Source organism: Sprattus sprattus (assembly GCF_963457725.1).
Source record: "Sprattus sprattus genome assembly, chromosome: 12".
Classification (NCBI taxonomy): domain Eukaryota; kingdom Metazoa; phylum Chordata; class Actinopteri; order Clupeiformes; family Clupeidae; genus Sprattus; species Sprattus sprattus.
In genome coordinates, this window is record NC_137910.1 from 24,314,274 (window position 1) to 24,440,006 (window position 125,733).

General features: G+C 43.6%; 4 protein-coding genes across 7 annotated transcripts; 1 reads left to right on the forward strand and 3 right to left on the reverse strand.

The window, feature by feature from the left end:
- Positions 1-10,250: 10,250 nt before the first annotated feature.
- On the reverse strand, positions 10,251-15,092 carry kcnk1b (potassium channel, subfamily K, member 1b; the record flags this gene model as incomplete). The annotated part of the gene is made up of 3 exons (XM_080848739.1): positions 10,251-10,513; positions 12,533-12,928; positions 14,738-15,092. The coding sequence occupies 3 exons, from the start codon at positions 15,090-15,092 to the stop codon at positions 10,251-10,253; spliced, it is 1,014 nt and encodes a 337-aa protein (XP_080704865.1).
- Positions 15,093-23,974: 8,882 nt separating this feature from the next.
- On the forward strand, positions 23,975-55,579 carry map3k4 (mitogen-activated protein kinase kinase kinase 4). 2 transcript variants are annotated; one of them, XM_080849308.1, is made up of 27 exons: positions 23,975-24,180; positions 31,694-31,887; positions 34,125-35,638; positions 36,874-37,134; positions 38,377-38,529; positions 40,379-40,536; positions 40,876-40,992; positions 41,328-41,427; positions 41,554-41,637; positions 41,851-42,120; positions 42,412-42,561; positions 43,504-43,665; positions 43,885-44,018; positions 44,138-44,216; positions 44,337-44,415; positions 44,828-44,921; positions 45,501-45,629; positions 46,820-46,914; positions 47,929-48,009; positions 48,440-48,631; positions 48,862-48,932; positions 49,164-49,280; positions 51,567-51,726; positions 52,255-52,377; positions 52,804-52,910; positions 53,072-53,251; positions 55,313-55,579. In XM_080849308.1, exons 1-27 carry the CDS (start codon positions 24,158-24,160, stop codon positions 55,331-55,333), a joined length of 4,848 nt encoding a protein of 1,615 aa, XP_080705434.1. In that variant the 5' UTR covers positions 23,975-24,157; the 3' UTR covers positions 55,334-55,579. The 2 variants fall into 2 exon arrangements, with proteins under 2 accessions (XP_080705434.1, XP_080705435.1); XM_080849309.1 differs by lacking the exon at positions 23,975-24,180 and adding an exon at positions 24,348-24,485.
- Positions 55,580-56,696: 1,117 nt separating this feature from the next.
- agpat4 (1-acylglycerol-3-phosphate O-acyltransferase 4 (lysophosphatidic acid acyltransferase, delta)) lies at positions 56,697-61,170 on the reverse strand (the record flags this gene model as incomplete). Its single annotated transcript, XM_080849276.1, is given in 9 exon segments — positions 56,697-56,744; positions 56,747-56,799; positions 57,350-57,548; positions 58,010-58,085; positions 58,588-58,690; positions 58,828-58,981; positions 59,798-59,959; positions 60,479-60,648; positions 60,951-61,170. Coding segments are annotated over 9 exon segments (1,143 nt in total). The 5' UTR covers positions 61,129-61,170.
- Positions 61,171-91,770: 30,600 nt separating this feature from the next.
- thbs2a (thrombospondin 2a) lies at positions 91,771-112,042 on the reverse strand. 3 transcript variants are annotated; one of them, XM_080849348.1, is made up of 22 exons: positions 111,883-112,042; positions 111,369-111,437; positions 110,401-110,954; positions 109,846-109,930; positions 107,007-107,206; positions 105,203-105,343; positions 104,994-105,087; positions 104,093-104,263; positions 102,381-102,557; positions 101,882-102,055; positions 101,335-101,462; positions 101,094-101,246; positions 99,330-99,548; positions 98,834-98,941; positions 98,486-98,645; positions 97,488-97,606; positions 96,888-97,122; positions 95,172-95,399; positions 94,768-95,039; positions 94,042-94,139; positions 93,797-93,936; positions 91,771-93,307 (listed from the first exon to the last, which is right to left on the reverse strand). In XM_080849348.1, the coding sequence occupies exons 2-22, from the start codon at positions 111,430-111,432 to the stop codon at positions 93,300-93,302; spliced, it is 3,528 nt and encodes a 1,175-aa protein (XP_080705474.1). In that variant the 5' UTR covers positions 111,433-111,437; positions 111,883-112,042; the 3' UTR covers positions 91,771-93,299. The 3 variants fall into 3 exon arrangements, with proteins under 3 accessions (XP_080705474.1, XP_080705473.1, XP_080705472.1); XM_080849347.1 differs by lacking the exon at positions 91,771-93,307 and adding an exon at positions 93,437-93,633 and having other exon boundaries at positions 111,369-111,434; XM_080849346.1 differs by lacking the exon at positions 91,771-93,307 and adding an exon at positions 93,437-93,633.
- Positions 112,043-125,733: the final 13,691 nt, after the last annotated feature.

The following is a 125,733-nucleotide window of genomic DNA, read 5'->3' on the forward strand; positions in this document are numbered from 1 at the left end:
ATTTATCTCTGACGGGGTTGGAGAACAAAGACAGGACCCCAAAGGTACTCTTAAAACATCATATTTGTCTATATATCCCCTCATGTGCATAGGCAAAATAAACAAATATATACACTATAAATTCAATTATAAATGACACACACACACATACACACACAAACACATACATATTATGGAATATAATGAGATGGCTGTGGACTCTATCCTTCAGCACATGCTGTAAGTGCAGAATTAACTTGACAACTTTATAGTTCTATTCTACTGTATGTTCAGCACATAATATCTAGAGAACTCACCCTTCTTTTGCATTATTGTGTGATTCTATGTAGACTTGTACACTTATATACCATTGTAATTACAATTAAAAGTCTGGGTCAACCTCATTTTTTTTGTGCAGAGAAAGTCTCGGAGGTATAACACCAACCAACGCAATAGCATTGTTCGAATTAGCCATTTAATTAAAGCTCAGCCATGTTATTAACTGTCTTCTCCTGAAAAGATCTCCATGATGAAAGCCATCCCTTCTTGTTAGACAGCCTCCTTAAGAGGCCTAACTCAAGCCCTTGTCATAAACTCATACACCTTCCTATGATGAATTGTAAACAAAGATTTCCATGGAGAGAAAAGTGCTTGCTTTCATAACTTCACCAATCCCTCTAGCTACAACTGTATCATATTTTAAGAAAATCCCCATCCTCCACCATCATAAATATTTAATAAGGCTCCTGGCTTAGAAACAGAGCAGTAGGCCTATTCTGATTGGCTCAGGAGAATAAAGCTGTGAAACGCAGACCCAATGGGAGAGTGGCACGCCCATGGTGGCATCAAGGTATATTTCCCACTGCATCTTAAATTCATGTTGCACGTAACTCCAGTGGTAGGCACTTCAGCAGAGCAGAAGTCAGCGATTATTCTCACCATCTGTAGACACACCACATCATTTGTTCGGTCTCTCACAGTAAACATAGAGCAATTCAAAATGGCACCCACATGACATTTTGTTGGAATAACACTATTGGGGGCTATTCAGTGCTGGCAGAAGGGGGGGGGGGGGGGGGGTCATGCCGTTTTCAGTGACGTTGACCCCATTAGTAGTGTGTCTTTCTAACTTTCTCATAATATCGATTCTTTAATGGTGGCTCACCATCAGGCTCCGATATCTGTCTGGCACACACGGCAGAAATACAAGTCATTTGTGTCACATATGGCAGACAGACAGGTCAAGTTTTTCAGACATATTCTCTGCACTGGTTCAATGATCTTGCCATCACTGGGTTCCCTAATAACCTTCCCTTTTGTGCATTTAGAGGCAGTGACTCCAGCTGACAGCACTGTTCTTTAATAAGCTTACACTGAGATGTTTCATCATCTATCTAACATCAAGGTTTTTTCATCTTCATCATCTTCAGCTGATTTCAGAGAGAGATAGGGCTCGTGGCAACCTACCATAATCCCTGTTGAGTTCAAACTCCTGCTATTTTGGGACTTGTGATGTGGGTCATGATTACAAGGAGGACTAGACTCTCAGTCGAGGGACCACACTGACTCAAATCACATGGGTCTACTCTGTAACAAGCTTATATTAGATAAAACACTGCATATATAACTAAATCCATACATTAAAGTACAAAATGTTGTGCTTTGTGAATTTTTACAGTTTAAAAATAAACCAATGAACTAAGATAGCTTTCTTGTGCGCAAACAGTATTGGGACATATCTAGTATGTTCTGGCCTCAAGTGTAAGCTTTGATGTGTGTTCTGAGGAACACTCAGCCCATTAAAATGTTCTGTTTCATTTCTGTTTCTGTTCAGTCACCCATTTGATCTGGCAAAAGAAGCCCAAATAAATTAATGGCTGGTCGTAGCTTTTAGCTGCGGCTGCTTGTCAAACCTAGTTGAATGTCAAACTTCTGCTTTGCATATTCGTATGCTGATGTGCAAACGCGGGGTAATTGGCTGCCTGTATGGCTCTGCTGAAAACCACAGAGCATTAGATGACATTTTCCGTTTAGGGAGCTACTCTGAGCTCCCTCTCAATATGCAGATTTAGTCTTTTCTTGTTGGATGGATAGGTGTGTTTTTGGTTGTGTGAGTGTGTGTGTGCTGCAAATGTTGATGCCTAGAAAGTGTGTTTTTTCGCGTGTTGTTGTGTTGCTTGCATGTGGTTGGGTGCAAGGTGTGTGTTTGTGTTGTTTTGATATTTATGCGTACATCTGTGTTGGTATGTAGCCAACTTTAGCCAACGGCATTCTGCTGCTTTACCATGGTCTATCTTTGTGGCTCACTGTGGTTGTTTGTCTGATTCTGATTAGGAACATAACAGATTTGTTGTGTTTGTTTCATCTTTAAGAATTTGCCTGGGGCCTTGAGAGATATGAAATAGTCCAGTAGAATCACACAACAACAGATTTAGGCAAGACTTTGTAGAGTGTTCATGCAGGTAAAGGTAGTGATTGTGAGGGTTTGTGCTGGTTCATATTCTGACGCTCCGTCTCTCCAAAGGCAACGTGAACGACAGTCTGTGTGCCACATGGTGAGTCGATGGCGCTGCCAGTCTTACAACCCAGCTGAGTACCCATTCCCTGGTGTCCAACCCTTCAGACGTCACACAGTTAACAGAGGAGAAGAGAGGGGTTAGTACACAGCATATGGAGGCTAGGACGTGCTAAGAAATGTTTGACAGTGTAACACACATCATATAGACATCATGATTTATGCACTCAGTTTGTCTTTTTGCTGCTCTCTTCTTCCTAATCTGCTGTACTTTTATGTATGGACTCCTAGCAGCCTCAATTACAAAATCTCTTTTCACTGTTTACTTGTTAACCACTAACTAGCAGTCTCAATTAGAAATCACTATTTACTGTTTACTAGTTAACCACTAACTAGGAGTCTCAATTATAAATCACTATTTACTGTTTGCTATTTAATCACTAACTAGCAGTCAAAATTAAAAATCACTAGGCTATACAAAATTGATTTTAAAGATAGACCAACCCTGCGAGAGGAACAGAGGAAAAGATTGTTGTAGAGACATCTTGTGGCTGATTTGTTTAAAATTGGATTATACAGCCGCGGAAAAAATTAAGAGACCACTTCAAAATTATCAGTTTCTCTGGTTTTACTATTTATTGGTATGTGTTAAAGTAAAATGTACATTTTTGTTTTATTCTATAACCTACTGGCAACATTCCTACCAAATTCCTACCTTGCGCCAGGAGTAGCATAAAGTCACCCAACGGCAATGTGAAAGACTGGTGGAGAGCATGCCAAGACACATGAAAGTTGTGATTTTAAATCAAGGTTATTCCACCACATATTGATTTCTGAACTCTTCCTAAGTGTAAGCATTAGTATTGTGTAGTTTAAAAATGAATATGAGCTTGTTTTCTTTGCATTATTCGAGATCTGAAGACACTGCATCTTTTTTGCTATTTTGACCAATTGTCATTTTTCTGCAAATAAATGATCTAAATGACAATATTTTTATTTGAAATTTGGTAGGAATGTTGCCAGTAGGTTATAGAATAAAACAAAAATGTACATTTTACTTTAACACATACCAATAAATAGTAAAACCAGAGAAACTGATAATTTTGAAGTGGTCTCTTAATTTTTTCCGCGGCTGTATATGCTATATTGAATGAGGCTTCAAAATTTCATTAAGATTGGCCATTCACACAGCTGAGTTTTGATTGACTGTTGGCAGCCATGTTTTTTAGCAGTTCTTGAGATATTGAAATGTGTCAGTTACAGAGCCCCTTATTGATGGAATATCATGACATTTGGCGTGCATCCAAAGAATGTGAGTGATGCAGGGTGTCAAACCGTTGTCAAAAGTTTGAGACTTTACATTTCTAGATATTGGCTACCGATGTTTTGCTTTGAGCATTATTCAGTTGGTTGGCACCACTCCAGAAATGAATCATAATAATAATCATGGATAATGCGTCTAGCTCATTATGTATTTTGTATGCATTATGTATTATGTGTTTTTCAGGCTACTGCCCAAAAAGTGCTTTAACCCTAACCCACTTCAGGACTCACTAGAACGAAGGCAAATGTACACCTAGGGACACAAACCCTCTATTCTATCAGTCACGTGGGGCTGCAACCGAATCAAGTTTCATCAACAGGTGGATTGATGAAGTCTAAGTATATGACATCGTAGACTTACTTTGACAGACTGTGTGCAGCGGTGCTTCTAATTACTACACTTAACCTTCAGTCTTCTCAGCTCATGTTGCCTGGTGAAGCTGTCTGTAAAGGTCTTCTGCTTTCCCACAATCCTCCCTGCCTGTCTCTCTGCCCAAGTGCACACAAACAGCTCTCTGCCACCCTCTGTCCCCGGAAGGCCCGTATCAGAGCAGCTCTGTGGGCGTGTGGGTCAAAGCGGCGGCCACCCTGCTCCTGGCTAGGCCTGCCATCAAGCTCCTCACCCTGATGTGCTGAAGAGCTGAAACATCTAGCAACATCTCCCCACACACACACAGCTCTAGTGTGCTTGCCATCCGATGGCATCTGTTTGTGAAAGTGTGTCGCTCTTCCTCCAACAGAGTTCTCCACAGAAGAAATGTGTCCAGTTCCCAGAGGCTGAGCTTTTTTTAGAGGAGCAGGCTTCTACCTGCATTCTTACGGTAACGGAAAGCTGGTTCCATATCACTTTAGTTACGTCCATAAGGAATGATCAAATGTATATATTAGTAATGTTAAATACAGAAATGGTTGCACTTGCAGCATTTTTTAACAGTAGTTTAAAGTTGTTGAAAGTAGCATTTATAATACCCTTTCATATTATAAAGGAATAATTCATTCATCTTGTTCAGCGGGGATATCAATTGTGCATTTGTCTCTTTCATCTGACCCGCTTTTCATGAGTGTACCTGCCCGTGGTAAAGCACAGTAGCTGAGGGACCTGCAGAAGATCAAATGAAAATATTAATGATGCCATTGGTGTGTGCCATGTCTCCCTCACGAGGGAAGCCTGGGAACATGTTGCTGCTATTCCACTTCATTGGCTCTCAGGTTGCGAGATGTGAGTGCGTGAGCATGTATGTGTGTGTGTGTGTCTGTATGGATGTGTGTTGTGTGTGTGTGTGTGTGTGTGTGTGTGTGTGTGTGTGTGTGTGTGTGTGTGTGTGTGTGTGTGTGTGTGTGTGTGTGTGTGTGTGTGTGTGTGTGTGTGTGCGTGCGTGAGCATGAATGTGTATATGTGTCTGTATCTAGTACTGTATGTATGTATGTGAGTGTGTATGTGTGTGTGTGTGCCTGTGTGTGTGTGTGTGTGTGTGTGTGTGTGTGTGTGTGTGTGTGTGTGTGTGTGTGTGTGTGCGTGTGCGTGAGTATGTTCATTCAAAGTTCACCCATAAATAGCTCAATCACTAAAAAAAATAAAAAACAGGGATGAATGGGAGGCTTTTAGGCAGCCTAAGAGAGAAAGTGAGTGATACACACCAGGCCACAGCCAGAAGCACACCGCACATAAGTAAATATTGTGCCTGGGGCAAAAACTCAGAAAATGGATTTTTCTTCTCAAGGTAATGTTTCACTTTTTGGGTAATGACAAAATGTCTGCTGTAACTAATGCCGGTGTCTATTTCAGAGGAAACAAAATGGATAAAGACATCCCAGTGGGTGACATTTCAGCGCAGAGGTCTCTGGGGGAGGTCTCTGTGAAGCTGTGACAGGCCTAGCCGACTGCATGTGGCCTGAATAGATAAAGGGGGAGCTCCTGAACTCAACAACATCGCTTACAGCTAAACTGCCAGCAGCTGTCTGTCTATGTACTCCACAAACCTATTTATGCCTGATGAGATGCCATCTAATTGAGAGGCTCGGAGATGTGAGGCGTCGACACGTCACAAGAAATAATGCCACTGTGCCAGAACTGACATGGCGAGAACACGAAACTGGGTGCTGCCAGTACTGAAAACACAACCCATCCATCTAACTTCCCCCTTTAACTCAACCGCAACCCCAACCCTGCTGCCACTGTAATAGACTCTTGTCTGCCCTTGTGCCCTCTTACCCCACTGTGTGTGCATGACTGTGTGTGTGTGTGTGTGTGTGTGTGTGTGTGTGTTTGTGGGTGTGTGTGTGTGTTTGTGTGTGTATTTGTGCATGTGAGTGTGAGTGTAAAATAAAACAAATAATATATACACGTCACACATTCACACACAGCAACAACTGAGGTGACAATTAATATCTGAACGGACCTAGTGATATATTAGTAGTCACAGAAGGAGTACTTTATTATCTCGTTCAAGAAGTGTTGTACGTACTTATCTGCTAGGCTTCACATGTTTGGCTCTGCACAAAAACTAAATCTGTGTCATGGAAGAAGCTCCAGTCTAGAGTGGAAATGACCCCAAATTGTTAAAAACAGTAAACAGGACGGCAGAAAAGAGCACTCCCTAATAAAGCAATGGCCAACAACCAAGCAAATCTTGGGGGGGCAAATGGACGGCTTAGAATGTGGGCCGCCTCCTCAGGCTGCCGCATTGGCTTGTCTATGTCCAACAGAGACATCAGGGCAGCAGCTAATAAAGTGCTTATTGATGTGGGAAAGTTCAAGTGCTAATGACCCCATCTCTCTCGCTCTTTTTTTTAAAAGGCCTTGAGTGTCTTTCATTTAAAGGGCTCCTTTTCCATCCTCATTTATACTGAGTGCACTCATAGAGCTAACACAGAAGAAAGCTAACGTTTCAGTAACCATGCTTTCCATTGTGCATGGCGTCTTTGATGAAAACAATAAAGATATAAAGATAGAAAGATTGAAAGAGAAAGAGAGAGAGAGAGAGAAATAAGGTGGTTCAAAAACCACTGGGTTATTGCTGGTTATGTAAGGTGATACTTCAATGCTTGGGAGATCAAAGTACTACTCCTCCTGTCCCTTCTCACCATGGTAGTGGCACCTGTGTCTCTCCTTTGAACACTTTGGTGTAATTCATCGCTTATTCATAGCTTATCTTCTTTTTATGTTTCCTCCTTCCTCTAAGTATCTATCACACTTTCTCTCTATGTATATTGGATGCTTATATCCATGCTTAAAAGACCCTTTGTTTTTTTAAATCTTTTCGTAGTCGGCTCTTTCCTTTGCACTTTTGTGAGGTGATTTCTCCCTCTGTAACGCTCCTTCTCTTCATCTCTTCCCTTCCTATTCCCGTCTCTCTCTCTCTCTCTCTCCATACCACTTTCTCAGCGTCTCTCCCTCTGCACCCCCTCCTTCCACCTCCCTCTGCACCCCTCCTCCCACCTCCCTCTGCACCCCCTCCTTCCACCTCCCTCCTTCCACCTCCCTGTGCACCCCCTCCTTCCACCTCCCTCTGCACCCCTCCTCCCACCTCCCTCTGCACCCCCTCCTTCCACCTCCCGCTGCACCCCCTCCTTCCACCTCCCTCTGCACCCCCTTTCTACCTCCCTCTGCACCCCTCCTTCCACCTCCTTCAGCACCCCCTCCTTCCACCTCCCTCTGCACCCCCTCCTTCCACCTCCCTCTGCACCCCCTCCTTCAGCACCCCTCCTTCCACCTCCTTCAGCACCCCCTCCTTCCACCTCCCTCTGCACCCCCTCCTTCCACCTCCCTCCTTCCACCTCCTTCAGCACCCCCTCCTTCCACCTCCCTGTGCACCCCCTCCTTCCCCCTACCTCTGCACCCCCCTTTCTACCTCACTCTGCATCCCCTCCTTCCACCTCCCTCTGCACCCCTCCTTCCTCCCTCTGCACTTTCACTCTATCTATCTGTCTCTCTCTCTCTCTCTCTCCTTGCTCTACCCCAGTGACAGCAGCTATGGTTGCCCAAGGCAGTTTCCTCCCTGGGTGGCTTGAGTGACAATCAGCAGGGTTGCCCTTCTCTTAAAAGGTTGCACTGCATGGTGACATGATGGAGTACACTTCCCCAAATCCCACTCCGTGGCTGCTCTGAATCACAGCGACGATTCTGCAGCAGCTTTTAATATGTACCATAATGGAGTGTTTACACAAACACAGGGAGGTGCTCAGTTTTCTGAATGTAAGCTAATGCACCATGAACATGTAATACTCAATTACAAATACATCATAACAAAAGGAATACACTAAAATGATGAACACATAAATATAATTTCTATCCATTTTCCAAAAGAACAATTCGGGTAGGTGGTGAGAGATTTGTATTTATTGTTAGTGCAAAACAATGGAAAAAGCACACAAACCGGTTATTTTCCCTTCCCATGTCATATGTCACTGGTAAAAAACAAGGGTCCTAATCTCCATTTACACTGGTTAGGGTAAGTGCACAAATGATTCCGTCGTCACTTAAGTACTTTTGCACTGATGTGCATCCGGTTCTGGTCAATGAGTTCACGCTCATGCAACAAACAGCACGTTGAATGTAACTAGCCTTGCGCAATCAATTTCTTGTTCTTGTTCAGCTGAACACAAAAGACAGAGAACACAATAAATATGTCACAGTACAAGCTCTATACAACGTGACAGGACTGACCATTGCCTTCAGACATACAAAATACAATGTGTACACAGTCTGCAGTCAACTCTCCAGTCCTTTTTTCTGAAGTGCATCACAAAGAGAACAGTGCACCTGAAATATGTCTCAAGACTGTGCTACACAAACAATGAGAGCCGTTTAATCCATGTCATTCAGCCCCAAAGGTTCTTTGAGAGTTCAAGTGATCCAAAATGGTACCTTGTCAAGTATGCATTGTACAAATATACATTTGTAAACATTCCACTTTCTGAAAAATATACACACATTTTTCAAGGTTGTTGTAAAGATCAATCGCATGTCAAATGTGGGGTTATACTTAAGTAATCTTGCAAAACTCAGCATTGGCCTTGCAAGGTTCAGGATGCTTTTAAATAGTCATTGTCATGTTGAGCCCTTTTCAACCCAATAAAATGCTGATTACTCATGAAAATCTAAATTTTGTCAAAACCAACACCAACATTGATCATCACAGGTCACTCCAATCATATTTGTAAAGTACACTTACACTTTAAAATACTAAATAAGATCCTTCTGGACCGAAACTTCCCTTTGTTAGTTCATGTTAGTCTTTTCTGTTCAAGTATAAATATATCAGTTCCAAACTAATTATAAATTGAGAGTTTTGCACAATATGTTGGACAAGTGCATTTCTGGGTCCAACCAAACACGCTCCCTGACAATGTGTTCAATCCTTTAAAGACTGATGTACTGTATCTCCAGCCTAATCATTTAATGGAAGTCCTCTGGGGCCAGCCCTCTTCCAACTCACACTGCTTGAAGCCTTTCCACACAATCAACAGTGAATGAGATCCTTATAAACACTACGACAAAATATGAAAAAGTAGAACATTAACAGAACGGACAACCTATCTAGCTGCTTCTTGTTCAGAATGGTCAGGCAGACTCCCCTACTTTTCCCTTTATAGATATCCCTATAGCAGAAATCACAGGCACACACTTGGGGTTAAACATAAAAACTGTTACTCACACAATCTTTTAAAAGTCATATTATTTTACAATGCTCAGGCTAGATTCTTCTGATCATACAGTACTGTGACCAATTATGACATTACAAATAAATTATGACATTTTAAAATCATGGCCTTATAAACAAGAAAACAAGACAATTTATACAATTTCCCTGATAAGAGACTTTTATATTAATATTAATATAATTTTACAAGAGGATGTGGTGAATCATCTCACACAGTAATCCTCTTGATGAGTCAACTCTGATCATTCTGCTGAGCCCACGTAAGCAGTAGCCTTTTTAGGAATAACCCCTCACAGATGGTGTGCGTATGTTATAATTTAATGATACGATGAATGGCTCCTCGACCAGCAGGCAGCCTCACTATAGCACAGAGACTGACGGCAATGATGACGACGGCTGAATCAGTGGCGCAAAAAAAAAACCTCTCTCCTTAGTAACACTACATTATACTACACAGTATGGAGAGCTGTCTCCTAAGTAAGAGTTCCTGGCTGTTACACAGACAAGCACAGCCCACTGATGTTCTAGTGGTGTTTATCAAAACACGGGGAATATTAAAACTAATGCCTGGTATGTTCTGCAGATCAGCAGCACTATGATCTCAGATATTCACACATCGAGCTATGATGCTATTGTGCTATGATGCGTTTTGACTGATATGGTATTGTTTTTTTCTGTCTTGATTTTTACGGCAGTTTTCAAGTGATTTAGTTATCACACCTGAACTTTGACCCCTCCACAGTCTCTCTATCTCTTGTCTTTATCTCTCTCTATCTGATCATGGGGTCATCGCCGCCCGGTGAGACAAGGTCGGGCACGTCCACGTAGGGCTCGGTCTTGTCTTCCCGCAGCGAGGTGGTGGTGTGGTCATACACGGAGGTGAAGGACAGGTGGTCGTGTTCCAGGATGGCGAGCCGGTCCTGTGGCTTCTCCTTCTTCAGGTAGAACATCTTCCTCAGCTGCTTGAGCTGCTGCAGCTCGCAGAACGTCTCTAGAACCACCAGCATGGCGATCAGGCCCAGAAGCAGGTAGACTGGAGAAGGGGAGAAGGGGAGAGGAGGAGGAGGAGGAGGAGGAGGAGGAGGAGGGGGCAGAGATTAACAGTGACAGAGCGAAAGAATGAGAGATAGATAAAGAGAGAAAGATAGAGAGGGGGAGGGAAAGGGAATGCCAGTAAGAGACAGAGAGAGAGTTGGAGGGAGGGAGGAAGATAAAAAAAGCGATATGTGGTTGAATCATGGGAGAGTGAGACCCGCACATGAAGTCTAACTACACACTACAGACAGTACGAGGGCGTTAGCATGCGCTGGAGAGAGGCGGTGGTTGAACCACGGCGACTGATCTCTTGCCAAACGCGTCTTTGCAAACTGCTGACCCAAATCAAACATTTTCACATCCTCGTCACTGCGTGAATGAGAATGGACCATCTGCACTTATCCCTCCCACTCATCTTCAATGGCTAAATGGCTTCTCTCTTTGTCAATTTTTTCTCTCCATCACTCAGCCTTGATATTGTCCAGCCCACGCTGTTCAGTTGTAATTCATAGCATGGCCACTAGGGGGATTGAGAGCGAGGGAGAGAAAGAGAGGGAGTCTCGCAGGAAACTCAGAGTGTTGCCCTACAGCCACTCCTGTGTTGAGCTCCTTGCCTGAACACAAGCCATGCAAAGGCTCGAGCCTGTTGCTATGACAACAGCCAACATTCAGTTTAAAGTATGTTTGTCAAGTATGGAAAAAGCACACAAAGTGGTTAATTTCCCTTCCCATGTCATATGTCACTAGTAAAAAACAAGTTTCCTAATCTCCATTTACACAGGTTAAGCCAAGGTAAGTACACAAATGATTCCGTCACTTAAGTACTTTTGCACTGATGTGCATCCAGTTCTGGTCAATGAGTTCAATGACATCAGGGTTTCTTTCTATACTTTTAAATGTGTTTGGGTATAAAATACATTTGATAAGGTATATGCTGAGAAGAAACTGAAAAACAGTGTTTGACAGCCACCAGGACTTATGTTACCTCTTTCTTTAACTTGATATGTGAACTAGCGAGGCTATGACTAAACTCATGTTGACTGTTCTCCTTCCTTTCTGAACCTGCATTATGAAAACTATGTGTGTCGTTCTCTCCATGATGGCTTTAACGAGAGTCTCCTCATTACGTGTTCAACACCTACATTAAAATCAAGGCATTTAGTTTGCCCATGAGGATGTGATACCTTTTGTCTCAGTTCTCTTCTATACTTCTGTTTCAAAAACGCATTTCCATGGTTGTTCCCAAACAGCATATACATTAACGTGTTCACTGATTGGATGAACCACACTGTAATCTGCACACTTCTGTTCAAAATGCACTGTGTCAGGCTTTATCCGCTGTGGTAAAAATTAACCAAAAAAAACTTTCAACTAATTTCAAATCTATTCCAAATGCACAGTGCACAGAAGGCATAGACCACTGAAAATGCAAGACCCCCCATCAAGCTCAAATCTGCCCCTTGCTTCTCTCCAGGGCTGAGGCTGTATTCCTTGTCCAAGGTTCATTCCTTTGTCTGTTGCTTAGGGAAATGTATACTAGCTAGGAAATAGGTACAATTCAGATATTTTGCGTAGATGGGATATGATTTCTTCACTGTAGCATAAAACGTATCTGGAAAGTGAACCTTTAAAACATTTTGTATGTTATTTCCTTTTCACCAAGAGGGAATTCTGCCTTATCCTAACTCACATTATTTCCAGCAATTTGATCAAATCAACAACAGGTTAGGTCAATCAGCGTACTACCTTTTTTCACCTTGCTGTACTTTCAACAGAATTAGAAATCTAGATACATTTGTATCTTCTTCTATTTGATGTGACAATCAAAAACCTTGAAAAATATTCATCTTTTGAGAATGCATTATTGCCACAGCATCACAGATTTAAATCCATGTTACCTGCATGCCTAGAGACAAGAAAACACTCCCAGCTGCTACCAGGAAAACAAACGTATTACAGCAATGCTATCTTTCACTAACGTAAGCAACAGGAAGTGGTTGTTTAAAACATAGCCTACCAGTAATCCCCACTTTGTACAGTTCACGGAATCTCTGGTTGAAGGCCTCCCCGGGGACGTAGTCTCCCAAGCCTATGGTGCTGAGGGAGATGAAGCAGAAGTAGAAGGACTCCAAGAAGTTCCAGTCCTTCTCCAACGCTGAGAAAATGGCTGCCGGGATGAGGAAGAAGCAGGCCACCGCCACCATGGCCAGCAGGATGGCGTGGATTATGGCCACCAGGGGCTTGGAGAGGCCCCAGTGAGTGTGTACGTACATGACGGGCCGGCGTGTGCTGAAGACCATGATCCTTTGCACCACAGCCGTGAGGAAGAGGAGAGTGAAGGGGATGCCAATGACAGAGTAGATGATGCAGAAGGCCTTGCCTCCACCCGACAGGGGAGCGGTGTGGCCATAACCTGCAGGGGGGGGAAAGAGGAAGGAGCTTGAATGTTTTACAACCCAAGGCAGCGCTAGGGAAGTTACCTACCTAGGAGGGAGCTACCCGTCAAAACATTAAAGATATGTTAGACATAGTGTGACTCCTTTCCAGTGAGTGGGTGTTCATTGGTTATTACAGAATACCCAGAGGTGTCTCAATGTGTCAGCTGGCTCCAGTCAGCTCTCACCGCCATGCCAGTGTAAACGGGCTGACACCACCACTTTACATCAGTCAGTTAGATCAGTCTGTTTGTGTTTTGCTGGCTTTGCTGATGTTATCCTTTATGCATGTAACCACACCAGACATGGCTGTGGTTTAGTATGGAGAAAAAACAAAAACATGATTGAGTCCAGGCAAAAAGTACCAGTGACAGGAGATTATATTGATATTGCTTTATTGCTCGAGCTAGATTGCCCTATCGGAAGGTAGGGTGGTCCTATAGAATTAGATGTGTGTATTAGTCACTGCTTACTAGAGAAGATAAAGCTAAGGCCAAAGAAACATTCCTGAATCACATCGTTGCCTTTCTTAAAGGCAATGTAACCAACATTCTAACACAGTTCTGTGACATGCATTAAGCACTTTGAGTGACCTCTCTAAATGTGTATTGCTTTCAACACCTCTTTGCTAATAGGAATACTGCTGTGTGAGTTCACTGGTATACTGTCTGAGCTTTATTTAAGAGTAACTATGTAAACTTTTAAGTATCTTCAAAAAAACCATAGCCTGTGCTGATCTTTACTTCCTGTGAGAAATAACCCGTTTTTGTAAGGGGATGTGCACTACATCTTGTAGCTTGGTTAGGAGCATGACACAGTGTGTGGTTTCCTGTTAAAGTCAGACCACTGATATGCCGAGGTGCAAACAGTTTCATGGGCCTAGTTGTCTCAATGGTATTAGACGCCAAAGGTATCCACCTACAGCCAAATCCTCCTGAAATTAAGTCATCCTCCATCTCCAAGAGATGGGACACTGACTACACAGGAGAGCTTCACTACAAATGAAGACTATCAGAGGTTGGTCAAAGTTACTCAATACATTTCCGTTGTGGAAAAACACAAACTATTATTCTGACCTTTGCATAATATGAGATAGAGTGCCATCTCTCTGAAATAGGTCTTCTTGAGAGCATGTCATGATGGCTGTAATGTCAGAACCTCACCTCTAAAAAGTGGCTTCTCTGTAACAGCCACATACTACTTTCAAACTGGCATGTTAACACTTTAGATCTTTTACATTTTACTTTAATTTGACTTACATGATCCTGATTCATGTTGAGGAGGGATTTTAGTGGGACATTATAACAACAGATGGCAAACTGGGTACTAACATGTGCTTGTGTGAGAGGTAGCAGCCACTTAATTCAAGGTTACCATACTCAGGTAACACAAATGCCAGGTGTCCAGTATCACCAGTGGACACTCTAAGAAGAAAAACAAGGCCTAGCCATCATGCTATAGTCAGGATGTAAAATTAACTCTCTTTACAGCATTGGAGAAATTATGATTTCACAACAGTTTCTAGTAGGAATCACTTCTTTTTGCACCAAATACATACATTATTTCGAATGATTATAGATTTAAAAGGCTGCAGAGCCAGAGTGATGAAAAAGGTCAAAAGCAGAACAATATAGCACAATACATTTAAGCACAACAAAAGCCCCAAGTCCTTATCATTTCAGTATTTCAGTCAAGTTGTCTATGTGGTGTTTGAACACAGTATCAAAACCCGTATGCTTTCAAACAAGGCCTATTATGTCTGTCGTCATGAGCCCTAAGACGCTCACCTGTCGTTGTCAAGACGGTGCTCGCAAAAAACAAAGCGGAGGTGAAGTCCCAGTTCCAGTTTGACGAGGCGTTGTTGAGAATAGACACTCCGTAGTTACTGGCCTCGAGTGCTTTGGCCAGAAACTCTTCAAGCCGTTCTTCAGACAGACATTCATTTTCCTGAAGAAATTGCCTTTTGGCGGTCCTAAGCTCCTGACGCCGTTGGTCTTCATATGGCAACTCCACCGACGAAAAGACAACGGCACCGAAAATGAGATACAGAACGTACCCCAATACTAAAAATAAGAAATACCATGCCGACTTATTGCTTTGAATTAGTCGCACACACGAATTACTTGTGAGAGACTGAAGCATTTTCAAGGTTTCCAGCTCGAATTAAAATGACGATTGTTCCCTTTCAATTAGCTCGAATCCTCAGAGGGCTTGCCGCTCTATTATGTTCGTATTCTCTATGAAATCTCTGGCTACAGTGACTGCAGCACTGATGTCCGCGCATCTGAGAATGTACGGTTTCCTTTCTCTGTTCCCCAGTCGTTCGCTCTTTCGGTTCAGTCATAGAGCGAGCCAGATGATGTGGCGGAGGAGATGCAGCTGGCTGGACTGTGTGACGTCTGTTCCTTCTGTTGCCCACCAGGTAGCCTGCGGAGTGTAGAGGAAGCGAGGCGCCTGCCTATTCCAAAGTTCACTTTCTCTGTTGCAGTAGACTTCAGGTTCCCTTTCTAGACGCGTCCATTCATTTGAACCAGGCTAAACGCAACGGGTATACTAATAAGCCAAAGCATAATTTGATTGTGGGCTACCATTTCACGTAAACCAGGCCCAAACGGCAAGTGCGTTGCAGATAATTTGTAGTCAACTTGCTGTTCTCGAATTGAGGGGTTGAATTGATTCTAATCTATAGGTCTTACTTGAAAAACACATGGGTGTACCTAATACATACAAATATTTTTAAATCATGTACCCACCCCTCCCATCCAGTACTGCCTGCAGTGTATGGACCTCATCCCCACACCCAATTTCTGGTCGGTAACCATGGCAACAACATTGCTGTGCTATGAGACACACTACTTAAACTAGATATAGATATAATACAATTAGGCTATATCATCTTTAGATCTTCAGAATAAGCGCTGCATATTTCGTGTGTTTAATCAGAGACTCTAGCTCCCAGCATGCCTTGAGGACAGACTGTGTGTTCAGTGTGTTTTATAATGTGTAAATGTTCAATTTGGAATGTTGAGTGTGTCTCCTTTTATGTCCATTGTTAATGGGTGACTTGTTACTTAGAGTGTGTACTGTACCATTGAAGTCCTGTGTTAGTACCCTGTGTTATTAAGTGTATCTGCACTTTTCTGCCATTTCCTCAGCTCCAAATTGGTGTTATGAGTCTGAATGCTCTGTGCTGCGTTCTGAAAAGCCCAAGGCCAAAGAAAACCCGGATCTTGCTCTTGATTGACATTACAGTGATGTCAGCAGCGGGACTAAAAAATGAGAGTTCTTGAAGAGATGGAAGACCTCATCCACTATGTGCTGCGGGAGGGTGCGTGGCATAAGGCTTATATTCCAAGAGCCCCGAAGAGACTGAGCACGGCTGTTCCTCTGCCTTGGGAGTGACTGGCGGTAGTGTTCCCCACCTGAGTCGCTGAGATCCCCAGGGGGAAGCCACTTACAGAGCCGCTGCCTCCTGTCCAGGACAGAGTAGGCAACCACATCGGGAGCTTCAGGACTGACTCTCGGGCAGAAGCCCCAAGGGATGATGAAGGCCTGCTCAAGACATACCTCATCCAAGCCTAGCTAACAGCCCAGTTCAACAACTGGTCAGCAGAGGAGACAGGAGTCCAAGTTGGTCTCGCCCTGAAGGGTAAGTCGCTATAAGTCCTTACAGACCTCCAGCTATCAAAGCAGGCCAGTGAGGTGGAGGTACAGTGCCGTTTCCGCCACAAATCTTTGCAGATGGTGCCCAAGACAAGAAGGTTTCCTGCCGCTGGACTGAGGAAGAGAGCCCAGGTGCCTACGCTACTGACCTATACTAGTATGCCCGGCGCGGCTACCTTACATTCGACGACAGCAAGTAAGAAGAGTCTGTCCATGTGCTGTTCTTGAGGAGCCATCTGATGTTGTCTACAGGGGGGCTGACTCTTTGCCTCTTACCCCTATCTCATCGCCACAAGCCACCAAAGCCTCTCAGTGGTGCCCTGAATGTCAGTGGCAACTCCCCCAACACTTACGGGACTTTCACCAGTTGGGTTGTTGGGGACAACTTACCTGCTGGGTGGGGGCCATGTAGCATGCAAGGGTAGTGAAAACTTTCGTGAGTGTAATCAGTGACTGTTGAGCTCCCGGCTCAGACCATAATTGTCTTTGTTGTTTCGAAATTAGACCGGTTCTGCCATTTTCCCTGCTCTGTATCAGTGCTTCCTCTCTGAAGGTTGTGCTGCATAATGAAAGCCTCTAGGCCAAAAACAAATCTTGTGTCTCGTTCCTGCTCAACATTACACCATCAAACGCTGAGAGACTGTCCAGCGTGATTGCAATCCTATGTCATTTCCTCTTTTTCACAGTCCTTCCTTCTTCCTCCCTACACACAAAATGCAAACCCATATTTTGCAACCAGTAATAATACAACAAGATGTAAATGCAAAAACATCACAGTCTTCTTCATGGGCCCAGATATCACTGCCCTGCCATGGGTTTGCACAAAAGAAGACAGGATAAAGAGTCTCTCAGGGGTTCTCCTGTCTATTCAGGGAAATTATAGCTGCCTGTACTATTTATTCAGTGACCTCCTTTTGAAGAAATCACCCTCTGCTGGGCTGCCTGATTGAGGACGACAAATATAAAAATAACTGTCAATGCACACAATAGCCTGAAATAAGGAACCAGGCAGTTTAACAATGTGGGCTGGAATGAGGCATTAGAAGAGAAAAACAATTAAATAATGAATAAAATAAAACTGATGAATGAAAATTATACTGTAGAGCAGTGGTTCTCAACCAGGGGTCCGTGTACCCCTGGGGGTACGTGACGGTAGTCCAGGGGGTACGTGAGATTTTTTAAAAGATATATTTAAAATAAGCCTCCATTCAAAAATCATTTAAAAAAAGTCATTATACGGCTCTTCAAAATGTTCCAAAATGTACGTTGATTTGTATGGAAGTGTCATCTGACCGTGGGCTCCAGATGAAGTTTGCCACATCCACACTCACACAGTTTTGGATGTGTGTGAAGCAGGAGCATCCTGACCTGGGAGAGAAAGCTTTGGAGCAGCTACTACCCTATGCCTCCACATATTAATGTGAGGCCTCCTTCTCTGCAATGACTGTGATCAAAACAAAGCAGAGAAACAGACTGTGCCTGGAGAAGAGCTTGATCACAGCAGTTGCCTCCTTGCCACTAAGACTGACAAAGATTTTCAGCGAAGCACAAGCACAAGTTTCTTATTAAAATGTAATTTCAAACGCACTCAGTTCAATGCATCAATATTCAATGTTCAATCTTCAGTGCTGACAGTTTAATAAACCAGACAATGATGGCATAGCGCTGTGTATAACATCTTTTTTTCAATCAAAAATGCTTTGCGCTGGTTAGGGGGTACTTGGCTGAAAAAATATTTCACAGGGGGTACAATACTGAAAAAAGGTTGAGAACCACTGCTGTAGAGGTCTGTGGAACTCAAGATGGTTCTCCAAATACAAGTTTGGCTATTTTATTGTATTCTAGAACTTCCTGAAAAAGGATAAGCTAGAGACTTTTAACAAAACAAATATACAAAATAAATTCCAAGACAATGGTAAACATATTCTCTTTGGGATTATAGGAAATATTTGATGGTTTAAGATTTCTTCAACTCAATCTCTATTGGATTATATGTATATGTAATAGTTGTGATTTCCACACTGTGTGACAGATTTATGATAGTATGACAGATTGACAGAATGAAACTGATAATACGACAAACCCATGCACCAGAGAAACATTTAAGACAGTTCAAAAAATGTTACACAACTGATAGTATGACCCCAGCAACTCCCTTAGGTAGTGCTCTGTAGAGGGACTTGGGATTCAGGGAATGAAGTCCATGTTATATAACACATGTGTCTTAGGTCAGATGTGTATTTAAAGAGACCTACTGATTTAGACACCCACTTATCAATCAACTGTACAGGCGAATCAAAGGTCGCAAAGAATTTCTCGATATTCATTCATTCATATATTTTCTTATATTAGAATATATGTATGTCAATTTAATAATAAAGCATATTTAAAAAAACAGCAGTTGACCAAAGGGCTGTACAATCAAAATAGCAAAACTATAAAACAAAGTAATAAAAACTCCAAACTCATAAAGACCAGTTGAAAAAAAAGGCAAAAAAGGCAACCCTCATACTGAGTTAAAATCCAAGGAATAAAAATGTGCTTTAAGATGACATTTAAAAACAGTGTGAGCCGCTCATTCCAGAATATGGGGACTACAACTGCAGAAGCATGATCTCCTCAGTATGGTAAGTAAACTGGGAAAGGACAGGATGGAAAATTTGTTCTGTTTTCAACTCTCCTCGAATTTGAAATTGTTAAAGGCAAGTTTTCAGCTATACTTAACTAATTTCAGCTTTTTTATTTCATATGACTGACTGCTGGATACATCTTATTCATTTACCACACAAGGCAAATCTCTTTCTATGTATTTGTATGTATTTATCTGAGTGTGTATGTGTGACGTTCAAGATTTGTTGGACATAAGGTTGACACCAATGCTTTATAAATTGAAAATGACAGACTGGGTTTAGAATCCAATAAAAGGATGGATAGAACACTACAGTGTTTTTTTTAGTTATTGTTTAGTTTAGACCTCAAATTAACCGGCGGTCCTGTGGGGATCTAATTCAAGGTTTTTAATTGGGAATCTGAGATTTACAACAGGGTATTTGTAATTGGGTGTCAGGCCATGGTTCTCAGAGTGTACAGCAAAATGTAAGCCTCTGTTAAAGGTACACTCTGCAATACAATACACTATCTTTCAAATTCAGTGAATTGGTCCTCATGGTCCTCTAGCTGTTCGTTCTGCAAAAAAAGCGTTGTGAATTCAATACAAACTTAGTGGTTCGGATGAAGCATTCATCAATGCTAGCCAATCAACACTGTGCTTTAGGGGCACAGAAGGGAATTTGTGTAATTCGATTGGCTGTTGAGCTCTAACATCAACAACCTTTCACCAGAATCGCAGACTGTACCTTTAATAAGATGGTGAAGTGGATGGAGTGATATAGAGATTGTTGGAATCAAGAGATTGCATTGCCTGGACACCCTGCAGCAAATGGCAATCTAACCATAAATCTGCATTGTCTTTCTTGTAAGCCAAATCCAATCTTCTATTAAACTTCCATTTAGTCTGTAAATTGGTAATGATGCCATCATTTGCTAAATATAATCTATCAGTCAACCTCCAATATAACAAACCAGAAAACATGTAATAGTTGTGAGTGTCTCTCAATTTGATGGTTTGACACTAATATCAGCAATAACAATCATAAGATGTACAGTGAGTCAGCCCCTAATGTCACCACACGTTTCCTGGAGTATCATTATTGTGAAATCAGTCATCGGGCCTTGAGGCAGACTGGCATATTAAATACCTCTATGGAGATAATACTCTCAAGAAAGCAATGACACTCATAAATCCCTCATTGTGCTTGTTGATTCCTCCTGCTCCAGCTCCATATTCTATATCCAGGCGCCTCAGCAGCAATACGCTGTGATCGACAGCTGTGCCCAGCTTTGTTTTACCGAAGGAACAGCATGCTTGAGCAGAATGCTACAGAGAGATCCAGGCCCAGAAGCAATATTCCGTGTCTCAGCATGCATTTTCATGAGCTATATGTGTGTTGGTGAGGGAATAATTATTTGTTTGCTTGTGTGTGTGTGTGTGTGTTTGTGATTGGTAAGACTCATTTAGTGTGTGTCTAAAGGTGTTTGTGTAAGAAGGATGACTAGATATTAGTCCACGGATGGGCTTCCCTATGAAGCTCACCTGGTATTTTAAATCTATTTTAATGTTTTTAACTTAGCTTTTAATGTTGAACACATATTTCAATCCATCCAAACTTAAAACAGTAGTGAGAGATTTGCAACACATGAATCAGCTGGCTCTTCATTCTGACAGCATGAAGATGCCTCAGATGACTAGATATTAGTCCACGGATGGGCTTCCCTATGAAGCTCACCTGGTATTTTAAATCTATTTTAATGTTTTTAACTTAGCTTTTAATGTTGAACACATATTTCAATCCATCCAAACTTAAAACAGTAGTGAGAGATTTGCAACACATGAATCAGCTGGCTCTTCATTCTGACAGCATGAAGATGCCTCAATGGCACTAAGTCAGGTGTAATATTTCTGAGAATCAATGTATGTTTCTGATACATGTCTTTAAAATATGTATTGGAATGTATTTGTGTTTGGTGGGCCTTATAAAAATGGTAATGCGATTTGTATGAAAACTATGTAGTGTTTTAAAAATACAGAAAACGATTTCCCCAAAAGGACATGACAATGTCACATGATTGCATCTGCATGCATCTTTGGGAGACAGAAAGGTGCACTTTGTGTCGAATTCATAGTCCAGGCGACAAGAGCTGCTCAACAAAACCTGACGTAAAAGTGACAAGATTTGTGTCTCCTAGCCAGCACAGACCATGTCACATGCATGTAAAGTTTTGAAAGGGTGCAGGCCTTGGAAGTTTTGTCGCTGCCTCTGATTGGATGACAAGAAATGTTGTGTATGTTTTTTGCCTTCTTGACATGGCTGCAGTCATGCAACTTGCTTGAATACTCACCATCATGATACAGCTTCTCCAAACCGGGTTGCAATGTGCTTTGTTAAGTAATGGTTTGTGATATGATGTCATGCAGCTTCGGAAATATATTTTTGTATTTTTTTAAATACATAACATAATTTATTTTGATACGTGCTGGGGTTGCTGTATTTTATATTTCCTTTTTTCTACTTTTGCAACTTGGATATTTAGTTTTTTTGCCCATCCCTACCCACAAGCCCAACACTATGACACACATGTTACAATAGTTCAGCAGTTTTTTTCAAGGTTACTCAAAAAAGTAGATTTAGTATTAACATTTAGTATTGTTTCAAACCCATTAGCGTCTCGTAAAGGGGTAGTATTACATGCATCATGAATCCAATTTTAGAGGATGCTGGACTTCCTGTGGAGCCTTAGAAATTACCTTTAGTGCCTATATATTTGATGTGCCCCCCACTGGAGACAGCAGTCTGCTGGAGTTAGAAAAAGCCAGACAGGCTCCATATCACATGGAACTGTTCTATAAAATGGCAGGGTGAGCTCTTTGAAGCAGTCGGGCATTTTGTTTGGGACCAAGGAGACACAATTTGCAGCGAGTCATTTATTCTCATTATCCATCCCAGACAGTAAACAAGGACACAGGTCTGACTTTCCTTTGTCTGGTTGCTGCTCTCTGCACCAGAATTTTAAGCAAGTACACAACTGCAACCTGTCCAGGCAGGTAATGATAGATGAGTTGGTCAAAGCACTGAAAGGAGAAGGCTATGAGTGCATTCTGGGTCTTTTGGTTGAACAAGTGTAAAACAAATACTGAGGAATTCCATTCCATGTACATTTTAACATAATGGTTCAAATAGGTTTAAAAAAAAAAAAACATGAACGGAGCTCAAAGCTTAGCTAGCAGATTTTATGTATGCCACTTTGCATATAGCTTGTAAAAGAGTCGAATGAATGGGTGTTCAGGCCCTAGGCTCTGTAAAGTGCCTTGAGTCAATTGTATTGTTTCAGTGAACAACAAAACAAAAATGTAATTTAATTGATTGATAATAGCTTGGTAGAGTGTTTTGATCATGTTGACAGTTTTGAAAGTGCTTTCATATTGGCAGGAAAAGCAACTCGAAGTAAAGTATTTAACGTCCATGCTATATAGACAGACACAGTCAAATATTTGTGTGTTTGCTAATTCATGTATGGGAAGCATTACTCCCACTGAATTCGCCACATATTCTCTGTTGAAATAGTGCCACCTTGTGGCAGAATGAGAAAGACATTTTTGACATATATCTGACTGTTATAATTACAGGACAGATAGACATACCAGTACCTCAACAAACATCTCTTCACATGTTATGCAACTTAAAACTATGCCGGGGAGAGAAATTGCATTAGAGATGGTTTGGTAACAGAACAGGGCAGAAAGGGATGAAGCCAAGGTTCATAGGAACAGTCACATTAGGCATGCAATTCACTGCCTTTTGACAACAGGGATCCTCTCTATTGGACCTCAGATGGTCATCCCTCCTGTCACTGCTTTAGAGAGGAAGGCTCTTCTCATGGCTAGGGAATTGAAGCCTGGCGCTGCCAGTCCACATTCACTGCACTTATTGTGGTCTGGACAATTTCAATTTAATGAAGTGGGCTCAGGCACAGCTATGAGTTGAATAAAATGATGTTGAGTGTGACTGGATCAGCTTCTAGGCTAAACCGATACATTTTGCTTTCTGAATAAAGTGACTAAATATAGAACTGATCCTTGACATAATTTCCCTCTTTAAGACTTTCTGGGAAAAAAATCACCATTATATCCACATACCTCTGATGAAGTGGATACAAATGTAGCATTTAACCCATATGACAAGAGCCATATTGCTCTTATTGAAATCAAAGCGCTTCATATTTATCATCACTGAAACCCTGTCACCGGCCCTGGTCTAGCACAATCCGTTTTTTATCACGCATTTACATACTATTATCCCAGCAAAAACTGAGTAAAAAAGATATACTCTACTCTGGACTAGTATGAGCTGGTTAAATATAACTATCATCTGATAGTAGCCTAATGGTAAAATCAGTTGGTATTTTTCATCAGATTATTTTCCACTCATTGTGCAGGCTAAGGGATCTATACGTTTTCTGTGGAACACAAGATTGAAATGTCATCATATTAAATTACATTACCCCAACAATTCTAATTAGTTGTTTACAGGTTGTTTAAAAGTAAAGGAAAGACTTTGTTATGTTGTGCCCCATTGAAGGAAACTGTCCTTTGCTTTCCTCACCCTAGCATTTGACATGGTAATATTTTCACCCAATGAATTTGCATGCACTGCTGAATCGTCACTGGGAGGTTTGTCTGCTGTACTGCGCGAGTTGCCGTAGCAAATTCTAGCAATGATTTCTGTCACTCCCTCAGCGATCGCTGGAAAGATGGCGTCAGTGCACACAGAGGCGAGCCACAACTCTGCAGGCGGATAGACAGTGTGCAACGGAGGACGCAGATCGGCACACCCTTGCAAAAGATCGTGCAATTCTCAACAATCTTTGCGTTATCATGGTTGGAACAATGCATTTATAAAGGGGACCAATTCTAGCATCGCCCCGCAATGGAGCCGCCAGACCACGGCAGGTAAGCGCATGAGAGAAGTTGGTGGGTTCGTGATCAGAAACTACACAGCCGGGAATTGCCTCCCCGCCACATTGTGGGCGCTTCATGAAAAACTGCTAGAGTGAATGATGCACGCATGCGCATTACCTTGTAACTGTCTTCCTGCCACAAAATGAACCTCATGCAGTGCAACCCCGAGCAATTTAAACTGAAGTTGCAAACTTTTTGATAAAAGGAATATAGATCCTTTTTTTCGCATGTGCATGTTATTTTCAGTTTTTGCCAGCACCAATAAAAGAAAAGAAGATGTCAGTCCCTTGAGAAAGGTAAAAGCCCAGCAGTGAAAGTGGTCTGTGTAATGCAACATCACTTGTTAGCTCGCTATGGCTAATAGTTTAGCTGCATTGTCCATTAGCAGTAGTGTTAAACCAAGTTTACTCTGACTTGGCTGCAAAGTGTTATGTGGACAAAATTCTTCAGAGGCTGTGATGTCTTCAGGATTGTTTCACCCTTTAAATATGAAACGTTTTCAATTTGTAAGTCATAGGTCTGCCTTTATCGTTACTAAACATGCTGCTGCAGGTCAGATTGCAATTGGACTGGTGCACCAGCTGGATGGTTTTAGATTAACGTTAAGGTTAGCTAAAGCTCTTTGTCTCTGCACAAGTGCTAATCCTTGCAAAACATTACTATTGTTATTGAAACTATAACTGCTTGATATCGTTATTATCGTTATTGCCTCGGAGTTCTATGAAAGCTAACTGTGAATCAGAATGTGTTCTGGTGATGTCCGATTTAGCCTTCCCAGAAAGCGACCCGTTTAAGTTTCTCGCAGTATGAACTTGGTGTTTTGCAACTGGATTGCCATGATCCAGTCATCTCTGTATGACGTTATCACTGCAGCCGTCGTTGTACATTTTGTTCAGTCTCTCAGACTTTTATGTATCCTATCATTAGTGGCGATTTGAAACGATAATGTCAATGTCTGCTATTACATTTTTAATACTTTCAGGTCTGCCTAGAAGTGAGCCCGTCTAGGAATGGTGGTCAATCCATTCTGTTGATAAATGCATTGACCGTATAATGTTTATTTACTTTCTGCACCTCACCTTGCAGACGCGTTTTCGATTCCTTGGCTTTGGCTAGTAAGCTCCCTATTGATTTATTGACACAAGGCATGTTTTACGCCCTATTCGGCGTATTTCAGGTATCATTTATCGGCAGTTAATCTACAGAAGTTTTCTTGCTGCAGTGTGCGTGAAAGATCGATTGTCTTGATTTTCGTGCAGAAGTTGACACTCTTTTGATGCTGAAGGACGTTGTTGTGCTTTTCTCTCCACGTATGTCGTTGACCTGTTCATGCTGTTGTCCTAAGCCCTTTGGAATGTGTGCTGCCGTGTATCAGACTCGTGTCTGTGTTGACCCCACACGAAGTCATAACGCGCGCTGCCTTCGCCCCTGAGTCCCGCTAATAGATTTTGTGGAACGCATTGTTGTGTCTCCTCTTCCATCGCACTCCGACGCTGTGTCTCCCTTCTTAACTTAAATGCGTACGAACCGTGGCCTTGCGTGCGATAACACCAAAATGGCATGTTTAACGCATCAGATAAGAAGGCCTCTGTCTGTAATATAGCCATAACCGAAGTTAAATATGTGCACTGCACTATCAATGTGTGGAAGCCAAGGGGCTCCGTTTATTTGGTTCATATGGCCCTCATACTGGAAATGTTTTTTGTGTTTCCTCCCAACTCCTTACCTTGCCAATTACTTATTGGCTTTCTCTTTGCAAACTCAAACCTGCTGCTGCAAAGCAGTGTTCTTATTGAGAACATGGCAAAAGCTTGGGTTTTTGGCGTAAATTCCTGCAGGATGAGTTGCATTCCTGCAGGATGAGGTGATGCTAACCGCCACCCCTCTCCAGTCCTCTGTGCACACAGTACACACCGGAAACAGGTCACAAAGGCATATGCATACTTTTTTGAAGGTGCAACAACCTCAGCATAGGAGTTCTGCATGGTTAAGAGGGTAGTAGTGTTTCAGACTCCGAGGGATGTAGATGTTTTTCAGTGAGATCCAATCTCTTGCACTGGTATAGTATTAAATGTGTCCCTGCTGCCTTCTCCCACAAGCATTCCTGGGATAGCAGGAAGTGGTGAGGAGAGGGGGCGAGAGTGTGTGAGTGAGTGAGGCCTGGTGCCCTGCAGGCAGCAAAGGCTGCGGCTCATTAATAGATTAATTTGCCCACACTCTTCCTCCCCCCCCTTACACACACACGCGCGCGCACACACACAAAGGACACTCTGGCTTCCGGGAACACACCAGCATTCCTTCTTCCACACGGAATGTAATTCTTGAGGAATTTGCATGATCTGTGAATGGTATGCCATATTCTCTTCGCTCCTCGCTCCAGGCACCAGAGTCTACATTGACGAGCAGGGCGACTGCAAGAACAGGCTGGGCTCTCGGTTATTGACCGCCTGGCCCGCTGCAGCTTTGGCAGAACAGAGACGAGCTGCGTTGGGGCAGGGGTGGGGTGGGTTTGGGGGCTCTGGAGGGCCTCAACCGGTGTCCTTTGCCCTGTGGAATGTGCCGGCATTTCCCGGTGCTCCACCCACGGTCAGAGGAGGAAGTGGAATGATGTTATTACGATCGGTTTCTGTGTGCAGGAAATGCACAAATTCCAGTTGATTTTATGTTTCACTCTTACATCGTAGTCAACCTTACCTCAAAGCTGAATGAGCATAACATGCAATGAAGCTGAGGGGGAATTATTACTACTATGAGGATGGTGTGGTTTTAGTTTTGCAAGTCCTGAATGGTGTCCCGTCCGAAAAGGCAACGTGAGTAGGGTGCATGGATGCTTCCGGCCTTTGCAGAACCCTTTCGCCACCAACACCTTGGGCTTTATTCATTCCTCACATTTTTTTGGTTTAATTTTTGTTTTCTCCAGTTAACTCACAAGCAAAAACACTAGAGGCAGCTCATTCTGCTGTTTGTTGTTTGTTTGCATTGGGGTGGCGTTTGCATCTTGGGCTAGGGCTAGCTGGAGGGTTATGTGGAATGCGCATCAGCTGTTTAGTCAGAGCGAAACCACGGCAAGATTGGAGATTTAACACATGGAAAACGAAAAGAGCATGTCGTTCTCTTTCAATCCACATTATTACTGCTGCTTGTAGGCAGTGTGTCTGATTGCTGACCACACCACTCGTGTGTGTGTGTGTGTGTGTGTGTGTGTGTGTGTGTGTGTGTGTGTGTGTGTGTGTGTGTGTGTGTGTGTGTGTGTGTGTGTTAGTTTGTGGTTTCCCAGAACGGGTGTGACTTATGCATTGCTCATCTCTCATCATCATTGTCCCCTTGGTATCAGGGTTCTGGCTGCTCCTGCTCCTGAGCCTCTCCAGGGCCGTTCCCAGAGAAGGTGTAATTAACACTGCTGGCATGTGCCCAGACTAGCCGGGCCTCAGGCAGTACTCGGAGAGGTGGTTTGTGCGGGCAGTGGCACAGCAGGGAAAGGAAGAGGGGCTGGATGAAGCGGGAAAATGTGGAGGTTTAGTGGAAGGAAGTCCTTGTGTGTTGTACAGGGAGGGGAATGTTTACGACCTGAAGGACTGCATGTAGGCAGGGTGGCATGCTGTGTTGTGTCACACAGTACACAGTCTTGTGTTTGATGTATGATCATTTGTCTTATTAGCTGTGTTGTTTTGGCATGGTTTTAGATCGTTCATCTCAGTGACGGGAAATTAATGTAGATTAATATTATTGATACACTTTGCGCAGTGTCAACCATCAGTGTTTTATTATCTAGCAGTCAGTGTTCTAAATTTGCTTCCAACCTATTCGAATATTTGTAGCATGATGCAATGAATTGCCTTCCAAGTCTTGAAATTGGTTTGTTACTCTGCTGAAGTTAAGAAATCTGCAAAGTGTGCAAAGAGGTGCTGCTAGTGTTGCTTCTGCTAGTAGTGTAGTGTTGTTTATTTGTTTGTTTCAGTAGTGTGAAATATATTCTTTTCTGCGGACGCTGCTGGGAGAGAGAGGAGGGGTTAATTGATGTGTTTGCACATGCGGCTGGGCCGGTGCCCTGGCATGTGCTTGTCCTTTAGTGCTCGCTCCCCCGGGGGAATAGACCAGCCAAAGGGCGGCATTAGAAGATCCCATTTCCCTTCTCAGAGGGAGAAGATGCGGCGCCTGACAATGGAGAGGGCCCAAGCCCACCCCAAACCCGCCAGATAACCTTGTCAGATTCGGCACCCGCCTCCCTCACACACCCACCAAGCCCCCACCCCCCCACCCCCCCACCCCCCATTCCCCTCGTGTGGTGCGGAAACACAATCACCATTGGAGGCGTGCAGTGGGGAGCGCGGGCGCTCACTGACCAGCTGTGACGGGCCATTCAGCGCCGAGGCTTATGGGCCACGTGCCGGAGGACACAATGGTCAGTTCCAGCCGTCGAACAATGCCCCTCCAATTCCCTCTGCGACTGGGGGTCTGCTTGGGCAGGCGTTGTGGGTGGTGGGGGGGATGGGGGAGGCGACGTCCCCCTTTTAACTCTTGCAACCGGGGGCAAGTCTGTAGCTGGCTGCACCCTTTCAATGCAAGGGGGTTGGTGCAGCTCGAAGCAGAAGCTGGGCTGTAGCATTCCTGTGGTCATTGGTTAAAGCGCAATCAGTGGCTGTGGCCCCCATTCAGCTCATTCAGAGCACCATCTGCAGCTCTAATTTACTGCACGGCGACAGCTCTGCTTTGTGACCGGGATGGGCAGACGGGTCAAGCAGACCAGGGGCCCCCAGAACTCTCTCTCTCTCTCTCTCTCTTTTTTTGTCCTCTCTTTTCCTCGATGGCTCGGTCTCATTTATTCATTCATTCTTTCATTATTGTGTGCTTTTGTGCTCTCTCTCTCTCTCTCTCTCTCTCTCTCTCTCCTGTCTGGGGAGCAGTAGATGAGTGAAGGGGGCAGTTTGTGATGAGATGAGCGAGCAGTACGTACGGTCTCACAGACCGGCACTGTCTGAGCGCTGAGGGAGGTTTCTCATGGCAACCAAACAAACAGGCCTCTGTGATGACGTTGCTGTTTCCTGTCATTCCCCAGCGATGCAGTCACAACGCTCAGCCCATGGCTGCACCTTTTCCCAAAACACTCTCTCTCTCTCTCTCTCTCTCTCTCTCCCTCCCTGTTCTGTCGTCTTCATTCTGTCCATTATCTTCTCCCTTCCCTTTTACCCACTTTTCCTTTTCCTTCTGTCTCTCTTTCTCTCCCTCCCCTCTCTCCCTCCCTCAGTCTCTCTCTTGGCACTGTTGCACAAAGACATACAATGCAATGAACTTTGCTCGCACGCCAAAGGATCCACCCAAGCATGCACACATCCAGGGGTGGACTGGAGAGAGGGGGGGGGGGCAGCATGCATGTGTGTGTGTGTAAGTAAGTGTGTGTGTGAGAGAGGGGGGCGTTGTGTTCAGCCACACCCAAACGGAGTGTGCAAGAAGCCACACAACGCCTGCCAAGGCCAGTGCTTGTTTTACGCTCACTTGCACAAGAATGTGACCGTTACTGCCAGCCCATCTGTAACATTGGCTAAGTCTGGCGTCCACACTGAGTCAGAATTAAGATATGCACATGAGCACATGAGCGCATGACATGGTTGAAGCTGCTGCTCTTCCTGATCAGCTGGCGGGGGCAGGGGTGGAGTTCTGGGCTCTGAAGATGACCATGAGCCTTGGTGTGATGCCCATGTGGTTGGGGTGGTCTGGGGGCGTTTGAGTGAGGTGTCAGGGTGTATATGGGGCCTATGGTATGACGGCCATATGCTGATATGCTGGTGTAGGAGCAGCTAGACTGCATCTGGAGGCCTCAGGCATGCATCTCAGAGGGAGCTTGACGGCAGCAGGTGCTTTATGTCTAATCCCTAGAGAGACTGTGGGTGTGTGTGTGTGTGTGTGTGTGTGAGTGTGTGACAGATTGTGGCGCGAGAGCAGTGGCTCCAGATGGGCCACAGCAGCCTTCTTCTCTCACCCTCCTCCCTTGTCTTTGCCCCTCTTTCTTTCTCTTCCTCTATCCTTCTTCCTCTCTGGTTCTATCCCTCTCTTTCTGATTTCCCCGCCTCTGTTCGCGGCCTCCCTTGCCCCTCCCAGGCTTTGTGTATCATAGCAGATTATCCCTGGCTACTATGGTGACTGTGATCCTGCCTTCCCTTTGACACCACTATGGCACTGTCAGTCCCACCTTTCTCTCTCTCTCTCTCTCTTACACACACACACACACACACGCACACTCATGGATGCACACGTGATCTTTGGAGTGTGTTTGTCTGCAGGTAATATACCTCTTCTGTTTGCATTTGCCTCCCCGCCCCATCCCAAGTGCCCCTTCATTGTCCCAGCTTGAGGCCCCCCACCCAACCACCCACACACACACACACACACACACACACACACACACACACACACACACACTTCAGCCCCTAAACTGGCCAGGACTAATCCTATTAAAAAGCCTTAAGAAGTCCTCTAGAGAACAAAACCCCTGTCCCTTACACCGCGGCAGAGGCGTGCCACTTGCATTCTTCTCACTGCCTTTCTCTTTTCTTGCTTTCTCCTACTCCCTTCTCCCTTTTCTTTCCACCCTGTCGATGTCATTGCAAGAGGAAGTATTTCAAACTCTCGACTCGGCACCCCCTGCACTCAGACACTGACTGACTGACTGGGCTTAGCACACTTAGACAATGGCAATATGCTCCACGTTCAGCCTAGTCTTTTATTTTGTATCTGTAGTGCAACTTGTTTTGATTGATACATTTGTTTTGTAAGATTGTCTTTAAGCAAGATGTTTAAATGTGTTCAGACTTAACATGGTAATTATTGTGTGATGGCAAAATAGTTTATTTGCCTCAATATTATTTTTGCGCTTTTTTTGATGCATCCTGTTAATAATGTTTGTAGTTGAGGCACACTACACCGGATTAGTTGCCCTGTCGCCGTCCAGTCTAGTTGTCTCTTGGAGGCAAGGCCCAGTCTGCAAGATTTGGAAACTTTTCTGTTGCACTTTTATGAGCTGATGCATGTGGAAGTGTTTGGTGTGTTTTACAGGGAAGTGCGTGTCGGATGCTGCATATGCTCTCTGGTGTCCTCTGATCCTGTACCGCACGCGCTGCTGTTAGAACATGTTTTAATCTGCCTTCCTCTTCAGTGGTCTCACTTCAATAAAATAATAAATTGGCTTAAGATTTCCTCCCTATGGTCATGCCATATTTCAATCATGAGAACACGCTAGCATGTGATGACAACTATTTATATCCATCACCATATGCGTTTCGGTAAGAATTTATATCCATCACCGTATGTGTTTTAGCATGTTGGGTTGCTCTGACGAGGGACATTGCCAAAATGTGCTAGTGTGGATATACAATAAATGTGAGGAAAACGTCGGTGTTCAAATGTCTTGCCGTGCTGCTTTCCATTCGAGGTCTTGTGAAGTTGGAGCCATATTTGTCTCTAAGCGTGTTTTTGAATGTTGTTCATTAGCGTGTGTGCTTCTCCGCAGGGATGACGAGGACGAGCCCCCAAAAGATGTGCTTGGCCGCCACTCCGAGGTGGACGAGTTGTCGGACGAGCCCAGCCAGGAAGAGGAAGCCCTCTACGGCACGTCGCCCCCCCGCACCCCCCGGCAGATGAAACGCATGTCTGGCAAACACCATAGAACCCAGGGCAGGCCCGCCGGACGGTCCCCCAACAAAGGTGAGCCTGGCACCGGTGGCCGGTGGAGAGAGGGGGGCTGGGGTGGGCTAATGGTAGTTATGCAATGATCCACGTCATGTGCAGTGACATACTCACCAGGCCTTTGTTCAGAAGGCCTCTATTTGCCATGAGGCAACTCAATGGTGCAATAGTACTCTGCTATTCTCAGCGTCCTCAACGGTGGGGTAATGGCAGGCATGGGATATCCCATGTCCTGTGTGTTAGGCCTTTATTCAGCTGTTTGCCATGGTTTTTGTCTGTTGACATCACTGTGATGCGTAGCGTGACTTTGCGGTCACATTGCTTCGGTTCACTTAGTCTCACCGGCAAACATTCTGTAAGTTATTGTTGCTACTGGATTAAGTCCCTCGCCCAGTCACTTGACAAAAGGCCATTGTGGGCTCTCAACTGTACACTGAAGTATTTTAATGGCTGTCCATAACAATGGCTAGGGCAGATGCATAGGTTTTTGCCAAATGCATGACACTAGGAGACTGCATAAATCTCTAGTGAGATTGTGTTGCTGAAAGAATTAGAATACATTGGTCTACTCTTGGTCACTTTTCAGGGAAGCATCTTTCATAAGCTATAAAGCAGACACATAGCCTCGACGTGTGTTTTTAGCGCGTGTGTGTGTGTGTGTGTGTATATTTAGAGTCAAGTGGCGGCTGAGTTTACCAGGCTCAGCAGGGTGCTGAAATGGCAAGACCATAAATCTGCTGTTGTTTGTGCACGCTCTTAGCATTGATTTTCTCCTAATGCTGGAAGGAAGCACAGAGGAAATAGTTGTCAAATGCTAGGTGATTACATAAGTGGGCACCCGTGCTGGAGACACACACACACACACACACACACACACACACACATCTACACACGCGCACACACACACACACACACACACACACACACACACACATAAACACACACAAACACATACTGAGACGGAAGTAGAGCTTGAGCTCAGTACTTTGATTGTGTACTTGTTTGAGTCTGTGCAGAAATGGACCTTTCCCTTATTATTGCTTTGAAAGCACCTCACCTCGTGGTTTGCAAAGGTTGTCAGATATTCAGTGATGTGAATTTGCAGTGTTGAAAGCCCTGTGTTTTGGTCTTTGTCACGTTTACAATGGTGAGTGTGTGCTGAATAGAGATCTACAGTAATGGGAACGGGCCTGACCAAAGGAATGAGTGGGTCGCCCGTGGCCCTCGAATGGCCGTCAAGGTCTCATGACTGCAGCTTGATGACTGGTGCTGCTTTTCTTTGGTGCTCTTGTGCGCTTTTTTTTTTTTTTTAAAGAGATACTTTTGACAAGATGGCCGTTCTTTTCTCTTTTCATCTCATTTTCCTGTCGTTGGATGCTAATGAGCATCACAATATGAAACAACTTCTATTCCATAGGTGATCATATATTGAGTTTAAGGATGGATCTCAGTTAATTGACTTGCATTTATTGGTTAATATTAGTGCTGTCAAACAATTAAAATATTTAATCACGATTAATCGTATTTTTGTCATGGTTAACTCAAAATGAATCGCGATTAATTTATTAATCGCAAATTTTTATCTATTCTAAATGTCCCTTCAATCATTTTTTTTTTTAATGCTCTTATCAACATGGAAAACTGGATTGGCTTGCTTTATGCAATGTTTTATTTGATTGAAAAACAACATTGCCAAACAGGGCGGTACAAAATAAAATTATGAAGTGCACATTTCAGATGAACAAGGACTCTGCCTATAGTGCAGTTAAACCATGGCTTAATATTTTCTTTTTTTCAAGTTTGCTGTGAACATCGAAGTCAGGCCTCTTATTTCAAAAACAATGAACCTTAAGAGTTAGGTTACCAATAAAAGGTAAGCCTACTACTTGTGCCTGTTGACATTTTTCGACAACAGTGAAGCTCACTTTTTTTGCACAACACAACTTTTAAAGGTAAACTTTCTATTCAGAAGCTTTTTATCATCCATTTCGCCGTATCGCGCTCACAATTCACTCAAACGAAACGTTAGCCTACTAAACAGTTTGGGAGAGCAAAAAGAAAGTTAAAAAAAAGTAACGGCGCTAACGCAAGCCCATTTTAATGCCGTACATTTTTTTTTAAAATTAAATTTAAATTATATTTTTTATTAAAAAATAAATACATTTTTTTTTATTAACGTTCTTTTAACGCGTTAAACTGACAGCACTAGTTAATATGTTGTCTAACTGTGTGTGTGTGTGTGTGTGTCTCCGCAGAGAAACTGGCCCCCCCTAGCCCTTCCACCTCCTCCTCATCCTTGTCGCCATCTCACCCAAGAGAGCGTGTCAGCGAGGGCACCAAGTCACCAAGTCGGCCGAGCACCAAGTCGGCCGAGCCTCTGCCCGAGGAGCACAACTACAAGCAGGGCAAGAAGCAGCGCTCCACACTGCGCTCCAACGAGCGCGACACCAAGAAGACCTTCCAGGGCGCCTTCATGCTGGACCCGCTGGGCAAGAGCGGCCCTTACGGCAACACCCTCGGCATGGACCCACGCAAGCCCTACCTGAGCCTGGGCTGCGGCAGCGGTAAGCTGCCCGTCAGCATGCCCCACGGCCACCCCCTGCCGCGGCCGCACCGGCAGACGTCCCGCACCGACTGCCCGGCCGACCGGCTGAAGTTCTTCGAGACGCTGCGGCTGCTCCTCAAGCTCACCTCCATGTCGTCCAAGAAGAAGGAGAAGGAGCAGCAGCGCGGCATGGAGAACCTCAACCTGCTGGGCCAGAGCAAGGAGGTGGTGTGGCTGGAGCTGCAGGCCTGGCACGCGCGCCGCACCGTCACCGACCAGGACCTCTTCCTGTTCACCGAGCGCCAGGCCATCCCCGATATCATCAACGAGGTCCTGCACTTCAAGGTGGACTACACCGGCCTGGGCGGCTCGGGGGGCAAGCGGTTGACGGGGACGCCCGTCAAAGCTGAGAGGGGGCTGCGGCAGGAGAGCCTGTGTGGAGCAGCGGGGTCCTGGCCGGAGGTGGATACTGCGGCGCCGCTGGGCTGGGGCGTGGAGCGCCGTGAACACCTGCAGCGACAGCGGGTGGCCTTCGAGCAGGTGCGACACGTCATGCTGCTGCTGGAGACGGTGGAGGCGCTTTACCCGTCGCTGCAGACGCTGCAGAAGGACTACGAGAAGTACGCGGCGGCCGACTTCCAGGGACGCGTTCAGGCACTCTGCCTGTGGCTCAACATCACGCAGGACCTCAACCAGAAGCTGCGCGTCATGGGCACCGTGCTCGGCCTGCACGACCTCTCGCACCTTGGCTGGCCCGTCTTCGAGGTTCCCTCGCCGCGTTGCTCGCGCGGACAAGAGGACGAAGACGGCGCGGGTGAGGGCGACGGGGAGGAAGAGGATGCAGAGAGCGACTCGACGGCCATCTCCATGGGCGACAGCGACGGGGACACAAGCAGGGAGAGGGAGGAAGGAGACGGGGCCGCAGACGGTGACCTCTCGCCCAGCCTCACGCCTAAGTTTTCCCGGCTGCTGTGCGACGACGAGTTCCTGCTGCCGGCTGGAGAAGGAGGGGAGGCTGAGGCAGGGACAGGGTCAGGGGCAGTTCCTCTGGACATGCCGGTGATGGAGAGCCGTTACTGCCCCACAGGCATCTACCGGCCCTTTGTGGACAAGGCACTGAAACAGATGGGGCTACGCAAGCTCATCCTCAGACTGCACAAGCTCATGGACCGCTCGCTGCAGAGGGCCAGGGCTGCTCTCCTCAGCCATTCCCCTGCACAGGAGGTGAGGACGGGGTGGGGGAGTTAGGGGAACTTCCTTCTATGCAGAAGCAGCATATGCATTGAGACAGTGCTAGAACCAAACGTTCTATTTTATATATTTGTCCCTATACCTTTATGAACTGGAATGGCACTCTCAATGTTAGCAGAAGTGAAACTAAATTCATGCAGGCACCCTGTGAGTTTTTTGCGTAATCCTGCTAACAAACAAGCAAAGGGACATGGGTGAAAACCTAACCTCCTTGGCAGGGGTAATAATTCAGACAAAACGGTGTAGCATCAGAGAAATAGAATTTAGTAAAACTGTTGCAGGGACCCAAGTTTTGCCTGTTGATTTGTTAACAAATGGTTGGATGATCGATAAATCTGTAAGTTTACTTAACTGGTTGCCCCTCAATCATTCATTCAAATTGAAGTAATGACACAATAAGTAATGGACTAATCTAATTGAAAGCTATTGGGCATGTAACTGGTTTATGACCTTTTACGTTCAAGGTAAAGTGCATAATGATGCCATGCACCTAATTGGTAAACCAGTTTAAGTTTTCAGTATATAACAGAACTGTTACAGAATTTGTATCAAATTTATCAGCAAAAATGATTGAGAGATTTTTCACACAAAATGTTACACTTCAGCAGCAGAGTTTCTAGTCTTTCCCAAAATACAGCCCTCAGCCAGTTATTTCCTTGCATTCACTTGTCTAGAAGGACCAGTCCATATTCACATTAATATGTTTTCGTTTTAAAATGCGAAACTTTTGCTACGCTTACACCTGGGGTCCATATTACACAGAGTTTTGGAGCCCCTAAAACTGAGACATTTGGAAACACTGCTACCCCCGATTTAGTTTGAATGCTTCAGGGTTGTGTTTGAGTGTGGACGGGCACAAACAGAGAGACTTTTGGAAACGATGAAGCAGACACTCACGTTCACTTTCTGACTGGGACTTACCAGTCACTACACATCCTTCATTGATTTTGTCATGCTCAGTACGTTTTCAGGCATGTTAGTGGAATTGAGATTATTATGGCTCTGCGAAGTAAAGTAAAGTGACTTGGCAATGGTTTTTTTGGAACGCTATAAATAAGTAAATTGAGATTTGTTTTGATACGGAGCTCAAACACTCATCCGGACGGTTAATGCTTTTAGTTTTAAAACTGTGTTTCGTGTTTTAAAACGAAAACATATTAGTGTGGACAAAGCCTTATTCTTCCTCTGTTTAACCCTTCATTCCCCAGTTCTCCGACTTCCCGGACCCCTTGCTGTATAGTGACTATCTCCCGGAGCTCTCCCGCCACCTGGCCTGCAGTGGCCAATCAGGTGAGGGGGAGGAGCAGGACAGCGTGTCGTGGTCGGAGCTCCAGAACATGGACCTGCCCTCGTTCCGGCCGGCATTCTTGGTGCTGTGTCGCGTACTCCTCAACGTCATCCACGAGTGCCTAAAGCTGCGTCTGGAGCAGAGACCTGCCGGGGAGCCCTCCCTGCTCAGTATCAAACAGGTCTCTGACACACACACACACACTCACACACATACACACTAGGGATGCGAATTATCGATTAATTCATTAATCATTAGTTGATAATCTTATCGATCGACTTTCGATTAATTGATAAGCGGCGTTTTTCACCTGAGTTTCAGTGCTTCAATAGGGCCTTTAAAAATAGGCCCTATTATTATTATATTACATTACATTATGATAATTCTATTATATTCTATTATACATTCCTCAAGTAATTATGCATTAGGAAAAGAAAGCAGAAAAGTTTTTTTATGGTATAACAAAATCCATTCATTAATTAAAAAAAAAAGAAATAAATTATGGACTGGCTCAGTTCTTGCATTTGAAACAGACATAAAACAAAAAAGAATGGAAGAAATTAAATAGAGCCAAACAGAATATTATTGAGCCTATAGATTATGAAGAAACTGCATCTAGGCTATTGCAAGCTAAATAGCCAACACAACTCTCTGAAGTTTAACTCACGCTCACGGTAGTGAGGGATAGAGTAACTTTACATTCTTAATGACAAGCCATCAGGCAAAGGTAAGCTAGCCCGCTAACGAGCTAGGTATCTAATCATTAAGCCTGAGTGAGCTAGTCCGCTATCAAGCTAAATAGCCAACTCAACTCTTACTTACTTACTTACTAACTCTCATGAGCCAAACTCGCGGGCACACGTTAGCGCGGGAGTAGACAGAGATATTCACATTCATAGCAAGGTGAGCTAGCCCGCTAACGAGCTAGGTAGCTAACTCTATGAAGTCTCAGTGAGCTAGCCCGCTAACGAGCTATTAGCTAACCTGAGTTTTAAGACTATAAGCCATAACTCGCGGCAGTAAGCGAGAGAAGGTATAATGCAGTGTAGCTGTGATTTTTAGGTTGACCAGGTGAACTGGTGGTGCCATGCAGGACAGAAGCATGCACGGTGTTCAAATGGTAACGGAGTGAGCTAGTGGAACTATTGTATTTCAATACCGCATTACACAGAGAACATTTGTTTTCAACCGGTCTCTCGCGCTAGCGCCCTCTAGCGATTAATCGTGATTAATACATTTTGATCGAGCAACCTCTTAATCGACAATTAATCTAAAGTCGATTAATCATTTGCATCCCTAATACACACACATTTGCTTCTGATTCTGCACCATACACAAGTGTTTGTATTCTATGCTGACTAACATGCTGTGTGTGTGTGTGTGTGTGTGTGTGTGTGTGTGTGTGTGTGTGTGTGTGCTGCAGCTGGTGCGTGAGTGTAAGGAGGTGCTGAAAGGTGGCCTCCTGATGAAGCAGTACTACCAGTTCATGTTGCGCGGCGTCGTCACAGATCCCCAGGGCGTGCAGACCAATGCCAACATCGACGAGTTTGAAGAGGACCTGCAGAAGATGCTCCTGGTACTGCAATACTCCCTGCTCTATAACCCTCAGCACAAAAGCATGTCTGCTTGCACATTTAAGGATTTATTTTCTTATTTATTTATATCCTGACCACCGTAACATCAGTGCTTGCTCTGGGATCCAGTCTTTGGGCTCTGTAAAGTAAAGTGCCTTGACAATGTTGTTATTGGCACGCTATAAATCAGCAAAAATAGTTTATATTTTCTAAGGATGCATTTCAATTTGTTTTGGAAATGTGCACTTCATTATGATGTGTAGCAAAGCACACAGTAAGTCACAAGGGCATTAGTAGACTTGCCGACTCCTCTTAGACACGCACATCACAACGTCCACTAGGATGGCTGACAGGTCAAAAACCTCTACCGACATTGACAAACGGCTAGATCTGCATGCCAAATAGCTCCAGTTGAATAATTGTATCTGCCAGTGAAGCTTTGAGCCAAAAGGCTACTCCACAGCCTTTCTCCTCCAGAGCCTTGAGGCCAGACAGAGAGCTGTGTCGCCCATGATGAGATCGGTATGAGGACTAATCGGCTCCAGAGATTTCACGCTGTGCTCGGGCCTTTCCCCTGCAGCCTGTGTGCCGGAGCTGCATGCCTCTGATAAAGGGCTGATAAAAACACGCTCCTACCATTCCAAGAATCAGTCCCAGGGTCAAAGTCTAAAGCCAACTGTGCAGCTTGTTTGGAAGCAGACCGAAGAATCTCTGAGCGGAATCTCTGAGCTGAATCTCTTAGCGGAGATGTCACGGTGGTTTGACACTGACATTCACAAAATAGCAGACACTGGAGATGACTAGAGGTACCAAGCTATTTGTGTCGGAGTCTGTATACATTTAGGAGTTCATAAAAATCTGTACATATAGATTTAGAAAACATCAAACTAATCGGGTGCACAATAAACATCTTGTTAATCTTTATCTCCACTGTATAACACAAATATACTTCCAGAGAGAGAAAAATGGAGAGATACTAACACTGATTAAACTGTGCTCATGGAAGTTATGCCAATCTGTAGAGTAGACTAAAATCCCTAATGACGACCCACGTCATTCATGCCCATGATGAATCGGTGTAATGATTTTAAATCGTCAATTTGTATTGCAAGCCTTTTATTCGATTATTTTCCAGTCGTGTCTCTTCACTAAGATATGGTATTAGGACAAGGACAAGAATGCCATACTTTTCTATGTTGATAGCAGGAGTTTATTTTTTTTCTCTCATTAACTCTTTGGAGTGCGTCATCAGATCGCAGCTGACGTATTGGCTCAGGCAACACTGTGTGTCAATGAGTTTTTGTCTAAAACTAGTGAACTTCAACAGACTTGCCTTGCAAACCCCAGTCACCATCAGCACAATTGGTACTCAGAAAAGATAGTAAGCTTGCCAACTGATTTGTTTTGGCAATACATTTGATGTTGTCGTCCTGTGGGGGTTTCCAACCCCTGGACGGATAGTTGGAAAAACGTGTGTGTGTGTGTGTGTGTGTGTGTGTGTGTGTCATGACCATGTTACCAAAAACTTCATTTGAGGATGACTTTAACATGTGATTAAACCCTTCATACTGTTTACTTTAAATGCTTTTTATTATTTAGCCTTAAAATAAAGGAACTACTCGAGTAATCATCGAAACGGACAGTAGATAAACTGTAAAATACTAATGTAGCACTAATGTTATTCATACTGATGGCCCTAATTGCAGCAAGCAAAAACATTATGTATATAATGTATCCATGATGTAATAATAATATAATTTTTATTATTAATAATATACTTGTCGTTGTTCTGTTGGGTGATGTCATGAGATAATAAACATAGTAATGTTTGGTGCTGCTCTCTCTCGCCAGGTGTACTTTGACTACATGCACAGCTGGATCCAGATGCTGCAGCAGCTGCCCCAGGCTTCACACAGTTTGAAGAACCTTCTGGAAGAGGAGTGGAACTTCACCAAAGTCATCACCCCGTACATCAGAGGCGGGGAGGCCCAGTCAGGGAAACTCTTCTGGTCAGTCCCCCTTGGATTTCCCCACCAAATGTTTCATCTCTCCAAAGCCATCTTTTGAGATGAGCTTTTCAGATAGCTTTGTCCATGCAGTCATATCCTGCATGAAATGGATTCGCACACTTCAAATGAATGCCCGGAGAATCGTTTAATATAACGATCTGTTCTCAAGAACAGATTGTGCAGTGTGCATGTAATGACGTTAGTCTGCACTGAATTTGTTCCTGATTGGGGGAGTGAATGATTAAGAGAAGATTCTTGTTGGAGCACTCCAACACATGTTTGGCCTCGTCCGCTCGTTCCCAACCCATGACTGCTCTGCCCCCCTCTGGCTGCACACAGTGACATCGCCGGCATGCTGCTGAAGTCCACTGGGGACTTCCTGGACGCTGGTCTGCAGAAGAGTGGCGACGAGTTCTGGGAAAGTGCTGATGACAGCACTGCTTCAGATGAGATAAGGTGAGCTAGTTTATTCTTTATAGCAGTCGTTTTCACAGTGTGAAGACTTATGATACAATGAAATAGCTAAGAGTTTAGTTCGGTGGCATAGTATCTGTTTATTATAATGCAGTCAATGCTTCAGGCGTGCCAGTATTGCATGTATGAGTTTTATGTTTTTTATTGTTTAGATTGCTTATCTTGCTATGCAGTGTCAGGAGTGTATATTTTCATATACATGTATATGCATGTCACAGGATGAGCACAACAATAGAATACTAGACTCCACTCTCACTCACTAGACTTCCTTTATGATGCATGTTTGAGAGATGTCTAAAAAGGTCCCCCCTCCACAGGCGGTCTGTGATCGAGACGAGCCGCTCCCTCAAGGAGCTCTTTCACGAGGCCAGGGAACGAGCGTCCAAAGCGCTGGGCTTTGCCAAGATGCTGCGCAAGGTGAGAGCTGCCAGGACAATGCAGGGCCACTCCAGAGGAAACTAGGCCACCGTGTTCTCACTGTGCTCTGTGTTCTGACTACTCAGTGCTCTGCTCTATGTTCTTGTTGTTGTTGTTGTTCTGTAGGACCTGGAGATTGCTGCTGACTTTAGTGTGGCCAGTGGAGTGACTGGTCTTTTAGAGGCTCTGAAAGAAAGGAACTATGTCAAGGTAAGAGACTGGGTCATCTTTTCAATGTTTTTTTTATTTATTTTTTTGTTTTTTTTCTTTGCTTGGCTTTTCCTTAATTCACATGTGCAATCAGTCACATTGTCTGTCTGTCTGTTTCTTTCTTTCTTTCTTTCTTTCTTTATTTCTTTCTTTCTTTCTTGCTTGTTTGTTATCTTGCTTTTCTTACATTTCTCCCCCCCCCCCCCCTTTCAGGTGCAGATCCCAGGGCTGGAGGAGCTGCAGGTGTTTGTGCCCTCGACGCTGATGGACCAGTGGTCCGTTATCCTGCAGCTGCTGAACGCGGCGGCGGGGAAAGACTGCTCTAAGGAGCCGGACGAGCTGGCCGAGGACGAGGCCTACCTGCTGATGAGCAAGCACGGTGTCGGCCAGCCCAGCGTGGAGGCATGCTGGGCCCAGTGGGACGGCGCGCTGCTCAAACTCGTCCCCCAGATGGAAACTGTGGACACACTCAAGAACATGGCCGTAAGAACACCAGCAAGCTCCGGTCTCTAATAGAGATTTTTAGTTAGAGGATGGAGAATTCTAATTGGTCCTGTATTCTGAGCACAGTTGATTTGTGGGATATGGAGAAAGAGGAGGGCAATGTTGCAGAACTGCTCCTAAAATCAGTATCTCCAGTCAGTTGTACCATAACTTATGAAACATATGTAGTCAGAGGCCACGTCATACATGCATCACTGCAATATGATGATGATGAGGTAGGTAAGTGTTAAGGTCATACACATGTAGACACAATGTGCTTTTTCCCCTCAGGTGGAGAACCTGCTCCTGATCGTGATGCAGTCGGCCCAGTTGGTGACCCAGAGGAAGGCTTTCCAGCAGTCCATGAACGAGCTGCTGTCGCTCACACGAGAGCAGACCTCCAGCCAGCCCCTCATCGCCTGCGCGCTGGAGCAGCTCAAGGTACAACACACACACACACGCACACACGCACACACATACGCAAGAGAACTATCTTTCCATCTCTGTGTCTATCTATTCTGTTGATTATTTTCAAACATAAGGGGGTAAAGATGCATTATATGCCCCTGAAGAGAAACTATAGTGTCTAAGGGTTCCTGCTTTGATAGTTCAGAGGTAAAGGAAAAAACAAACATCTTTATTTATATCTAGCCCTCTTTTAAATTGTGTGACATTGCTGGGAGCCTTTCTCTGCAGAGACCTGCAGATGCTTCCTCAAGCCCGCTGCATAGACACATCCTTGCTTGTTCTCCAGTCAGGCTTGTGCTGCGATTGGCTTTCTTTCTGTCCCACTTCTACAACTGACATCTTACAGTTCACATTGGTGCGGCTGACTAAATCGTGTCCACCACGGGCTCACTAGAGTGTTTTTGAGACCTGTGTTGGTTGAAACCGTCTAGGGAGTGAGTGCGAGAGCTGGTGCAAGTCTGGTTAACCACCTGTGGGTTTGTTGCTGTCGCACACTATGCAGAGCTCATGTAGCAGAAAATGTAGGTCTCGAGGAACTGGAGCGGGAAAGTGAGAAGACTGAGAGTTTGGACGTTTTTTTTTTGTTCTCGACGCCCATTTTTGGCGTCTCTCCCTGTTATGTGTCATTTAGTTGAGGGAAGTCCAAGCAGAGTAATGGGTTCAAGTTTGCTTGCCACTGCAAAAACACATGCAAGTTAGGTTTGTGTGTGTGTGTGTGTGTGTGTGTGTGTGTGTGTGTGTGTTGCAGGTGTTCTGCAGGTGTTCATTTCGCCTGTGGCTGTGGTACTGAGTGGTTTTGGGGTTTTCCAGTGGAATTGCCTATTGCAGGGCGTTTCACTGACTTTTCATGTAAAAATGTCAGACTTTCACTGTATTCTCTCATTTCATTACCTCTAACCACCACCACCACCACAGAATGAAGCTCTTCAGCTGTGCATTAAGATCAACACAGCCATCGACCGCGTGGATCACATGTTCACCTCTGAGTTTGAGGCGGAGATGGAGGAGTCGGAGTTGGCCACTCTGCAGCAGTACTACAGGGAGGCCATGATCCAGGGCTACAACTTTGCCTTTGAGGTTAGATGAAGAATCACTCCTGGTTGCGGTTCATGCTAAAATGCATTTTTTAATAAAGAAAAATTGATGGCTGCATAAGGTTAAGTAGGCAGATTTCAGCAGGTTTGCATAGAAAGACAAAGGTAAGGTGGGCAACTCTGTGTAGAAAAACTCTTTGAGTTGCATGTTGATTGTTCTAAAATGCCATCCTGCCTCTGACTTTCATCGTGTCTCTCTCAGTACCATAAGGAGGTGGTGCGATTGATGTCGGGTGAGTTCAGGCAGCGCATCGGAGAGCGCTACATCATCTTTGCCCGCAAGTGGATGAACTACGTTCTGACCAAGTGCGAAAGCGGCCGAGGCACTCGACCCAGGTGAGCCACTCGACCCACTCGACCCTCCGCCTAAAAGCATTATGGGTAAATGCTCCATGTGGAGGTAAAGAAATGGCTAGGTCATTTGTTAATGTGTGAACCACTCTGACTATCCACAGGTGGGCAACCCAAGGGTTTGATTTCCTCCAAGCCATTGAGCCAGGTTTCATCTCAGCTCTACCAGAGGATGACTTCCTGGTAAGGGTGTTTTTGTCCTATCTGTTGTTGCTCTGTGTGTGTGCGTGTGTGCGTGCGTGTGTGCGTGTGCGTGTGCGTGTGTGATCACGTGGCTCAGTCAGAATGCTCTTGTCTTTGCAGAGTCTCCAGGCGCTGATGAACGAGTGCATTGGTCATGTGATCGGCAAACCACACAGCCCTGTCAGTGGCTTTTACCTCAGTAAGACAACTTCCAATTTGATGTTTTCATGTATTCTACACTACGAAGTAGAATATTAAAATTACATGAAAATGCGAATGCTCCATTCTGTCCTGAAAGATAAAAATAATTAAAAATATAATTATTATTATTTTTAAAGTTAAAAAATGAACAGTTCCAGCAATGATAATAGTTTTATTTATTTATATATATTTTGGAGTATTATATATTTATTTATATTTATATATAAAAAAAAGTACAAAAGGTCAAAGGTGATAACTGCAGTTGGAGGTGTCTTATACAGACTTGCCTGCAGCCAAACAGACAGTGCAGGCAGGTCAGGTTCAGTGGTAGTCAGGAAAACTTGTGTGTGTGTGTGTGTGTGTGTGTGTGTGTGTGTGTGTGAATAAATCCATTTCCACCTGGTCTCCAGCTCCTAGACCCAGCCCCCGGCCAGTCAAAGTACCGCGTTGCCACAGCGACCCTCCAAACCCGTACCTCTTCATCCCAAACACAGATGGGTTCAGGTAAGAGTCTGACCCTCAGCACCTATACCACCCACCCGGTGGGCTTCCTTTCTCTGTTGCTGTGTGTGTGTGTGGCCTGCATGACTTTACTCTGTTACGCTCTTGTAATTACACTGGCAGTAATTTAGTGTGTGCTTTGATTCTGGTGCGTGCTTAATGCTTGAGTGTTAGTTACAACATGTAGCATTGGCACCTGTGGGAGGTGTTCGTCTTACCTGTTGTTTATTGCCTTTAATAACGCACTGCCTTGCTCTCCTTGCTTATCCTAAATGTGTATCACTGCTTTCATTAGGTTTCTATCATGGTGGCTTTTAAAATGTCTGTGTACATGTACTTGTGTGTATGTGTGTGTATTTGTGTCCTCAAAGTAACACAATCTCACTGACACTTGCATAGCTCACACAAAACTCACACACAGTAGACATGTATTAATTAAATCCCCAATAAAATCACTTGTATGCATGCGCGCACACACACACACACACACACACACACACACATCGCCCCTGGTCCAGAGGCACCTTTCTGTCCCTTAAACTTGCCTGAGGCCCGTTCGTTCAGTGTGTTTCTCCACCCCAGCTCTAGGAGTCTGCCCTGTGACCTGCGGACTCAGCTCTTCCCCGCGGGCCCCCGGCCCATCCCCACCGGCCCCCCTCAGGGGGACCTCAGCCACACCAAAGCCCCCGGCAGCGTCCCCAATGAGATCAGGTAGTCCTCCCCGTAATTCAGTCCTTGGGTCTCAGACGCCCCACCCCAATTAAAGGGGACCCAGTGCTTCCAAATTGCAGCTTTCATATCCTCCAACCAGAGACTGTTAGGTTGCAGGTTTATTATTTGGATTCTTTCACACTTTTGAGCAAATGCTTTGTGAAGAGCTGGCCAGCCCTAGGTCCCTTTGACATGCAAATGAGAGCGTCTTAATAGCCAAGGACGCATGTTTTGCATGCCCACTAAATTCCTATTGGCACCAGAGCATCCTGCGCGGTCCCATTTTGGCTCTGTAGCCCTGAGTTACCTTTGCAGCAGTTTACCCACCGTGTCTCAGAGCAGAGCGCCGCGTGAGTCTCTACCTCCGGCAGGAGTGCCCACGTGAGAGGACCGTCTCCGGTGTGAAAGGCTGCATGAGTCAGACGCATGAGTCACCCGTGTTTTGATTTTTGCCCTTTCTAATGACTCACCATGCTGACAATGACAGTGTAACCCCCTCACCTCGTAATGGTGTGTGTAGAGTATGAAATAGTAATGCTCTTAGAGTGCTGTGCCTTGTTCCTCTCACTTTCGCATTTTCTTTCTTTCCCCATCTCTCTCTGTCTCTCTCTTTCGCCTCAAATGAAAGCATGCCCGCTGCTCCCCTCACTGCTGTCACTGGGTGTGCTGAGTGCTTAACCGATGCTGTGGTGTGACTCGTAGATGACCCTGCCTTGTGCTTTTTATGCCAACCAGTTGTAACCACTTTGCAGGAGTAGCAGTATTGTATTTACATGCGCTGGATGTCTGGATTTCATTTGTTTTGTGTTTTTTTGGAATTTTGACACCGATGTCGAATGGCTAAAGCTACATATCCGCTTAAAAAAAAACTGTGAGGGATGCTTGCACGGCTAGACTTGCTGTTCTAACACTTTTAAGTGTTATTTTGAGCCTCTGTGCAGTAATTCAAATCCCCATAGGACATTTTTCTTTCCTCTCTTTATATACATTTCTAGCCATGGTTGTTGGTTGGATTTAACGAGCCTACCTAAAAATGATGATTGCGATGAGGTGATTATCAAGTACCGCTGGTGGCATGTGTAGCTGTTCTGATTGCTAATATGTCATTATGGCTGATGAGGGATGGGACTCCAAATAGTTCCCAGTTCTTGTTTGAGTGTGTGACTGTATGTTTGGCTTCACTCCTGTAGAGTATCCGGTGTCCTTGAAAACGAGCGCCTGTCGTCTGTTGCAAACGCGTTCAAATCCCTCAGTCGCCACTCAAGCCCTACGGAAGAGAGGGAAGGTAAGTGTCTGTTTCTGTGTTTTGGGGGCAATTCGACCAAAAGAGTCTTTTGTGTGTGTTTTTGTTTCCAAGGATACAATGGACCCTTCCGCAAACTCCGCCCCCCTTAGCAACGCTTGCTATATCAGTCAAGCATTCACGTTTCCCAGGTTCTCAGCATTGGTATGAATGGCGTGGCAACATGTTTTCAACCGTGTCAATTTCAGCCCTACCCAAAGAAATCACAAGCATTTTTTGGAAAAACGGCAAGATCTCAGATCGAAGCAGGCAAAAGGGTCTGCAATATGCTTATATAGGCTACAACCACGACATTATATGCCGTGTTTGTAGACAGACAAATGCTAAGGCTAACAGGCTCATTCCAGCTATGTTTATGTGTTCTAATATCTACACAGTCGCCGCTACGCAAACTTGTAAGGTGGTAAAACTGAATCGTATTTTAAGCAAGGGTTTTCTCACGTTTTCGATGCAGTGGGCAGATTTGAGCGACATAGCTTCTTGGAACAAACGTAGGTGCTTCTGTTTACGTTGCTGACATTCAGCTGATGGGGGGGGTCGTCAACATTGTTTAATCCACGGCAGGCATTTCTCTCTCTGGGTCTTGGGTTTCGGGAAGGGATAAAATTTTACCCCTCCCTCCAGCCTTTTTGGATATCGGCTGTCAGAATTACACACTCCATAAGCGCAACGTTTCATTTTCTCTTCTCGAGCAGACGTCTCTCTCATTGACTTCCATTCATCAAAATGGCTCGCTTGACTGAGGTCCCGAGCTTAGTAACCGTTGCTATGCTATGATTGATCAGTTACTGCTTTGGGGAGTGGTCGCGGAAGGGTCAATTGGGTTCTTAGTACATGATGCACATTTTGAAGATATTCGTATACCCTCAGCTGAAGTTACCAAAATGAAAGACTCTGCAATTATGCAACGTACTTAGCACACACGTTGTGGGGCTTCATTTGTTGGTGGTCCATGTTGAGGCTGTGAAGTGATGCCTGCTGTTGTTGCCCTTGCAGAGCCCTCGTACCCAAAGCCAGACGCCGCTTCCACAGTGCGCCGCAGCTGGGAGCTCCGCAACTTCATCAGCCAATCAAAGAGTGAGTCTGATCCCCGGTCTTACTCAGTACACAACCTGGCAATAACATGCATTAGTTGGACATCCATTTGGCCTAGTGGGTTCTGTCATGTAATGGTTTGTCTGCATTCTAACCCTGCAAGTGGAGTATACAGTAGAGATTTTTGTGGTTATAGTTAGAATGGGCTTAACAGCAGCCACTAGTGGTTGGAGTAGTTACAAATTATATGACCCCAACACATTAAGGAACAGTAAGTGTCCAGTGTCCATACTGGTATTTGGTTTAAGACCTAAGAGTTTTATCTGTTGTCAAATGGATTCCACTGCAAGTAAACTAATGTGGTCGTTTGATGAGGTGAAATCACAACAGGTATAAACACAGACTACTCATCCTTTGCTTTGCATTCTCCCGTCCCCCCCTTGTTCTGTTTGTCCTCACTGGACCCCCTTAGACTCTGCGGCACGCCAGTGCCCCATGGAAGCGGTGCGTCGCTCCATCCGTGTGCTGGAGGATAAGCGATACGCCGAGATGAAGCTACGCAATATCATCGGCCAAGTGTGCCACACCCCCAAGACCTACGACAATGTCATGCACGTCGGCCTGCGCAAGGTCACCTTCAAGTGGCAGAGAGGAAACAAAATCGGTACGTTTCCATCAAACACTAGTCTCGAAACCAACAACACATTTTTTGTTTCATGCTGTGTTGTAAAGGTGTTATCAAAGGCAAATCTTATCTTTTTAACTGAGTAAGACCGTAAGATCCCTCTCTTAAGTTACAAGGGATTGTCGTTGAAATTGGTATTTTGTTGCATAGCACATGTGAAGTGCATCTTTTTCCAGCCTCTCAACTTTTTCCACGGTTCTTGTTTGTAGGTGAGGGGCAGTATGGGAAAGTGTACACCTGTATCAACGTGGACAGTGGAGAACTGATGGCCATGAAAGAGGTATGTCCAGGGTCGTTAAACCAACCCCATAAGGGGAATGTCAGATGCAAGTCACTCTGAGAAAGTGTGCTCTATTCCCTCCAGTTTGGTTTCAGTTTGAGGCCTATTAGATTTACATTTTGCGTTCGATCGCTGGTTTATATAGACACTCCTCTTGTTACTTAAAGGGTAGGATTGTGTTACCTAATGAAGATTGTGTTACCTAATGAGGATTATGTCTTTGTCTTGCAGATCCGCTTCCAGCCTAATGACCATAAAACGATAAAAGAGACCGCAGACGAGCTGAAGATCTTTGAGGGCCTCAAACACCCAAACCTCGTGCGCTACTTTGGAGTGGAGCTTCACCGGGTAAGAACTATGTCAAGCTCATTTCAGAATGTTATCACAGCCTGCCAGGGAACACTGCAGTGATAGATAGATAGATAGATGGATACTTTATTGATCCCGAGGGAAATTAAGGTCATCCAGTAGCTTACACTTACAAACAAACATGAATAACAATAAATACAAAAATCACAATAAATACAAAAACGATACACATAGGGAGAACATGTACACATGGGGGTGGGGTGTTTACATATAACATATACATATAACAATGTGCTTTACATGTGACAGGGCTGTAAGTAGTGGAAAGTAGTGCAAAAGTGTTCCTGTGCATGTGTGGATAGTGCAAAGAGTCCTGTGCTTGTGTGTGTGGGGATAGTGTTCAGTGATATAAATACTTAAATAAAGGAAAGGCAGTCCAAGGGGCTAGTGTAGCCAGTAAAAAAAGTAGAAAAATGTAGAAAAAGGAAGGAAAAAGGATGGGCAGTGGGATGGACTAAGGTGTGAGGAGAAGAGGAGGGCAGACTGAGGTAGACTCATGCAGAGAAGTCCATCTCCCTCCCCCTCCCCTTCTGTGTGGCGTTATAGAGCTGAATGGCCCTGGGGACAAAGGACTTCCTCAGCCTGTCTGATGAGCATGACAGTGACAGGAGTCTGCCACTGAAGATGCTCCTCTGACCATTAAAAGTGTTGTACAGTGGGTGGTGGTCATTGTCCATGATTGTTAGCAGCCTGCTCAGGGTCCTACTCTCCGCCACTGTTGTTATGCAGTCCAGATCGGTGCCAACAACAGCTCCTGCCTTTCTCACCAGCCTGTCAAGTCGCCCAGCATCCCTCTTCTTTGTGCTGCCTCCCCAGCACACCACAGCATAGAAAAGGACGCTGGCAACAACAGACTGATATAACATACGCAGGAGTTTGTTGCAGACATTGAAGGACCTCAGCCTCCTCAAGAAGTAGAGTCGGCTTTGGCCCTTCTTGTAGATGGCATCTATGTTAGCTGACCAGTCCAGTTTATTGTCCAGGTGAACACCTAAGTACTTGTAGGTGCTGACCACCTCCACACTGACACCCTCTATGGAGATTGGTAGCAGAGGAGGCTGAGACCTCCTAAAGTCTACCACCATCTCCTTGGTCTTGGAGGTGTTCAGCTGCAGGTGGTTATTCCTACACCACTGCACAAAGTTGTCCACCAGGCTCCTGTACTCACCCTCCTGTCCATCCCTGATACATCCTACAACAGCAGAGTCATCAGAGAACTTCTGGATGTGGCACGACTCTGTGTTGTAAGTGAAGTCTGATGTGTACAGGGTGAACAGCACTGGTGAGAGTACAGTCCCCTGTGGAGCGCCGGTGCTGCACAACACAGTCTCAGATACGCAGTCTTTCAGCCTGACAAACTGCGGCCTCTCCGTCAGGTAGTCTGTGACCCAGGATACAAGGTGGGCGTTCACACCCATCTGCACAAGCTTGTCACTCAGACAGAGGGGCTGGATGGTGTTGAAGGCACTGGAGAAATCAAAGAACATGATTCCACAGCACCCTTCCCCTTGTCCAGATGAGTGTGTGCTCTGTGCATAAGGTAGATGATGGCATCTTCCACGCCCACCTTCTCCTGGTAGGCAAACTGCAGTGGGTCGAGTGCATGGCGTACCTGGGGTCTGATGATGTGCCGTAGCAGTCTTTCCATTGTCTTGCAGATGTGAGATGTTAGGGCGACTGGCCTGTAGTCATTCAGCTCCCTGGGGTGTGGCTTCTTTGGAACAGGGATGAGGCAGGATTTTTTCCACAGAGCAGGGACCTTCCCCTGTTGGAGGCTCAGGTTGAAGAGATGCTGCAGAGGCTCACCCAGTTCCACAGCGCATGCCTTGAGAAGTCTTGGACAGACTCCATCCGGGCCAGCTGCCTTCCTGGGGCGCAGTCTCCTCAGCTCTCCTGTGACCTGTTTAGCCGTGATGGTAGGGGGAAGGGGGGGAGCTGGTTGAGGGCAGCTTGGATGCACGTCTCAGTCCCAGGCACAGAAAACACAGAATCTGAAAAAAAAAAATGTTGAAAAAAATTAAAACACCTACCTCTTTTTTTTTTATCTATGATTTTAATGTCCTTCAATTCTCAAGTCCTCTTGAAAATCATCCATCTCTGTTGTCAGGGCAATCCATGAAATTGTTCAGTTGTATATTTGAAGTGTTCTGTAACTTTGACCTTCAGATCATGTCAAAGGACCTTTGAAAGTGGATGTTTCACATGATTCCCACTACTGGGTCCTAAGCTTCTCTTCTCCTCTCCTGGCCTTCCTTTCCCCTGCAGGAGGAGATGTACATCTTCATGGAGTACTGTGACGAGGGCACGCTGGAGGAGGTGTCGCGGCTGGGTCTGCAGGAGCACGTCATCCGTCTCTACAGCAAGCAGATCACCACGGCCATCAACGTGCTGCACGAGCACGGCATCGTGCACCGGGACATCAAGGGTGAGTGGGGCTGCTGCTCCCCGTCAGGCTGAGCGCTCACACGGACGCTCTGACGCGGTGGAAGACAGGCGACGGAGCGACCAGCCAGGCGTAACTAGGAGATCTGTTGAATGAAGCGCTTGTCCGTATTCTCCACCTATTGTTAAAGAAAACAAGGCAGACTAAACACGGCCTGTGTGGCCCTGACTGTGTAAACGAGTGATCCCCTCTAGTTGCCTTAGACAAGCCCTTTGAGCTGCTGTATGGTGAGTCCCTGTGTATGGACAGGGTCGATCATTATCCTTATAGCTGTATAGCTCTGATTATTAAATACCAGGCAGAAGGGTTTTATTACTTTTATTATGATTTTAATATTTTAAGCCTATCGGAACATCAGGTTCTGATACGATGTTGACCAATATTTTATTGCTCCTGCTGCTTGCTCTTATTGATTTTATGTAAAGCACTTTGAATTGCAACTCCTGTACGAAATGTGCTATATAAATAAAGTCTTACTTACTTACTTACTTATCCAATTCTTTCTCTCAGGGGCCAACATCTTCCTCACGTCATCTGGACTGATCAAGCTGGGAGACTTTGGCTGCTCGGTGAAGCTGAAGAACAACGCCCAGACCATGCCTGGGGAGGTGAACAGCACTCTGGGAACTGCAGGTGAGACTCACTGTGCAGACCTGTGGACACAAGATGGCGCCATTGAGCTTAATGGGAAGGAATGGGCTGGGCTTGATTATGATGAACTATTTAGGGAAGCAATTTTTGCAGCCACAGTAACCTTTGGCTTCCTCAGTATTTTATTACTACCTGCACCTATCACAGTCATAAGGGCCTCAAATGCAAATCAACAGTTGGGCTAGCTGGCTTCGGCTACGACTCATTTGAATGTTACTGGTCACCGGTGTAGACACCTTTTGTTTGTCCACTGTTGAGCTCCATTGTTCTCCCTCATGAGTCAGTGTGGAAACCTTTAAAACTCACATAGCAGGCTTAAGCTCAGACATGGACATTCTTCCAGTCAGTTTGCTTTGTTTTGGTTTTTGTTTACTAACTGTCGCCTTCTCTCTCTCTCTCACTCCTTAGCGTACATGGCACCTGAGGTCATCACCAGGGCAAAGGGCGAAGGTCACGGGCGAGCCGCAGACATATGGAGCCTTGGATGCGTGCTCATAGAGATGGTGACAGGAAAGGTAGGACTACTTTTGGCCCACAAAAAACGTCCTACCTGCCACTGAACATATATAGACGTGTTTAACAGGATGTGTGAGTTTTAACTCGAAACGTTTTGTAACATGAGACATCTTTTTTAGTTTTTGTCTTAATGCCGTTGTGTTTCTATTTGACGATGCAGAGGCCATGGCACGAGTACGAGCACAACTTCCAGATCATGTACAAGGTGGGCATGGGCCACAAGCCGCCCATCCCAGAGAAGCTTAGCACCGAGGGGAAGGACTTCCTGGCCCACTGCCTGGAGAGCGAGCCCAAACGCAGATGGACTGCCAGCGCACTGCTGGACCACCCCTTTGTCAAGGTACAGACAGCAAACAGCTCACCAACACACAAGTAATCAGAGCTATACAGCTATAAGAAAAACCTGAACAGCTTGAAACATATGGATATGCAGTATTGCCAACATTGTGGTGTGCCAATCTGTACTCAATGGTTCCAAAATTAGTATTTTCCCCACTAAATTAGTATTTTTCCTTAAGTGAAATCTGTACTGCGGTAATGGGTTCCACGTGCAAAAGTTTGATATGTACTTGTAAAAGAAACAATATTTTGGCATTCAGCCTACAAATGTAGACTTATTTGTAGTCTTTAAGATCACTTTTTGAGAAGGCGTCTTGTCTTCATCACGTGAATTTGGCTGTGTCATAGTGTATTTTGGCAAACTTTTTATAATGTGGTGGAAGTATCTCATATTTTATAAGCTTCTGTACACAAAATGCAACCCTTATAAAATCAAATCAAGGCTGAACAGGTGACCTTCTCAGTCAGGGTCATGCCACTGGACTGGTTCTCAAAACCCATTGACAGCAGACTCTTATTCCCTTGGACTTTGGTGCTGGCTGTTTTTTGTTTAATGGAAGACATGTGTGTCTTAACATCATAGAGTCCACTGTGGGCAATGAAATGTGGACCGAAATACTGTATAGTGCAAAAGGCATGACTGGTAGACACAGGACTTTAACTAATATAAGTGTATTCTTTGGTTTAACTCTTGGAGAAAGTCTGTTTCCTAGGAAATGGCTTCTTCTATTGTTCCCAGCCATTTTTTTAGATTATAAAGTTTGCATGCTATATTTAAAAACTTGAAATGAGAAAAAAATTTGAACTTGTTCGTCCACAACAGAAAGATTGTGCTAAATGAAAAGACTCAGTAAGGCAAATTGAGCGAAGTAAGAAAGGAGCTCGATTAGATGGAATACCGTGACCGCGAAAGTACTGCTCGACAACGACCAGAAGAGCAGTGACAGCGGTGCTCGTGTCAGTTTTTTGCCACTGGAATAACTACAAATGCGGTCTGTTCCTACTTCAGTCTTTTGTCTGTTCATTTAGCTCACTCTTTTGACAGAAATATACCTCTATTCGAATGGAAATTCTGCGTTAACCATTCGTATTTGTATTAGAAAAATATATATCGCTCGAGTCAAGAAAGTTTTATTCTTGATCATTAGTTTAATGATTGGGGTTCCATATTACTGAGCAGTAGTTGATTAAAAAAGAAAACATCGCAGAAACGTACCCAAATATGTTGGTGACGGCCATTTGTAAAATAAGAGCAGATGCAACAAGGTAACTTTATCCATCAACGTCAAAAGTAAATAGTCTTCAAAACGATAAAACACATTCCCAATCGCCTGTGCGCACTTAAATAGATAACAATGAACCAAACTCCCCTATTGGTTTCCATGTCGCTGCAGCTATAATATCGACCAATCAGCACAAACGTATCACGTCGTTCAATTTAAACAAAAATGGCGCCCTCCGCGTTAGTAAGCAGGAGGCCAAATCATGACACATTTTTGCTTATTTCTCGAGTTACCGCAAATATTCTATTCAATAAATAATATTGCAAGTTGACCCTAAATTCGTATGAATGAGTCATTATATTCGTATCGCCGTATTTCCACCACATTTTCGTATTAGTACGGATCAATTCGTACGAGTTGGCATCACTGGATATGTATCACCCCCTTGTGTATCTGTGTGTGTGTGTGTGTGTGTGTGTGTGTGTGGTAAGTTTGCCACACAAGCTGACATGTTTGGTAAGCTGTACACCCTTTAAGATAAAAGTAACAAAAGCCTGATGTGTACATTTCTGGCAGTCACAGCCCAGTCCAGTCCCAACCTTGTAGTAAAGGAACTCCACCCATATGAATGGAGACTTTGTGCATAATGCTTTAGCTCTCACACCAGCAATTTGTCAAACGTTTACGTTGCTGTACGTCCTCGATTAATGTAACGTTTGTGTCCATCTGCGTTTGGTCACATGGCCACTCCCGTGTGATTCGATCTGTGTGAATAGATGAGTGTGTGAGTGGGAGCAGAGCCCTGTAATCACCAGCCTGTCTACCTTCTGTCTCCGCAGGTTTGCACGGATGAGGAGTAGAGGGGGCGAGGAGCTCTCCCAGGCCTGTCTCTCACGTTTACAAAGTATAGCACTACTGTCTAAGGCATCTGCAAGGAACTGTGCTCTTCAGACACAGGAGAGGAGGAGGAAGAAGAGGAGGAAAAGAAAAAGACAAATGAGGAGGAAAGATTATATATATTTCAAAGAGGCCTCTGGCACACTGTGCAACACATGGACTGGTGGTGTGAACCCTTCCCAGTGGGCAAGTCTTACATGTATAGATGCGGAGAGGATTTTTAGGGTTTGGTGAGGGTGGGCTGGGTGGGAGAGGGCTCAGTGGAAATAAAATGGGAAGGGATATGTATTGTACATACTGTCAGAAAAAAGGATGAACTAAGATCCTTGTATAAAGAATATTGTAAAGCTTAAGTAATTATAGCCACATCTCTTGTTGGTGGTGATGGATTTTTTTTGTTTTTTTGTTTTGTTTTGGAATGAGAGCAAGTAGGCTGTCCTTTTTAACGAGATCAAAAAATTGAAGGCACTTTGATGAAAGCGGTGTCTCCTTTTTTCAGTGAGGAAAGACTGAGGTGTGTAAGGTGAGCTGGGGAGGGAGAGTTTCTGCAAAAAGAACTCCACCGGTTAAAGTAGAGGAGCTCTGAACACCCCCAAAAGTGGTGTTACATGCAGTGTTGTAAACCACAGTGGAGACTAAACGAGCTCACAGTGTCACGAAACAGGTCCTGCCCAAAGCAGACCCGCCCGCTGCAACATAAGGAAAATAAATAACGAAAGGTAAAATAAAAATGATTTTTTTTTTTATTGGACTTTTTTCGTCGTTCTTTTAAATTGTCTTTTTTTTTTTTTGCCTTGCCTGCAGAGCCCACTGTAAACAATTTGTATTTAAGCGTATAAAAAGAAAAATGGATGTGCTGCAATGCCCTGCTTTGCCAAGTAGCCAATGATGGCAAGCTTTGGAGAGCAGAGGTGTCTGAAGCGAACCCAAACCAAATAAGAGGAGAGAGAGAGAGAGAGAGAGAGAGATCTCCCTTTCTCCTGCTGCTGTACTCAACCCCTTTACATCACAGACCTACGCATACAAGCATCAACATTTCTGGTCCTCCGCTGCTTTTACGGTGTTTGCATTGTACAAAACAATATCAATAAAAAGAACAATTTTGTAAAAAAGAAAAAGCCATTTATTGGTCCTTTTTGGATGTATATTTTTTAATTTTTTGCATTGCAGGTTTACCCGATTAAGCAAATCAGTGTCAGCTTGTTTTCCAGCAGCGTACATAGAAGTGTATATTTTTTGGCCAGCTGGCCAAGTTGGTTGTAGTGTGCAAGCTCTTAGCTTAAATCATTGTGCACTTTGGAGATTTCTCTTGGCGATCGTTTCTCCTTAATTGTTGTTGAGTTGGGTTTCCTTGTTCCCGTAACTTGATCCCCTCTTGATCCCCTGTTGATCTCTGTCTGTCCAATCATCCAGCGCACGGCCACAGAACCTACCAGGGAAGATGCCAACCATTACCAACTGACATCCTATACTAAACAAGGAACACTTTAAATAAGACTGTGATGCAAAAGGATTATCAGATTATGCACCTCAGACATAAATATGGTACAAAAGATAGAAATATCTAAATATATTTCACACTTAACTGATCAAGTGACTGATCTAAGTGATGGACAATCCTCGTAATAAGTCCTTACATGACCTGAAACGTGCTACCATGTAACTACATGAGCAAAAAGCCAAACTTGCTATGAGTTGGTCAGATAACTGCAGAGCTAAACCTGGAACTCCTCCAAATCTGGAACACTAATGAAGAAAGTGACCTTTCAGGTTTTACTCTTGCGTTTACTGATAACGATAACTCGGATCCTGTTTTGTTGCATACCCTCCTGGGGACCTAATAGAGGACTTTCGTTTTTTTTTATTCATTTAAGAGATGCTTTATTTAGCAACCAATTTATAAAAGGTTTGTATCAGTAGCCTATGTCAGCTCCCTGGGAGTCAACCTATAGAGTTGTGTACTGAGTGAAGATGCCCACCTACGACACAGATGGTGAGGCTGCCGACGACCGTGAGCGTGGAGCCCGCCTGAAGCAGCCGGAGCAGCAGCAGGAGGAGGGGGTAGAGCAGCACACTGGCCCAGAAGAGCCAGTTGAGCAGGGCCCACGGCCGGCGAGCCGGGCTCATCACGGGCCCGGGGAAGCTACCCGTCTGGGCATACTGCTCCTGAAATGTGTCCTGGTGGAGTGCAAGCGCACAAATAGGTCAGTCAGAGGAAGGTTAGTCAGTCCACACACACACACACACACACAAAACACACAAGCGAACTGTTCTGAAATAAACACGGTCCGTACAGTCCACACAGGAAGGAAGTGGGGGTCAGGAATGTTTACTCTTGGTATTCTGCAAAGGCTCACTCCATATGAGCAAGTCTGTTCAGGTCTTTTAGCATAAAACCCCCCTTGGTGTGACCGGCAATGGAAACACATTTAATGTCAAATGAAATGAATGCACTAGCAACATTCATGAGGAAATACAGAGATCACAAAAACAGAAGATCAACACCTTTGAAGTAAACTAATGGTGTGAAAGATCAATTATTATTAGCAACAGCAACTCTTGTGTCTCAACTCACTCTGGTCTGTGCCTTAAAATATAACTGTCAGCAATTCCGAGGCCTAAAACAGCCAGTGTCTCACCTTTTCTTGGTAAAGTTTGTGAAGCCAGGCCGTACATTCAGCCTCGTCCTCTGGGATTGAGTCCAGAGGAATCCTCCTGTAGGAGGGCCGTACGCACACAGGAAGAAGAGGTTCAAAAAAGGTTGAACGGGTTTACCTTTTGTTTCCTTGAGCACTGCATCAAGGTAAAGCTTTTCAAACCTTTCCGTGAAATGACCTGAGCAATTAAGACACAAACGGAGAATTTCTGCTGGCAGTCGTGAAGTCTGTCTATGGAAATGCCATCATTGCCAGATATCCTGAGAGCACTTACTCACATATACCATAGCCCCCTTGAGCGGGCCTGTTTATAATTCTACAACAGAGCAGAGGCCTCAGATCGTAGGAGAATCATATGACTGACTGGTGAACACAAAGGTAACTGCTGTTGCTCTGAACTGAAGACTTTTTGTTTACCATGTGATGATGATGGCAAAATTGTAAGGAAAGCATTTTGATCCTTCACTGATAAACAGTAACATGGAAAATGCAGTTTTATTCATACACTCTGGGAAAGAATGAAGAGGTCCCATATGTTTTAGCTTTCCCCCATTCCTCACCTCACATAGAGATCAGCATAGTACTTTTTCCCACTTAAGATTCCCCGTAATGTCGGTGTTTCGTTGTTTCTGAAATTAAGTGTAGAATCGTACACAGCCGTAACTAAAGAGAAACACAAACGTGCATTAGCAAATGTCCATTCTCTCACTACATTCAACCAGTTCACATGGCATAGACCCCTCTGCCTGTCCATGGCAAGCCTTGCACACCTATACTGCCTTCAGCCACTGGTGCCTCACCTGTTCCTCGCAGGTTCTGCACGCTGACACAGAAGCCCTTAGTGCGTGGCAGGAGGTGGTGCTTCAGCTTGGGCAGCCTTTTGCTCTCTGCAACCTCCATGCTGATCTGGTGCTTCTTCTCAGTGAAGCGTGTGCCCTCACAGAACATCAGGAACTGAGAGAGAGCGAGAACAGAATAGAAGAGAAGAGGAGAGATAGAGAGAACAGAAGAGAAGAGGAGAGAGAGAGAACAGAATAGAAGAGGAGAGAGAGAGAACAGAAGAGAAGAGGAGAGAGAGAGAGAATAGAAGAGGAGAGATAGAGAGGACAGAAGAGATGAGATGAGAAGTGAAGGAGAGAAAGGGAGAGAAAGAGAGAGAGAGAGAGAACAGAATAGAAGAGGAGAGATAGAGAGAACAGAAGAGATGAGATGAGAAGAGAAGGAGAGAAAGAGAGAGAGAGAACAGAATAGCAGAGGAGAGATAGAGAGAACAGAAGAGATGAGATGAGAAGAGAAGGAGAGAAAGAGAGAGAGAGAGAGAGAGAGAGAACAGCCACACATTACATCAGGATCATAGATAAATGTATCACAGCCTCAGGCACCCTATAAGTGACTCTACAGAAGATATCTAGTGTCCCTACAAACCATACCATTGCAGAAGTTTGTCATTTACTTGGATTAGTATTGTACTTGAAGTACTTGAAGTATTGATAAATCATATTACTGTCTTCATATCTTTGTCAGTCCTAACCAGTTACTGTATTTAACATTAAATTACCAACCCCATCATTCATTCATCATTCATCCGTTAACATTCTCATTATGTCTTGAGAATTCAATTCATTGTTGTATTGGTTCTTTCTATTGGTAAGTATCAAGCTTTAAAACGAGAAAATCTCCCTTGAAGATTTCAAACAAAACTTCAGCCCTCAAGATGTTTGTGAAGCCAAGATAAAGCCATTTTGTGCCACGAGAGGAGTGAACTCTCACCCAGAAGTTCTCAGGGTAGTCCCGTAGGTTGAGCAAACTCTTGATCACGGTTCTACGGTCCTCCTCCCACTTCCTCTTACAGAACACAATCTCCTGGAAGTACCACATCCAGCCAATCAGGGGCACATATGCAAGCTCCTTCTTGGCCATGACCTTTGATGTCTGAAAGACAAGATGTTGGTGGTTGAGATAATATGGGGGTTACAAACTGGTCATTTCAAAATAATTAAACGATATAGAGAACCGACAAAATTATGTAGCAGTCGTCCATAATTCTATATGCATCAAACATCAAACAGTGTCTGCATGGTTTAGATGGCATCCCAATGTTTATGACTGGCACCCTGTTATGTAGTACTGGTCCAGACCATGACATACCTCAATATCAGTTCGTCTCAAAAACCTGATTCCATACTGTTTTAACAGAGAGTTTTACAATAAAGGTGAGAACATTATTCTCCATAACCTTAAACCTGAACTGATTAAAAACGTAACACTGATTACCAAGGGCTCGTCTACAAATTCCAGCCTCACCAGACTTGTTTTGAAAGTTCCACCCACACAATTTTTTCTGTAGTCAAACACAAATGACTTAATTCCCTGTTCACAACAGAACGATTACTTCAATATTAAGTTTGGTTACAAGTGCAATCAGCGTTTCAAATCTGAAAATATTCTTACCCCAAGAACGCCAAATCTCTCACAGAAGGTCCATCCACATAAGAAGTCAATCTCAAAGTTGTGGTTGAGGATGACGATGGCATTCTCTTTGCCGTACAGAGGGTAGCTCTCCGGGTCTGTGTAGAGCGTGCATTCTGTGCCAGACCACCATTCCAATAATGCCACCATCTCTGTCAAAAACAAGAACAAAAGAGCAAAACATTCAGGACCGGACTAGGGTATGAATCTAGAACACATACAGTATGGTGTCGCTATCTCTTCCAGAATGACATAAAATTTGGAGGGAATTCATTTTGTGTGTTAATTCAATGCCATCACCAAAGCCTAATCACAATCATGTGGTACACTTTTAACCTGGCATTTCTAGACCTCATATTAAACAGGGAGCTGTATTATGGTATGACAGCACCAGGCTATCCAAATGTGCCAAACGAACAGGCAAAACCTGATGCTAGCTAAGCTAGTCACTCACGGCTGGAGATGCAGTAGCCCAGTCTGCAGTTGATCTTGCGGGCCAGCTGTCTGTTGATGGCCCAGAGGGGAAGCGTGCAGAGCTGCAGCAGGTTGACCAGCAGGCCGCTGACCAGGAACACGTAGCAGAGGAGCAGGTGACAGAGGAACTGGGACTTCAGCAGCTGCAGCAGCCCCATACTGGGAATGCTGGTCCACCTTCCCCAAAGTGATTGGTCTATATCCTGTGAAGGCCCAACGGTCTTTTCTTTTAGGGCATGTTAAGGGTTGGGAGGGTTACTTTTGAAATGTAATACGTTACAGATTACAAATGAAACTAATAACTATTTGAATAACTTCATCAAAGTAATGTAATTAATTACATTTGTTTACTTTTTGATTGTCATAAGAAAGGCAGTGCAAAATGAATTAAGAGAACCAAAAATCAAAAGCAACCCTCAAAATTTGACTACCAAATGAATGGAGTCTGTCTAGACAGCGAAAAAAAGATGCACAGTAAAATAATAAATGTTGTCCTACATATTATACTATCCTAATATTCAGATGTAACCTATTTGCAATCACCAAAATGTTGATTAGTAACTAATATTATTATTATTTTAAACCGTAACGAATTACAATTACATTTGTTTTGTAATTTAATTACGTACAGTAATTACATTACATGTGACTAGTAACTTACCAACCATGCGCAAGGAAGACATACCCAACTGTCTGATAATTGCCCTTCTGGCAGGAAGGCTCTTAAAACCGTGTAGTGGTCCTGTCTGAATCAATCGGAAGTTTGGCAAAGTGCTTCCATTCTTCACTGTCTCAGTGGGAGCCCAATTAGATGTATAGCGATACCCTGCCTAAACCCTAATCTCCAGCCCACTCTTCCACAATAGAAAGATATTTATATCAATCAGTGGATGTCAATCCTACTTTTTAGCAATCAGGAGTAATGATGGCCGTAAGTGTACTGCCCAGGCTAGTGATACAGAGAAAACAAGGGGAGGGAGCCAGCTTCAAAACAGATGAGGGTGAGATAAAAATCTTATTTTATCTCCTCCATCTGAAACATTTACTTATAGTGAAATATCTGTTTTAGCCCTTTGAGGGGAACTATGTGTGAATCACAGAGGTGAGCAGCTGGATTGGTTTACCCTGTAGGAGTCCCTAATCTGATTACTTCCACACCAGAGAGGACATTAGACTGGACAAATTAGATTGGCATTGCTTAGCATTATGTCACAGCATGAGACTGCATCAGATTTGTAAATGCAGGCAAATGTTGACAGAAAAAGCTTCAACCGAACAAATGTAAATTATGATGTTAGAGTAGCCAGCGGGTACAGTGCTGTGCAGTGAGTAAACTTCACTCCTCAACACCTCATAAGGAAACCTTGGGATTTTTTAACCTGGGCATTACTTTCCCAGCTTTTTTAGTCTTTTTGGTAAATTGAGTATTTACCAGTATTTATCTAAAATTGAATTAGAACAATTAGTATGGCCTATACAATGTAGTCCTATGGGGCATGCAGCTGCATCAAAGTAAACCACTTTTTCTCAGCACTGACAGGCTCCTAATGTAATTATAAGTGTCTGACTACTTGGAAAGGGTCCCTAATGAAATAGACATGTGTCTGTTTACCTCAAGTTACGAATAGAAAAGGACTGCAGCACTAACAGCAAGTTCCAAGTGGTGCCTTTTTAAATTTGAAAAGTTAAAATTTAAGATACATTTAATCGACACTTTTCAAATAGCCAGGGAGTAAAGACTAGAATAAGAAGTAGTTCAAATGAGAACAAGTTGTTTTGTGTTCTCAGACTTATATTATCAAATTTAATGAAATTTCTAAATGTGTTGATAGTTTTGTCGTCAAGTCTGATAGAGACATAAGGTCCTCTTTCACCTGTTGAAGCATTCAAATAATGTAACGTTTGCCACTTGAGGAGCTTCAGACATTTTGCTTGTTGCTATATATAGACTACTTTACTTTATTTATTTAACATAGTGACACCCAGAATAGCGTTGCCCCTTCGGCGAGCAGCGATATACCTGTAACAAATCTAAACACAGCTTAGCCTACCTGATAATTAAGGAACAAGTTACAATAGTATCTCTGTCAAATGTGAAGTGTTTGCGTCCTCCCCTTCCCGAGGGCATTAAACATTCGAACAAAATGGAAATTGGGTGTGCTTACCATCATAACGTTAGCAAGAAACCCAAGGGGCTTGCAATAACTCCATTAAAGAACACATAAATTAAAACACATTTTAGGATTAAATAGGCTACGATGCACAACATTGAAAAACAAGATAAAAACGAACAGCCTACGCTATAGTTTTAGTTTATATAACAGACTTATTATTGGAACAACAGCGGAAGAATGCATTTAAAGTTTAACTAATGCTGACAGCAGTTGTGGTCCACAACACGTGGCCACTGGATATCATCCTTTTAAAATGCAGTTTATGGTCTGCCTACCAGTCAGTCAGAAAGCTCTAATCACTGTCCTCACTAACATTTACTCACTCTTCAAAAGTGGGATAACAGTTTGCCCTGACAGGCGGGCAGCTTTGTGAACTTATAATACATGGCTATGGACTTACTCAACAAGGTGAGAGGTGGGTATCTACACTATTCCACACAGCGAAGTATCCAGAAGCTTTCGGTAATCAGTAAGACACCACACGAATCATCTCAATAATCATCTTGCTTGGCGACTCTCTGAAACCACACCCTGCAATTGCATCCGATAGTGCAAGGAGTTTGAGGATCAATGTTGTGCTGCTTTGTGTAATTTCCTAGCTGTGCATGTATGAGGTCATTTTAGTTACCCAACCCCTGAAACTTATCAAGACTGCAAACTTCCCTAAGCAAATTGGCTTCAATGGCTCAATGCTCGTTCGCAAAACGCATCTTCTAAGACAATAGCTCCCCCTGCTGGGTGTTATACGTGTGCTCACATGTGTTGGGTTTTGATGTGTGTTTGGTTTGACACAAAATTTGTATGTACTGTATACACAACAATGAGCCCACCGTCTCTGTTCAGACCTTCATTTTCAACCACACAATTTTAGGTTAAAAAAAACAAAGCAGACATGAGGACAAAGCAGATATGTACTCAACAAACAAATAAAAGACATAAGGTGAAATGGTGCTATCGTACTAACAAAATAGGATAAGGTGGACTAAGAGGTGGCACCAAAATATTTCCCCATAAATCTGCATGGGGCATAAACTCAACATTATTATAAACTCCTCTACCTAAGCAGCATCATAAAACTCACCAGTTTCACCTTGGTTCCATTATGTTGTGTGACCCAGTGTAGCCTAGAAACAGAAACATGCTTAGATTACCATACCATTTTATTGTAGGAGATGGGATGATGCATGGCTGATGTAGGAAGGCATTTTTAATCCCCAATATTCAAGACCAGGTCAAATCTGGAATCTATTCAAAGACTGTAAACTATAAACAAAAAAACATATTAATGTAATTACTGACTAATTTACTAATGAAATAATGTAACAATCTCAGTAACAATGACTATTTAAAAGCATTCAGCTGATGTGTTGTAGGCTATGCACGCAAGAGGCTTACCACAAATGTCTCTGAAAAATATACGTTTGAATATATGTTTGAAAATTGTTTAAGTGAATTAATTAAAAACACTCAATTTAAATGGATGAGGAAGGATGGAGAGACTGACTAATGGACTCCTTGATTTTATAACCGATTTAATGTTGAACCAAACCAGATTGTTGTAAGATTCTGAAAGGTCACATCCATCTTTTAAAGGGGTTATAATATAAACCACTCAGTGCAAGTTGCAGGAACGATCACTGGCTTGCCATGTTGGCTTCATGAAATAGGTGCTGCAGATCTGTGAGTTATAGATATCCAGGCATCTTGTTTGACCTCAGAAATCCAGGCATGGCGCTTTCGGGAAACGGAAAACTTTGATTTAGGATAATTTGTCCCTGGTCTTAGAGAACACTCAACCACAGAGCAACATGAAGCCAGTGTAGTTGTTGACTTCAAACTGACTTGTAAAGTGCGTGGTAGTAGACACGGCCACAGCCTTTGGCTATGTCTATTACTGCGCACTTTACGAAGTACGCTGCAATACAGTGCATAGTGCACACTAAGCACTTACATCTGTAGTGCTTTCTGGCGCTGATCTTGGCTACGTAGCAAAAGAGGAGGAACCCTTTCGGCAGGTTTTCAGTTTGGAAAGTTGGCTGACTGACGCCTCGCAAATCACTTCAACCATTATTGCTGGTTGCAATAACTGTGTTATTTGATAGTACAGTGTCTATTTCTCAGTAACTTTTAAAAAATCTAAGCGAGAAAACGGCAAAAGATGTACAATAACATACAAAACACGGCCGTCAGCTGATTTTGGTCCGTCATCTTTGATTAGAATTTCCAGTTGGCCGGAGGAAGCTGGCGCACAGATTTATGCGTAAAAGACTTGCACATTTCCGTCAGTCAATAGCTGTGTCTCAAACCGAGCACGTGCTTAGGGCATTCACACTGACAGAACCAGCAGAATTCAGGGCACTGAAAGTACCCGGATGGCGCCCCTCAAACGGTAAAAAAATGCAGTGTAAAACGATGGGCACTACTCGCCCTAAACGGGCGCCATCTTGGCTACGTAGCGGAAGAGGAGGAGCCCTTCGGCAGCTTTTCAGTTTGGAAAGTTGGCTGACTGACGCCTTGCAAATCACTTTAACCATTATTGCTGGTTACCAAGGGCGTAAATTTGCGTATGGACACTATGAACGTGTCCATACCAATATTTGGATACGTTTAAAATGTCCATACCAATTTTGAATGGGTAATTGCACGGCATTCGGGAGATAAATGGTTAATTTTACCCTCATGCATACCTTCTATCAAAGACGGCGTGTCATTGGTGGGGACAGCCTTGCTATCTGTGATTGGCTCATCTTCCTGCACTAGTTATCGTTGCTAGGTTGGTAGCTAAGCGCGTGGTGACAGAAGGATAACAGCTGACGAGATTAACAGAAATATTAGAGCTAACAGAATAACGAAATAACAGCTGACAAGGGACGGTCTACTTTCGGTCTACTGTCTACTGTCTACTGTCATCATGTCTGCCTCGGGCAGGAAAAGGAAACTGACGGACATAAGAGGCTTTTTCACCAAAATCAAGAGTAGGTATATCCAGTGGTCAAGTTGTAAAAAAAAGCCAGGGGGGATGGTGGATCTGTGATCCTGCTAGGGGGGTCCGGGGCATGCTGAATTATTGACAATAATTTGATTATTGTTTAAGCACAAAGATAATTATTATATTCTATTACTGTAAAACAACATGCATGCTATGGATATATTACGTGTCAGATAGTCCTGTCATTGATCTTGACCATGGCACCTCAGAATTAGAGTTTGTCCCATGGCTACCACTTAGGGTAAATGCAGAGGACAAATTGGTGCAAGTGCAACTTCATACTCATGATACCTATAAATCTACTGGGAATTCATCCATTTAATGTTGAAACAAAACCTCACAAAACATTGTGAACATGAATCCTCTCAAGTCAAGTCCATTTTAATTCAAGTGCAAGAACATGGATTAAACAAATGCATCATTTACAAAATCTGAAAATACTACATATAATATGATATCAGGGGGTTTTCTAGAAAAAAAATAGTATCAGGGAGCACACCCTGCGCCAAGCCGAAGGAGCGACACGGCCCTGGCGGGGAATGGTGTGGAAGGGGGGTTACCCCTTCCACGGAGTGAAGCATTTGAAAAATTGAAGCTTAAATGGTACATTCTGAGGCTATCTTAGAGAGGAATTCTAGCTCTTGTGGTCATCCTGAAAAACAAGACATTATCAACTGTTGAGCAACTGTTTAATATTAATTAACATAATAATATTCCGTATATCACAGAACAGTCTTGTAAAAACCTGTTCGGTCACGTCCCCCTTCAGTGAAACGTCGCTTCACACACTGTGGAGGCGGACGTCCGAGCTGCTAAAATGACATCTAAGTTTTGTTTAATTTATGCTGTCTAAGTGGCTGTAAATGTCGTGGCTTCCATGGATTGATGTAGAAATGCACAACAAACTGATTGCCAAGGGCGTAGGTTTGGTCTCAGCATTGGTAGCGACACTGCCCGGCAGACCCCCCCACCCCCACCATAAATAAAAAAAATGTAGTTGATGTTATATTTAACAGGCAAACTTTATTAGAATATATTAACATTTGTGTACTAACTTGTGGAACTTGGAACTGATTTAAACATAATACAAATAATAAACCCTTACTTTAAATAAAAAACTAAACGTTCTCCACATTTCTTGACATCACATGTTTTTGTTGTCCTTTTTGGATATCCCAAACATGAGTAAGACCTCATCTGAAGCCCTGATGGTCCAGCTGCTTCTTCCTCAACCTGCATTACATCTGTACTGGATTTCTTAGTTTCCTGAATGCATTTCAAAATATTGCCTTAATGAACAAAATTACGAATGAGAAGTACATGCAGTGCATTTGTTTGTTCTGAAATCATTTTTTTTGTTATATGTAGGTAAATGTTTCAGGTTTAATGGAGCTGTACTAAGCCTACATCATCTGGATTGCAGTGCAATTAAATAATGTATTCATAAATTATATGCTACATACATTTGGGCATCCCAATTTATTGCACCTTTTTACGACCTTCAAGTATAACATGTATTCTCAAAATAGCCAGTGTGATTGATTACATTCATGGGTAAAATTGTCTAAACAGGGTAGGGTAGCTTATCCTTCTGGCTTCAACAAGACGAGATGTAATGCAAGCTAAAGTTACATGCCCTACCTACACACTAACAACTTTCAAAACATGTTTCCATTGTACAATGGGTGGCGATTTAGGGTTAGCAGCTTTGCAATGTGGGTAGTTTTCCAACTAGCTAACTAACAGCGACCTGGGCTTTTTGATAGCTCTATGGGTGGAATAAACTTCTGGCATCTCTTTTCTTTGTAGGTGGCTTTTCAGAGCACAAAAGGGTCAAAATATCAATGCTGAGACCAAACGAAATACTGATATGAGGTGTTATTATTTCCTGGCGAATTTAGTAGCTTACCGTATCAGAATACTAGCAGCACTCTTTCAGGATTCACGTAGTGTTTCTGACTCTGCCACTTCAGCCAATTAAATGACAGCATATTGTCTCACAGGCTCGAGGGCGCATTGGAAAACTTAGAAATGTATTTCTAACTCCTCTGGGCGACGAACATTGTATTGATAATAATACGAGTTTGCAAATATATTGTGCAAAATAATTTTTTCCTCAAAGTAACAAAATATTGGTAGGGACTTTTTTGTCTTTCCCAAACTTTGGTCGTGACTAGTCCCTACCAACCCTATGCAAACCTACGCCCTTGCTGATTGACCTCATTACTGACCTGACCTCATTACTCTGATCTGATCAGTCTTGTTTTAAGCTAGTCGGTTAAAGCTACGGTTAGCATCTTAGAACTCTGTGAAATGATGATAACAAACTAACCGTATTCATTGATCAAATAATACAGCAAACCACCAGCCAGACAGGTATACTGTATTTCATGTGGCTTTCAAATGTGTCATTGACAGCTTAAATGTACTGTTATTGTATAATGTATTGTACAATTCTAGGCCAATTTGGACATTGTGTTATTTGAATAGGATGCTCCAACAGCAAGTGTGCCGGGTTGTAGTTCAGATAGAGGACAGTTGAAGTCTCAGGTTCAGTCTCAGGTGAGCCATTAGTATAAGATATATACTACTACAGTGTTACTCAGGCTATGAAAACACAAAGTTTAAATTAAACTCTTAACAGGGTGTCCGCGGGGTCTTAAAAAGTCTTAAAAAGTCTAAAATTACACATTTTCCATTTTAGGCCTAAAAAAGTCTAAAATATAGCGATTTTTTGCACTGTATGTCTAAAATTGAGTTTTGAGTAATTTAAGACCTACGTTTCAATGCAAAAATATATTTTTTTACGTCCTTTTCCACGCCGTTCTGTTTTTTCTTTTCCTGTAATGGGCGCAGTTATGGTCCGTGTAGTTCTACATGACATGTTGCTGTTAGTGGAACGTAATAAGAAAACTACGGATGTGAAACGGAAATGTACTCTCGTCACTTGCAGTAGCAAGTATTTTGATTCCCTGTGTGCGAGCAAGGCGGGAAGTTATGAAGTAGAAGACGACTAAATGGCAGAAGAAGATGGGGAAATGCAAACTCAATGATAACTGGCTCTCGCGGCCGGAATTTTCGGACTGGTTGATACGCGTTCCCGTCGACAGTGAGGCTTACTGCATTCTCTGCAAAAGAACTCTAAAACTCGGGACCCTGGGCATTAAGGCACTGGAATCGCACACAAAGTCAAGTAAGCACCAGGACTCGGCAAATGCGGCGCGAAATTCGCATGGTATAGCCCAGTTTTGTTCTGCAGCTAGCAGAAATAATACCTCTACCGGTAGTACTAGTTCTAGTGCTGCGTCCAGCATTTGCGATCAATTTACCCTTCCGCAAACTCCGCCCCCCTTAGCAACGTTTGGTATATCAGTCAAGCATTTACGTTTCCCAGGTTCTCAGCATTGGTATGAATGGGGTGGCAACATGTTTTCAACCGTGTCAATTTCAGCTCTACCCAAAGAAATCATAAGCATTTTTTGGAAAAACAGCAAGATCTCAGATCGAAGCAGGCAAAAGGGTCTGCAATATGCTTATATAGGCTACAACCACGACATTACATGCCGTGTTTGTAGACAGACAAATGCTAAGGCTAACAGGTTCATTCCAGCTATGTTTATTTGTTCTATTATCTACACAGTCGCCGCTACGCAAACATGTAAGGTGGTAAAACTGAATCGTATTTTAAGCAAGGGTTTTCTCACGTTTTCGATGCAGTGGGCAGATTTTAGCGACATAGCTTCTTGGAACAAAGTAGGTGCTTCTGTTTACGTTGCTGTCATTCAGCTGATGGGGGGGGTCGTCTACATTGTTTGATCCACAGCAGGCATTTCTCTCTCTGGGTCTTGGGTTTCGGGAAGGGATAAAATGTTACCCCTCCCTCCAGCCTTTTTGGATATCGACTGTCAGAATTACACACTCCATAAGCACAACGTTTCATTTTCTCTTCTCGAGCCATTCATCAAAATGGCTCGCTTGACTGAGGTCCCGAGCTTAGTCACCGTTGCTATGCTATGATTGATCAGTTACCGTTTTGGGGAGTGGTCGCGGAAGGGTCAATTGGGCTCAGTTGGCAGAGCAAGCAGAGGGCAAGGCTGGCAGCAAAATGGCAGAGCTCCTCTCAAAATCCAATGCTCTGAGGAGGGCTGCTAAAGACAAACTCTCCCAGCTTAAGGTTCTGGAGGATGAAATTGCCACCAAAAGTGCACAGCTTAGAAGCATGTAAAATAATGGATGTATATATGTTTGTTTCATTGACAATAAATGTCAGTTGACCGCAGTCTGGCTTTGATATTTCTTTTTTTTATACTCCGTGAAGGTCTTAAATTGAACCCATGATGGTCTAAAAAAGGTCTAAAAAAGTCTAAAATTGCACTTGTTAAAACCTGCAGACACCCTGTCTTAAGCTTAGGTTACTTTTCATATTTTTGAACAAGGCAATTTTTTTAATTGAGTGTGGTCATTTTTTTCTAAGGAAACCGTTCCAGATAACATCAGAGAGAGTAGTGAGGGAGACAGCGGTGAAGGTGACAGCAGGGAAGGAGACAGAGGGGAAGAGCAGAGTAGTGCAGGGTACAGCCTGGATATTCAGTCCAAGCCTAATCAGCCTCACCCTGAATGCATTCCTGTTCAGAAACTTCCTGAGAAAGTCCTCCGTTTCCAGGAACAATGGTACGAGCGTTATCCATGGCTTCATTATAGCCCCACAGTAAAGGGAATTTTGTGTTTTCATTGTGTAAAAACATACACCATAAACAAGAGCATGCTGTCCAAAAAGGCAGACCCAGCCTTCTCCTCCAAAGGTTTCACCAATTGGAAAAATGTTTCAGTGTCATCAAAGTAGCAAAGCTCACCACCATGCAGTCACAGTCTGTAGCCAAGAAGGAACCCCAGTTGATGCACAACTGTCGACTGCATTAGCAAGACAGCAAGAAAACAACAGACATTGCCTTGAAAGCATTGTAGGTACTATTCAGTTCCTTGCGAGACAAGGCTTGGTATTACGCGGGCACAGTGATGATGAAGGTAATTTTTACCAACTTTTGAAACATAAAGCCAAAGAAGATGCTCGCCTCACTGACTGGCTCTCCCGGTCTTTCGATTATACATCTCCCCTCGTACAAAATGAAATTCTGAAATTGTTAGGCAATAGTATAGTCAGACACATTGCAAAATCCATACAGGCATTACCTGTACTCGTTATTCAATTATAATAGACATCTCTGGTGTAGAGCAGGAGTGTATTTGTATTAGATATGTTGACCACGATCTGGTGCCACATGAAGCTTTCATAGGCTTATATGAGCTTTCGGGGACTACAGGGGAGGCAATCGCGCGGGTAGCCAAGGATGTGTTGTTAAGGCTAAACATCCCTGTTACTGGATTAAGGGGTCAAACTTATGATGGGGCAGCCAACATGGCAGGTGTTCACTCTGGCGTGCAAGCCGAGATAAAGAAACAGCAGCCCTTGGCACTGTTCTTGCATTGCGGAGCCCATTGCCTCAACCTAATTACGCAGGCGGTATGCCAGTCCAGCCCTTTAATCAGGGATGCGCTGCAGTGGGTGCATGACCTGGGGACTTTGAGCAAGATATCAGGAAAATTCAAAGCTACCTTCTCTGCAGCAGTAGCAGCCTCGGAGGGACCTTCTGCCTCACTCAGACCTCTATGTCCAACTAGATGGACAGTGAGGGGGCCTGCTGTTAGAGCAGTACTTTCATAATATGATCGTGTCCTGAGCAGTTTAGAGGAGATGGGAGCCAACAATGCTAAAGCAAATGGGCTGAGAGACAGATTTGAGAAGGCGAAAACAGTCTTTGGCCTTAATTTAGCGCTTGAGGTGATTGAAAGACTTGAGGCTTTGAACAAGTCTCTCCAGAAGCGGACTGGGACAGTTGCTGGCATGATGAGTGCAATTGGTTGTGTCAGAGATTCTCTAAGGGCCAATAGGAGTGTGGCGAAATTCAGGGAGATCTTTGACAAAACAGAGGAGATGATTGATTCCCTGGGGATTGAACCCATTCAAGTACCCCACCAAAGGGCCCCCCCAAAGCGTTATGCTGGGGCAGCAAACCAGCACATTGCGACAGCAGAGGAGTGGTACAGGGCAGAATATTACAAACTAATGGACTCTGTAGACACCCAGTTTGAAGCGAGATTCAGCCAGTGTGATTTGAAAGTCTTACAGGAACTTGAGAATGTCCTTCTCACTGGAGCAGTGAGTTCAGTGACAAATGACTACCCAGAGCTTGACAGCATCACTCTAAAAGTACAGCTGTCTATGTTTCATTCCAAATACAAAGTACAGTCCATTTCAGATGCAGCTGATCTCTTCAGAAGCATGACTGTTGAGGTCAGGGGCTTGTTTGATCAGGTGGAAACCCTTTTGAGGCTTTTATTGGTTATGCCTGTGTCGTCAACAGAGGCTGAGCGAAGTTTCAGTGCTCTGAGGAGGTTGAAAACATGGCTCAGGACAACAATGACGCAGGCACAGTTGAACCATGCTGCCGTCTGCTATACTCACCAGGACAGGTTGGATAGTATTAACATAAAAGAAATATGCCAGCAGTTTATCTGTGTCAATGGGTAGTAAATAGCTTTCTTTGTAGGATTTCACGTTGTAGGATTTCACGTTCTTACTATGTTTGAATGGCCGTTGGCCTTTTTTTCTTTGTTTGTGAATGGTTAACATAAACAGTATTTAACGTACATTTATTTTTACAATTGATTTCTACATGTATGTCTCACTGTGAATAACCTTACAATAATGAATAAAATGGTGTTTTATTTTTGTGGGAACTGTACAGAGCTAATAAATGTTCATTGGTAACTCTAAGTAGCCCTCCGTCTACATTTCCACTTTAATTTTTCACACTTTTCATACTTACGTATCTATGCAGTGTGCACTTAAAACTTCATCAGTTCATTTATACAAAATGCCCTACGACTGCAGCACCCAAACTCATATTACCTGCTTTACTTACAGATCCTGAAATTTCAGAAAGACATGAAATAACAAAACATCTTACACATGCCTTGGCATGTGATAATGGTAAAGTCACCAGACACTTTAATGATTTGCTTACCAAAAAAACCCAATTCTCAATCTTGCCAATCTTGTCCCCTGTGAATCAAAAGGGATTTGTCACTATCCACCTGGTTAAAATGCTGGAAATTGCATCTAAAAAATGCAAAATTTTGTATTGCAGTGTACTTCGTAAAGTGTCCGGTAATAGTCACAGTTAGTGTCCATCGTGTCACACTGCATTTTCTGACCGTTTGCATTGCGCCATCCGGGTACATTCAGTGGCCTGAATTCTGATGGTTCTGTCTGTGTGAACGCCCTAAGCCCTGAAAGTGTGTTTGAAGTTTGCTAGTGGGTGGTAATAAACATGGCCTTTGTTTTGAATGTAAAACCAGAAACTCTCTAGGAACCAATGACATAATTTGCCGAACACATAAATATATTTATTGAAACGGTCTATACTTCTGCTCATCAGGTTTTTATTTCTGTGAAGTTGGATTAAGTAACAAAATAAAAATAATTTGGCCACTAGGGGGCGGCTCTTCTCTAAGGAAAGGGGAAATATAGGAAGAAGGGGTGAAGTCAGGCAAATTGGTTCATCAGGTAAAATGAGCCATATAAAGTTAACGTGCCATTGTATTTAAAGACTCAAAAGCCAATCACTGTTGATTTCCTGTTGTCACAACACTTATTGATATGTATCGACTTATTAGATTGGTCAGAGATCGCTGGTACAGGCATAGAATATCCTCTTACAGACGCTGATGGGGGAAAATACATGGAAAGTGCCTTAAATAAAGATAAAGAACAAATTAACCACTAAAATTCCTGCATTTTTAAATACTGTATGGGCGGCCAGAAAATAATGTTTATTGTTACAAAATACTAGATTATCTACTTAATAAAAAAATTCACACAATTTAGTTGCTGGCTCATTTTAGCTCAGTGTCATATTATCAGTGTCATATGTACTTAACGTTATAATCTTATTGTTGGCCATAAACATGACACAAATATAACATTGTGCCCATATATTGGAGCTCTCTCACACAAACAAGTTCAAGATTGCTCAAAAGAGAGTTTGTTATTGTTACAGTAGTATGTTAATTCTGTGCAGCTGTATTGTCATTCTATGGCTGTGTATTCATAATATGGCTTATTAACTTTTATTTGCTGAGCACCACCTCATTTATGCAAGCGCATACAAACACTGTTATTTGTTAGTATCAGAGTAAAGGAAAAAAATTAACACAATAAACAATATTTTATTTTATGTATTACAATTATGCATTTTTCTGTTTAATTTCAATGGCCCACTTTAGCCTAGTAGCCTGTCCTGTTTAACCTGATGAGCGCCCAAAGATCTAGGACACTTTACCAAAAAGTGGCCCAATTTACCTGTCTTTACCCTAAAGACAATGAATAGGCCTAATCCTGCTAAATCTTCAACAAGAAATATTTGTCTCTACAGCATCAACAATACTTGAAGTAGGTCAAAGAAGTTTACAGCTTTATGTAATGTCAATCAAACATAACAAATTGTAGCCATGTAAAATCTTTGGCTGCGTGTTGGGGTTGGGCCTTCAGAACTTACGAGCCAGAGACTGTTGCATTGCCTTCCAGCCTGCTTTAGGTGTTGTGTTGTTTTTGCTGTAGAGGTTAGGTTGTGTATCCCTTTTATGTCCAGTCAAAGTGTGTGTGTGATTGTTTATCAGTTTATCCCTGTGTTGTGCCGCTGAAGTCCTGTGTTAGTTCCCTGTGTTAGTTGACCGTTAGGTTAACTGTCCATTGTCAGTCAGTGCGTGCACATGATGGCAGTACTCCGATCCGATTCTCTCTATGGGGTCTCCATGGGGGGTTAACTGCTTTATCTCAAAGCACATGGCAGTGACAAATCCAGATCTTGGCCGCGTCAGTTCAAATCAAATGCGGAATGTTTACATCTGCTACCGTTGATTATACAGTTGTGAAATGAAACAAAAACACACCACAGTTAAAGTTGTATTAGTATCGATTGATTCACATCGATATGAATGGATTACATGACTAACAACTGGTGGAAAAGTAATATGAAAATATTTGTTCACTGAATTAGCGAGTTCTGTCCAAAACAGTTGCGTTCCAGTTTCAAAGTTTCAGTTTCGGTTTCAGTATTTCAACGTGAATGAGAGGGAGCACAAGAACTGAGCGTCTAGCAGCGATTATCATATCATAGACACATATGATGCATGTATATGTCTGTGGGCAGGATCTCAAGCACGTGCAAAAGTTGTTGTTGTCCAATTGGAATCTAGATTCGAGAGACGCATGCGTGTCTAGTTCGTTTCCCAGCGGAAATGAAACGTGTATACAGGGGTTTACATCGGAGTCCAGTCGGACTCAAGTCGGACACAAGAAATCTAGATTTGGGGAGACACATGTGTCCAATTTCCGATTTAAATCGGACTGAAATCGGAAATTGGACACATGTGTCCACACTGAGTGTAACCGTCATTGTGAAGCATGCCCTGCCCTCCTGTTCTCTTGTTGATGTGTGTGATCAACAAAAAGCCTTCGGACAAAGCAAAGCCATCATGCCTCCGACTCGTCACTCCAGTGGAATCCAAAGGTTCCTTCTGTAGGATTCCCAGAAAACCATTCTGTTTCCTCCAACACCCCCCCCCCCCCCCCCCCCCCCCCCCCCTCCAGCACAATCCCTTCAGAACAGATTGATTGTTTTTCCCTCATGGTGGAAAGTGCAGGTAAATGGAAGAGCACTGGAAAAAACAGCCCGGAACAGAAAGGCAGAGAGAGGGAAAAACAATTACAAAAAGATGACATATGACTATAAATTAAGAGTCATACATAGAACACTATTAGAAGGAACACTCTTAGATCCCGATGTGGTTAGTTTTTCCTCTTCCGCCCTTTGTGCTGCTACAACGTAGACCCCCCCAAAACCACATAGGCCTACCCAGTTGACTTCAGGTCTAGTTGCAGGATGGTATTAGTGGTCAAATACGTATCAAAGTCATGAAATGAAGTGTAGACAGCAATAGCAGACGTGTATTTTGTTTTGTAGCATTTATTCCCCCTTCTCTGTCTGTTTTCTAAATGATGAAGAAGTCCAGATGGGAGGAAGAATAATTCTTGATGAGAGGAAAATATTAAAAGCACAGGGGATTCTTGGTCCTGTTCTGGTACTTCATTTATCTCAATGTTTACATATGATGAATCAGAATATGTGCTGCCATGCCTTGGCTTACTTTCACATCATCCAAATAGAAGTACATCTTGAACTCAATCACAGACTCCTCGTTAGAAAGGGACTGGGTCTGTTAGTCTGCCAACATCTCTTTTTGTTCCTCTTTTTGCCTCCCCTGTCCTGCCATTTTCTGTCCTTGTGCAATGATGAGGCCACAACTCACAGGAAACAGCCCTGGCCACCAGCAGATCATTACTGTAACAGCGCTGAGGTTTGGGTGTCCATGTGGGGTACAGCTAACCTATAGCCCTATTCGGTCTGTGAGTCCACAAATCTGGGAGCTGTGTGCCTGGAAAAAAAACACACCAGGAATTTGGCCTTGAACTTCTCAGGATTCATTTATGCATATCCCTGTCACTCTGCAATTTCACTTTCCACCACGAAAGAGCAAAAAAAAAAGAAAGGAAGAAAAAACGTCCGCATAGTCGTTCTCTGATTCACACTCCCCTTTCTATTTATATGGATCTTGGCTGCACTGATAGTGATCCAGATAAGGTAATCGTGTGAGGCCTGACACACACACACACACACACACACTGACACGCACACAAACACACAAACACACAAACACACACACACACACACACACACACACACACACACACAAACACACACAGATGTGAATTTGTCAGATAACAGCATATGACTCAGACTCATGACCTTTAAGATTCGTACAGGAAAGCGTCCACTGTCTTAGCAAAAGTTGTCATTTTAAGTTATCATTTCAGTGACTTTCTCAAAGTGTAAATCTTTACAAGCAGAACTGAGATGGGATACTGGAAATATTGTTCATATTTCACTGAAGTTCCACTTACTGGGGCAGGAGAATGACCATGATGTTGTCATGAGCTCATGTGTGGCTGAATTTACCTAGCTGGGGTGTTTCAAATGTCCGCCCACCCGGATGCTGATACATCCCCCCCCCCATCCGCCTTCTCCTGCTTTCGCTTGCACGTTCTTTACGACCTCACACTCCACTGTGATCACCAGCAAAACACAGGAAAGTCCCATATCCCATATCTCTCCTGTCTGTGTGACTTACAGCCGTCCATACCCAGACTGGAAGCTATTTCTCACAGCAAACTGAAGTTAGACAGGCAAAGCCTAACACAGAGGCCTCATGTTATACTGGGAGTTTTTTTTTCTCTCCATAAAACAAAAGTTCTATCATATATGCTACTGTGTAAAGTTCTAAAACCATAACTGTCATGAACTAACTTTCAACGTAATCTCTCAAAAGGTAAACATTTTCTCTGTAAGTGCTCACCACACACACAGATGCGTAGGTGGTTGCATACCTCTCTGTCAGGGCTTCCTCATGGTGTCATGGGAGATTCATTCCACTGATGCACATCGTAACCATGGAGATGTTTACATCTGCGGATGCTTTCCAGGGAGCAGTTTTTTTCATTTCAATCATTGACTCTCACTGCCAATTGGGGCCCAAAAAAATAAAAAATAAAAGAGAGCGCGAGAGAGAGAGAGAGAGAGAGAGAGAGAGAGAAGACATTCACGTTTTTGCTGATGACAGCCAAAATAATGACACTGATGACAAACGCCAGAAGCAATGTATTCTATTAAGGACACATGACTTAATGAAGCAATTATACATGCAGTATTTTTCCCACATCTGCGCCTAATGATTCCCATACATACGAGAGACTGCAGGAAGGACTAGAACAACACGGAACAGAAACGCAGGCCTTGTATGACATCAGATGGACAACCACTAGCAAAAACATGTAGACACATGTGCTTGTTTTGAACCGTGTTATATATCCACAGTTTAGCACATGAGCATAAGAACACACAGACACAGGGGCAGAGCACAGACAAACAGAGGAAGAAGAGAATCCCTCAATGACACTATGATAAATGACAATGAGTCAACACACTAGCAGGTTGACTTTTGTACAAAAGAGAAAGTTTCAAGAGTCATTCTGTAATGTCATCATCATCAGTTCTGTATGTCATCTATCAGAGCATGGTGCTGACAACATCAAGGTCAAACTGGTATTTCAGCTTGAGTAGTGACAAACTGGAAGGAACTAGCACTGATGAAATGTAGAAGTTGCTTAACTGCCTTTAACTCTGCATTGTTCTGTGTAGGCTAAAAAGAAATGTCCAAAGGAATAGACATCTGATAACAGGGTTCTGTACAACTGCCTCTTGCGTTGATTTCATACCATCTGACATGACTTTGATATCTCCTTTGGGTGCTGGTCAGGAAGGATGCTGAAGGCTTCATTTTAAGATGAAAGTTGAGACACAATGGGCTGTCTTCACCACAGGCATGTGTCACGCTCCTGTGAATGTCAAGTTTCATTTGTCAAGTCCGTTGTGAGAGAGAGAGAGGGAGAGAGAAAGAGAGAGAGAGAGAGAGAGAGAGAGAGAGAGAGAGAGAGAGAGAGAGAGAGAGAGAGAGAGAGAGAGAGAGAGAGAGAGAAAGGATTGACCAGTGCCAAACAAAACTGTTGATGCTTTACCATAGACTTTCATGATCACCAGGTCATAGCAAGTAATCTCAAGTAATAATCCAGTCCAAGTCAATTACTATTTTGTCAGAACAGAATGACTGATGATTAATGGAGGATGATCGTTCCTTTCCTTTGGTGAAAGCCCAGCATCCACTTGACATTTTTAGGTCAGAATGAGCTTCTCTTGGCAAATACAACTAAACTGAGGATGTGACCAAGTTGAGGACAAAATAAGTCAATTTCTCTCAGACTTTAAAGTGTAACTCTGCCCACTGCATCATTTTGAAAAATGCTAAAGAGTGGCCAAGAGGCGTCTACATCAGCAAATGAATGTCTCTGTAACTTAATCTATCATCTACAATAAACTATAATATATCAATCAATTTATACAAACAAGGCCATCAAAAGAATTTGTTCTGCCATTCTAAGCGTAGGCTACAGCGCAGACACTGCGTAGAACTTACACACAACCATAAATCAGCTTTTATGCAGACTAAATACTGTGGTTAGGTCTGAAATGAAATCAAGAACAATTGAGTGTCAGTAAATAACACCAATAGCCCTAGAAGACCAGGATGTTCCCTTTAAATTATAACACTGACATTTTGTTGGTGTGCATCCTATGATATTAGCAGCCTTGCCACGTTAGGTCAAACCCCCAGCCTACCAGTGTCAAATAGGTTTCAAACAACCTGTTCAAGGTAGCTTTGTCAGTCATATACAGTATATGTATAACTGTGTGTGTGTATATGTATATAGATAAAGGACTGGTATTTAGCAGACACATTTATCCAAAGCGACTTGCAGACAACACTTAGGGATTGGGAATCAAACCCGGGTTATCCACTTGCAGAGTGATGATGTTAACCACTGCACAGCCATGCCCCTAACATAGCATAACATATGCATCCACTGTATAAACACCCAAATTGCTAACTCAATACCAGATTGGCGAAATAACCACGACCAGACAGGGAACCAGACATCGCACTGGAGGAATTTATTAGTCACAGTTGTAAACCAGTGTTGTAGAAGGGAGACCTGAAACTCAAATCAACCTTGTGCTCAACTTCAGAATCTTTCTCTCTCTCTCTTAAAGCCACAGACCTAGGCTGTTTGTTGAACATTCCCGTCAGTGCAAATCATAAACATTTTACATACATTTAAGTTAAATGTACATGCAACATTTGGTTTAAATTTGGTGACATGTTGGAATGTTGGTTTGAAGAAATCAATTTAATTTTTCACATGTGGTGCGTGCATCCCTGTGGTGAGGAGCATGCATCTCTGGGATAAACCAGGCATTCTCCACCCAGCTCAACTGATCTGAAGCCTTAAAGTGTCTGTTAGTGAGCTTGAGACGTTATGACAACCAAAAGAGTCTGTAAACATCTCAACATCCAGATGACACCAGCTACATACACAGGAAAACCACTCTGACATGTCTAGTTACCCTGTTAAAAAATTACTTTCAATTACTTTTTCATTGGCAGACGAGAGGCGGTGCCAATTTAAACAAGATAAGCAATCAAAACTCTAAATTTGAGCACATACTGCCAAATGAATGGAGCCTGTGTAAACGGAGCAAAAATGCAAAGCAACAGAATAAATGTTATATTTTACTTACAAGCTTTAAAGCATTTTAAAGAATATATTCGGATGTAACCTTTTGCAGTCACCAACATTTTCATCAGTAACTGTAACTTAATTACATATGCTTTTGGATTACAATTGCATTTTATATCAAGTTCAGCTCCTTTTTGCTACTGCTTTTTCTACTGCTCCCATTCCCATCCTGAACACTTTTCACCGGGGCACCATTGAAAGCATCCTGTCCAGCTGCATCAATGTGTGGGGCAGTAGCTGCACTGAACACAGCAAGAAAGCACTGCAACGCATAGTGAACACAGCTGGTAAGATCATTGGTGCCCCACTCCCTTCCTTGCAACACAGTTACACCACCTGCCTCACCCGAAAAGCTACCTCGATTGAGAGTGACACCAGCCACCCCGCACACAGTCTGTTCAGCCTCCTTCCTCTGGAAGAAGGTATAGGACCCTCCGTTGCCGCACCACCAACCCTCGCCCTCCCCCCAAAAAATCACTCAGGACTCTTTATGTTTACTTAGTTTTAGGAAATGTTCTGTTGTGCCTGTGCACCTTTATATGTTTCACAGTGGGAGAGTGGGAAACGTCCTATCGATTCCTTTGTATGTCTTGACATATTAAGTTATTGACAATAAAGCTACTTTGACTCTGACCTTGACTTTGACATCTATAAACAACGGATGAGTTCTCTCACATCCTCCACTGGTTATATATCAGCTCCCTGGAAGAGGGGTTTAAACCATCCAGTTATTGCTCCCTTGAGTACAGTGTTGATGCCTGTCTCCGGACAGCAAAGCCGTGGAGGCGAAGGCAACAACCAATGAGTGCCAGAGGAAGCTGGGGAGATATTTCTGAAGCTGGATTTAGTGTTTGAGTTGAGTTTGAGTTAATAAGGCATGAGGGTTTGTTGTGGTTGAGGGCCCTAGCTCAGAACAGTTGTGGTATGCATTGAGAACAGCATTGTGGGTAAAATGTGGTAAATGTTTGATTGAGGGTCTCTATAAAAAAAACAGGGAGAGGAAGGATATTTTCTGGCCACAGTCTTTAGCCACTGCCATTACGTTATTGGTGTGCAAGTCGGAGATTAACTTTTGAAACAATATTTACGGAACATGATGGTTCTTAAACTCAGGTGTGTCCTTTCCCCAAGGTTAGGGGAGGTGAATTTTAAATGAGAGCCAAGACTGTGAGCTTGTTGAGTTGTGTCATTTGTTTGAGAGAATAGAATGTCTTATTTCAACAGCGACTCCACCTTCATTCATTCAATTTAATTTCCTTGTGCTTAAAGCTGTCCCATTTGTTAACAGTATAAAATCCAGTTTGTTTTCATGATCATAAACATGTCATCATAAAAGACAGCACCGCTCAACGAAAACAACGAAAACAACAATGTTTATTTAAGGGGTACCACATCTGGTAATTAGATTTATTTTGTGACGTCTGATATGTCTCCATCTTATAGCCAGCACACTTATCCTGAAAGCTTACAAGCTAAAACACCCACAGTTGCACATCCAACAAAAGACTCTGTCCCTGATCCACTGTCAGGAGTCATAAGCTCTTTTTACTCAAACTGAAATAACTAAGACCAATCTGGCTTCTTTCAATGTGATTTATTTTTCACATGGTAAATGTATAAATCCATGTTTTTTTGGCTGTGAGATGCAGCAGGTGTAGTGCTATAATGCTAAATGTTGCAGTGTGATATTTAGCATTAGTCCCCAGCTAAAACTCCCCTCACTGATTGGCTGGTCATGCACTTATAAATCAGAGCAAACACAAACAAGCAGCAACGGTTCTGGACTGTTCTCTGAGAAAGTTGACAGAATATTAATAAGCACGCTAAGGTTGAAGAAGGTACCGGAGGCAGAGTCAGGTGTCTGGAGTTTGTATTTCAGCGGTGCTTAGAGAAAGGCCTACCCGATAGCAGAATGTCTTGGCATTTATACATTTCAGTCTGGTAGAATACAAAGAAGAGGGGAGGGCCACACCCTTTAGGTGACAGGAAGGGGGGAGACAGTGAGTGGTTCACCTATGGGGGGAGGGGGGTGATACCAAGTTACAAAGGGTTTTAGAGGGAAGATGGGAAGGGGGGTCACATGTAATTTGCTTAGGGAGAGACAGACAGAGTACACATCCAAAGTGAGTTGCAGATACAATGTCTTACAACAACAGAATAACAATATTTCCAGTTCCATCAAAGTGCTTAACATATGAGGTGTATTGTATTTGACTTAAGGCAGAGCAAAAATAGTGCACGATTAAAACTAATCAGTCATCACTTTATAATGCTATGTACTGCTGTTACTGTTTATCGTAAAGGACGCCTGTACCATGGACCATGGACTGTCAATTAAAAGATCAAATGTATTGTATGTTCTGCCAACAGATTGTAGTCCTCCACCAAAGCAAACTCACTCATCTGCTATATCAACCAGCCGTAGCCTGTTAAATCCAACGCATACCTTAAAGAAAGTCTGTTTAGTGGTAGAAAGAGTGACGAGAATGACTCACGTGATTTTTTTAGATACAATTTTAACTCTACTCCCCCGGCATCTATTTCATTATCTCAGAACATCTACAAAGGATGTTGGCCAATCGGCTGTTAGGTTGTGACATTTAACCAAAGTGCTCCAACCTGCCAATTATCCCCATTAGTCATTATGACAGCACCGGTGTTCACGTCTTAATGGCAGTACACATCAGAAATAGCAGGGCATTAAGAGTATGACCTCAGACTGGGCTGGCGTGGCGCTGCGCTAGCAGTAAAAGCTGTTTTCCACACCTGCTCCGAGTGCTAACCCCATGTGTCGAGAGTGCATTATGTCACTGCAGCATTGTGATCTGCCTGCTAATGTCCTACTGTTGTTTCAGGTGTGAGCAACATGTGCCTTCATGTCCCCCCCCTACTTTGCCCATCAGGGCTGTCCGTTTCGCACCAATAGGCTTTGGCACCTACACTTCTCAGACGAGTATATGGCATGCACCACATCGTTCAGAGCCGTGGCGCAGAAACACGTTAAGGCTATGAACCAGTACAGCTGGAATCACATCAAATGTGTGTTAATTAATGTAGGGCTCAATACTTTAGTTTGGTGGAATGGCTTTGTTCCAGGGAGGCCCAGACAGGCATTCTGAGCTGCAGCCTGAGTCTCACAGATGAGGCGAAGTCATCAGTAGCAACTTGCCATTTCCACTGACATCTACGCACAGACAGACATTGATGAGAGTGACTTATAGATCAGCACTGAGAAAGCATAACCCAAAGGCTTCACACAACACTGGCATTCCTTTACTTGAGTGACGAGACTATTACAGAGAAACAGTAGAAGAATCTGGAACAAGTTTTGATGATAAGACTAACAGACAGTCTCTAAGGGATGTACAAGTAATGCCATCCAGGCCTCGTGTGACGCTAATGGTGTATTGTTTAAATACTGAGGGAGGGTTTTGCATATTTCTGTGAATATCACACAGATTTATGGAACACAGAAACCAACAATAAAGGGAGACGGGCGTGCGGATGAAAGCCTCACATACCAGTTTATTATTACTAATCATTCCCAAACACATTTGAATCTCATGGCCATATTTATAGCTGACCTTCATTCTTTTCTTTCTGGGAGGAGAAATGATGTTGTGCTGACTGCTGATCTCTGATCAGTTCTTTGTCAGGATTGTTGATGGGTCATGCATTCTAACTTACTGATGAGCGTGAGAGGAAAGAACCAGAGAGTGTCTGCTTCCAGTTTCTCACCAGAGACGTCTAACCGAATGTCATGGAAGACTCACGACGCACGTGAAAATTCAGAGCAATGTTTTGTTTGTGTGGTTAAAACGCCAGTGGCAGCAGTTTTTTTTTTCTTTTCGTTTTTTTCAAAACCAATCACAGGCTTATTTATCCGGGCACGACTTCTGTCTTTGGACAGACCTCAGACGCGGTATCAACAAAAGCACTGTATCCATGCAAACTGTTTTTGGATACAGTGGCGCTTTCAGGAGGGAGAGCAGAACAAGCCGCCAGGCCCCGTAACTATGCATCTGAGTAATCTCTTTGGTGGGGACACAGTCTGAAGTCTGGCCATAACAGGACTCATTTTTACTCTTTTGTTGATTATTGGAATTTTTTCACTGACAGACATATGTGATTCGTTCATATGACTGCCGGGTTCATCAGTCAATAATAATGTCAGTGAACAGTGTGTTTTGGTGTTCAGTTCAGATAAGTGCTTTTTTTATTTGAAGGGAGAAAACACCCTTAAATGATAGGACACACAGGACGAATGCGGGGGTAGTGATTTTGGACGAGATGAGGCAAGAGTGTACTGGAACTTGGAAACAAATGTTCTCCAACACACAGTTGGCAGTTGTCGTTTTGTATTATTGCATATTATATTTTTTATATAGAATTGCCCAGATCAAACTCTTTTATGGACCTTTAACTTTCAGTGTATTGTCAGTACAGGGACTGGGTAAGGTATGTCCTGAACTCGAAACAGTCCTGTTTACTGTTTACTCATTACTGATTGCACAACTAATTCTTCAAAAACATGTCTTTACTCTTCTGTAGCCTAATTGTAATGCGGGAAACTTAATGTAACATGAGAAAAGGTTGTAGCCTTCGATTTTGAGGAAATAGGAAGAACTTCAATATTTGCAAGTCACTTTGATTGTGTGTAATCCCCGATTGATAGTCCAACATTTTTTGGGATGATTTGTAGAGCTGGTGTTTTGAATTGGGTTCAGACATTTAGCTGTGTTTATTGTGTTCAGTGTTGTTGCGGTTCCCCTGGCAACTCTGGTTTACATTCTCCTGCTGACTGACTCACACTGGACTTATTACTAGCAATTGGTCAATAATATTCAATTAAATCCCCCCAAGGGTTTTCAGTGAGATACACTGGCTTCTATGGACAACAAAGAGCACAACATGTTCAATTCGTGCCAGCCAAACGTCTGTAATGTTTGAGTGGAAGGTAATCGAAATGTAGCTGACAATCCATGATATGTAACTATTGTTTCCAGTAATTCAGATCATTTGATGAATGCATGATAAACTAAACATGAAATTATGCTTTTTATATTGTTTTAAAAGTATTTTTTTTGTAGATAGCTGATGATTTTTAAAAACTCATTTTCATAGTAGGCTGTATGGTCAGGTGAGAGAGAGGTAAACAGACGTGTCATTCTTACAAGTGATCCAGGATCTTCACTATGTAACCTACAATTGTGTTCCAGAGAGCTGCATCTACTGCACAATGATGCCAAGTATGTAATACACAAGCTATCTAGCTTGATGGTGTTGACAAAACAAGTCTCTTGGTTGTAAGCTAGTTCACTCTAGCCTGACGATGTCATACTCATAATTCTAGTCAGAATATGAGTCTGAGATCGGACAATTGGGCTGTGATTATGGGGCGTGTTTCAACGAACCAGGAAAGAAAATTCCTCTTCGCTGAATTGGATACCTAGAACCAATCAGCGCAACGTAGTATTACCATCTGACAGATTAAACTTTTACCTGCTCCCGTAGGAAGGACGGCAAAAACATCTTTTCAATCGACAAATGCCTTGATCGCGTTTCTCTGTTCCTCTTTCAAAATGAATGCGCTGTCAATATCTGCTGAGATATGCCTGCTCACGTTACTTAATTAGCACTCAAGGCTAGAAGCTACCATTAGTTTCAACGATTATTTTGGCCAACGCGTTAGCATAACCGATCAATAATGGTCTAGAGTGCTTTAGTTAGGACCTAAAATCCTCGGCAACACTCGTTTTGCGTATACACAACTAACCGAGTCAATGTAGACATAAAAAAGTCGTGTAGATAGCTTAAATCATATAAAATATGTCCCACTAAGCTCCCGAGACGGCGCCATCTTTGTTCGATGTATATTCCGGTATATTCTATCTATATCTGTCCAGCCGACTGAGCTGCAGATCGGTGTTTTGGATTAGCATGAGTCAGTGTTAGTGGGAAAACTATATTGCGGCTTTGCTTTGAGCAGCAACTGTCTAATAATCTGCCCTAGCGCTATCAATACGGTTCCACTTGCAGTGATTAAAGGTTTCTAAGAATATGAGCGGCCATGATGCAGAACACTGACAAAAGCCCGGGGACAGGCAGTAACGATGCCAGAATATCTGGCACTGGGTACCGCAGCTTGTGTGAGAGGAACAAGCTGGAAACATCCTGTGTCCTGGACGTTAAAGGACACGGACCCACCCGAGTATCAGAACCAGAACCCTTGGCAAAAGGGGTAAGGGATACTGGATCAGTAGTTTGTGAGCGTGTGAGAGAGAGAGAGAAAGAGAGAGTGAGAGCTTCAGCTGTCTCTTTTTGCCATCTTGGCAATGGAGATCACAGTCCAAAGGATTGTAGCGTTTGTTGTGTCTTTTTTCCATTTATGAAAACCACTACCATATTGTGGGAGGGTTTTATAGTGCAATACTCTTTTTCACAAGCAGAGGTGGGTAATGCAGTGCTCTGTGATGTGGGTACAGCACATGCAGTGAGCAGGTCCTCCAGCTCGGAAACGGCTCTGGTTTGGGCACTGGACCTTCAATTTGGGGTCAACTATTGATTCCATATCTAGCTACAGTGTTTTGGTATTTCTCATTTAGATACTCATGAATGGTCGCCTTCATTGACTTGGCCAAATCAGTGTCATCGGCAACCACAAACAACTCATTGACCTTCAAAAGGGGCAGCAAGTAAGATACACAGTGGCAGTGCCATCTTAACTGTCTCCAACGCCTCAACATTTTGCAGTGATGGCACCATATGGCACCAGCTTTCTTGTCTGCCTTCAGCACCTGTGCAATGGTAGGTTGAGCTCAGCCTGTGCCTTCATCAACTCCCATCAAGTCACTCACTATTTGCTTGCACATGGATGTTTCTCGGACAATGGTACATGGTAAATCATGGTAAATAAAACAATTAAATCTAAAACCAATTACATTTAACAATTAAATCTAAAACCAGTGTTTCACACAGATTTGAAAGATACTTGGTGGTATGTGGCAGAAAGGATGGGGGGTTGGTTGTTGGTTTTATAGGTGTTGGTCACTTTTGTGTGCAGGGCCGTACCGGACTGTCCGCCCGACATCTGGACATATGGTCACCCTATCTATCGCATGTGACAAACAACAAATACGTACTGTATGTCCATTAACATAACATTTTGATACATGGATTATTTCTTTGTGTGTACAAAGATGGCACTGCTTGTTAGAGCACTTAATCTTTCCTCAAGTTTTTCAGAAATCTGCTCCAATGCCTGTGCATATGGGAATGCCTCCGCTGCTGCTCCAATGCCTGTGCATATGAATGCCTCCGCTGCTGCTCCAATGCCTGTGCATATGGGAATGCCTCCGCTGCTGCTCCAATGCCTGTGCATATGGGAATGCCTCCGCTGCTGCTCCAATGCCTGTGCATATGGGAATGCCTCCGCTGCTGCTCCATTCATCAATATTCGCAGACAAGCTGTCTGTTATTCAGCTCAGTTTTGACCTAAAAAACAGACACTTGGCTTTACATTAACTATACAGAAATTAGATGCAGAATATATCTAGTGCTGAAAGAAAGATGAAATTCAATGTTGAAAAATCCCTCTCACAGTTTACACTGGAGACGGGGAGAGGGGGGGGGGGATGGGGGGGGGGGGGGGGGGGGGGGTGGGGGACAGCTGTGCAGTTTCTAGAAGGCTAGAAGAGGTTTGGGTAGATTTCTGCCCATTCATCATTTTCACTTGCCAGCAGCTGTATGCTATATGTTTGCTTCTTGTCCTTCAGAAGTTAAACGACGCTGGGTAAAAGAGCATACAATACAGTGTAATTGAAACATTTACAGATGTCAAAACAACCAGTTCTAACTGCCAAGACAGACCAGACAGAAATAAATACAGTTCATATTATTGAAATAATTTACCGACCTTAAATGATCCTGATAAAAGGCTATATGGTTCTTGTAAGAGGTCCTCTGCATTTTCGTCTCACTGTTGATTGCAATTGTAATTTCACGACTTCTGATGCCTATATATCGAGGCTCAAGCATTTATTTATTGCCATTTCATGTAATTTCATGTCAAATGCAAACGCTGGCTAAATTACCTGTGGTGCTTTGCGTCTCTTTTCCTCATCCCCACACCATATTCTCTTTTGATATAACCCCCCCCCCCCCCCCTGACCCCCCCAGCGGATAGCTGTCCCCACTAGTAGTAGGTAGCCCCTCTTCACCAGCAGAGTGGATCATCACAGCCTCAGAACTCAAGTAGAATGCAGCCCTGGATACGTGCATCGTGGCCTCCTACTTGGCCAGCGGGTCCAGCCGGAGGATGACAGGGCCTTGTATGTTGGCCAACCAGAACTGGTGGTCAGCCATGTGCCTGGTAGCGGTCACCCAGAGAGATCTTTTTCCATGCATGTCTATGTGTTTGCCAGTGACCGTGGTTATACAGGCTTACTGGATCTCCAACCCTGTGGTCTTGGGCCGTCCGCACCAGGCTGGGTTCTGGGGCGGACCAGAGAGATGGTGGACCCTGTGTCCACCAGTGCTCTGCATGGGGTGCCATCAGGGCTGCAGTCTAGATACAGTCTATGTGTGTGGCCCAGAAGGCTGAGCCTCAGTAAGAACAGCCCGCTGCAGACTGACCCCCGGGCGAAAGCTTCAGACTTTTATCTAATCTGAAAGACTTTGGAGCTGTACTACTTACATAAACCTTTACATGACATTTCATGAAAATGTATTAACTTTTTAGGTCTGATTTTCCTTGTTGTAGGCTGAAGTCTGAAATCCTAGGAGTGTTGGAACCCCTGAAAGCCCATGGAAGTGGCGCCTGTGTGTACACATATGACTCCTGTACTGAAGCGTAGGCTTTTGCTTGGATCTCAGAAGACATCATGCACCCGGCAACCGCAAATTCATCAACACACTTTCAAAGACAAGTCATGTTCCAAATGATGTGTATGTAGGATGATGACAGAGCCCCTTGGATAAGCCAAGGAAGAGACTAAGACTCGACTGGGTGGGCCCGTAGAGCAGAGGTCAGAGGAGGTGAGAGGCAGTAGGAGGTGAGGAAGGGAGATAGGAGGAAAAGACGATGATAGGAGAGTTGGAGAGGGGAAGTGGCGGGACTCCCAGCTCGCGACAAAGAGGTATTTCACACAGCCCTGACTGCTGGGGGAAAATCACACCAGGCAGTGAGACCCTTTCAAGCTGCTGTTCGGATGAGATGTCGAAGTTCATCCGAGCAGAGCTCCCAGGCAGCCTGTCTGTCTCTTCCCCCCACTGTTTGGAAGAGGAGTTTAGGTCCATCGTCCATGGCCAACCCACAAGTTCTCCAATGCCGATGGTGACATCATTTTTCTCTATCCAGCTTACTGTTTCCAACTGTCTTAGATGAGTAATGTGAAGCAGCTTGTCATTTTTCTTTAATTGCTTTCCGGCATTTGGTTTTAGATATGGCTTCTTACAAACGGTTGCTTAGGTTTCTTGACAAATCTCGGACATAAAAAAAGAAAAAGAAAAACATGCCTGTGCAGATGTGTGCGCTTGCCAGTGCTTGCGTGTGTATGTAAACAGCCCCAAATTAGGACCAGCTGTTAAAATACAGCTCTAACCACAATTCAACTCGTGTTGACTTCAGGTATATATCTCTTAACCACCAACATATGTCTGATTAAAAGCATTTCATATCCTTTAGAAGGGGATCAGGTTGACACAGCCTCTGTGAGTGTTAAGTGCCTGCTGACTGGCCCACATCAGTCAAGCTGATGCCACGGTATCGTTTCTGCAGAGGCCTACATCTACAGGAGCCTGGCACGCGATCTGGGCAGGAGGCCAGCGGAGTGGAGATACTCCGCATGGGAGACCCCCATACCGTACTGAAGCTTTCGCTGACTACTGCTGCCGCAAACTACATTGCGAACCCTCAGACAGCCCACTCTCCACATTACCACAGCCTCAGTCCTGTCCCTCTCGTGTTGTTAACTTTAAAACTTCAGCCCTGGTGGTTTCGCCTCCACAGGGAAAGGGGGGTGGGGGAGGATGGGGGGGGGTGCTGGAGGCTTGCTTTGCACGGGACACTCCAAGCCCACCAATGCCCTCCCAGGCAGCCACAGCCACTCAGGCCCTCCCCTGGGGCCGCAGCCTCTGCACGTCCCCCGTGGGTGTCTGCTGTGGTTTCGTTCAAAGTGCCTGCGAGATGCCTGGCATTCCTGCTTTTCTTTCCTCTCAGTGGGCCTGCATCTGAATCCTAGTTGCCCTCGACACACTCACCATGCATTTACACTCATGCTCATTCACCTAAACAGATACTGTTATCCAAAGTAACTCACCCATCAGTGTCCTAAACCTATGATTTAAAGGCTTTCTTAACCAAAGGGAGCTCAAAGCTCACTTGAACCCTTCAGCGTGCGACATTTGCTGCAGCGTATTACTGAATCTTATAAGAACTACACAGCCTTGAGATGGGTGAGGTTGACTCCAGCATATTACTGAATCTTATAAGAACTACACAGCCTTGAGATGGGGGTGGTTTAACAGGTTACAGGTCAGGTCACCTGTGAAAATGTTCCTGAATGTTAGGAGAATCCATGCAACTACATAAAAGCAGACGTACAGAACCGTTCACCCATGATGCCCAGAACCGTAGAATGTTATTAACCATTCTGCGCCTCACTGTTTTGATTGTTAACGTGTCACGGGGGTTTATTCCTCGAACAATGAGGATGGAGATGCGGCAATCAGAGCACAGAGGGCATGACTCATCTGTTTTCCTTCCATCGATGCGAAACCAAGGACCAGACAGGCCATCTGAATCCCATCACCAGCGGCCCAGCCCAGGATGGAACAGTTTTGCAATCGCAAATACAATGTTCACTTCCTTGCAGTTTGGTTGTGTATGGCAACGTTGGTTTTAATCAGCGCGTGGCAGCTGACACTGATTTGTGTGTGCGCGTTCGCGTGACGCTTGCATGTTTGTATGTATGAGTGTTCGTATCTGTGTATAACAGTTTTCTAATCACGATTCAATACTCCACCGGAGGTATTTAGATAGATTTGGAACCCATTGCTGGGGTCAGGCAGGGGTGTTTGCTTCTCATAGCTTTCCAATAAGGCTTTGTTGTAATGACTTTGAGTATAATAAAAACCTCACTCTCAAGCTTTTCTCAATAATATAAAGACCAGTTTATTTCAACAGACGTGTTTCGGCCTTAAGCCATCGTCAGTGTGTCAGTTTGCTGTAATGACCACTGTGACTGAGAGAATGGTGTATGAAAGATTTATTTATGACACAAAATACTTCCAGCTGTGAGAACTGCATACTTTTTTTACACACACATTTAGGTGGGAAAAGTGAATCTAACAATCAAGTTCAAAAACTGTTTTATATTTGTGAATTATACAAAAATACCACAAAAAATATGCTTGCTAATCATTACAAAAACAAGACAACCAGCAACTTATAGAAAATACATATCAGATTCTACGCTTGACAAAAGTAAACCAAAATGCCCGACTGCATTTGATTGCTGGGTGAAACGCATTTTTTTTTTTTTTTTTTTTTTTTTTTTACATCTGGCTGATATTTCACTCTGGACACAACAAAGGTGCACAAAGGGAAGGTTCATTAATGATCAATTATTTAAATCCATGATTTCTGTCATTGATGAAACATGCCAATAACACCACCGATGTTTGCAATGCATCATATTACACTAATCTACTAACGGTTGGTACTCCAGTCCATTAACTAACATTATTCGAGTTATTCTGTGTTTGTTTCCTCTCATTTCTAATGTTGGCAACTTGCCAAATACTTAATGCCTCCACGGTCTGTTAGACTAATTTATGGTCCCTAATTAAGCAATTTCTCTGTTCTCTTGTATTGCTTGACACTAAACATTGACACCTTCTGGTTTTGTGTTTGCAGAAACAATGCAATAGGTCTGTATTTTTCTGTTGTATGACAATAGTGAAAATTTGTCAGTGTAAACAAATAAATAATTATTTACAATCTCTAGGGAAAAAAAAGCAAACCAAGAAACAAGACATAACCCCATTCAATGGCAGAGGTCACATAAATAATTTACAAAAGAAATTATAATACAGTCTAAATATAAACATCTTTCCCCCAAAAGGCGCCTACAACACTTGAAAGATCCCTCTTAAAATATCGGGAATGATTAAGACCTTTAAATAACTAAGTCAAATTGAAGTGGAAAAAAACAGAACCTCAACTGAAGAAAATGCATTGAGGATGCCAAAAAAAATACCATAGAGACAATTCAAAACAAATATAAAAATTGTGCAAGTTTTGCAATTTGGCTTTGCTGAATCCTGAAGTCAGGCGAGGTTGATTTCTTTGTGGTTTTAAGCTTAAGCAGCTCTGCGTCATTGGATGGACAACGTTTTTACCGAACATAGCATCATCATCATAAAGCATCGTCATGGCATCATGCTCTGACCTTTCCTACCCTTGGCAAAGAAAGTAGATGATACAAGAAATAAAACAATAACTCGAACATTTACAAAGAGGTCTTGTGTATGCACTGTTATGCACGTGTACAACAAAGTGATACAAAGCACTAAAGTGGTTGTAGAAATGGTGCTTTCAATATGATGGAATTGTCAGCTCATGTTTTTTTGTCTTCGGTGCTCAACAGGGCACACCGCAAGCTCTTGGTTAGAGATTCGTCATGACGATGTTATCAATGCTCATGGATACAGACGCTGAAGATACAGGCTGAAGTTCAGCACGGTTGGTGGACAGTGTCAAGGTTATGGGGCCTTTGCAGTTTCCACGTTGACTCAGTTATCTGTGAAACAGAGGGAGAGCCAAAAGCACCGATTAAAGATGAATACCAATCACTACACCAGGACACTTGGAGACCCAAACACAGAAGGCAAGGCGTTGTGCTCTGTGCAGGACGTGGCAGACTGCAGGCAGTGACGACTGTGCCATTCATACTGTCACCCAACATGGTTAGTGGTGTGGGTGGCTTTTTCAACCAAAACAAGACTTCATTCAAAACACAGTGTGATCAGCTGAGGTGACATACAGAAACCAAGCGTGAGTTATGACATAGCAGAACAGGTCCATAACCTATTTACCTGAACAACACTGAGGGTAAGTCTGGGTTATCTGAAATATGGGGAAAAGGTTGGAAACAAAATTCACACATTTACGGTTGTCCCATCATCCCCCCCCACCCCCCCCCCCCCCCCCCAACCTCTTTCTTCTTCCAACCCTGGACTGTAAAACATTGAAGTGCCATTGTGCAATCAAAACCCTCGAACTAACTCACCTCGGCACTCGTATTTGAGGTCGGAGAAGAAGACCAGCTCTTGGGAAAAGACAAACAGACCTAACCGTCCACCTGCAAAAGTCTTGTCATAAGTAGGTCCTGAATCAGCCATGATCTGTTTGCCTTCATAAACCACCACCCTGAGGAAAAGAAAAGAAGAAGAAAAACATATAACCATAAAGCAAAGCTCTACAGGAATAATTTCAGTTGCGGGGCACATATGAGTGAGGTTTGGTGGAGGGTACCTGATGAAGCCAGTTTTTGGTCTATGGATGAGATGCCATCTGTAGGCCGTGTAGTCTTTCCAGCCGATGTTCTTTGGGTCGTGCCACAGGGTGCGCACCTGAGGCAAACAGAATGACACCAGTATGAGCACACTGAGCTGGACCTGCTGGTTGTGTTACTGTAAAAGGAGTTCACAACCTTTGCATTCAAAAGGTGCCTCATGAAAACAAATCACAGAGCTCATCGAAATAATATTACAGAGGTTGGAGTTGGGTACACAACACTTAGTAAATGTGACCACAGAGCATGTGAAGTTACAACAGTAAAAAGGTAAACTTCCTTTAATACACGTAATGTCAACTAACAAAGTAACAAAAAAAGGATGTCTCTAGTCCTATGATTAAAGAAACTACAGCTTATCGTCAATATCGTTATTAACAAGCCCATTTTATAATAAATGCAATGGTTTTCTGATATAGTATAGTTGAATTTTTCTCACAGATATTGTTTGACATATTTAAAAAAAAAAAAAAAAAAGGTCTGTAAATTTCGATCATGAACTTGAAAACGAGGTGACGCATAGAAAACGTTAAAAGTTAAAAGTTCTTTCTTTAGGTCGCAATTAAAATCCCTTCAATATGGCCATGGCTGAGCGGTTTCACTGCCGTTCCTAGCATGTGTAATGGTACCTCTTATGGCCTTCGACAGAATGAGTGAAGCCTTTTTATCTCCAATAAGAATCTCACCTGTCCGCCTGTGTCCCCGGTGTGCCATAGGGCGTTCCTCAGGTGTTCACCGGTACCTGTGGTGGAGTTGACCACCTTTAGCGAGACCCCTGAGATCCCAAAAGCCTTAGAGGGTTTGTCCTCCCAGTACGTCTGCGTGATCTGCTTCCACATGACCACGTAAAAGCGTCCGCTGGACTGGTAGCCGAACACAAACCCTGCGTAGTCGTCGTCCCTGTCCGTGTTGACGTAGAACGTACCGCTGAAGTCCACGGCATTGAACTCATCAAAGCCTGAGAGGGGAGAAATATTAGTGTTATTGATATGATCACATTCCCAATTCACATAATTTCCAGCAGGTGGTTTGTTCAACCAGTCTGAGAAGGAACCATGTAAGACCCAAGTTGGGTGAGGAGATGTCTCACCTACTGCAATACCAGGGTCAGAGTTGGCAGTCTGCACGAGTTCCTTGCCCTGGTGTCTTACCACCCAGTTGGGATCGATTTGCGTGGTTCCTTTAGGATCCAAGTGCACCATCTGGAACTTTCTGAAGTCTGTGATACTGATGCCATCATTCTCCGGGCACACATCAAAGATGTCGGGGATGTTGTCGTTGTCAAAGTCGTCTTTGCATGCGTCACCTCTTCCATCTCCTGTTTAGGAGCAAACCATTCAAAACAGCTGGTCACATACAGAAGATCCATCTTCCATTTACAATATCAATTCACTCCACACAAGAACTCTTACGAGGTTCAAATTCAGGAATCTGCTAAGCAGGTGCAGTGAAAGGAATCAAATATGAAATGGAAACTTCTTGAGGGAAACGTGCGAGCAAGCTATAAATCTCCCCAGTACAGCCCTCAGAGCACTCATATCCACCTAAATGTTTCTTTTGTCTCATCTGTTCTAGGTAAAGGTTGTCTGTCATGTATTATTTTCAATCCCATATGGCGATGCCACTGTATTTTCCCCTTCTCACCGAGGGATCTTTCTCATGTGCAACGGGAGGAGAGCTTTTTCCTCGAAACATATTTAACCTACTGAGCGAAAATATTCCACTGAGCGACCCAAGTTTAATACTCATTCCTGGCCAAGCGCAACAAGTAATCTCAGCCCTCTTTTCATGGCGTGACAACTTCCTCTGATACATGTAACTGTCTCAGAATGTGAGGTCTATTAAAAACAGACCTATGGCCGGTGTGGAGAGAGAGTGAGAGAGAGAGAGAGAGAGAGAGAGAAAGAGAGGGAGGAAAAAAAAGAATATAAAGGCAAAGCAGGCGTCCACACAGGCAGGCAAGTGTGCAGCAGAGCCTGCTCTATAGAGGATGAAGTAGCTGCTTTTCCGCACTTTGTTATTGCACAGGGGGACTGGCGTTTTCTATTAAGTAAGCACTCGGTGATGAGGTGTGAAAAGTACAAGTGCATCTGGTCTATGGGGTACAGATGGGAGTGGGTGCGGGTGCGGCTGCCGGTGGTGGGGATCTGCCTTCTCTGCAACCTGTTTCCAGTTATGGGCTCAACTACACAAACTCCAGGTAACCCTTGTGGAATTGCGTACGGCGGAGTAATCACGAGTGTGCACACATGCACACACACACACACACACGCACGTCCCTCGGGAAACAAAGGGGAAGGACCTGACTTGCCTTAGCTCAGAAATAAGAGAGAGAGGGAGCACAAGAAGAAGATGAAACTAAAAGATGCAAATAGAAAAATGATGGCACAGAGAGAGATAAAGAGCGAGTCCGAACAAATTGAAAGAGAAACTGAAAAAATGTGTGATGTGACCTTTATGTGAAGGAGATGAATTGACATGTGAACATCTCTGCCATGCAGTAAATCCATTGGTGAAGGCTAATGAGGCAGGTGTGGGGTCACCAGGAGAGTGTGTCCTTATCATAAGTGGCCATCTGTATGCCAGTGGATTGCACACTTACGCTAGTCATTATCTTTATTATCTTTATTGCTACTAGCTATTAAATCCTCCCTCTCTGGCAAGCCACGGCAGTGTAACATTCCACACACACACATTCTGTACATGTGAGCATGAATGTTGTTGTTTTTAATCTTTATGTTAACTGATTTTATGAAGTATAACATTAATAGGTGAGAGAGAGAGAGGTAAAGGTGTTTGCTTTTACCATCAGAATCTAGCTGGTCTTTGTTGGGTACCAGTCTGCAGTTGTCCTTGTCATCAGGAATGCCGTCGTTGTCGTCATCGAAGTCGCAGGCATCTCCTTTGCCGTCCTTGTCGTGGTCGGCCTGATTGGCATTGGCTACGTAGGGACAGTTGTCCAGGTTGTTCTGATGTCCGTCCTCATCTATGTCCTGGTTATTGTCGCACGAATCTCCAACCTGATCATTATCTGTATCAGCCTGTACCAGAAAGACCAGTTTCCTTGTCACAAACAATATAAACCATCTACCTCAGAAGTGTGTTCATGGCAAATTCAATATAACTAAACACAAAGAATTCAAATGTCAATTGAACAGTCATTTTAGCCATTTCCTCTCTCTAAGCATCCACTGCCTTACTTGACTGTTCAGCTTCAGTTCACCACGCTAATAAATCAGCAAAGAATGTTGCCAAATTCCAATAAACACTAATGACATTACATTCACAGTGTTCAAGCTTACATAAAGCTATAGTGTGTTGTATATAAAGCTATATCTATACCTGGCAACTCAATCAATGACTTTGTCTTTATTGGCACTGGTGGGACACCAGGCGGGTCTCTCACCTGGTCAGGGTTGTGCAACAGGGGACAGTTGTCACACTGGTCTCCCACTCCGTCCATGTCGGTGTCCTTCTGGTCGGTGTTGTAGACATACGCGCAGTTATCCTGCTCGTTCAGAATCCCTGCAGCACAACACCAGAAAAAACAACAACAAAAAACAGGATATTTGAATTGGAGTCACTGTACCCCAATGCTTGCCCATGCCTGTTGTAAGAGAAGCATACTTAGAGACAACTCTATAAATTCAGGAGAATGGAAGAGTGGTTTGGCTGTCAAAGCGACCATTAACAGTTAGATGGATTGCTGACTTGTACCACATAACGAAGTGCAGCTCAGTGTCAGTTTGCGGAGACCAGTGGCAATGCGAGATAAATTTGCTTGCAGCTTTGCTCGCAAAGCATACGCGCATAAGTTACCCACAGGCATAAAAAGCAATATAGCTGTCCTGTCCTCGCTATTTGAAAGATTGATAGCGTTTTAGAAAATTGCAAGTTAAAACATAATTTCACATGTTTTTATTGTGGGAGAATTTGGACCCTTCAGCAAGTCATAAATAGCAGTTAGTTCTTGGTTTTAGGTTGGATAGCTTTCACACCAAATACGAACTGCACTGGAGTTCAGGAGAAACCGTATCCCAGATCCCCGTTTTCTGGACGACTCAGGCACGGCCCCTTGGCGTGCACCCGCGTTCTGAAAGCAGCTTTTACAATAACGAAATGAGCCAGATTAACGGTTCAAGTGGACTCCGGTCTTCACCAAAAGCTCTAGTATGAAATCACTTTAAGTGCCTGTCTGTATAAAATGGGCAAGCTACTCTCACTCACAAACAACAGGCGCAAAGTTGAAATGACTTGGCATTTGAGAAACAGAAGTTGCTACCAGTTCAATAGATTCTGCTGTATCGCTCTTTCTGACCATCCATTCATGTATGAAAAGGGATGGGTAAAAAAATGTATCTATTAAATAAAAAAAACAAAAACAACATCAACAACAGTGAATACCATCTCCGTCGATGTCCACGGCACAGGCGTCGCCCTCCCCGTTGTGGTCTGTGTCGATCTGAGCGGGGTTGTGTTCGTAGGGGCAGTTGTCACAGCGGTCGCCCACATCGTCTTTGTCATTGTCAAACTGCCTGGGGTTGTACAGGAGGGGGCAGTTGTCCTGCAGGGTTGAAGAGAAGATTGTTTGAAGACCATTTTGATGTTTTGGATGCCTTTTAAGAGTACAAAGGCCTCTTTGGTTTCGATATAAAGAGAATCTTCTCCCTATTTATCTCTCGCTCACTCACTCACTGTTTGTGTGTGTGTGTGCATTCGCACAGGCATATGTGAAATGAACACTATCCTCACCCTCTCATCCAGGATTCCATCATTGTCATCATCCTTGTCACAGGCATCTCCCTGCCCGTCTTTGTCGAAGTCTTCCTGTCCTGAGTTCGGCAGGTTGGGGCAGTTGTCCTGTGTACATGGATACAGGTTCCATCAGTAAAACTATTTATGTGCAGAATAGTGAGATTCATGATGACACAGCCTTAAAACTAACCATGGATCTTCAAATATTCAAACTGCTAAGTGTCTTGACTGTCGAATGTCATATGCGCTGATTTATGAGCGTATGTACCGTTGACATTTCCTAGTAACTATGTCAAACGATGTTAGATGTTAATCAGAAATAATAATTTATTATAAGCTGTCAAGGAAATTTTACAACATGTCCGGACATATTTCTGATCAGATTAAACAAGTACTTCACTGTGCTACTGTGCTAAGTCAAGTTCAGGGAATTCAGCCAAGGCCTTTCCTCTCAAAGGGCTTTAAGGGGAAAGTAAGGGCGAGGTTGGCATACCTTCTTGCAGTGGTAAGTAGCGTTAGCGCCACACACAAGGTTCTTATTGGGCCAGCCGTCCAGGTCGGAGTCTTCTCCGCAGAGGAAGCCGTCGCCAGCAAAGCCAATCTTACACTCGCACTTGTACATGGGGTTGCTGAAGTGGCTGAGGTAGATGCACTCTGCGTGCCTGTGGCAGCTGTGGGTTTTGTCCAGGCAGGGGTTCTCTGGTTCACATACCTAAGAACACCAGACAAATACAATCATTAACCAGATTGACCAGATTACCTGAGGAAATAAGGACAACACAGATGCAGTGCAGTCAAAGCACATGTAAATTAATACATCTACTGTGTCTACACAATAACCGTAACACATACAGTACATGCATTCAGTATGTGGCCTTCCAATGCGATACAGACCCATCATCTTGGGACTAGGACATTCTACTCTGCTATTGGTTATTTGTAGTGGTTTCTGTGATGAAGAATGCAGATAATGCAGTTAACACACACTTATTCAGTACATGGCCTTCCAATGAGCTCCAGATCCATCATCTTATTGTATTATGCTCCGATCTGCTATCTGAACACAACCAGCTCTAGTACAGCGGTTGTTTCTTTCTTCTCTGTTACCCCTCGTCCTTGCATGTTTGTACAGTGACACACTGCATCAGTTAGCATTATCCGTGTCCTCATCAATGGCTCTCCTCCATCTTCCATCTCTATTCTCTTTTGTGTTTGTGGGCTGTACACAGCTCCCTCGAGGCCCGCGTTATGACCCCTCACAGTAAACTTTTCGGCATATTTTTTTCGGCGCCACGGCAGCAGAGGAGTCTTCTATTAAGTTAATTGTTCTCCGTTCGCGGAGTGTTTCCACGTCACCGGCGAAAACCCGACACACACCAGCGAACGTTACCCAGAGTTAAGCCTTTCATCTGCGCAGTGAGATCAGGGCACAGCAGTGCCAGCTATGAGACAATTCCCCCCGGTCCTGAATCAATTTGGATTGCTGAGCTGTGGCACCGGATTAAAGAGCTGGGGAACCGGGGGTCAGTGCTGAAGCCATCCGTTCCTGCCTGATTATGCAACATGTGGGTAGAAGGAAGCAATGACTCAACTTTCCGGGAAAACGACGAAATTTGGTTGTCGATAGATCAAGAAATAAAGACTTGAGGGGGCAAATGCCAGGCCGATTTGGACATGGTCTTCTCCTAATCACACTTTAACAGCCCTACCAACAGGGGAATAAAGGGGGGGGGGGGGAGTGCCCTTGTATCTGAGAACAGCCTCGAAGGGTCAAAAATGTGAGCTAGTTCCAAAACATTTGGTGCAAAGTTGACTTTCTTTGTCTACCTCTGTTTACGATATATACTTTCATGTCTTAACAACACAATTGACATCCGAAAGCTTACATCAGGCAGACACTCACAGACAGACAGGGGATGAGAGAAGGAGAGTGAAGTCCACAGATGTTTGGAGTTAGGGCGCCCAGACACGAGCAGTGGGCTGTCTCTACCCCTGCGTGATTCATGGTCAAGGCGTGCCACAAGCACATGTCTACTGGCCTCCTCTCTCGCCGCCTCACACACACACCAGCAGAAATCAAAGGCACTAAATGACCACTACTGCTAATTTCACCAGCCATAAATACACAGCCTAAATGGAGTTGAACTGAGCTGAACTGAGATGAACTTGGCAACTGTAGGAAGACTGTGTTGGTGTTACATTGTGGAATCTGTAGATGGATTTTTATGGTATATATCAAAATATTTTCTTCGCTGACCTGTTTGTTTTTCTTGGCTGCCTCTATTCCCATGCCGAAGGGTTGAGTGCCCTTGTATCTGGGTGGACAGGGCAAGCAGTGGAACCCTGGGTTTGTGTTGATGCAGCGCTGGGCCCCACCCGCTCTGAAGCAGACGTCAGCCACCATGTCACACTAAAGAGGGAGAAAAGGGACAATTAGTCTCGACCTCAAGAATTCCTATCTGGTTTACCTGCGACCTGCATGCAGCAAACCTGCATACCTCATTGACATCTGTACAGTGGGTTCCGTTACCACGGAAACCCACGGGGCATGGTCCACACTCCCAAGAGCCATCGGTTCCACTGTTGCAGTCCACTCCGCCAAAGCATGGGTTGGAGAGACAGCCATCTAGCACACACACACACATGCGCACGCACAAACACACACACACACACACACACACACACACACACACACACACACACACACACACACACACACACACACACACACACACACACACACACACACACACACACACAGAGAGTTCACATGAGAACAGCACACTATCAGGAGTTATAAATAATCCCAAACTCCTCTACTCATGTTGAACATGTTGATGCCTCTAAACTGACTCATCCCCCTACTCCTCCACCATTCTGTTCTTCTATCATCATTCAACACACTCCCTTCTGCTGTGTTTTAGCACAGTCATAAATCCTTAGTTTGTTACCCAATAGACCTATTGCAGGGTCAGACTTCTCGGGAAGAAGCCTGCATAAAGGAAGATGATGATGCTGATGATGATGATGATGATGAAGACTTACCGATGGGGCAGTCTTGTTTGTTGCAGGCCTCACTGTCTCTAAACTCTCCCTGACACCGTCTGCCTCCATACTGGGGCTGAGGGCTGTTGCACACGCGAGTTCGTCCCCTGTTGCCTCCTCCGCAGGTCGCTGAGCAGACCGCCCATGGAGACCACGGGCCCCAACCACCATCAACTGAAAAATAACACACGTGGTTATGGTAAGTGACTCTTTTGGGGAGACAGCTCAGCAAATATTATGATTCAGTACTTTTTTCCTGGTTATTCCTTTAAAGCACATTACATTTGCAAAGCTAAACTGTAGAGCAGTATGGGCCTTCAATTTAGATAAAGATTGTCCCATTAGCAGTAACATTTTTTCACTTCAAATACACTATTGAATTGTCCGAGAGGATGGCTGGTTGAGTAAACTATTGAAATGCAAAATGAAAAATGGAATGCATTGTTGACGCAGGTCTAGTGCCAGGTCGTGCCCAGCTCCTGCAGTGGTGCCAACTCACTGGGGCAGGGCTTGGCTTCACAGCGCTGCGTCTCACGGCCGCTGCCCTCGCAGTCTTTGCCCCCCAGCTGTGGCACGGGAGCGTTACAGTGGCGGATGCGGGTAATGTGCCCCTCGCCGCAGGTGACGGAGCACGAGGACCAGGGGGACCACAAACTCCAGCCGCCGTCCTGTCGCACTACATGTGACGAGAAACAAACGTGCAGAAATCAGTGCAGTGCAGAGTGTTATCGTCAAACCCAGGTGGTGGCTTGTGTCTAGTCATTTGCAGATGTCCAAAGTCTACCAACCAGCTAAGATCACACAGGCAAACATGGCATATACTTTTTAATATTTAAATGGCTGTATTGTCCTGAAAAACAGAATGGCTCTTTGGTTCTGAAAAACAGAACGACTAAGAAAAAAGCATAGTCATCAAAACATAACAACATATGCACAAAACTTCTGCAAAAACTTGAACACACAGGCACACAGACACGCTAATTAAGAATGCTAACTAGAACCCCTCAACCCTCTATGTGCAGATTGGAACATGCAAATGTAGAACATTCTGGGCCCTTGGCTTTGCCACAGTTTGGAAAGTCATGCTGCCTCAGTTCACCACAACCAAACAGTCCAGATGGCGTCAATCTGCTTTATCTGGTGAAGCCAAAGGAATGAATTACTGCAGTTTCACGTGGTAGAGAGTGGATAAGTAACATTTTATCACCAGCACAATAATAATTTCCAGCAGGCGGTGGAAAGAAAGCTCAACGATAAATAAAACAGCAGAACCAGTTCACTCTGAGGCCTTCTTTCAGAACTGACCTATGCGCTGCATACCTCCATGGACACCTTTACGTCTACTTTCCTTCTACCACTCTCTCCACCCTTCAGAAAAACGCAACTTGATCGCCTTGCTCAGTGTTACACATCATTTAGAGGCTAACTGCGGGCAATTTTGCCAGCTGGATATATTATGACAGCCAGGAATCATTACGCTAATTACCAAACAGCTCCCCTCCAAGGTAGACACAGCTAGAAACACACAACTACAAACACCACAGGCACAGGCTCACAAGAGAGCTGGATATTAGTTTTCCAGATCTGCAAAATAATGCAGGGGCATGTCTATTCAATTTGCAAAAACAGAGGAAATTATTAATTATTCGGCTAAAGTTATTGGCCTACAGCAATGCTTATGCCCCCTCAGTCTGCGGCAGAAAACATTGGAGCACATTTGCACTCTTAAAAGATATTTATTTGCTCCAGCCCGTAGCAGGAACACGGGGAGATAGCACAGAACTCTTCTTATTTGGGGCTGGCTGACTGGGAGCTTTGTATTGTAGGTAAGCTGCCCTGGGTTATACCCCATGGAGTGCAATTAATGCAAGCCTTTCTTGGACTGTTGGCTGTGACATTGTTAAAGGTGAGGTCCTCAATCCTGGCAAATGGTTGTTGATATGCTGTGAGTTTAATGGCTGCACCCCTCTCTTCTGTTTATGAAGCAATGTTGTTGATTGGCTGGTCCGATGTTACTTTGTTTGTTTCCCATTTACAGAGCCAAGACTGCAGGAACACAGTTTTTTTAAGCGTACACATTAGACACACAGCTAGAGGAACATGAGATGGATTTTGCTCAGTTTGAAGAAGAAAGTGTAATAGATTATAACCAGGCACTGCATCTCTAAGTTGGCCTGTGACTGGCGATGTGGTAAAATCCCACTCACTCACCACGGCTGTCACACTTGGCCAGGCTGCACTTGCGGGTCTGGATGGAGGGTCCAGAGCAGGGGTTACTGGTGGCGTCGCAGGAGCGCCCTCTCTGCTGGGTGCCCGTCCCACAGGTCACTGTGCACTCAGTCCACTCAGACCAGGGGGACCAGCCATCCTCACTGTCCTTCGCTGCTCAGAGAGAGAGAGAGAGAGAAAGGGAGGGAGAAAGAGAGAGAGAGTAAGATGGAGAGAGACAGTAAGATGGAGAGAGAGAGAGGGAGAGAGAGAGGGAGAGACAGAGAGAGAGAGAGAGAGAAAGATAAACAGTGAAAGAGAGAGACACAGTGAGTGAAAGACAGCAAGAGAAAAGACAGAGATAGAAAGCAGGGGAAGAAAAAAGACAAAAAATAAAGTGACTTCAATCCTTCCAAACAACCTCGCAACTCCACTTAATGTTGCAACAATATCTTCTCTCCCCACACCCTCTCCATTCCGATTCACTGTTGGAATGCTCAGAGAGAAAGGGATGAGGGAGGGCAAGGACACCGGCCAACTTGCTCTGGAGCGCTCGGCTCTGCCATGACATCATCTTTCTAAGCCCACAGTGACCACTTCATAGGGTTGAAGCTTTTGGTTTTGGTGGTTAATTCGGTGTAATAAAATATGTGGTCAGCTTTTAAACGCAAATGGGCTTCAGAACAATAACAGTGCTCTATTATTAAAACTTAATAAACATCAAGTTATTCCATTTGTGTGCAGTTTGGGCATGTGCTGTGTTTGTGTGTGTGTCTGTCTGTGTGTGTGTGTGTGTGTGTGTCTGTGGATGTGTGTGTATATGTGCGTGTTTGTGGGTGTGTGCGTGCCTGCCTGTTTGTGGGTGCGTGTTTTTGTGGCAACACAGACAAGAGAAGCTACTCACGCAAACAGACGGGACAGCATTCTCCGTCCAGGAAGGTTGGGCTTGCGCAGGCCACAGCTGGACATGTGATTTGGTGACACACTATCTTTGACTCCTGTCCGACACAGCCAAAAAGAGAAAACAGTCTGTTAGGACAGCTCCCTGACAGGCTAAACCAGACCAGGATGCAACCCTCCTGTGGTAATGTCATCAGTATGTTTGGGCCCCACCTGGCAGGTACACTTAGTGCAGCTGTCCACGACCCAGTCCTCCTTGTCCTCAAACAGACGGCCGTCCTGCCAGCACATGTGCTTCTCTTTGGAGTTCTTCATCTTGCCCAGTACTTCCTTCATGGCTGTGTTTTCCTCAGTCTGGAGGATAAACACACACAAACACACACACACACACACAAACACAAACACAAACACAAACACAAACACACACACCCAGAGACAAAGATGTTACACAGAGCCAAATCAATTTGCTGTTGAAATCCTGCTTAGGGGGGAAAGAACTTAAGCTTTGGACGCCCAAACCATTCATCTCTCTTCCATCAAAGCAAACAGGTCCAAAAATGACTGAGGCTTTGGACTAGCCGTACACATAGTTGGATGGAAAGCTGTAAGGCTTGCATAAAAAACCCTCAGTCAGCTCGAGATGAAGCAAGTTGGGAGATAGTGGGAATTAATGCCGATGGTTTTTGGGCAATCTGCACTTTTTTTAACCTTTGGGCAGGATGGAGAAATAAATAATTTCTTTTGGAGTTTCAACAGGCCTGTCAGACACTGCCAATTTTGTGTGTGTTTGTTTGTGTGTGTGTGTGTTTATGTCGAGTGTGTGTGTGGCTGTGTGTGTATGAGAAAACATAAGTCATAGGGTGGGGGTGGTTGGGTGGTGGCTGTACAGTAAAACTGTGCCTCACTTGCACATGCAGATGTTGCCATGGCTCATTGTCAGAGCAATAGTGTGTGAGTGAGTGAGAACAAGAGTGTGCTTGTGTGTGTGTGTGTGTGTGTGTGTGTGTGTGTAAGAGAGCGAGAGCAAGAGAAAGCAAGGTTGGGGCTGTGTGTGGGTGTGAGAGCGTGAGAGAGAGAGAGAGAGAAAGTGTGGACATTAGAGAGAGAGAGAGAGAGAGAGTTGGTGTGTATGTGCACATCCGTGCTGGTGTGTGTGTTTGCATGACAGTTCTCTCTGACTGCATGTTCCACCATTCGTGCTGGAAGAGCCTCTGGGACCCGGCTTGCTCAGCAGCCTTTTTTCCCCTCCCAGGGTTCATTCCAAGCCTCCCTCCCTCAGCGCATGTAGGGCTCTCAGGGCTCATTCCCAGCCTCCCTCCCTCAGCCAGTGTAGAGCTCCCAGAGGAAGCGGCACTGCGCGAGGGGGCCAAACTTTACACCGCTCCCATTCCCATCCTCCCCGATAAAACAGGCCATAAAACTGCTCACAGCTCGCTCTCCCCCTGTGTTTCAGGCAAGGGCCAAATGCTGCCGCCACTGCCGGCTGCTCCCGGGAGCCTGCCTCTGAGCTCCAGAGTTGAGGGCTCGAGAGTCTGGGATGTTCATGAGCTTAAGATGGTGAGGTCAGGAGTTTACAGTGTCATTCCTGGGGCTTTGGGTGAGATGGTGGCTGGCCTTCTAGTAGACTGATAAGATGTGTCAGCCTGCAAGGTCAGGTATGAGTCAGGGTTCTAGCTTGAGCTTTTTCGTACGACCCTGTCTGCTTCTGCACAATGTGGATTGTGCTCAGGGTTTGGCCCTGTAGAGCTTTAAAAGGCACACACCCTCCATCTTCCTAGCCTGAATTCCTTTGGATTAATTGTCAGAATTATGAAAGAAATAGGCACTCAACCTCAAGGGATCTCTAGTTGTGTATTTTGGAGGTAGTCTACTTTTGAAATATCCCTATAATCCAATCAAACCCATCCATCAAACCCATGAATATATTTCCGTAGAAAAAAAGGGGGGAGTCAGACCAATTTAGTATAACAGACACAGTGGAGATCAATACAGAATGGGTCTGGAGAGGGACACCTACGACTTTCTGCAGGCCGTCCATGAGGTTGCCAACGATGATGCGAAGACCCTTGAGCTCCTGGAAGAGCGTGCCGAGCTCCTCGCAGGAGCGCTCACACAAGGCAGAGCTCAGCTTCTCCGTCTTCTGGCCGATGAAGTTGGTGGTGATGACCGGGCTCACGTCCACGATCTCAGCACTCCCCGTCACTGTGTTCGCCGCGACTGTGAACAGAGAGAGAGCGAAAGAGGACATGAGATGGGGAAGAGAGAAAGAAACATGAGGAAGAGAAATAGAGAGAAAGAGAGAGGGAGAAAGAAAACACTTAGAGCCTAAATGAACATGGATACGGATATGGATACTCTGTATGGACAGCCAGCAATGCTTCAAGGTCTACTGTGCTGTGGCAAGCAGACGCCAGTATGAGAAGAAGCAGAAGAGCACTCATAACCATCCCCAATGGAAAATCCACACTGACACCATAAATCCTTTAACATTAAATCATTAAAAGTGAATCTCAAGTGTGAGGTGGAGGCCAGGCTGATTTTTATGTGTAGGCTGACTCTTCACATTGGGCAAAGGTTTAAGTGACATTCTGGGAGAAAGTCCCCCATGAAAGGGCTTATGTAGCTGATACACAAACTGTATCAGTTAAGTGCTTGTCTGGATGCTTAGAGGGGGGTGTCCATGGAATGCATCCGTCACTATTCAGACTAGTCCCAGGGACAAAGACCATATTTATGTGCAATGGAGACCTTTTCAGTCAAAATGAATACCAGGATATGATATCTGATTCCTTTCATCTTTCCAGCTCTATCTATACACCAGAGCCTTGCTATGTAGCAAATATGGGTAAATATGACTATGAAACTATGCAAAATGTCTATTGTGTTAGAAAGCTGTAGAAGATGTAGCAGCTGTTCACAAAACAAATTCCAAATAGTATGAGAACAGTAAGAGAACAGACTGAATTATGGTGGAATCATGGTTTTGTTAAGAAGTAAAATACAACTCCAGTTAAGTGTACCGCATGAAGTATGTTACCTTTTTAGTAAAATGAACAATCTTCAACATGATACAGTATGATCTTTTTACTCTCCTGTGGCTGTCATCTGAAGATCGACATGGTGAATTATGGACAGTGCCGGAATGTTGGATTCCTGGCCAAAAGACCCATTAGGTGTCTGCAATCTACATTCATTTTTGGGTCACTTGTGCATATTTTTCTGGATAGATGAGAGACAGGGGACTCTAAATCAAGACCTCCTGTTGGCCCAAAGTTGCCTTAAGAAGCTCCAGTCTCAGCTTTGCTGATTTCCCTCCTCTCTCCTGAGGAGTCTGTTGGAATCATTAAAAACAGTTTTTCAATCAGTTCTAAAGCGTGTGTGTGTGTTTTGTGTGGTTGTGTGTGTTAAGTGTCTAGATATGTGTTTTTTGTGTGTCCCTATTTCTCATCCCTCTCTTTCTCTTTGTCTGTGACTCTCTCTCGCTTTCTTTAAACATGCATTATACGTATGTCTTCATACGTCTATTATCCTTCTCTTCCGTCTGTTTGTTAATCGCTATGAATGAGTAAATGTAAAAGACTAATTATAAGAAAGAAATATAAAGAGGGAGAAGAAAGTGGTCAAATCAAGCATCGCCACTTCAACAGCCTTTCAACCAAAAGCAATGTTCACAAAAGCCTATGTGGCACTTTTATTTTCTTCTTTATACTATGACATTTATAAGTTTACAAGGGACTTTTGGGTTTGGGTAACAAATAACTGGTGCCAGAAACGAACAACTAGCTCCCACAAATGTCTAGACATTTCCAAGGCCTTGAAGCCACTGGTACACAGGCTGCTCGCAATATACTTGTAAGCAGAAAGAAAGGTAAACAACAAACAATACTTCTGATGCAACCGTATTGAGAAAGGAGGGGGGAAATCTATTCACCAACAGTGTGAATTTGAAAGTTTTGTTTAGTACTGGTCCACAGGCGCTCCTGTTTGAGCATTGGAGGGGGCTGGATCCCTGGAGCGTGTGACCCCTGGCTGTGTTGTGATGGACGGCAGCCCAGAGGAAATGTGATTGAGTGGGGTATCTGGAGCGCCTCAGCGGTCCCTCTCTCTCTCTCTCTCCCTCTCCCTCTGTGTGTGTGTGTGTGTGTGTGTGTGTTTGAGAGGGAGAGAGAGTGGCCCAAGGGACTGAAGGGCACGTTGCCCGGTGTGAACTAAGTTCTTACAGCAAGTAGCATTGTATGAGCTTACACACATGCAGATGTTGGCGTGGGTGTGTGTATGTATGTTTGTATGAGCGCACACGCGCGAGAGTGTGTGTGTGTGTGAGAGAGAGAGAGAGAGAGAGCAGAGAGCCTAGTCCTGTCCCTCTTTCCCCCTTTCACTTTCTGCCACAGCAGAATGCCTCAGTCTCCTGCTAATGCAAATACATGCGAACATCTGTATCTCCTCTTCTCCTCTATGTGCATTGGCTGACCTCATGTCAGTGCACCGATACTGTTCTTTCACATAGTCATGATGCAATAATGTAAGACATTTGCACACATTGAATCACTGAACGTGAAGATTTCTTGACCCTCTTTCCTTTCATGTGAAGAATAAATCCCGACAGGGAGGGACATGGATGAACCTCTGCCCATGTGCCAATATGTGACTCAGGGAAACCAGACAAGGACATCCCACCTCTTTACTCAATGAAACTGATTGTATATACAGGGCACTTTAATTGTAGATGAACACAATAATAGCAGTGACCGCTCCAGATGTGTCCTTCAGATTCAGTAACTTTAGATATTACACCTTACTGCTAGGAATGAAGAAAGGCTGTCTTTCGGCATTTAAGAAGATGAAGGCCTTCATACCTGGCTTTGCGACCTCACAGCCCTTGTTCCTCAGGACGTCATCCAAGGTTGTGTCAAAGATGAATTTCACATTCTGAAGCAATCCCTGAAATATGGTTTAAATAAGTTAAAAGATATCAGAGGAAGGGAAACCACAAGGAGCCTTGAAATGCTGGTTACATGGAGAACATATTCACAAATGACAGGTCTACGCTGGAGAAAACTGGGCAATAAAACCTCCTCCAGAATTACACCATTTAAGCTCTCACTAAACTTAATGGATGTTAAAATTACATCCAGACACTAATTGTGAGGCTTTTCCTAAAATTTGATGTTCAGAGTTTCCCAAGGCAGTAACTTTGGTTTAATACCACGAATACAGGGACACAGAGGGGGGGAATTAAAGGGAGTTGTTATCTTAAATGCATCTTAGGGATGAAAAACTAAAATGTAAAGACCTCTTGAAGTAGGGGGTAGTGTTAAGCAGAGGTTAGGGTCCACAAACGAACTTGTTAAACCTGGTTAAGACTCTTAAAAACGTTTCTTCCAAGACTCGTTTGAAACCTGGGCTCTTACCCTGAAGTGATTTTCGCGGATGGAACCTTTGGCCACATACATCCGACTGCCCTCTGGTTGAAGATGCTCATAGAACGGCTCGTCCAGGATGAAACTATCGATTAGGGTGCAGCCCACATACAGGTGCGCGTTCTCCCCATGCACGTGGAGCGTGATGTTTTTCCACTGAGAATCCGACAAGTCCACGTCCTCAAACGATACCACATTCTGAGAGCCTTCCACCCAGTACACTAAGTCCAGTGTGTTGGCGCGACCGTTGGACACGATCTCGAATTGACGGCGGCCGTTTGAACTCTCCAGTCCGACCAGCGTCCCCCTAGAGGCGCGGTCCTGGCGCATGGTGGCCTCGAATACGAAGCCCTCATTATTCTGGATCTGCTTCAATAGCTGCCGGAGTATCGGTGTGCGAACAGCGGGCAGCTGGTCGAAGCGGATGAAGCGGTATGCAGGGGAGTCCCAGTCGTGACCCTTGAAGAGCTTAGCTCCGATAGTTTTGCGGTTGATTTGACTGATAGCAAACAGGTCAAAGACGGACTCGTCCTCCACTTCCCCATCTGAGAAAGGATAGCGCAAGACCGGAGATGAAATGTAAAGTCTGTACATAACCACAGGATTATGAACGCTACAAAAGCCATACAAATTATGAGCATAATGGCCTCTGGTACAATGCACAGAAGTAAAACGCTGATATAGACTAAAAATAGAATTGTAGCACTTTTCCAGATACAGTGTAGACCTACTTTTCATATTTGTACAGAGAGGTGCATTATAAAGGCAAATAGAGCTTAAGTTATTCAACAGAAAATATTAATTTAAATCATAAGACCTTTCCTGCATGAACTCTCTCCTGAGAGAATAATGTGCACAATACCAACGTGTGTGAAACATGAATGAAACATTGCTAGTTTAGTATGTGAAGACATGTGTAGTTAGGATAATGAGGAAATCACATTTGGTTGTGGTTTTACCTTGAGGTAGCGCTGGGACGCAAATGAGTAGCAGTGGTAGTAAGCACAGACCTCTAAGTATCATTACTCCTTGAAAGAACATCAGACATCAATCATTAACCATGGTAGCGAAACCAAGAAACACCTCTACATTAATTCAAATTAAAAAACAAATAAAAGAAATTAAGCTATTCATAAATCAGCTTGAAAATGTAAAGTTGCCTTTATTTCATCTTCAGCCGACCAATGAGAATATGACAAACCAGATCAAACCTTTCGATATCTCACAGTTCAGGACAAGCATAAAATATGAAATAATAATATAAGGAATGACAAAAATATTACACAATATATCACATATATTGAATGAGTCATGTTCCTTTTGCCTGCTTCTAGGTTTTCTGTTTCTTAAAGGAACAATGTCTTAGCATAATATTTAAAACCAAAAGTGTTACAGCCTAAGAAGAATATGTTAAAATATTACAAACACCAGAATATTTCACTGAGGGTTATAAGGGGGATAAAGACGGGATACCTCTTAGAAAGTGCAGTTCCTGTTCGATTAGGAAACGCCTTTTACTTGATCAGAAGAGGCAAACTAATTAATAGAAAAAGTATATTCTTCACATAAATGGTAAAAGCCTGTCAGAGAATCCGCTGCGTAAATCCACTGGGCGCACTATATCCACGCTGGACTTCAGACACAATGACTGGTGTGCGCAAAGGACTCTGCCTCTTATATGCAGTTTGGGACGACCATGTCAATCAAGTTAAATATGAGATGTCTGGATCTACTGTGATATTACATAATTCCGTTGTGATAGCGTCATTTGCTCATGTAGTCTACCTGTTTGAGGAGACTTGCACCGGCTAAAAGACCCCCTCCCCTTTACCCTCCTCTCCACGCACGCTAATCCCACCCCCCAAAAATGAATCCCGTCTCATTGAAGGATGCTTAACTGCGCCTTGGCATAGGGAGGAGCTATTCCTAGAGAAAGTAAAGTGAAAGTCACTTTCTCCCCCGAGTGGTCTCACGTTGAGCGAGCATTCAAATTTCCACCCAATTTTGCCATATTCTTCGAACTGAAATAAAATTGCAGTACGGTTTATAGAGGTCTTGCGAATACGTTTATCTGGACTATCGGCATTGTGTATTGTTAACTACCTTCCATAACGTGTGTCTGTGGAACAGCATTTAATTCTTACGTCTGCTGTATTGAAAACACCGTCATTATATTGGCAGACACATCCTGAATAGTTATCAATAGAAGACCACGTTGGCTACCACAATATTAATTTACACTGAATATAATGGTGCACATAAGAGAACTAACTCGCGTTTCGCCTGTATGTTCATACATTCAGATTTATGTGGGCTATGTAAAACACTGTCACGATGGGCAGTGCGGGGTCAGATACGTTCACGGGAGACCTCTTGTGACTGGGGAGTCACAAACACGACAGAGTTAACGGATTTAAGTGAGCTCTGAAATTTTGGGTACCATTGCTGGCGAGCAGTGTATGCCTGGAACGAATTATTTCTGTCAGTGATCCTGCTCTCCGGTATTGTCGGATAGGAACGGCTTGTAACTCTCACCAGTGAAAGAGCACATTCCTGAGGATTTGATTTGAGAGTTTGTGTGGGTGAGCTTTTAAAACAATAGTTCGTTTTTTGTAGAGCGATGTGCGTCATTTCATGACACCCGGAAAGAGAGCGCACAGTAGGCTATTCACCAAGTGAGGATGAGACAAAACACTACGAACTAAACTGTCATAAATTTAGTTTGTTTGTGATATTTTTAAGATTTAAAACGGCTCTCCTCATCACCAGAATGTGTGCTTGACTTTTTAGCTATGCAATGTTTTTTATTGACTGATGTCAAATTAAATATTTAAATACTTAAGGAGTTCATTCAGACTAGCGACCATTATGTACATCTTAATAGAGATCATAATAAATGTTCACCTCAGAAAGTTTGAAATATTTAGGTGCCACTTTGAAAGCACAGTTTTTGCATACTTTTGGATGCTAACAATTCACAGTGGTGTGATAAAAAAAAGACAGATGTTATCCTGAGGTCAGTCGTATGGACAGGGCCACTGCAGGATGCAATCAGGGAACATTTAAGATTTGCAAGAGGCCCCACTTTGTAGTGTAGATTGGTCTGACTAGTCAATTGTGTCATAGCAATTCCAGCTGGGGGTGGGGATGGGGGGCAGGGATGTCCAGACTTTTTATATCTGGACTTTTGAATATCTGTCCTATGTCAAATTCACTTCCATTTACAGTCCCTCCAGGATCTTGTGAAGGTATGTTGTGAATGTGCGCACAAGATAAAGAGTATCTTCTTACGGGACTTTAGGGGCTCCATTCTAATGGGAGTATGTGGTTGGATTTTGTGACTTGCATTAGTCAATGAAATATAGGCTACAGTAAGATATCGGCCTATATAGTTATCAGCATGCATGTGGTAACCCTTTACTCAACAAACTGACAGCAGATCTACCTGAAGTTGCATGTATGGGATACAGCTTGCTTTAATGCATCAGCAACAAAAAAGAAGAATTTACTTCCACCAAAAACACTTATGACAAACTCTAATGATGATCTGCAGTGTGATCAATTAACTTGTCTGGTCTCCTGACTGACCCAGTTACATGGATCCTAGTTCTCTCAGTTCCCCCTCTTCTGTGCTTGTCTGGAAACCTTACCCTCTGGACGGGCCAATTAACAGTATGGGCTCGGCTGTCGCCTGTTGCTAAACAGGCCACATGGAACCACATTTCAAGCAGATCATGGCAAACGCTGGCTCTCTGAACACACTACTTGCTATGATGAAATGTCAGCTTGTGCATCAAAAAATCCACTCTTACCTCAAATGGTGACCTCATATAGAGGTTTTATGTTTTTTAAGAATAAAGTAGGTTAGTGTGACAAGGGTGTTCTCACTTGCTGGGGTGTTGTCTTGGCACCTCACAAATATATACTTTGAGCCAGAATTCAAAAAACAATACTGGACTATGAAAACCTGTTGTTGTGATGTTCTGTTATGTTTTCTTTTTTAAAAACAATACAAAAATAGGTAAAAAGACAATGATTTAATTGTGATACCCAACAGAATGAACTGGAATGCTTGTTTCTGTTAATAAGTTACCACAAACGGCCTGTAAACATAGCCTGCCAACAGCCAATGCCACACTCCAATGCCACACTCCTGGCAGACGGAAAAACGCTGGCATTTTAACATGGCAGTGAAATGCACACGCAGCAGGAAACATGACATGGTTTGTGCATCAGAATAGCCCTAAAAACCTTATCATGGACTCCAAACAAAGGTTAGGATTGTGGCAAGTTGCAAAGCGTTAATTTCATTCTCTTTTGACGTACTCACTTAAAATCAGCAAGTTCATCTGAATGAACTGGCAGTTTTCCATTCTGATTGTACTCATCAGTGATGCAGAACAGGCATAGTCTTTTCTTCATTTTTTGTGAAACATCTTGCATTAATTTAAATATCCCTTTGGACATATTTGTCTTTTTTTATGTACTGAAGTCACATGGATTGGTGCTGAAATCTTCAGATGCAGGTGTTCCACACAAATCTCAATGGTTTGACAAAACTTAACAGATAGCCTAAGATCATGCCCCTATATCATGTGAAAACAACATACATTTTGACAAGGAACTGAACCTTTAAGTCTTGGAATATATCGTTTGAACACTGTCACTACTGACACTGACCGACACTTTTGGCCTTATAACCTTAGATTTAAATTCATATATAGTTAATGCTTTTGGATAATGACATAAACTATGAGCACACTATTGTTTTGTATTTGTGTTCTTGTGTGTGTGTGTAAGGCCGCTCATTTGAGAAGCCCAGGCCTCTGAAGTTGTCCTTAAAAAGACTAAATGAAAACCTCCCAGCTGTTATGTAATCCAGAGTCCTATCTATCCAAGCACACCTCTTGGATGCACATTGTCTTCCTGTGTGAGTCATTATTAGTGTTATTATTCAACTTTATTACACAACTCTCTAAGTCACTTACTATGGCAAAGCATTATCTCATCTTGGGGTCACAAGCTTGCGAAACCGTATTAAGTAAGCAAGTTAGCAAGCTTTGATCATTCCCACCTACTTACTTTCAAGGAAAGAGAATTTTTTTTTTGCTGTTGCATATGGTTGATTCATATTTTGGCCCAGCCTTTATGCATTGCACTATTAAACCAAACATGATGCCCTGACCACTAATACTGTTAACAGGAGGAACCCCAGCACCTGTGGAATACCTCACCTATCCTCTGAGCTACAGAGAAAAAGCACAAAACAAAAGAAGGGCAGCATGAGTCAAAAGTGAGGAACAAAACACAGGCTTATAAATTATCTCACACTTAATGATGCATGGGATGAAATGAAACATATATTGCTGCATCTGAACTATCTGTGAAGTATTTTGGACAGAGTTTGAAGAGGGCAAATCTGCTTTTATAGCATCAACACTCTTGGCCAAGAACAATGTTTGCCAAGCCAAGCCACGCATGGCATCAGCTTTCCAGCGAGGAAAGGCTTCTGGGTGGCATGCCTAATGGTATAAGGGCTTGCTTCAGTGGAGACATCATCAGGGATACGTTTTAAATGAGTGCAAATCTAGCCTAGGGTATTAAGTGGCAACATGTGTTTTTCCGCACCCAAGCTGCAAATCAAGGAACTTAAATTCCACGGAGCTGTTGTGTGCCTCTGTGCGTGCTCACGAGTGCGTCTCTATCCAGCGTGCATGTGAGCGTGCCCTGGCATATGTATATGCAGATTTCAGACATACATAACAGCTGTCCTGTATATTTGTGCATGTGGGTATGTAGATATGTGCCATGCATATGTGCTGTGATACTTGTCAGTAATGCAGTAATATAGATCCATTCAGTGGCACGCGTAGAGCCTCCAGTGCAGCCAGGTGCACCTCTATTTGGAGTGTACCCGGTGGAGATGATAGATGGTGTAGGAAATGCCAGACCAGTAAATACCATAGTGTGCTACTTCAAAGTGCAGATAACTCATTACTTATTCAAGCCCATGTTTCTTTTCCTCAGGAAAAGAAGTAAACTATGTAAGAACTCTTAAGGCCATGAGGGAGATTGATGTCATTCATAAATACCTGAGAGTTCAGAACCGTATGCAATAGTAAAACTTTACTGGGGAAAACAAACCTTTATAACCCTCCATGTAATGGGGAAATCTTTCAAAATAACAAGTCTACCGGTTGACACCTTTGTTCCCTATGCGATTCATATGGATCATGTTAATGAAAAACATTAAAATAACTTATGGGAGCACAAAACAGCATAGAGACAAATTACACAATTCAATCAGTAGAGTATAGCTTTAATTTCCGAACACTTGACAAAAGCAAGCTTCACTTCCTATAAAACTCCATTTTTGAACTATTACGGTATTTATCACAAAGTACATTTTTCAAGCATTTCCACAATTGGTGGGGCCAGCTGTGCCTATCCATCCGAACCGGTTATGCAACAGGGATCCACACAGTGATATCAGTGCACCCCCTTAACTAGGAGTGTGGCAAACGTTTCAACTGTGATGTAAACTCGTGAGATGGATTCTTTCACAGATGGAGATTTTTATCCCGGGAGTCGAGCAAGAAGTCGAAGACCTGGAGAAAAACACCCTCTGAGAGTAATCCTGTGTGCAGCCTCTGACAGAAGCCAGGTGCGGACGGAGCCTCCCGAGGAGGCCAATAAGCACGGGACAACACTCCAAAAATGGTCCTCGCGCTACAATGATCGGAGTGCGGGAGTGAAAATGGCCTCTCACGTTGCAGACTAGAGCTTCATTATTTTAGGAGCCATTAGCTGTTGCTGTAATAGCTAACACAAACCGCACATAGACTGACACAAGATTATGTAATCAGGCTCTGAATGCATCCCAGTACAAAACACAGCTAAATACTCAAATATACGAAATATTCAGTAGTTAAGTAACATTTCCAGTGTTCCACAATGCCAATGTCACCAAAGTCATGGGCTCAGTATCCAAGGAGCAGAAAAAAATACTCCACCGTACTGTATCGGAACTGTATCATAAATTGCTTTGAATAAAAGCTTCTGCGGAATGTATAAACTGTTCATAATTAGCATTACGCAATTAGCATGGGAAATGAACAGACAGATGCACAGGTTATGGAAAGCCTCATAAAACAGTGAAAGAGATCTTCAACCAAGAAGCTTATTGCTTTCTTTGGTGAGTGATGAGTATTACTTATTTTCTGCACCACACAGACTTCCAGCTGCATCTGTTGAAACCATGAACTTAAAAGGAGGCACATGGTTAGGACATTTCTAATATCCTGTTCTTGTTTTCATCGGTTCTGTTGACTTCGAAACAAGGGAACAAGCTGCACACAGATTACTCATGGTATCAACAATAAGACTGGGCTTTATTTATGAGCATATTTGTGTGCCACCCAGTAGAATGGTGCTATTGGCTTACCTCCAGATTTAAAAAGGAAATGTATTGAAACGTATGAGTTAGCCCATAGCCTTTCAACCTCAACTGCAGCTCCAGAAAAAAAAAAAAAACAGATTCAATATCCTTTTCACCTTGTAACTGTTGTAACAGATCTTCACAGTTTTTATGTGCAGCACATGTAGAACAGTCAACAGTTTTTCGTCTCGTTTTAACTCATGTATGCAACTGTCTTTCTTCATTTGGACGTTTGGTTTTTAATAATGGCTTCCAGACTGTTCACTGCCTCAAGTCTTTCCTCTCAGATGGCCATCAGCACTCTATACATCTCTATAACACAGTTTTGGAATAGCAACGAATCCTTTTATTGTTTAATTTTACTTTTACTTCATTCCAGTCAATTGCAATCATGGCTTTATGTCTTTTTATATATTTGATATTAAATTAAAGAAGTTTCCACACATAAAACACTCAGAACTAAAAGGACTCGCAGACCTCTGCCAAGGCCTTTGGTGTGCCAAGGCCAGCAGATGTAAAAATAATGCCCTATCTCACAACGTTAAAGAAAGAGAAAAAAGATAATTGATCAGAATCAGCTCCAAAGATGAATGAGTTCTCTCTTGGCCCATTCTCCACCCCTCCATCAAGTTTAATAAAAATTGGCCAAATTGGCCACGCAAATAAACAAACAAACCAACAAATGGTAACAAAAACATAACCTTCTTACGTAATTCATACATTTATGGTAAAAAGAAGGTTTTGCGCTGAATGAAATTGAGCCATTTATGTTAGCGATTAACCAAAGAATGGTGCGCCTCAGGTGTAAAAAAAACACCTCCCAAATTATCCTCCATTCTTTTGCCTCTGAGTCCATTTTCAGTGCATATGGACTGTGGCGAGAGCCCTCAAATGCATTCATGCTGGAGTAACTAAAACTACACCCACGAGACCCAAGAATAAATGCGTCCCTTTGTCGATTTCACTTTACGTGCAATTAAAAAGTGCAATTAGTCTTCTCGAGCTACAATGGGCTGGCAGGGTGCGTTGTGTTGTGCAGAGTTTGGCATTAAAAAGAGAAAGGGATTTTTGGTACATGTGGGCTAGAAAAGTGATGACTAGTGTGACTGAGAGTTGTTGCTTCAGAGCAGACAACTTACTGATGACCCTCTATCTGCGAATCATCACAACGACCACAATACAAACTCCAACTGCAGAGAGCGGTTAGGGAGAGAGGATTAGTTGTAATAAATACGAGGCATTCTGATGATTCGGCCTCTTTCTAAGGGTTGAAGTCAAGAAGGAGGGTGAAGAATACGATGAAAGAGATGAATGTGAATCACACACACACACACACACGCAAACAAACACACACAGAGACACACAATGGAAATTTTGACCCTGTCTTAAACAATTTGAGATATTTTCATCTAAAAGTGTTTGGACATCTTCAGCAGCATTGGATTACACTGGTTCTGACTGGCTGATTGCTGAAGAACACAAGGAAGATATCTGCTAAATAGAAAATGGAAAATATAGTAGTCATAGCTGAAATCCATCCTTTACTCAAGCAATGAAATATACAAATTGATTTTGTCCATATGGGGTATAAAACCCTTTCTTTTGAGATTGTGAAAGAGGGAGCATAGAAGAAGTTATGAGGTAGACCGAGATAAAAGATGGAGTGATGAAGAGAAATAGGCAGAAAGAGAGAAAGAAAAGATATGATGGGCCAGTAAATACAGAAGAGCAAGAGACTGGCGATAAATAGGAGGGAAGACTAGGAATAGAACAATGAGCTTATGCGAGAGACGGGGAAGAGAAGAGAAGGCCAGTGTAGTGGAGATATTGAGAGAGAGAAAGAGAGTGAGAGAGAGAAAAAAATGAGAGAGTAAGAGAGAGAAAGAGAGAGATTGAGAGAGAGAAAAAGAGAGAGTAAGAGAGAGAAAGAGAGATTGAGAGAGAGGAAAAGAGAGCGTGAGAGAGAGAAAGAGAGAGAGAAAAAGAGAGAATGTGAGAGATTGAGAGAGAGAAAGAGAGAGAGAAAAAGAGAGAATGTGAGAGAGAGAAAGAGAGCTTGAGAGAGAGGAAGAGAGAGAGAAAGAGAGTGGAGGAGCAGGACTGCTCAGCAGAGCGAGAGTGAGGGGGAGGAGCTCTGGCTTGGGGTCCCTGGGCACAGAAGGTGCTGCGATGCTGAGCTGCACACTCTCTCCTCATGCCTGAGCTGCACACTCTCTCCTCATGCCTGAGCTGCACACTCTCTCCTCATGCCTGAGCTGCACACTCTCTCCTCATGCCTGAGCTGCACACTCTCTCCTCATGCCTGAGCTGCACACTCTCTCCTCATGCCTGAGCTGCACACTCTCTCCTCATGCCTGAGCTGCACACTCTCTCCTCATGCCTGAGCTGCACACTCTCTCCTCATGCCTGAGTTTCTGTAGCCACCTCCGCAGCCCCTGCCCACCTTCCACTCTCACTCTGCTGGAGGGGAGAAACCCTTCAGCACACAACTGGACACTGGTTAAGCTTCTAGCTTTTGATCCATCCTCCCCAATGATGTTTTGTCACAGCTCTATGCAGTTCGAAAGCTGTAAACAAAATATGAAAGTCCTTTTTTTTCAATTGAAAGAGGAAATTGAATAGGGACTTGGCATAGTTGTTTAGATGCTTTAGTGCTTTTGCAGACAGAATCTGTTCAGAATGTCAGGAAGCTAATCCTTGCTGCTCCCTGCTCCAGAAATGTGGCTAGCTGTGTTAGCAGAATTGGCAGCTGAACCAGCTGAAGCCTGCCTCATAGCAACCCAGAGAATCAGTCCTCTATCTTATTACATCAAGGCAAAGCAGAGTGCTTTGCAATGCCTGTGCAGCTGACGAGAAAATGGCTAATTCAGTTTGTTTTTCTTTAAGAATTATAAGTGCATAAGTGCTTTTGAATACAAACATCCTGAAAGAGGGGTATTGCTCAAAATTCAATTCAGGGGAGGCAAAAAGAATTCAGTATTTCTCATCTTTTTTGGGGGGTTGGGGTTGCAACATGTCAAGGAAGGACAGAATTCCTCTCCACACACCAAGGATGGGCTTTACTCCCTGGCTACTGATGAGAACCTCCTACCGAGCATGTCAGGACCATTCACCGGATTTTGTTTTTGATCTCTCCAAGATTACTCTGTTGTTTTTCTTTCTGTGTCTGCTTCCTCTGTAGTCTCCTTCTCTCTCGCTCTCTTTCTCTCTCTTTCTCTCTCTTTCTCTCTCTTTCTGTATTTGGATAGGGATGTCACACACACTATTTTACCATCCTGGTTTCTCATTCAGCTGTGAGCTCTCAGTAGGTGACCTCGTTTGAGGGGAGTGCTGATGAGCTCTGATTTGTGGCATGTGCTAAGGGGACCCATCTCTTCTGGTTCTGGTGGACCCTGGGAGCATCAAAATGTGTATCTCCTGCGGAGGAATAAAAGAAATCAGCGCCTTGTCGAAAGCGCCAAAAGCCTTCGGCTGCGATGGATCGAAAAAGAACTGCCAGTGGACAGCGTCCAGTTCTCTCATCCAGTACTCCCATTTTAGTAAACGCTTTCACAAAAATGAGCTTTCTTTGAGGCCTGCCGGCGCGGCGTTCACTAAAATGAATAAATAATACTATTTAGATAACCAGCCAGAGTGTAACAGATACTGAAGTCAGATCAGAGTCAATTTTGCATTAAAAGAGAAAGGGTTCTTGTCTCGCCATCAAAGATTTTGGAAATGCTACATTCTTTGGAAAATGTGTTCACACAGGGGAACCAAAGGAAAATAAATTGCGGCGGCCTCATTCAGCAGGGGAGACAGTTCATAGGCTTCCCATAGAATCAGAAACCGTCCCTACCATCCTGGGTTTTTTTTCAAAGAGGAGAAAACCCTGCAACTTTTATTTTGGACAAATCATTAAAAACTATATTTCTTATTATAGATTTGCTGATGACACCCAACTTTACTTAGCCCTCACACCCTAGAATATCTTTGTCAAAGCATAGACAACATCAACTGTCTCAAAAGTTTTAAAACTAAAATTATTTGACTTGGGAAAAGTAAAGGATTGCTACTCATCTTGACATAAAAGGACTTAAAGTGAAGGGTACTTTTCAAAACTGTGGTGTCTTGATTGTGATCTCTTTTAACAACCAATAATTAAATCAGCTTTTTGCCATCTCCAATCTCCACCTCCCATAGCCAAATGTACAGGCTTCATGTCACAAAATGGATTAGAAAAACTCATTCATGCCTTTATCTCAAGCAAGGTGGACTACTGCAATGGTCTTCACACAGGCTTTCCTAAAAAAAGACCTTCAAACAGCTTCAGCTTGTACAAAATGCAGCTGCTAGAGTTCTTACGAAAACTGACCGCCTTAAACTGGCTGCCAGTAATTCACAGAATTTACTCTAAAGAGCTGCTGCTTGTTTATAAATCACTAAATGGGACAGGACCAAATTGCCTCTCGGATATGTTTTAGCTGTACACACCTGCTAGACATCTCAGATCACTGGAGAAGAATCTGTTGGTAATACTTGCAGCCAGAACTAAAGACAGGGAAGCAGCCTTTAGCTGATATGCTGCTCAGCTGTGGGATCAACTTCCTGATGACATTAAAGCTGTTTCAACTTTAGCCAGTTTCAAGTCTAGAGTTATGCCCCAACTGTTCTCAGATGCCTTTCGTTAACTGATTGAATGCACTCTACTTTTTATTTATTTAAAATGTATTCTATTTAATGTACTTTGTATGTTCGCTTAATTTTATTATTTACTTTCGTTTAATTTTATTTGATCCTTTCACTTCCTCTATCTTTGCTTTGGATGTTCCTTTTACTCTTATTTATGTTAAGCACATTGAATTGCCTCTGTGTATGAAATGTGCTATAGAAATAAACTTTCCCTTTCTCGCATTTCGTCCTTACTTCACAAAAAAGGGGCATTCACAAGGCTTTACCTCTCCACATAGAAGTAGTTTCTCCGGAGGGTCCTGAGAATCGCTGAGGGTCTTCCTGCTGGTTATTGAGTCCAGGTCCTCCTTGGCACAAGACACATGGCAGCATATGGGTCAACCCAGAAAAAATGTGCACTGGAATGACATGGGGTGCGGTCCGGTGCAGTCTGTCTCAGCGCAGTGGTAGAGAGACCACAGGCCTCGGTCCAGTCAGTGTCGTCATAGCAGGAGTTGCTGTGACTACGCAAAAAGGGGAATCAGCCATGCCATGTTTCAGCCAATTACAATGAACCTGAATTCTGCCAGTGAACTGGCTGCCCAATTGCCATCACCACACACGCAAAAACGCACTACCATAACAACACACTTGCATTTAGCTTTTCTCCAGCAATTGCTTGTTGTTGTTTCAGGCTTATATGCAAATGTGGAACAGATGCACTGCTGTGATGCAAACGGCTAAACAGATCTGTCAAACCCCAAATGGGCAGCAAATTGTAAGCAAATACATGTTTTCAGTTCCCTTACCAGGCAAAACAACAACACCGAATTTGAAATAAAAAGCTTTTGTGACTTTCATCTCTCTCTCTCCCTCATCCACCCCGCCTCTCTCACTCTCTCTCTCACACACACACACACACACACACACACACACACACACACACACACACACACACACACAAATGAGGCATGCTACTTGGAATGCCACCTGTAATTGTCCAGCTGGCTTTACTTCATCATAACACAACTATTGTGCCCCTGCTGGCCTTGCGTTAACCATCTGTTCACTTCGCTTTCATTAATTATTAATGTATGTGTGAGCAGTCATGTACTGTATAAATCACATCGGGTTCATGTATTTGAGGCCTGACAATTATCAGCAATCCACAAGAACTGAGGTATCTGAGATCTCTGTCAGCAGCTACAACCAGAAATAGAGCTGGGGAAATGGACAGGCTATCCCTACCTGTTGATGTTTAACAATTCAATTTATTGTTTAAGCAACAGGCCTGTCTAGGCTCTGTTAAGCGCCTAGAGGCAATTGTATTGTTATGGCGCTATTCAAATACAATTGAATTGAATTGAATTGAATTGTTATGTTCATGTTGACTTCCATCTTACTTATTTACTGAACATGAACATCATTTTTGTTATGAGAAAAGACATCCTGCATGGGCTGGTAATCCTGACCTGGCTCTTTCCGTCATCCTGTTGTCTTGTCCTGTCCCCTTGACGATGGGGATTGAGTATGATTCCAAATATTTCCTCCACTGCTCTGTTCCCAGACAAGCTAATGGATATCTGAGACAGTTAGGTACTAGTTGTACTTTTGCAGTGTTGGAACGGTCCATTTTAAGCTTCAGGATGTACAGTACCTTTTTTTCTGGCAGATTTGAACTGATTTGGGGGAAAATGCAGAGGAATGTGAATTTTTTGAGTTTTTTTTGTGCAAGTGGTTGTCTCTAAAGGCAATGTAGCGCTTAACACTGTCATAAAACCAGATATGATTTTTTTTGCGTCTGAGAGAGTTCAAATAAATATTTCACATGCAGTACAGTTTATGGAAAAAATGTGTTCTCTTTGAATGTAAGGCTCACTTCCACCGAGCACAGATGCATACCGACTTAAAGCATATTGGAAGCAACTGTTGAACTCCAGGTCTCCTGTCTGCACACATCCATGTGTTAGAGTTCAAAATCTTCATCCCTTTTGTCAGTGAGAAGCCCAACACCTGGGGTGGCTGGGAGTTCCTATGGGTGATGACTTAATCATACGATACAAGCCTTAAGAACAATAAAGTTTATGAGCAATGCACTCTGAAATTGGAAAGGAGGGAATACATGTGAGAATATTTGGATAGATATTGGTGTGCGACAGATCCTCAATGAAGGAACACACACACACACTCACACACACACTCACACACACACTCACACACACACACACACACACACACACACACACACACACACACACACACACACACACACACACACACACACACACACACACACACACACACACACACACACACACACAAATACACACCATGGATGAAGAGATACACATGCCATAGACAAGACAGCACCATGGTTAAAGGACTCAAAGCTACAGCCATAAATTATCGTATGCTATGTTTATGATACCATCAGCTCTGTATTCTGGAGCACCGATGTTCTAACAGGAAATAGTGCTTGGAGATGCTTTTGGGGATGATATGTTGTGTTCTATTTATTCACGGTTTTAGATTCAGGTCTGGCAGAGAGCTCCACAACATGCTCTCCCACCCCCCCTTTGCACTATTTCACGCCTACTGCTCCTTTCTTGTGTTGGGAACGCTAGAGCTTCTTTTGGGAGAATGCATGATAACACTCTCAAAGCCTTCAGCGCTCAATAACTCATAAGCCACATATTATCTCAGCATTGACAGTGTGAAAGCTGATCCTTTGTGTGAACTTGAACGCCTCAAAAAAACAGTGCTGATTGACCATCGTTCAGCGCACGTGTTTAAACAATTCCTTCCATCTCGCTGTGTGCATCGTAAAAAATGTCGAACCAAAAAAAATAAAAAAAAACAGGCAGAAAGTCTTCCACCATGCATTGTGGAGTTGTGAAGTTGCACGTGCTGCTGCCATCACCACCACCGCTGCCCTAAAGACTGCATTTCCCAAAAGGCAATGAGGGGAGAGGAGACAGGCAGAACCACTGACCTTTCCAATACCATTTGGATCACTTGCAGATTCCCAGCTGGGCATGTAGTCTATAATAAACCAGGGAAGACTATTTGTAATAGTCTCGTAAAACCGTTAGGCAAATTCAACAAGAATTGAGATTATCTTACCAAGAACATCATTGCTCCGTTCATTTGGAAATACAACATGAGAGATCTGACAAATATAAAAAAATATTGAATGGCCAGGAGGCACGACTCTTTTCAGACATTGGCTCAAATGC

Bases quoted from the DNA above. Each gene is read 5' to 3' on its own strand.
- map3k4 (XM_080849308.1), top strand. From the start codon at position 24,158: ATGGAGCCGCCAGACCACGGCAG. The intron at 38,530-40,378 runs GTACTGCAATAC...CTCTCTCGCCAG, and splicing joins ACCTGCAGAAGATGCTCCTG to GTGTACTTTGACTACATGCA. The intron at 46,915-47,928 runs GTAAGTGTCTGT...TTGCCCTTGCAG, and splicing joins CCCTACGGAAGAGAGGGAAG to AGCCCTCGTACCCAAAGCCA.
- thbs2a (XM_080849347.1), bottom strand. From the start codon at position 111,432: ATGATACTTAGAGGTCTGTGCTTACTACCACTGCTACTCATTTGCGTC. The intron at 105,088-105,202 runs GTGGGGCCCAAA...TGTGTCGGACAG, and splicing joins GCACTAAGTGTACCTGCCAG to GAGTCAAAGATAGTGTGTCA. The intron at 102,056-102,380 runs GTGAGTTGGCAC...GTTATTTTTCAG, and splicing joins TGAAGCCAAGCCCTGCCCCA to TTGATGGTGGTTGGGGCCCG.